The sequence below is a fragment of the Thermobia domestica genome, chromosome 3 (assembly GCF_964235325.1).
Source record: "Thermobia domestica chromosome 3, izTheDome1.hap1.1, whole genome shotgun sequence".
Classification (NCBI taxonomy): domain Eukaryota; kingdom Metazoa; phylum Arthropoda; class Insecta; order Zygentoma; family Lepismatidae; genus Thermobia; species Thermobia domestica.
The window spans coordinates 70,345,359-70,489,537 of record NC_137456.1 but is presented as its reverse complement, the minus strand read 5'-3'; the positions used below and the strand labels follow the sequence as shown (position 1 = coordinate 70,489,537).

At 36.3% G+C, this 144,179-nt stretch overlaps 1 protein-coding gene across 4 annotated transcripts; it reads left to right on the top strand.

Annotated features, from left to right (window-relative positions):
• Positions 1-44,300: 44,300 nt before the first annotated feature.
• On the top strand, positions 44,301-137,178 carry LOC145680489 (uncharacterized). 4 transcript variants are annotated; one of them, XM_081751070.1, is made up of 4 exons: positions 44,301-44,655; positions 52,077-52,232; positions 56,728-57,095; positions 136,164-137,178. In XM_081751070.1, exons 1-4 carry the CDS (start codon positions 44,512-44,514, stop codon positions 136,801-136,803), a joined length of 1,308 nt encoding a protein of 435 aa, XP_081607196.1. In that variant the 5' UTR covers positions 44,301-44,511; the 3' UTR covers positions 136,804-137,178. The 4 variants fall into 4 exon arrangements, with proteins under 4 accessions (XP_081607196.1, XP_081607197.1, XP_081607198.1 ...); XM_081751071.1 differs by lacking the exon at positions 136,164-137,178 and adding an exon at positions 97,987-103,030 and having other exon boundaries at positions 44,302-44,655; XM_081751072.1 differs by lacking the exon at positions 136,164-137,178 and adding an exon at positions 81,197-82,075 and having other exon boundaries at positions 44,302-44,655.
• The last annotated feature ends 7,001 nt before the right edge of the window (positions 137,179-144,179 follow it).

The window sequence follows — 144,179 nt, the reverse complement described above, 5'->3', positions numbered from 1 at the left end:
TTATAAGGAAAAGAGAAGTTACAAAAATTATTTTTGCATCGTCGGTAAATATTTAACATTCTTTAAGATAAACTTCAGTAATGAAATCTGTTCTGTTTAAGGGGGTAAGTACGCAGAAGTAAAAGCCCATAAGCAACCACAGTACAGACTTAACTCTGGACGAGCTATAACAGGGTCACAAATACGACTGTATGTCATAGAAAAGAGTAATATCGAGTACCGATATACGTAACTTTGGATCAAAATTTGATTGGATAGGATATTGGACGAAAGTAAATCATAAATCATCATTCAGTCTATGATTCATCTGTTCGACTACGTCTTTTTCATAGTTTTATATCTTTATTCACTGTGAAATGTGACAGGATAAACAGAGAAGAAATATTTTTCAACCAAGTCAAAGGAAAGAAAACAAAAGTTCAAACATCAAATCGAAAGCTCTTGTTTGCTATGTGACGTTTTGCCTTCAGGTGAACCATAGGCGATTGAGTCTTGAGAGTATTGTTTGTCTCTACCATAAAAAAGAAGCAAACAGGTAGCTTCGATTCTATCACATTTTTCATGAAGACAATTTAAACGCGTATATACCCCTTGGCCTTTAGCGTTAGAAAAAACAAAGTGACTTGGAAGATCTATTTTTTAATTTCCATAAAATATAAAAAAAATAAATAACATAATACTTAATTCACGAAGAGAACAAAATATTTCACTTCCTCTTGGCAGTTCCAAATGTTTAAAATATAAAGGGTAAACCCTTCGTATCTATATTGCGCACAAAACACTTTCCACCATTATTATCGACCTCTAACCCGCAAATTTATTTTACCAAGCAGGACGAAATTTTCTGGAAGAAATCCTGTTGTGTTTGTAAAATCACTTTTCACACCTTAGGCACTGATAGAACTTTCTTGTAAGTAGAACATACGCATTTACTTATGTAAACTCATTACAACAATAATTTTAATACGTAAAGGGGGATTCCAAGTCTTAACACCTCTTCAATAGAATATTATGACAAATACAAATTTACTATATTAAGATAGGTAGATCCTTATCAATTCAATGCAAACTTCTAAAAAAAACTTACCAGATTAACTTTATGCTGGACCATCTTTCGCCCTTAGAACAACTTTGATGTGACGTGTAGTAGAGTCATAGTAGTCGAGAATAGTATCAAGAAGAATATTATGGCAATTTGTGTGCAGTGCATCATTCGGTTCCCTGAGACGATGGAGGGGAAATCGTGTTTCAGAAACAGATCACACATACTCAATTATGTTGAAGTCTGCAATTGGACGGGCCACGGAATTTTAACTTACTCCCGATGTTCCTCAAACCACGCCACTACATGTGAAGGGCGCATTATCATCCTGGATATGGTGCCATTGCTCGGAAACATTTGCACCTTAAATGCACATAGTTTCAAAAAATGGCGATATAATCGCTTGAGGGACGCGATTGGTAAGTGTAAGCACAGGATCCACTGGAAACCAGGATATTGTAGCCCAGAAGCACAAAGCCCCCGCCATGTTTCATGGTTAGATGGAGATACTGCGGTTCATACGCTTCTTTTGGCGTCCGCCACACACAATTACGGTGTCCACTACAATACATTTGAATGAGGTGAACGATGATTTATTCGACCATATCACACGTTGCCAGTCATCAGTGGTCCACGTTGAATGTTCCTGGCACCACTGGAGTCTTGTTAAAACGTGATGGTTCCTTATTAACTGTTTCACCCGTGCAACCCGACCCCGTATACTATGTCATGTAACTCGCAATGGATTGTGATTGTTGAAATAGGCAGTGGAAGGTGTAGCTTGAGTTCTTCCGTCACTTGCACCGCAATCGCACGACGTTTCTGAGTGAGAATTCGCTTTAATTCTTGGCGGAACATGTCATAGGGAGTTTTCTTCTCACAATTATTCGTCTTGGCTGATGTGATTTTGCAGTCAGTTTTGTAGGCCATCATCACCTTGCACACTGTCCCACGCGACACACCTAACATATTTTCCACTTTCGTCACGCTCGCATCACATAACCAAACCTCAACCATTTCCCCTCTTTGGAAATCAAATAGGTCACCCACTTCACCGTCTGGACAGTTCACTGTACGCTGCAGTTCTACTGCTCCTAACGTAGTACGGAGTTTGCAATAACACACCACCACCAACAGCTCTGCACTACAGTCGCTGCTTGGTTGTTGAGAACAAATACAGCTTAAAAAAAAAAAAAAAAATCGGAGCCCTCCCTGATGAAATTCTGTGTAAATCATTGGTAGCAATCAATAAGAAACTTGAAAATGACCATGTATTAGTTATTTTGCTTGTTTTCCTGTTATCCTCTAAAATAAGTTCATTGTTTGTGTCCGATCTCTATCTGTAACCACTAACTTAGTCACAATAAAAAGATTACTTTTCAGGAATCATTGGTCGCTTCGAAAAGCCATCTACATGTATACTATAGCTGCAAGTTGCAGGTCTTTTCTGAGAACATATCTGAGAGTACTTTACATCATTCGTAAACTGAAATTAACTGTAATTTCTAGTTCCACGTCCCATGACTATGCTCTTTTAGCCTGGAGAGGGATGATTAATAAAAATAAATGATTATGAAATAATCGATGAAATGACAATTTGGAACGAAACGAGACAATCTCGAAAGAACCGACAGACGTAATATTGGCTTTTAAAAATTCGTGTGGATGGTCATCGAACCAGACCCCTAGCGCTCTACCACCGAGCCATGACTTTCCACTTTTTCCTCTCTCGTGCGCTACTATCTAATACTCTTGTGATCACAGCTTTTCAAATAAAATAAAATAAAATAAAATAAAATAAAATATACACAATTACAATGACACAAATATTAAGAGCTTTATTCTTAATTTGTGAACTTTTATGTTCTTCTTCCCAACTAAGACTGAAATGTATATGAATGTTACGCATATTTAGCAAATATATTATCTCATTTGTATTCCGTGTCCCATTAAGAAACCAAAGATTCTCTAAACAAACTCATCCTTGTTGTGTTTTTTAAGCAATACAAGTCACCGACTCATTCTTGTGGAGGATAAAAATAGCTAAATGTGTACGACGAATGTTACTGAAAAAAAAAAAAAAAAAAAAAAAAAAAAAAAAAAAGTAGTAATGCTGTTAAAATTATTCGAATATTAGTTATTCAAACAATTTTTCTTCTGTTATTCGAATATTCAAATATCGTGTACAATATTCAAACATTTTTTTTATTCATTGTTCGAAGAACCCATTAACCCTACTCGAATATCCAAATGCTGAATTATTGGAATTTTAACAGCACTACTCGGCAGAACCCAAGTACCCATTAATTGACAGGGCTCATGACACGTTCAATCTCACATACAACAACAATTGTTTTTTGCATCAATAAACTGCAAATTCAACCTACTCACTTTTAATAGCATGCATCATGGGAGTGTAGAAGCAAAATATAATGAATCCTGTAAATAATTCTTCAAAAAACATATTTGATACATAGTTTCTCTGAAAATCTTCAAACGAACGATCATTGCTGCTTGTGTTAAAATTTACGTCAAAGATCATCCTCAAAGCTTTAAACAATCTGATTCCCAGTGTAATTCGATTTTTTGAAAGCATATAATCGCAGTTTCGTATATTTGTTTTAACATTGTTGTATGCAAATGAAATGATTTCATGATGAATATTCGCTCGTTAAGTCTCACTCCACTGTGTCACTATTTAATAACTCTTATCCAAGTTTGCATTTTATGCACGATAATCTTCACCCGCCGAAAAAAGTTCGTCAAATGGTACCTGCTTATGCCCATTTCTTTATTTATTGCATTAGGAACAATATAAATTGTATACAAACAAACAAAACACCTGGCGTAACGGCCATTTGCGAGCCTAAGCCTGCTCCAGCGCCATTCACTAGTGACCGGCTGAACTACATCCAGTCGAGCCACGCGGCGAGTACGTAATCAGCGCGCTGCGACGCCCTGTCCCTAACAGACGCTGGGTGGACGCCGAAAATTGGGAAGCACCGGCCTGGGATCGAACTCGCGACCACGCGGACACGAGTCCAACGCTGTAACTACTAGACTACGGTGTCCATCCTGTATACAAACAAGTAAACAAAATAATTAACAATTGTAACAAGTCGGATAAAAGAAAGAAGCACAGCCTGATTTCGAACACAGATCTATGAGTTACAAATCGGAAACTTAAATCGCTATACTATGGTCCCACTTAAAGGGCCATTGCAGGCTCACAATCAAGCTAGTACCAATTTTAATTTTATGCTTCTAGTTGAACTTCTACTCCAATTCTCTCATCACACCTTGAGATCGAGGATTTGCCACTTCGTAAATGAACTTATAAATGCCAATACAATAAATACCAACTTTATTATATTCAAGAATAAGCCAAAATGAAACTTGCATATTCTTCCTTGCACGCATTAGTTATCATGTCAGGATACCAAGACTTGTTACATCGTTGACAGCTTAAGGTGTTCACTGGGGGTAAGCGAATTAATTTCGTGCATGTCCAAGATAAACGAGACAGGCAGTTAAATAACTGATCGATGAAACTGTAGGAGTCAATTTTAACACTAAAATGAAGGATTAACGGAGAGCGATAGCGCTTTCTAAGTTTGCAGCAACTTATCTGCCATTTGTGTATTGTGGCAGAGTACTTGTGATAATGGTGAAGTGGAGAAGTATGAAGTAGTTAAAAATATTAATAGCAGTACAAGACTGAAAACTTGTAAAGAGAACCTTATTCTTATATTGTGAAGGTCATGCAGTTATTTTAGAACGTAACTTACGACTTCCAAGAACAGTTCCTTTCTCCAACCTATCTCCAAATGCGTATAAACAAGTGCAGACAATAATACTAGTAGATGCTACAAACCAGGAAACTTGGGTGATAAAAGCAGCAATGGCTCAGTGGTAGACCACTGGACTATGGCGCGTGGGGTCCGTAGTTCAATCCTAACTCTCGCCAAGTACGTTCTATAGTGGACAACACTGTGTGTGTGATAAAGTTTACTCGGAGTCCTCCCATTTCTTCCCACTTTCATCATTCTACCATTATCATTCATCTCATCAGCACACTCTTCCTTAGCCTCGGTGTATAATTGTAACATGTTTAATTCTGAAATAAAAATATAAATAAAAGCTTTGATGACAACTGCAAATAGAAAGCAGTTAACATGCAGTCATGATGAATTCATTTTTATACAAACAATGATTTAAAACACCTGGGAACTATCCATCATCGCTCTAGATACTAAATGTATCTTTACTTGCGACACAATTACTGACGAGACGACAGTGAAGCACATTAGCACAACGTAAATAAAGTGAAATTCTTATGAGGATTACTAAGGATCACCTTACATATACATAACGACACACACACACACACACACACACAAAATCTAGAACCCCATCAAGTACTTACTCTACTACAAGTATGAACTTGATTATCATCTAATTATTTAGCTTTCGCACAAGCTACAAGGTAGAAACTAAGCAGTTTAGTAATTTACTTTTACAATACAATCTTACATACTTCTACTCACCTGAAAATACAAAACGTCTTTCCTTTCCTCCTGTTCATTTTACATTTCTTGCCGTTTTTAATGAAATACTTGCGTATCGAAATCAATAAACTCACAACTTGAACGAGCGATTTTGACATAACTGTCACACACGGCTATCCAATGGTCTTTGCACTTATTTTACGAAATTCTTCGATTGTAAATTGAAAGCATTCAATATTGTTTCTTAATTAACAATAAGCAATTAATTCCAATCTTCTAAAACACTTTTTTGATCAGATCGTTATTTAATATCGATCATACTCAATGCTAATTTTATGGCACGTAATCTATTACGTAGGTGTATTAAAATGACTACCCCCAAACAAGCTTAAAGTGATAAATTCTTATGATGACAGCAATTGTGTGTTTAGACTCATAAATATTAACATCTGCTACAACTGTTATAAGATACCCAAGTAATGGTTAAGTATTAATATGAAATATCAATGCAAAACCTATAAAAATGTAAGTCCTCCTGTGATTGTATTATTTCAGTGTATACATACATATGCGTGTGTACAACTACCATAATTATCACACCATTTAAGATCACCAATATATTCAAGTGAGAGATGGTCACATCTATTGAACTAAAATATTCAAATAGCGTTTGTTGCTGCAGAAGTCTGCTAACACTTACGCAACCGAACCTAATATATTACTACTTCAACCTGAAGATCTATATTTCCAAGACCTATCTATTAAACCTGAAGAAATTTGAGGTGGAAAATACTTAAGCAGAATGTAAACATGACCCAATATCGAATGTGTCTTACTAGTGGATAAAATCTATTGCAAAAATACAAGTATGGTTCACATTAATGGAAACGTGAATATCGACTCAAATTTTTTTCTTTCGTTTCCACTCAGGTAATAGTGACTAACGCAAGTTAAATATGCTGGAACTTCGTGCAGTGCCTCACTTTCTTCAGGAATTATTTTCCAAAGACGGAATCCCTTTTCACTTTACGACTAACACGTAAGAATTTTTAAATAAGCAACTCCCCGAAACGTCGATGGAAAGATTACTAAACTCTTGTTGGCATCCACACTCCCTTCATCTTATCTTACTTGACAACTTCCTGTGAGAGTTTGTGAATGCACTCTGAAGAGATGAAGAGATATATTGCACTCTGTGAATGAACAAGTATTTGCACACTTGTGAAGAATTCGAATGACCTACACTATCGTCAACGCCGCTCCTCAGATGCCGTTGAAAACAAATGACTGAAGATATATATACTATGGCCGCTATGTCTCTGGCTCTGACAGTTCCGCACGTGGACAAAACAATGTTGCCAATTTGTCGTGGGTTTAACCGCACACGCTAAGAATAAACAGAAAAAAGCAAGCAAATACAACCGAAATGAATTGCTTAATAAATGCTGAATTTTTATGGATTTTTAAAACTTTCCGTGTAACAAACAAAATAAAAATAGCCAGATTTAAACATAAAGTAATCGAGTAAACTGACTTACCTTCGCTGCCTACAAGTATTCGTCACTATCGATAGGTTGAACTCCACAATCTTAAAACAATTCGTCAGAGTTAATTGCCTCAATTTCTTCTTCATCGTCACTGTCATCGCTGCTATCGTCATCATCACCCAATGTTATGATTAAATCTGGTTCGAAGACACCTTCAGCTTCCCAAGCTTGCTGCATAATTTTCCACGTATGCTCAACGGCGTTTTTCCAATTATTTGGGGACACTTTCTCGGTCGCCTCTATTACTAAATTTTTCACGTCATCTACACGAAATATTTTATTATGTTTTCAGCCACATAATCTTTAACTGAGCCCAAATTAACTCAACTGGGTTAATATGGCAATGATATGGTGCAAGTCGAATAACTGTATGCCCGTGAGCCTCAGCAATTCCATCGATTTCATAAGATGGCTGTCTTGGTTTATAGATTTTCAGTAATGCTATTAATTTGGCTTTTTTCATATCTGGTGATACTCCAGGAACGTTATTTTTTTTCAAGCCACCTTATCATGTCATCCTTTTTGCAGTTCGTATTTGGAGGTTTATTCGTTTGAACGGAATGATAAGATGCGTTATCAGGCACGATTACGGAATTTTCGTTAATATTTGGGATTGACTATTAACAAACCAGTCTTTGAAAGTTGTTTAATTCATTTCCTCGTGATAATCACGAGTGCTCTTTGATTTAAAAAGTAACATTGCCTCAGACACAAATCCGCGCACAGTCCCGGCATGAAGCAAAGTAAGTCGACTTCCCTTACCAATAAGTGTCTTCATTGTCCCTTCGGATGTATCGTCTGTCCACGCACTGCTTCTCGTGTGTCCTGCTTTCACCCGTTTTGTCCAGCCTTACTAAGTTTTCCGGGTTCATTTTCATCATCACTCTCAGAAATTTGCACAAAGCCGCAACAATATCGCTTCTTTCCATAAGAATTTTTCTTCCAGAGAATTTCTTCCACCTAAAACCAACTTGCCTTAACACAACACTCAAGCTTGTTTTCCCTCCCTCGAAAAGCTCTGCTTCTTTCACGGACTTGAGAAGCTTACCGCGAGTCGGGAATTCTTTCCTTATATAATATTGATAAATATGTTGCCTTATTGCGTCATCCTGAAAACTATCTAGAGACGTTTTAACATTGGGTCGATTTCTTTTTTGCCTGGAGTAACCAAAACTGTCGAAGGAGAATTCAGTTCTTTGGGACATTTTTCTTTTGTTATGTTCTTAACAGTAGACTTTCCCACACGCAGGGCGTCAGCCACTCTGTCCACCACCCTCGTCACAGGAAGAAGAGGGCAACCATTATCGCGCTCTTTCTCGAAATATTCACGAAGTCTGTATATCAATTCTCGGCTTTGGCATTTATACACTCCAATTTTCTTTGGCTTCTGTTCTGCAGAACTAGCCATTGTCACTACGCAATGACAACAATATTCTTAACAACACACCCAAACACACAAAAAGAAAAGAAAACACACAAAGTCGCAATACCCAAACACAATCTCAAAGCACTTTCCACTCAACTATGCACAAACAAAAGGAAGAACACGAAGCGACAATAACGTCTAGTTTCCATGCCAGAGCGGTGACAGCTCGGTCACTCATTGGACCTTATAGGGGTGTGTCAGTGTAGTACCAACCCTCGCTTTCTTTTACGCATAAATGTCGGAGCCAGAGATACAGCGGCCCTAGTATAATACAGACTGGACATCTGTCATGTTACTAGGAATTCATATATCGGAGTTAAGTGAGTTGTTTAAGTAAGACACAAAAACGCCTATGTTTCTGTTCCACATACTATAAATATATCAGTTACATCAGTTTACCTTTCAAAATCTTTATTGAATCTATAAACTGTATTTCCCCTATTTCGACCGTAAGGAATATGAAATATGGAATTCCTAGTTCGACCGTGATGAAAACAAAATGAAAAACCTAATTAACGAATTCCACCGATATTAAATGAGCTTTTATGAAAGAGAGTTGTTATCCCCCTCTCATATTGTACACGGTCAGGAGTTCGATTCCAGCGTTAGCATTGTCTGTACTAGTCAACAGGCATCTATACTGAGCAACCACGGAACAATTACATGGACATAAAACACTTATATGAATAAAAAAACTGATTGGTAATAAAGGCAATTTCTTTCCTTCACGATAATATGATGAACATCTCTCACTTTGTCAATGAGATTTACATGAAGCACTTCGAACCACTTACATTACTAGTCCTTAGTAGGTTCATAATAACGAACATTTATGGTATTCGAATAGGTGTTCGACTCAAGTTTAACTATGAAAAAGTAATAGCAAGAAACACTCAATCAGGCTTGGAATACAGCTATAAACACTAACAACCAAGTCATCTACAACAGGGTGTCTACTAAAATTCCAAAATGAAATTTCGTGACCTTTTTTTCACCAAACCAAAAAATTTCGTAACACTCTCAAGAGCAAATTTGGGTGCGAATTAAACCGAATTTTCATGCATGCGATAGGAGCGTTCTTTGCCTGCGATTTGGTTTCATCTAAAGCCGACCAGAGACATTTTTGGAGGCGAATTTTGACGTTTTATAGAACAAAATTAACAGTCAGTACTTATATTTGCACAGATAAAAAGAATCGTGACCCAAAAGCTAAATTTCTTGACTTTCATGACCGTTTTCTGATTTCAAGTCTTTTTCGGTACTTTCGTGACCGATAGACCCCTATACAACAATCCAGTTTTTAAACCTCACTTTTGCAGCATGTAATTTTATTATCACCAAACAGTAAAACAGACGAAATTTTATTGTAATCAACTCGATCATAAACAGGCTTCCTGAGTTAGGTTAAATTTAAACAAATTATTTAATTTATACCTGAAACATTATGTTTTCTTGTCATTTGATAGTGTATAACGATATATTAGTACTCTGTTTATTACATTGCTTCAATGTCTAAGGAGGAATATAATAAATGTATACATTCGATAATTTACTGAAATATTCCTTTGTCAGATATGACACATAGAAATAAATATTTTTTTTTTCAATTTAGTTTATCTATTAATGCATACAAACTATACTTTATCAGTGAATGTTAGAGTATTCGTGACAGTACATTATGTTCTATTTCTCTGTTTCACGTGACATTATAAGTACAGAGTAGTCCGGAAGTTGGCGTATCCCCCATTAGTTTCAACAGTACAGTGTTAGTTATGGTAGAATGCCTGTACACATTTACCTTGAAGTCTTAAAAGTCATAAACATCTGGTATCAAAGACACTGTTGTGATACAGCAAGATGGAGCACCAGCGCACTTCGCGATTCACGTGCGCAATTACCTGAATCAAACGTTTCCTGGACGCTGGATTGGAAGAGGTTGTGCATCTTCGCTAGCTCCCTTTGCCTGGCCTCCAAGAAGTCCCGATCTGACGACAGCAGACAATGCTCTTGGAGTTTCATAAAGCAACAAGTAACAAACACTCGATATTACACAACGCAGGAATTACGAGCAGCTGTGAAACACGCCTTCACCCTCGTGACTCCGGAGTATCTCCGCAAAACATTTGAGAACTTGGGGCAGAATTCAGCTGGGTTACGACATGGATGGTGATCATACCGATGTTTATGACTCTTAAGACTTCAAGGTAACTGTGTACAGACATTCTACCGTAATTAACACTATACTGTTGAAACTAAAGGAGGGTACGCCCACTTCCGGACCACCCTGTAGTATGTACGCCACTGGTAGGAGTATATCACCCTTAGAAGAAAAAACAATAGATACAATCTACTATTTTTTTAAATACAATAGATAAATAAATAGTCTGTTCCAGGAGAATAAAAACTACCAATTATTACTGCAACGAACAACATACTTTATGGCGCCAAGATTTTTTTTTTAATATTTGTCGAAAACTACGCATGAGAATAAATCTTCAATACCTCATTTAACTTAGCTCGATGTAATCTATTGATTGATATACGTCTCAATATTAGATATTATACCTAAACAAAAATTAAGTGAGATAACTAACATGGTCTAGTATATTCCCCATGTCTATGTACAAAAATGGCCTATCCTCAAAGGCTTTTGATCCATCCAGAACAGTGGATAATTTGTATCTCAATGCTTAAAATACAAAAAATGAATACGGGCATAACCACACATCACTGCTTTGTAAAAATTTCTCTTATTTTAATAACAGTTTGATGCCTGAAGCATTCGTTTGAAAAGTAGTCGCAGACTAGTTTTAGCGGTATGTTCTCGCTATCATTAGTGCGCTATTTTTAACAAAGTTACGCTGTTCAAGGAAGTATGACTTTGCAAGACATCAAAATAGATTCTTCCTGGTTTTAAGTTAATAAAGAATTTTTATTTAGATGTCCTTACTTGAAGAAGTTATTGCTGAAACTACACTCAAATGCTTCAGTTGAGTGTCAAACTGTTATCAATATGCAACCTATTATTTCATTCAGTAATTTAACTCATACTACCTTCAATAGCTGTTATCTTCGAAAGCCCGTACACTAACGAAATCTTGTATTTTTATATAAGATGAATATAATTAACTATAATATAATGCCAATCTGTGTAGGACTACGGAAACAGCAGAATTTTAATAGGGACAACACTGATGCAAATACAAAATGAAACGGAACTAGCTATTCTCACATTCTAGCACATATTAGTCGATGTCTTGTCTATCTCACATAAACGGACTCTCTTTCAACGTAATGGGTATGTGCTGTAACAAAAAGATGATAGTAGTGTGTAAAGTGGAGGTCTAGTATATTCTCCATATGTACTGAGTGGTTCGAACAGTGGGAGAGTGTATGGTTCTTCTGAGAGCGGACTGGGTAGGGTAGTGGATAAGCATCGGTACGGTACGCCGAAGATCCCAGGTTCGAGTCCCGCTCCAGTCATGTACTTTTCACTCTTTTGTGTATTACTGAATTAGCACCTACAGAGAATTTGGTGTGTAAAATAAGTTTAAACAGGTTGTGTCTCCCTACATTAACATAATAGATATTGTCTAGTCGATTAACATTATTATGGTTAAAACATTATCCTTCCGGTCGAGTTCTACATTTGGCCTTTGGAGGCGGAGAGTCATGTTTCCATGGTTCGGGATGTTTCTCTTTGATGTAGTGTCATAATGTTTCATTTGTGGTCACGAATCGACACAAAATTAGATATATTTCTTTTAGACAAAAGCTTAGCAAGATTGTCTTGTACAGTTTCCACAGATAAAATCTGTCTTCCTCAGTAGTTCGAAGCTACTTAACTGAAAGAGTATTTTCAAATTACAGTTCAAAACTGTTGAACAATGACATCAATAACTTTTAAAAACAAGAACTGCTACTCTTCAACATTCTTAATGTAGGATACCTAATGCATAGTATTAGCTGTAGTTTTCACATTTAAAAGGATTATTAATTGGTTAAAATTAATGATTTTTTATTGATAACCATTAATTTATTAATACTGAAAAATGTTTCGTTTACATTCTCACTATACAGCATAAATTAGCTTTAAAAAACAAGTTAAAATTCTGTTATTTTTAAATTGTACTTTGTAGCTGCAGATAAATTGCACTAAGAACTGGTAAAAACTTGAAGGTAAATAAAACCTGGTAATATAAATTGAACTAAGACTAATTATGGAATAATTTTTGAATTGTAATGATTGATCTGTTTATAACATTAATATTGAAATTTTGTAAAATAAAACTTAATTTAAAAAAATATTACTAATTGACGATGTTAATTATGCAATCCCATTGTTTACCGGTACCAAGGTTTCCCTTAACTAAATTTAGTCCTGAATTCTGAACCTGCAAAAGAAGAAATGACATTATATATGTTGTGATGTAAGAAGATATTTTTTTCAGTAACTAATTCCGATCCACTGACGAAGACAGATATACCTGCCGAAGCTGTGCGGGATCATTTTAACGAGATTGAGTCCTGTTAAGAAGTTTTGCCTAATTATTTATGTGTCTATTTCTGTCGTTAAACCAATAAACTGATTGCTCTAGAAACGAGCTAACTTTGTTCCGATATTCGTATTCCGATTCGTTTTTGATCAGACATATACACTCGCCTATCTCTCATTTCTTCCCGTATATCCTCCGTCAAAATATAAAATACTCATTCACCTAAAATACTAGTTTCCTTGAAATGCCTCAAGCTTTAGTAATTTGACTGATTTAACTCTTTGCGGAAGATTAAAAAAAAAAAAAAAAATTAATTAAAAAATAAAAAAATAGGCTCTCTAAATTTAAAAAAAAACTCGCTTCAGTTATTTTAATTTTAAAAAAATGCCTGAAAACCACAAAAGTTCGTATAAAAATGTACAAGCAAAGGAAAAGCTATGACAGATGTCCGTCTTACTGGACGTTAGTTCCACGAGGTGTAAAGCCCGTTGCTCGTCCGAAATGTGTTAATTAGTAATCCTGTAATGCCATATCATATTCTTCTAGAATATTTCTTGTTTATTGAGAATTTGGTTGTTCACTACAAGGTCATCTTCTAGGTTTCCAAGACCGCAATTGAAATCACAAGTTTATTCGTAAAATGACGAAGTGTTTGCTAGAGTACTTGCACATTGCTATGAATTTTTAATACTTCACACCAGTCTTCATTTAATACTTATATTACCGCTTGATGTTAGAAATTCACCATTTTCAAACAAACACATATGCCAAGACCAGCTATTTGTTTCAACTAAAGATGTTCACTGATGACCACAAAGAAACATAGGTATTTCACATTATTGCAAGCAACAATATAATCGGTTTGGAAGCATTTTGAGATTTTTTTAAAATTTCCTTCGTAATTCGCTGTTTTTCGTTACACCAATTAGTAGGGGTCTCTTTTTTCAAAATCCGGAAAAAGGTTTCAAGGCAGAAGGTGCCCTGAGCAAATCCGCTTATGACAAGAAATGATGCGTATAACTTTCATAGCCATGTAAACATGTCTGTCTATCAAGCAGACTGCAAGTGTGGGTTTATTTCATATTCTACCCACGTCCTACAGCCGTCACTGGGGTTCGCCCAGCCTCTGTAAACTGGGTACCTAGGTAACCATGGGAGCTAATGGCGGCCCCAGCATTGTGCTAATTACATCACAACTTACACCTACGAAGTCAAGAAAATACAGAGCCTTACCTCCACACAGTTCTATTGGCCACCTCAGTCTTCCCAAGGATTTTCAAAACTATGTTGTAATTTAAGAAAATTATTGGAATTTGGAATACCCACTAATTGAAGCGTATATAATTCGTTACCTTTTATTTTGGTAAAATTAGCCACAGAAAAAAGAAATCGGTACAAATATCCAAGTTTCTCATGATTTTAGATAATAATAGTAAGTGCAAGTTACACGTGCCTTATATGACAAATAGTAAAATGGAAGGAAGTGCTTCATGCAAACGTCTCGGAGAAAAAAAAAAAAATAAAAAAGTTACACTTACCCTACTGCAGCAGCACTGGAACCACCTTGATTTTGATTGTCATTCACGATACTGGTTTCCTTTTTGATGACTTCATCAGGCTCAGTCTCAATGACTTGTATGTCATCATCTGAATCGTCCATTGCACCTGAGGAATTAGCAAGTTGTTCGTTTTCGTAAGTGTCTAACTGATCTCCACTCACTTCACTATCACCTGTATGGTGAAAAGCTTCACTTTCAGGTACTAACAAATCACTTGAAATAAACTCTGGTTTCACGTTCGTTCTTTCTTGATCTAAATAACCAAAAGATGACACATTATCTGCGTTCAAGTTACTACACTCACTTGTTTGAACTGTTCCAGTATTCGTCTCCCACTCATTTGTGACTGGTGTACAAGATGTAGGCGAAGTGTCTTGCATTGCATTTTCCATTTTGATTGATCCAGGGACCATAACCATTTCCACGTTCGACACATCTTTTTTGGAATATGAGGTACGCTTCTTGTGTTGCTGACTTGGAGTCCATACAGAATCCTGATGCTACGTGAAATAAAAGAATAAATTGTCATTCGGACTCTTATGCCAATTTCGACTTCGTTACACTTGAACTTAAATTTTGTAAAATCAAGTTAGAATTACGACGGCATTTTCTTTGTAGTTTTACTTAATCTTAAAACTAATAAGAGAGACAAATAAATGGTATTACATACAAATGCTACACATATATCCATGGCTATCTTTCATGTAAATGACAATAAACAAGCATTACTTGTAATAAATAAACGTAGGTTTTGTTTCCCTAACTCCGGGTCAATTAAAACTGCCAGCTGAATGCTACGCCTCACAATTTCCAATACAGTGAATATATATAGGACCCATGTTTATAGGAACATTTTTACTTTTTCGGACATCCAAAAAAGTAAAAATGTTCCTATAAACATGGGTCCGATGTAACTTCGTTTCCGAGATACCGGGTGTTCAAATGTTGAGTTCCTCCAATGGCTCACTATGGGAAAGTGAATGGAAATGTTCAATACTGCAGGAATAATACAATCACGTGGAATTATGCCAATGCAAATACATTTACACTAACATAGAGAATGAAACTGATTAACATTTAAGGTTATTGGGTTGTCTGTGTTGCCAACCTGGTACAAAGTGTTACGTTTTCAAATAGCACTAGACGTTCACACGTTAGCATACGGTTGCTGATATCAAAACGTTCCTGAACATGGAACAGATCCCGCTTCGTTTTCGAAAGACAAGTCGTCCAAGTATGAAGTCAATTAACGGCCCACAATAGGAAACAACTGCTCACAGATCAAACCTCTTGTATGAAAGTGTTATTGTGTTGTTGCAAATGAATGCACATGAGAATAACTTACGTATGAAGCCAGAAAGTAATTAAATGTTAAAAGCCACGAAGTAATGTTATTAACAATGATGTCCACTTTGTGTGGACGCCTAGTACTATTTGAAAACATAACACTTTGTATCAGGTTGGCAACCCTGACTACTCAATAACCTCAAATGTTGATTAGTTTCATTCTCCATGTTAGTGTAAATGTATTTGGGCAGGCATTATTCCACTTGATTGTATTATTCCTGTAATATTGAACATTTCCATTCACTTTCCCACAGTAAGCCACTGGAGGGACTAGACATTTGAACACCCTGTACCTCGCAAACGAAGCGGCATCGGACCCATGTTTATAGGGACATTTTTACTTATTTGGATGTCCGCAATCAACTCGTCACTTTTGAACACGCATTAATGTTACACCCTATAATGGACACTGAAATACGTATAATCGTAAAAAATCGCCCTTAATTTTATTTAATTATACTGTCCAACACTCAACTGTAACTGCTAAATAAACAGTATTTATTACGTTATTATTATTCCCAACGAACTGATTTAGAACCTTGCGCATAACTTAGAATCCAGAAGTTAGCGCCATATTTCACATGCTTGTATAGCAGTTCGATGTTTAACACCATGGTAACTTTGATCTCAACCGGACGAGTTTCATTGATTTTTTTCTTTCTCCTGTTCTCCAAAACTGACTCAAAATTTCCCGCTAGTAACTTGCAAACCAAAAGCCTGCACAACGTCTAGTTAACGTTTAACACTATGCCAAAATCTGATCCAGATCAAACGAGCTCGTGCACTTCTTTTGTTTCAGAACTCGGGAACCGAAAACTTGCACAATATATTTCACACGGTTATATATCAGGTTAAAGTCTACCATCATGCCAAGACTGATCTCGATCGGGTGAGTGCGGTGCATAGTTGGTTGTTTTTCAAAGTATGACGCAAAATTTGACCTCTCAACTTGAGAACCGAAAGCATGCAAAACTTAATATTTCGCACCCTATAAAGCAGCTCAAGGTCTACACTTGTACCAAGTTTTATCCCAATTGGGTGAGTTCGGTGTCTGGTTGTTTATTTTCGAAGAAATAAAATAAAAAACGAAATTTTTAGTTTAGTGTCCCAAGATTATGCCCTTTACACTAAAGGAAACGGATGACTAACGTAAGTTAATGATTGTGAAATTAAACGTTTTGTGCTCTCCCACCAGACCACACGCACCGAAGATAGACGTGCTAACCACTAGACCAGCACGGAGGATATTTTTTTTTTATTTTTTTATTTGGCCTCACATTAATTGGAAACCAAAACCCTGTACAACATAGGGGGAGTCTTTCAATTCAGATACAACATGTACCACCGTCACCTCTATATTGTTCAAACTTTTTTTTATGAAAACTAAACGTGCTTTTAAAGGACTTTTTTTCTTTCTTTCAAAAAAATATTTCCAGCGAAATAAGTCATTCGAGATGGCAAGCACAATTTATGAATTGAGGCGAACATGGGAAATGGTCAACTTCAGAGTCCCACCATTCAGTTATAGAGACTAGTACAGTTATAATTCTTGTATTATGTATGTTGTGATGTGGTAAAACTATATTTTACTATGGTCTGGTTTCCGCATGCCATCTCTTTTAAACAAATTTAACAAATGAACAAATGAACAATTTATCAGAAAGGTCGATACTTGCAAATTTTTTTGCACTTCCGATCCGAACTGTCTATAATCAACTTTATTCTTCGATTGGATCAGCAATTATGAGGAGATGCATTAAAAAGCTGGCGGGATCTCGCGCAAAAATAATTTGAACAGACTATGACAAAGGCGAAATACATGTTACATTTCCATCCTGACATATGCTAAGTTCGAAATTATTAATATGGTACAGTATTCAAATCAATCATCGCTCAAATAGCTAATTACTTTCAAGATTTTTTTTTTTTTCATGTATATAATAGCTATGGATATAGAATACATGAAGCTGCATCAGTTCCCAAAGGAGCAGGACGCTCATACTTTTAGGGATTATTCATTGAGTATGTACGAACTTACAAAGGGAGTAACAAAGCGACTTTTATTTACTTATCGACTGATACGAAAATAAAAAAGAACGTACCTGCACTTTATATCTGCATGTGTAGTGCCCTTGTACTTTATCTATGAATATGTGTGTGTGTGTGAGGGGGGGGGGGGGGGGCGGTGATTTAACGCTTATCGCATGTCTTGTGCACATGGATACTTCTTGCTATTGCACTACGTAGAAAATTTATGGTATTTCATGTAGACGTGGTAATAGAACACAGAAGAAACGCAAATCAGGGGGTTCTCACGTATACTATTACCCAGCTTATACAAAATGCTTTGTGATCCTACTAAAATAAAATTAGTACCTAGATTTTACCATAGATACCACAATAATTCCCAATATATATTTTACCAATACCTTCATTTTTTTATAAGCGTATGCGTATGCATTTTGACATTCTAATGCTATAATACAAAGTTCGGTTAATATGTAGCGTCCAATTCTTAATCACTTTTTTAATTGGTAACTCCCAACAATGAAACTTGCTACATGGCGAGCTCACAATTATTAGCTACAGATCAGGATCATTCAAATACATCCAAAATTCCTCTCTACACATTTAGTCTAGCGTTCTTTACAAATAACAAATTACATTATTAAAATGCTACATCCTCAAAACTCTCTAACCTCTTGGAGTAACTTGTCACGTTTTCAGTGTTCTGACACGTAGAAAATTTTTCAATCTGAGGGACAAAATGACAACTATTTGTTACTTATATTCCCTGGTTCTGAAATTAAATACTCGCGAGATTCCTTCATTTGAAAAACTTTTATTGGACAATAATTCTGTTTAATTTCTATATTTGTATCTTTTAAGCACTTCCAGCCTGTTACCGTTGTAGCCAGGACTAGAAGCTGAGAGAGACATCAAAGTCTACCCATATCATGCAACAACATCTAGTGTGCTGCCTTGCACTGTCCTGATTTGATTCAAATGTCTTTCATGCCCGGTCTGTTTGTTGTAACCGCTCCTTTTAGCTTTTCTAAAGATTTATAGCTTATTTCCTTGTTGATGCAAGCATTTTTTTCAAGATTGTCCATGAATATGAACCCATTTTGGTCCCTAAACACGGTAATTATGATCTTATGTTTGGAAGCGCAAAGTTGTTTTTTTTTTTTTTCTTTCTTTCTTTCTTTCTTGACTGGCGACGTTCTATGGGTCTTGAATGATTGAAGCTTTGAAAAATGATCATCAAGTAGTACGTTATGACGTCTTTAAAGCCTCAGTAGGTCTGCTGGAAAAGATTCGATAAAATCTACGTAAATTTCTTTCCAAGTTTGCATAGTTTCTCTTACAAGCTTTGGCACCCACTTTAAGCACCCTTTTCGATATTCGAAATCTGAAAGAAGCTTAAGAACACGTCATCCCCTTTTTAACCTGTTAGCGACGCTAATGGAGGCTGAATTTGTACTAGAAATGTCATTGGCACTCATCCTTCATTTTAGCGACCTAAAAACTATGGATTCGACATTAATATCGGTCGTTTTCGATTATTTTTACAAGAAGGTTTTATTCCTATTGGAGGCTGAACTTGGACTTGTTGCCACTATTCCTCTCAGCGATACCGAAAACTCGACATTAATATTAGTCGTTTTCGATTATTTTACAATTAGTCCCTAATGAGGGGCGGGGCGTTCTAGGGGTTTCTTATCCCCACAGTATTTTTTCCAGATTATAAGTGATGTGTGTACCGTGTACCAAGTTTGGTTGAAACTGCTCCAGAAGTTTCACAGTTATGCTGGAATCAACATACATTCATTTCGATTTCCCGCGGAAGATCATGCGGTTCGGATCTCACGTTAAGCTCCAGTTCCACGTCTCATAGCCTTGCTGCTGAAAAGGAAGCTAGACTCAAATATGAATGTTTACAGTACATTGAACAACTCTTGAAGTTGTATGGGTCCATAAATTGTAAAGTAGGAATAGCTCATGAAATCGTAGATTAAGTTCAGACTATGTTTTGTAAAGAATCAGAAACTGCATCTAATATTCATAATACACTGACTGCTTAGTTCTATTGTTTAGCACAGTAGATTACGGTACTCAACACTTTTAATAGTACTGAACGTACATTTTAATGACAGAAATATAAATAATCAAAAAATAAAATTATACTCACTTCTTTAGGTGGCACAACATTGAAGTTCCCTTCGAAAGCCGACACATATTCATTTAACTGAATTTCCGATTTGTGACAAGTATCGCGGAATTCTTGAAAACTGTCTAATTTCGAGATACAACTGTGACAAACGAATTTAGGGAGATTATCCTCTTCCGATACCTGCAGAAAAAGAATAACTACAGTTAAAATAAATGCAAACAACCTTTCTTATCATTACATATACAAAAGTCAATTTTCTTCTTAAAGTGGGAACGTATGTGCTATGTGGTATATAAAAACTATGAAAGTGAAGTTATTATGAAACCTCTCATACTGCTGCTATAACAGATTTTCACACATCTCAAAGGCGCTGTATGCTGTTGAATGCATCATTTTCGTGACGGCATTCGAAGGCAGTGCCTTACTCCGGAAATAAGATAATAGTGCCCCTCGTAGTGGTTCTTTCACTTTTGGAAAGGAATTGCAGTGACTAGGACTCACAGCCCTTCCTGCTGGTCTAATGGCTAATGCATGCGCCTTTGGTTCACTTAGTAATTTGCACAGTATCTCTGATGCTGTGGTACTTTTGCACAGAATGCAAAAGCTGTATTTTATTCTACAACTGTCGAATTAATAAAGTGAAAACATAGTAAGTGTTATACGAACTTATGGCACTGCGAAAACGCACGTAGTTCTACTACCTCACTCACGCTGACGTGCCTGCTGCTCCGTTCGGACGCATCCTACTGCTAACGCGCAGTCCCACCAGCTTAGATCTGCCCTGAATCGGTTACATAGTATTTTAGTAACCACTTAGGACCGACTGGTTTGTCTTTACATAGCAGTTCTTATGGCATAAGTTCGGACGCTGTTTTTACAGCTAAGCAAATGTAAAAGAATTGTAATTTTTCCACAATTAGTTCCAGTGGCCTCCTTGAATTTCATTTACGCCAATTGGAGCATTGCTACGCCACCCGCCCATTTATTTCCGTGCAAATTTACTTTTGGTGCACCACTAGAAATAATTCTTGAAAACTTATAATTCTTTCAGTAATTCTCTTTCTATTGTCCTCAAAAAGATTTGCGCTGAGCGACATAAAAATATCTCACTTGACATAGACAAAATTCAATGGGGGCACCAGAAGTAATCCTTAAAAAATAATATTTTTATTTACGATTTGCGTAATACGGCTTCCGGACGTACGGATGGCATAAAAAGTAGTGTTAAAACACAGACCAAACTATGGTAGGTGGCCACTAAAAAGTATGAATGCTATCTAACCGAGTCAATCAGAGCAAGTGCGTCCGAAGAGAGAAGGCGCGGCTGCAATGGTGAATATACGTGTAAGCGAGGATAGTAAAAAGAAGTGGGTTTTGTCGAAGATACGAGTTTCAATAGAACTTGTCGTGGTCTCATACTACTAACACTCCACTTGTAAACATAAAATAAATTTCTACACACTGTGCAGAAATGCACTCAGTTATTTTATTCATTGTAAAGCACTTGTAATGATTTTACACTAGTAACCCTACACTTGTGAATCTAAAATACAGCTGTATTACTTTGTATAAAATTTTGTCGCTTACAAAAATGTGTTTCTTATAAATATGTCTTTTCGGCAATTGTGCCGTATCGCCGGACCACTTTGAAAACTGAAAAAAAAAAAAAAAAAAAAAAAAAGCACAAATGTGTATTGCATTCGGTTATATTTTGTTGGATAACATTGAGTTACGCTAGATTACTTTACATTAGGCGTGCAGTATTCCTTTAATACGGATCAATAGTATAAGTATTAAGAGTAGTAGTAGAAGCAGGAGTAAGAATAGTAATAGTAATTAGTAGTATGAACGGGTTATAAGTTCGGCAGGGTTTGGTTGGGTTCTGTTCTCGACATGAAATGGACAAATTAAAGACTTGCCAATTCTTTCCTGTACATTTTACAACTTCTGGGTCCGTACAGTAAAAAAGTGTAGCTCTAAGCGAAATAGTCCATCCGCCTCCACATACAGTGCCGCTAACATCAAAAACAATCAACAAATACAACGACTTTATAACTTTTACTATTTTCTTACCTCCCTTGTACTCATTCTTTCTCACAAACTTAAATAAATTCTCCAACTGACCCGTTAAATTACCTAAAATTGGTCCAGCGAGATGGCACTTAACCAGTCTTTTCATACAAAGTATTGAATTTTACCTGTGTCTTCCAAAATGAGGTGGGCCAAAAGTAAAGCAGCACCACGAATCCACAGACTGTAGAGTGTACAGAAATATTTGCCCATTTTGTCGAGAACAGAACCCAACCAACCCCTGCGCGGCTTCTAACACGTTCCTACTTCCACTTATACTATGGATCCGTATAGTAAAACTTTACGCATTTTTCAATCAATATTTGGAGTAGTGTATCTGACTTGAACTGCATGAGGTTTTTCTTTACAAATTTATGTTTCACAATACGGAACAACCTGTATGGAGGTAAACTCATAATCAGTGAAAAATACTTACTACTAATGAAAGACAATTCAAGATTTTCTGTTTCAATTCCCGTTGTGCTCCTTCTTCACAAAATATCTCAATCTTCAAGCTAGTATGAATCAAACACAATCGACACAAGTTCTGAAAATTTGAGCTGTTAATTCTGGAAGACTGTGCCACTTTCATTTTCCTAGCTCCATTTGAAACCCATATTCTAATAATCAAAACAGAATAAGCGCTGACATATCACGATGAAGTTTCAACGAATAAACAAATCACTTTCACTTCACTGATGGGAAATAAGAACAACTTCCCCATTAATGTTCCAGTTAAAGTAACCTACCATACATAGTTAGCTATATAAGTCTATTGATTCCACAAATTACACATTGATCAACCAACCATTAACTTCTATGATTATACACAACGCCATTATTATTTAATATAACGCGCAGTGTTGCCAAGAGACTCCACCAAAAAGACGTACCTTTTCCATCCCAGTGTTTCGTCCACACCCTTCTATATGCTTTCTTGTCAATTGACCACTGACTACTAATACACAACAATTAAATCTCAAAAGGGCTAGGACAGAAACGGCCAACTTTAAAAAAAAAAAAAAAAAAAGGTTGAAATCGAAATATAAAATTGCTTATTAGAATGCTGTATTTACGCATGGGTCAACATAAGCCACGTCCACTTCCACTTCACCTATCGGTAGTGTTAAAAATTGGAGAGTGCAGACTTAAGTCTGTTTCATTCCCATCCTTAGTATGGAAAGCGGAGTAAAATAGTGATTGTTAGTTATAAGGTATGCTATTAAGCCTTTTTCGGTGAAATTGAAGGAGTGAATTTGAAAAACAGTCCAGTTTGATTGTAGAACAGGATATTATGATTGTTAGAACATATGCAAAGTGTAATTAAGTAATTAAGAATCATTTTTCTTCACCTGAAGAGATGCTTATATATATATATATATATATATATATATATATATATATATATATATATATATATATATATATATATATATATATATATATATATATATGTGTGTGTGTGTGTGTGTGTGTGTGTGTGTGTATGTGTGTGTGTGTATGTATGTATGTATGTATGTATGCATGCATGGGTGGCAATTACGGGGGCAAAGGGGGGCAGTTTCCCCCACTTTTTTGAAAAGACCCATTAATGTATATAGTTTCATTTGGAAATATTAAGTTTTTGTATGTATTAATGGTTCATAGAATAACAATTGTGCCATAAAATATTTGCCGTCCCGTGAGTACGTATTGGATGTCTCCCGGTTCAGTTAAGCAACCTACAGGAATTGCGTTTTAATTGCCACGAAAAATGGCCCCAAAATTAACCTATTGGAGCGCCATAATTCGAGTGTATTTTCATTCATCTTACAAGGGTTGGTACAAATTGAGATAACATTTCGTACAAAAAAAGAAGTCCTTCACAACTTGTGAATCACACGTTATTCTTTAATTGCACAAAAATCGAAAGTTCCTAAAATGTCTTTTCATCTTTGTAATACTAAGGAATATTTTGATTAGATTTTTTTTAGTTTAACATTCCGTTCAGCAGTGAGGCTATATGAGACGAGAACCTACTGATTAACGTGGAATACGAACCACATGAGTTCCTGCGAGGAATCGAACCCGGGTTTCCCCGTCAAAGGCGCGGCAATGTTTGCAGTGTAATATACGAGTTTAGGGGTGTACATATACAATTTTGTATATACAATTAAATTTAGTGAATTCAGCATAATTCTATGTTTTAGGATTATTTTGTATAACTGGAGTTATTCTAAGTATTGTTGAGTTTTGATGTATGTATTCCAAGAAAGTGAAAACTGTACATGCAACGAACATGCTTCGGGAAGCTGCAAAAGTACTTCTTTAAATGTCGCAGCATATGCTTCTAGTATTTACTATCTTTCTAAGAGTAATAACATACATTTAATAGCATGTGTGGAATTAAAAAATATAAGTTGTTCATTAATCCCCGGTTTCAATGTAACATTTGCAAAACAAGCCTCATTTTTCATTACTATTCGATTAGTATTATTTTTCCTGTTTATTTGTTTTGGAAATTTGTTATTAAATAGGCCCCTAATCTGATCACACAATTTTCCAGACAGAATTTTAAAATGTTCTTGAGCAAGGAATCAAATCTCTTCTTACACCTTCGTTGTTTAAGGGTAAAAAGGGCTAGTATCTACTTGCGTTGCTCTTGCTAATTTACTTAATATATATATATATATATATATATATATATATATATATATATATATATATATATATATATATATATATATATATATATATATATATATATATATATATATGAAACACGATATACGGTATTTTAACTGGAAAAGAAAGTATCCTAATAGTTATACAACCATTCGTCAAACAAAATGTTAGAAGAAACCAGGAAACTAACATTGATATACAAATATTGAGATAATGTTTTGTCCCCCACTTTTAACGTCCAACTGCCGCCACTGTACGTATGTATATGTATATGTTAATATATAATAATCAATATTAGATTCCAGATAAGAATGCTATAGTAGTTCAGAGGGCAATACCATTATCTTGGAAAAATATAATGATGAGGTGCAAAATGTCTAAATCGTTTATTGCCAAGAGTTGTTTAATACAGAATGGGCCGTAGCCATAGCGTTGATGTAAAACTTCCATAATTATTGTCCTATGTTTAGACAAGAGAGAACAGTAAAAGGATTGAAAGTGTCTGCCTGTTCATTAGAGCAACATAAGTGTGAAGTGGTCCTTTGAATTTTGTACAGGAGGTAAGGTGTAATTGCCGTATTGAACCGAAGTCTATAATATAAGATGATTTTGGATCTAGACCACGTGCACAGGGCATTCCAGGTGTAAGAATGAGCAGAGTTAACGTCTCAACAATAAGTTCCAGGACCCGTTCGGTTTTTTTTTTTTTTTTTTTCATATGACAGACTGCTCAGAAATCATCTGATCAACTTAATATTGAAAGTTTAGAGGGAGAAGTTTGATATTGGTGAGAAGTCCTGCGTCTCGAGCTTTCTTGGATAAGTTATCAACGATTTCGTTTGATTTTATGTTGATATGGCTGAGAACATGAATGATTTCCATAGCGAGTAATTTGCGATAAAGAGATTTGATGTCGAATAAGGACACAGTAGTTTTGATAGTACAATGAATAGAAGAAAGTGCGTTCAAGACACTGTAGGAATCCGTACATATATACGCGTGCTTGATATTGTGACGTTGTATAATTAATAATTCATGCCGAATACCGAAGGCTTCACCCTTAACCCTTCAGTACACGGGTGAAAATGTTACGTGAGTGCACGGGTTGTGCCTGTGAGGCACCGCAAAATCTAATTGAGTTAAACATATATAAGAGACCTTTTTAAATAAAATGTCTTTCTGTTTCAAAGGATACATGTGTTAATTGTTGATATCTAATGTTCAAAACACGAAACTCAACATTTTTATGTTCTTTTCTGAAATTTATTAAAGATGTTTGTTTTACTTTATTAATAAGGGATGCAATCAAATCTTATGCCCTAAAATTACGACTTCCGAGACATTGCATCTGATTGCACGCATGAAATATTAAGAATAATGTGTGCTAACATAAACAAACGTATTGAGGCTTATAAGTGTGCGGTGTATTGTTTGAACCACGAGACATTTTCACCCATACAAATCGTCCTCAATTCACTCCGTGCATAACATTGCACAGTGTTTGAGGCACAGCTACTTTTGCACAACTTACAAAAAAAACAACAACACATATTTCACTGCTTTTGCACTTGCAGCATCTCCGTCTTTTTCTTTGCAGTGGGCCTTCCTTTTGTTCTGGTATAAAACTTGATAGTCTTGCAGAGAGCTCCTGAGGTGTCGCGGCAGATAACGCAGCTAAGCTTGTTACGTCATTTATTCGGTAACTAAGTCCTAAGTTCTTGACAAACTGCCTTCTTGATAAAGAGTTCTCTTGATTAGTATTTGATCAAAACACAATATAGGCGTTTAGTCAAGAAATATTCATCAGTATATAAAACAAAAACGGTGGCGGTCTGCCTACATTTCTGCATACGTTACATTCTGCTCATATTATCTGCCGCATCCACCCGTCACTTCGTCTGTCGTGAAATCTTATAATTTCAGGTTTTCTATTGTCACAGTTTTCACTGTCAATATTTTCATGGTGGTACATTGACGAAAGTAACACTTCTCCCTTTCTTCGGAATATAAAAACATGGGCAGCTTTGAAGCTCAGGTTCACTGTTTTGAGAACCAGTATGTTGAGAAGGGGGATCAGAGTCTGAATCATCGTCCGAAAAATCCAATTCCGACGCGTCACTCTTTTCAGTCAAATATTCTCGTTTCTTCTGCAGTCAATTTCTTTGACACAAATTACGAGTGTTCGAACGAAATCTTCAATCAATGCTTTCTATGTTACGCGAGGACACGGGTGGTGCCTGACAGGCACACAACGAAAACACCTTCTCGCTCACATACAACTCAAGCACGAACTATAGAAATATGAGCAATTGACTCTCTGCAATCGTAAAGGAAGGTACACTGAGTGACACAATAGTATCTATCTGTCATCCATTGAAAAAACAGAAAAATATATTCTTACTGCTTCCTGCGTGTTTCTCAGACACAACCCGTGTACTGAAGGGTTAAAGACAGTTGTAGAAACTGGAAGTTTCAATTGTTGAATAATTTTGAGTTGTGGGATAAAAATTGCAAAACCAACAGGTTTATGTTCGGCCTTTGATGCATCAGTGTATAGAAAAATAATGTTTGAGGGAAAACAATCAATAAAACTATACCAAATATTTTTGTTTAATTTTGAGAAAGATGTTTATTTTTAGTATCAACATAAGACGGTAGAAGATGTTTGATAGTAGTCACATGGTTTCATATGCAAAGCGGAAGCACGGAAGATGCGGATGTTTAATCAAACGCAAGACTTTTAAAAATAGAAATGCTTTGTACAGCCATATGATAACTTGGAACCATAAGGTAACTTGTTGTGTCTATTCTGCATTTCTAATTTGCTCAATTTTTTGAAAAGCGGTGAATTAGTAATACTGAGTCGGAATATGAGATTGCAGGCCAGTTAAAAAAATATAGGTAAAGGTAGCGTGCTTGTTTCCTCCAAGATGACATTGTTTGAACAGAATCGAGGCTGTGCAAGTACGATTTTTAAAGTGGAATGCTGCAGTTTTGAAGAGACGTATAAAACTATGGCAAGGAAATGGAGAAAGTAATACCTTCGTAGAGAATCTTAGCTTCAATGCATTGTTGAAAAATGGTGGAAATGTATGAGGGTAAGTGCACCATTTTTTCGAACTTAAGCTGCGAAGAATGTCCTGTACTTTCTTGCAGTCTTGTGTAACTTGAGTTAGGTGAGTTTGTTGTGTATAGCCCGGTCCCCCAGTTCTTTGTCACTGGAACTGGAAGAGTCGCAGGTCGGAACAGGCACTATACACAATTTCACTGTGATTTTTGACGAATTCACAATTAATTGATATATAGTGCCTGTTCCGACCTGTGACTACTTCAGTTCCAGTAACAAGTGAACTGCAAAGAGAATGTCAGTTTTAATATACCTACATATGATAATACCTATGAGCTAAACTTACTGAAAAGTGCAAAAAAGTGCATTTTTAAGATCATTTTAGAAAATTTTTGCAAATGTTACGAAAACTAGTTAACTACTTCTAATGTAATCAAAGAAAGTATTACCTAACCTTAAACTCACTTTAAGCTAATAGCTATTGCTATATCTAAAATCAACAAATCAAGATTTGCCTAACCTAACAATATTTAACTCAAATGCTAATACTTTCATTAATTTATTCCATGAAGAAATGAAACAAAAAATACGCATTCAAACCTTTTTCATAAAGTAAACTCACATCACATATGCATTAAATAAGCTACCGTACATGAAACTTTATCTGACAAAAAATCTTCCAGTAGTTAATTATTTCCAGAATAAATCTCTCCGGCATGTTCCAGGAAAACCAAAAACTGATCACTAATTCTCATATGTTTGCAATAATTTCTCCTCCACAAATAACAGCTGAAATGCAACATGAGATTGTCGCTTTTATAAGTAGAGGGAAGACTTCTTTTTAGCTGAAACCATAAATTCTCTAAATTTTGTGTGTACGTTCCTGTGCTAGAATCTACAAAGTTCATTGAATGATTAACTATGAGATGTTGCCAACCAGTAATGCCAATTTAGCCTATTTTTGGCTAAATCTAGCATATTTGGAGAGGCATTTAGCCATAAAAATCTACGAAATTCTTATTGCCTTAAATATAGCTTATTTTATGAAATCCTTTTGGGGCATGTCCACGGAAACAGGGACAAAAATTCATGAAAGAAATACAGTTATAATTTTTAGTTAAGTTGTTCCTTTTATAAAAAAATATAGTTGTATGTAGCTGGCATCATGAATTGTTTTTCAGAGAATAACTATTTTCTTATTTTTTTCGTAGGGTACCTTTAATCTAATAAGTTTTAATGTTGATTATGCTATACAAGCTTTATTTATTATTACATAGGTCTTATTTTTTCTGTCGGTATCCCAAGTAAAATTTCATATAACTGATGAAACCTTTTCTTAAAGTAAAGTTCAATGTTCAACTTAATTAAACTGTGCTTATTTCAAGTTATTATAAATGTATGTTGCTTATACTTAATAATAAAAGATCGTTGACAAATGTAACGTGAGTTACCTGACTCTGTGCATATTCCACTAAAATAAATAGTCATAAATTGTAAATAAAAATTTAATATTTTTGCCATAATTAAATTATGTGTGTCCCTATCTTACATAGTAATTTCATGCACATAGCTATGCCAGCACAAAAGAAAATGTACTTAAAAATCTCAGGTTCTGAATGTAGGGGAAAAATTTGTAACGTGAGTTACTATAGTATTTTCTTTTCTCCTAGGTTTGTTATATCATATAAAATGACGATATTTGGTAATTATCTGTATAAATATGACAGCTTTCCTTTTTTTTAAAAAAGCGGAGCTTTTAAGTTTTATTTGTGGTTAGTATTCTTCAAAATATACGTCATTAAGTAACGTGAGTTACCATGGACATACCCTTTGCCATTTTTGGCTTTTCTATTAGCTGTCAAATTAATTCTAAAAATACTTTTTCTTTGAAGATAAAGTGTATTTTTTAAAAATTAGCCTATTTGTCATTATATATTTTGATATTAATTGATTTCTCTAGACAGACGGTGTTTTATTACGACCCGCTCGGGAGAGTAATACTCCCGGAAGTACGCTTTTCCACGCGCTACTCTAGCCAGCTGTTTTACGCGCTATCCTAGCCAGTTGTTTTAAGTTGGTCATGATATTAATTTATATCATGAAGTACAAGGGGAACAAAACGAGGCCTATATCATGGAGTACAAGGGCATAAGTACTACAACTACTTATCTGCAAAAAAGTAAATAAATCACTATTTTAAGTATTATTTTAATTTAATTAGTGCTATAAAAATGTAAAAAAGAACTTTCCTCGCGCCGGGTTTGAACTCGCGCCAAAAGAGACTTTTATTACTAGCATACAGCGCTAGCCCACTCGGCCGACAGGAGCAAGCGTTTGATTTCTGCTATTTTTGTGCAACGTGGCAAGAAGTGGATAACGCAAACCAATCAGAACTGTTTCTCGTTTCTACTTCCGGTAACATTAAACTTCTAAACATAAAATACTGGTTTCCTACATTAGGCGTGTTCCGACAGTAGGAATTATTACGGTATCTCATAGGGATGGCTAGAACCGGTTTTCGGGTATGAACGGATCCGGTTCCGAAACCGGTTTTTCGGATCCAGGTCTGGAACCGGTTCTCCGGACCCAGGTCTGGAATAGGTTCTGAAAACCGGATCTCCAAGAACTGGTTCCTCGCGGAAACGGTTCCGTTGGAACCGAAACTTTGGGACCATCCCTACGGTAACCCGAGCTGCTGGCAGGCTGTGAACAGTGTGCTAGATGAAATGGAAGCGACAGGCAGGCGCCCAGGCGGCGGCCGCTTGTCTCATTTGGCTAAATAAACTGGGTAACTGAAAAACTCATTGGCTAAATAGCCAAACTGACCAACTCATTTAGCTAAACACCCACTGGTGGACCAAAATTTTTTCTGGGGGGCACAAGCGGGTCTGGGCGGGGAAGACACAAGCGTATGGTCCTCTTTGCATTTTTTTGAAGGTGAACTTTATGCCTCCTTTACGGGTCTTTGGGGACTTTCGGATCCAGGTCTGGAACCGGTTCCTAAGATCCGGTTCTGGAACCGGGTTTTCGCATCCAGGTCCGGAATCGGTTCTGAAAGCCGGATCTCCGAGAACTGCTTCCGCCGGAACCGGAACTTTGTGGCCATCACTAGTATCTCAGTCAATCCTCCTTCATACGCACTCACACATTTTAACAGTAAAATGACTATTCGTTTGACAGGTTATTCTTAAGCAGTACCAAATATGGGATAGATATGTGATGAAGATCTGATGCAGATTGGGCGGTAAGTCCAGTAGTTGAAAAAATATTATCATTGCTTCGTTTGGTTTTCCATGATTTCGCAACATCGTCTGTTTTCACGCAAAACAAACTTTCTTCGCTCACGTAGCGTTGAGTTCATCCGCAGACGACTCTCCATTCGCACCAATTCGGACGAACAATCCCACCAGGTTGGAATTGTTCGCTTTCGCATCTTTTCGTCGGTTTTAGCAATTCGCAGGTCGTAACTAGACGAGGCACTCCAATTTATTTATACGTGCCGGGAAATTCGCAATCGCATTCGGAAGCAATGGAGGCGCGACCTTAGTGTTTTATTTTACACATTTCCATTTCTAAAGGAATAAAATAAACTAACCTAAGGCTGCATTACTCTCCAAATTCGTTTCATTTGGTGATATATCCGGGAAATGACAAGCTACGTCCAATGCGTTATTCTTCGTTCTTTATTTCACTCATTTCTTTATTTTCCAAAGAGAAACACCAAAGACGTGGTGACGGAACTGCCAAAGACTTGCTGTTCATTATTTCACTCATTACGACGAATGTTTGGGAACGGAAACGCCAAAGACATTGCTCTTAACTTTATCTTTTCCGTGTATCTCGGCCTGGGAATCGACAAGAATGGCAAGTCCTAAGGCAGTGGCGCAGAGAAGGGGGAGCCCAGAGGGATTGTCTTAGGGGGTGCACCAATACTTCCAAGATAACCCATCACACTGAAACTCTTCAAATGACATGTAACAATATTCTTTACACCTGACAACGCTGATACATAGAACGGAGGGAGGGGGGAGCGGAGTATTTTAAAGAGGGTCGCAAGTGTTATGCAGGAAAAGTTCTCTTCTCCTGGTTTCTGTTTTCTTCCCTACTTGACAAATGCTATATTGTTTTGCTTGGTGAATCCTTTTCCTTTAACCTTTTGATAATCGACTTGCAAACTATCTGCTTTCTTTTAAGCCTCAAAGGGAAACATGATGGCATAAAGTTTCGGAAAGTGGCTTCACTGCTAGGTTCTAATTTTAGATAGTATATATTTACAACGAAGAGGGGTGCACTTGCACTTTTACACTCCTTTAATCCGGCCCTGATCGTGGTGATGGCAGCATCGAAGGCGTATCTGTTATTTATTTCTCAATATTTCTTTATTTTGAGAAAATGTCTTAACCTTTTCTCCCCAGTAAATAAGATTGCGTGGGAATGGACACGAGTTACCCTTCGTTAGTTATTTAATACATTTCCTGCTTTCAAATGGTATAAACCTTATTATTCTCGTACATACCACCTGCCTTTCCAAAAGGTGTGGGTAAGGCTACACCGAAGACATAGGGAGTGAGAAGCAGGGTTATGAAGGAAGTATCACGTATATTTGTCATTGTACTTAAATTGAAACGTATATCCTAAGAAGGAAGGTGCGCATGTAGCCCTACTTTCCATAAACCATTTTTTTTCCTTGAGAAGACAGGGTATTTCAGCTAAAAATAAATATGTATTCATAGATAACTATTGATTACTTCTTCCTAGACAAACACGATCTTGTTACTTGGATATTTACAAATGTCAAATTCCCATGTCATATGCATGTGCGCATATATAATATATTTCTGAAATTCTTTAACTAAAATATGTGAAATAAACTGGTCTAACAACATTTGCCGCCCCGAGACATGGCTATGCACTTACCAAAAGAATACTTCGTCAAACACAACGTCACCATTGGCAAGAGTTCTGCAATAACCTTTCATATCAAAATCCAAATACAAAAATCTGGAAATTTCTCAATCATTGTAAAAAAAAATCTCTTTTATCTCACCAAGGAAAGTCCAGCTTCCTGGATAACCTAGATCAAGGAATTTCATCAACAATTGACACCACCTTCTGTGAGCAAAAATCGCCTCCATCTTATATTTTTCTCCCCGTTCACACTCTACGTTAGAACAGCCGTTTACTATGGAGAAAGTGATTACAGTTCTAAAGTCATCAAAAGCGAACACATCCCCACGTCTGGACGGAATACACTTATAAATATTTAACATCTCTTTCCCGAAGGGATTTTGTAAAGTCACTGTTTTGTACAGTTACTTAAATTCAATGTTTACTATCGTTTCCATGGAAATGGACCCTGGATAGGATCACTACTTTTTGTAATTATCTTCGCGCCACAAAAGAAAAAAAAACATACCAAGGAAACCCTCGCTTAGAGATGCCAAATTTATGTAAAAGCTTATCTTGCACAAAAAATTGAAATATCATTCCTTTACCATAAAATATTTTCACAAGTTATTTAACATTGGAATAGTATTGGAGTATTTACTACACATTAACCAAGTTAAAAGCCATGATGAAATCAGTAGTAGTAATCGCGTCACCTGAGGAAAATTTGGACTTTGCCCCTACCTTTATGACGTCATAGGTCAAAGGTCAATGACCTTGGCCCGGGGTCAATGACCTAGGGGTACATAGAACCACCCCCTCTAAATTTTGGCAGGGGTACCTTGGCCCACCCCCTAAATTTTGGCAGGGGTACCTAGAACCACCCCCCTTAAATTTTAAAAATTTTCAAATCTAAAAATTGGGTGTGGTAGCCTAGGACCAGGGTATGTACCTCTATTAGTATTGGGGGCCTATGTAGTTCCCTTTCATGGGTAAAAAATTGCCTGAAAGTCAAATTTCGGAGGTTTTTGACCTAATTTATCGCCTTTGATGAGGTGTTATTACCCTATATAGTTATATGGGCGTATACAGGGATCCATTACCTTTCATAAGACATGGGTATATTAATACACCCCTTGAAAATTTTGGGAGGGGTACCTTGGCCCACCCCTTTAAGTTTGGAAATTGCTTAATTTCAACATGTGGTATCATAGTACTGGATCCTAATATGTATCATGATAAATTTGGGTGGTCCACCTCGTTCCCTTTTAGGGGTACAAAATTGCCAAAATATAAACGTAAGCAATACGTTGTACCACGTGTTTGATTTTTGACCTAATTTATCTCCTTGGATGAGGTCCTATTACCTCATATAGTCATATGGTCACGTATAGGGGTCTATTATTCCCTATCTTAAGACATAGGTACATTTGTGCACCCCCGGGAGGGGTACCATGGCCCAACCCTTTAATTTTGGAAATTGCTCAATTTAAACATTTGGTATTACAGAATAGGACCCTAATATGGATCATTACAAATTTGGGTGGTCCACCTCGTTCCCTTTTAGGGGTACAAAATTGCCAAAATATAAACGTAAGCAATACGTTGTACCACGTGTTTGGTTTTTGACCTAATTTATTACCTTGGATGAGGTCCTATTACCTTATATAGTTATATGGTAATGTATAGGTGTTCATTCCCTATCATAAGACATAGGTACATTGGTGCACCACTTTCAATTTTTGGGAGAGGTACGTACCTTGGCCCTCCCCTTAAATTTTGGAAATTTTTTGATTTAAGCATTCGGTATTATAGTACAGGACCTCAATATGTATCATGATAAATTTGGATGGTCCACCTCGTTCCCTTTCATGGGTTAAAAAATTGCCAAATTTACGTGTAACCACGTGTTTGGTTTTTGGTCCATTTTATCCCCTTAGGTGAGGTCCTATTACCTTATATGGTTATATGGTTATGTATAGGTGTACATTCCCTATCATAAGACATGGGTATATTGGTGCACCAATCTTAAAATTTGGCAAGGGGTACACCCCTTAAATTTTGGAAAAAATTTCGATTTAAGCATAGTACAGGACCTCAATATTTATCATGATAAATTTGGATGGTCCACATCGTTCACTTTCATGGGTAAAAAAAAATTGCCAAAATATAAACGTAGGCAATATGTTGTACCACGTGTTTGGTTTTGACCTAAGTTATCCCCTTTGATGAGATCCTATTATCTAATATGATTATATGGTCATGTATATAGGTTCATTTCCTATCATAAGACATGGGTATATTGGCGCACTCCTTTAAATTTCGATTTAAGCATTTGGTATTATAGTACAGGACCTCAATATGTATCATGATAAATTTGGATGGTCCACATCGTTCACTTTCATGGGTAAAAAGATTTCCAAAATATAAACATAAGCTATATGTTGTACCACATGTTTGGTTTTGACCTAAGTTATCCCCTTTGATGAGATCCTATTATCTTATATGATTATATGGTCATGTATATAGGTTCATTTCCTATCATAAGACATGGGTATATTGATGCACACTTTAAAATTTGGGAGGGGTATCTTGGCTTATCCACTCAGTTTTAGAAATTGTTTAATATAAGCACTTGGTATCTTCGTACAAATCTTCAATATGTACCACTATAAATTTGGATGGTCCACATCATTCCCTTTCATGGGTAAATAACTACCAAAAATCAAATTTCGGAGGTTATTGACCCCTTTGATAAGGATTTAGCACGTTATATGGGTATGTACAGAGGTTTATTACCTTCATATGTTTATGTTCCCTTTTAAATTTGGGAATTATCAAATAACAAAATTCGGTAAACCTTTTTCTAGGACCCATTGTAAATGTTGGTGTTCCTCTTATAGCCAAATACTCAAATTTTGAAGTTTATTGACCGATTTTTTTTGATACGACTATATAATTGAATGAGTACAGGATTTATTACTTTTTTTCATAAGACACAGGTGTATTTATGTACCAATCTTAAATTTTGGGAGGGGTACATTTCTTATTGTTATATCAATAATTGGTAATGGTTCTTAATATTGGATAGTATCTCATTCATTGGGTAAATCATTGTGAAATATTAGTATGATCACGTGATCAGTTATTGACCTATGATGGAATTAGGAGTCCAGGACATTGGTACATTGAAACTATGTAGGATAATTTGAGAATTGTCAAATGAAATTGCGTCATTGGTTTTGATTATTCCAGCCAAATATAAACGTAAGCAATACGATGTACCACGTGATTGACCTTGATGAGATAGTGTACAGGGATTCATTTCCTTTGTTGTGGTACTTCTTAAGTTTCTAGACAACAGTTGGTTCTGCTAAGATAAACAATTGACGGACATTATTGACCTTATTGAACATATAATGATATGATTAATTCTAACACTTAGGTATATCAAGAGAAGTATTTTTTAAATTTGGGAATTGTGATAAACAGAATTTTAACATAAGGCGCGAAATTTGAAACAATACATTGAACTTTAGTCACAGCTCATAGTCGAAGATCATTTGTGGTGATTGATTTGACCTTGAGCTTTAGAATCTGATAGCTAACCTTATTGAGTCTTATGACTCATAGTCTTAAGGGAATACATGCTACAACACTGGCAAAGTTATTGTTGATGCAATTTGATTGGTTGATCACTATCTTTCGTGCAATCTGATTGGCTGATCACTATCTTTCGTGCAATCTGATTGGTTGATTTTCAAATCTTTGCTGCATTCAGTTTTAAGTTTTGTTTAACATTTAAGAAGTTTTTAAAATTTTCGTTTGAATTTTTTTTTGTTTGAAAATTTTTGTTTGAAACTGGTTTGAAATTTTTTAGTTTGAAAATTTTTGTTTCGAAATTTTTGTTTGAAAATTTTGTTTGAAATTTTTTTCAAAATTTTTTGTTAGAAAATTTTTTGTTTAAAATTTTTTGTTTGAAATTTTATCGTTTCAAATTCTTTTTGTTTGAAAGTTTTTGTTTCAAGATTTTTATTTGAAAAAATTTTTCGTTTCAAAATTTTGTTTGAATTTTTTCGTTTGAAATTTTTTGTTTGAAATTTATCGTTTCCAAATTTTTTCGTTTCAATTTTTTTTTCAAAATTTTGTTTCAAAGTTTTTTGTTCGAAATTTTTGTTTCAAAGTTTCGTTTGACATTTTTTAAGTTTGTGCACTCATTAATAAAGAATTGGAACTGTTTAGAACAAAAACCTCTGGTAACATTGTTTATCATGGTGCAATAGTACACGTCAGAACATGGGGTTGTACTTGAAATAAAAAAAACAAATCATTGAAATGAATCATTTTATTACACTGCACTGGTTAATCATACATCCATAGCAGATAAAGGATCCGGATATTGTCGATACAATGTATTTTGAACTTCTTGCACTAGTTTGTCTTTAGCATATAATTTTAATTCCAATTGAAGTCATTTAAGGTCTATTCCTATATCAATTGGTGGAAACTCAATGTCCATTTGATCACAAATAAACTATTTATCAATACAGGTATGCACCCACGAGCGATGGTGACAACCATCACAACATCTAGATACATGTTGTACAATATGCATGACACATTTTTCAAAATAGTACCTTTCAGGAATATACTTGTTTTGTTGCACACTTCCACTGCTGGCGTGGGAGGCCCGGGTTCGATTCCTGGCAGGAGCTCATGTGGTTCGGATTCCACGTTAATCAGTAGGTCCACGTCTCATATAGCCTCGCTGCTGAACGGGACGTTAAACTCAAAATCAACTCAACACTTCCACTGCATGTTTCACACACTGGAATACGTTGATGAATTTGTTCCATTCCGTTTGCGTAAGATACACCATGTGTCGAGGGACATGAAATGTACTCTTTTTACGTCACAGCACCATCTTCTCTTCAAGGACTGTACGTAGTTCTACTTCATGATTTGAGCCTAATGATTTGACTGTGGTCACATTTAGCTCATCATGAAAATAATCATTCATTTGGTCGATTCGTGAACATAATATTTGCCATTCTTCAAAGTTCAGATGTACACCAAATTGTTCTGCTTTGCCCAATCGAATCACAGGTTCAAACGTTGTAGCACTGATACCAATCATCACATGTTTTGTTTATCGGATAATACCTTGCGAAGATGAATTCTTTATCGTTAGAAGTGCACATCTTTCCTGTTGAAACGCACTTGCTCAAATGATTTCATGGGCTGACACTGTATTTGCTGATTTCATAGAGTTATTGCTGACGTCATTGGAAAGAAATGTGCTGACGTTTGAATTCCTGATTTCATCACAGTTGCTGACGTCATCCTGACCAACCAAATTCATACAGCTACGTCTGATGTCAAAGGAATGTGCTGCCGTTTGAATTCATGATTTCATCACAATTGCTGACGAACCCGGCTGTGTACTATATTCAAATTGATGACTTCGACCCAAGAATCCTTTGTAACATAAAGATACAGATCCAGTATTTAAGAAACGTAACAGTTCTTCTTGTTTTGATACTTCCATGGGTAAATATCTTGCTGGTAAAATTATATTCTTATCATTTTCAAGCTTCACTACGATTCTTAATCCAAACTTGGTAGAGATTTTTTGGCTAGATAGGTTAGGAGAGAATTCTATAAGGTACATTCTGTTGTAAATCAGTAATCTTGGTAAATGATTTCATCACATCACGTGTGTTTAGAAACTGCAGACAAGTAGCCATGATGACGTTATCATGAATACTAACTCGAACGATACTTATATATGATGCAAAACTGATGACGTTGCATTATCATGTTTTGACGTGTACTATTGCACCATAATAAACAATGATGCCAGATGTTTTTGTTCTAAACAGTACCGGTTCTTTACGAATGAGTGCACAAACTTAAAAAAATATCAAACCAAAATTTTGAAACAAAAATTTTCAAACGAAAAATTTCAAACAAAATTTTGAAAAACAAAAATTTCAAACAAAAAAATTTCAAACGAAAAATTTCAAAATTATGAAACAAAAATTTCAAAACAAAAAATTTTCAAACAAAAAGTTTTGAAACAAAAATTTCAAACAAAAATTTCTAAAACAAAACTTTCGAAACAAATTTTTCAAACTAAAAATTTCAAACAAAAAAATTTCAAACCAAAGTTTCAAACAAAAAATTTTGAAACAAAAATTTCAAACAAAACTTTCGAAACAAATTTTTCAAACTAAAAATTTCAAACAAAATTTATAAACAAAAAATTCAAACAAAAAATTTCAAACAAAAATTTCAAACGAAAAATTTCAAACCAAACTTTCAAACAAAAAATTTTCAAAAAAATTTCAAAAACTTTTTAAATGTTAAAAACAAAACTGAATGCATCAAAGATTTGAAACTCATCAACCAATCAGATTACACGTAAAATAGTGATCAGCCAATCAGATTGCACGAAAGATAGTGATCAACCAATCAAATTGCATCAACAATAACTTTGCCAGTGTTGTAGCATGTATTCCCTTAAGACTATGAGTCATAAGATTCAATAAGGTTAGCTATCAGATTTCTAAAGCTCAAGGTCAAATCAATCACCACAAATGATCTTAGACTATGCTATGACTAAAGCTCAAAGTATTGTTGCAAATTTTCACGCCTCATACTAAAATTTTGTTTATCACAATTCCGAAATTTAAAGAATACTTCTCTCGATATACCTGTCTTAGAATTAATCATATCATTATACGTTCAGTAAGGTCAATAATGTCCGTCAATTGTTTACCTGAGTAGAACCAACTGTTTTCTGCAAGTGTGTTCTCAAACTTAAGAAGTACCACAACAAAGGAAATGAATCCCTGTACACTACCTCATCAAGGTCAATCACGTGGTACATCGTATTGCTTACGTTTATATTTGGACAAAAATTTAGAAACAAATATTTTCAAACTAAAAATTTGAAACAAAAATTTCAAACAAAAAATTTTCAAACAAAAATTTCGAAAGAAAAAATTTTTAAACTAAAAAATTTCAAACCAAAGTTTCAAACAAAAAAATTTCAAAAACTTTTTAAATGTTAAAACAAAACTGAATGCATCAAAGATTTAAAAATCATCAACCAATCAGATTGCACGAAAGATAGTGATCAGCCAATCAGATTGCACGAAAGATAGTGATTAACCAATCAAATTGCATCAACAATAACTTTGCCAGTGTTGTAGCATGTATTCCCTTAAGACTATGAGTCATAAGATTCAATAAGGTTAGCTATCAGATTCTAAAGCTCAAGGTCAAATCAATCACCACAAATGATCTTAGACTATGAGCTATGACTAAAGCTCAAAGTATTGTTTCAAATTTTCACGCCTCATACTAAAATTTTGTTTATCACAATTCCCAAATTTAAAGAATACTTCTCTCGATATATCTAAGTCTTAGAATTAATCATATCATTATATGTTCAATAAGGTCAATAATGTCCGTCAATTGTTTACCTGAGTAGAACCAACTGTTTTCTGCAAGTGTGTTCTCAAACTTAAGAAGTACCACAACAAAGGAAATGAATCCCTGTACACTACCTCATCAAGGTCAATCACGTGGTACATCGTATTGCTTACGTTTATATTTGGCTGGAATAATCAAAACCAATGACGCAATTTCATTTGACAATTCTCAAATTATCCTACAAAGTTTCAATGTTCCAATGTCCTGGACTCCTAATTCCATCATAGGTCAATAACTGATCACGTGATCATACTAATATTTCCAATGATTTACCCAATGAATGAGATACTATCCAATTTTAAGAACCATTAGCAATTATTGATATGACAATAAGAAATGTACCCCTCCCAAAATTTAAGATTGGTACATAAATACACCTGTGTCTTATGAAAAAAAGTAATAAATCCTGTACTTATTCAATAATAAAGCCGTATCAAAAAATAGGTCAATAACCTTTAAATTTTGAATATTTGGCCATAAGAGGAACACCAATGGGTCCTAGAAAAAGGTTTACCGAATTTTGTTATTTGATAATTCCCAAATTTAAAAGGGAACATAAACATATGAAGGTAATAATCCTCTGTACATACCCATATAACATGTACCCATGAAAGGGAACGAGGTAAAGCAAACAAATTTATCATAATACATGTTAGGGTCCATTACTATAATACCAAATATATAAAATGAGCAATTTCTAAAATTTAAGGGGTGGGCCAAGGTACCCCTCCCAAATTTTTAAAGGGGTGCACAAATGTACCTATGTCTTTTGATAGGGAATAGACCCCTATACATAACCATATAAACATATAAGGTAATAGGACCTCATCCAAGATGATAAATTGGGCCAAAATATCAAAGACGTGGTATAACGTATTGCTTACGTTTATATTTTGGCAATTTCGTACCCATGAAAATAGACGATGTGGACTACCTAAATTTATCATGATACATATTGAGGTCCTGTACTATAATACCGAATGCTTAAATCAAAAAATTTCCAAAATTTAAGGGGAGGGCCAAGGTACGTACCTCTCCCTAAAATTGAAAGGGGTGCACCAATGTACCTATCTCTTATGATAGGAAATGAACACCTATACATTACAATATAACCATGTAAGGTAATAGGACCTCATCCAAGGAGATAAATTAGGTCGAAAACCAAACACGTGGTACAACGTATTGCTTACGTTTATATTTTGGCAATTTTGTACCCCTAAAAGGGAACGAGGTGGACCACCCAAATTTATAGTGATCCATATTAGGGTCCTGTACTGTAATACCAAATGTTTAAATTGAACAATTTCCAAAATTAAAGGGGTGGGCCAAGGTACCTCTGCAAAAAATTTAAAGGGATGCAAAAATGTACCTATGTCTTATGATAGGAAATGGACCCCTATACATGACCATATAACCATATAAGGTAATAGGACCTCATCCAAGGGAATAAATTAGGTCAAAAACCAAACACGTGGTTGTACTAAAATTTGGCAATTTCGTACCATGAAAGGGAACGAGATGGACCATCCAAATTTATCATGATACATAATGAGGTCCTGTACAATGATACCAAATGCTTAAATTGGAGAATTTCTAAAATTGAAGGGGTGGGCCAGGGTACCCCTTCTAAAAATTTAAAGGGGTGCACCAATGTACCTATGTTTTATGATAGGGAATGAGCACCTATACATGACCATATAACTATATAAGGTGATAGGACCACATCCAAGGAGATAAATTAGGTTGAAAACCAAACACGTGGTACAACATATTGCTTATGTTTATATTTTGGCAATTTTGTACCCTTAAAAGGGAACGAGGTGGACCACCCAAATTTATAGTGATCCATATTAGCGTCCTATACTATAATACCAAATGTTTAAATTGAGTAATTTCCAAAATAAAGGGGTGGGCCAAGGTACCCCTCCCAAAATTTTAAGGGAGTGCACAAATGTACCTATGTCTTATGATAGGGAATGGACCCCTATATTTGACCATGCAACTATATAAAGTAATAGGACCTCATCCAAGGAGATAAGTTAGGTCAAAAACCAAACACGTGGTATAACGTATTGCTTACGTTTATATTTTGGCAATTTTGTACCCCTAGAAGGGAACGAGGTGGACCACCCAAATTTATCATGATACATATTAGGGTCCTGTACTATAATACCCAATGTTTAAATTGGTCAATTTCCAAAATTTAAGGGGTGGGCCAAGGTACCCCTCCCAAATTTTTCAGGGGGTACATCAATATACCCATATGGAATGAAAGGTAATGGACCCCTGTATACGCCCATATAACCACATAGGATAATAATACCTCATCAAAGAGGATAAATTAGGTCAAAAACCACCGAAATTTCAATTTTTGGCAATTTTTTACCCATGAAAAGGAACGACATAGACCGCCAATACTGATAGAGGTACATACTATGGTCCTGTGCTACCATACCAAATTTTTAGATTTGGCAATTTCCAAAATTTTAGGGGCTGGTCCTAGGTATCCCTGCCAAAATTTAGGGGGTGGGCCAAGGTACCCCTGCCAAAATTTAGAGGGGGTGGTCCTACGTACTCCTAGGTCATTGACCCCGGGCCAGGGACCATGGGTCCTGAGGCAGGGACCCAGGGGCCAAACGTTTCCTCAGGTGCTGCAATTACTACTTCAGTATACCAAAGGTTGTTTAACCCAGAGCGCACAACTAATCCCAGCACGGAAAGAAATATTCATATTCTTTCTAGAGTAGTATACCAGCCATAAGATCCGATAAAATTATTCACTTTATCATTATATTTATATATCTATACTAATATATTTATATGTATGTATAAATATACATATAACGGTTCAATTCAAGGTGGGAACACAGATGACAATCTATATACATTGCACAGATGGTTTGAATTTCACGTCAAGCTGTATGACAACACATCACTATCATCATCTTCATCATTATCACTCTAACGGCCTGCAATATCCTGGCAATTAACCTGATGAAGCATTCCCTTTACTCCTAATGGAAATCCAAATTGTTCCCACAACAAAAATGACTCTGCGACACTACCGGCTAGAGTTGTAACTAACTGCATTGTCTGCTAGTGGCTAATTCTATCAGACTCATGCGCTCTGAATGATTTGATTCGTTCTTGCTTTTTAGTAGTTCGTAGTACCCAACTTCCTTCAGTTGCGGCGCCACAGTCTCAGCGGGATGAGCAGCTGAATGAAACCCCTTATACTTTATTATTACTTAAGTATCCTGGTATCTCTGATATTAACAGTTAAATAAAACAACGCGATAGTAGAATCTATTCATAGGAATATCTATAACACTTGTAAAAACTAGATAGGGACATTATATGCGAAACGCACGCACGGAAGGAAAGCAAATGTTACAAGAGAGAATTGATATAAAAACTGTTTATTGGGGATGTCATCATGACAGTCATTTTGGATTCTGCCGTATTGGATATCGCAAATTTTTTAAATAGAAAGAGAAATGTATGACTCATTAATCATTATCTTTAAATGAAAAACATATTTACAATTACAGCTGATGTTACACAATTGTAATTTGCTCATAAAGACCATTAAAATAAAAGAATGATTAGCATTGATCGTGACCAGTGGTGTATTTACGATTTTGTTTCGGGGGGCTTTGCCTGAAAATGTGAAAATTCTGTAAGATATTTCATATACTTTACTATAGTAAGTAAGATTTCGGGGGGCTTAAGCCCGAAAGCTCCCCCTAAATACGCCACTGACCGTGACTTATACTTCAATAATATCAATTGAATTAAGATTGAAATCCTTCTTTTTAATTCATAAAAGTTAGTGAATTGCTAAATCAGGGCTTTCCATTTGAAATTTTAGGCCTATTATTAATTTGTGATTTTTTGCAGAACCATTAAAGTTTGATTTTATAATAAAGCGGAAAATAGCGGAATTTCAGTAAGGTTTGCGGTACATGTTGGAATTTTGACGTCACAGTAGCGACTTTTCGAGCTGGGGACATGGCAACACTTGGTTGGCATTAGTGATGTTGTGTTCTGCGGGAAGTGGAGTGTATGGAATAGGAATCATTGCCTTTTTTTAAAAAAAATATATATATATATATATATTGTGTATTAGCTTGAAGATACTGTGGATAAGTGAAGATTCAGTCATTAAATGTACGACTGTAACATGATTGATGAAATACTTGCACTTCAGTAAACTACTTAAAAATGAGGAACTCCAAAACAAGCTCTGACTACCTCGGACTTTGTAGATTGTGTTTGACCAAATCTGGGCCAAAAATTGGCATATTTCATGGAGAAGGAGTGAAACGAGAAATATTTCAAAAGATACTGAATTGTTTGTCACTTATTGTAAGTAGATAATCTGATTTCTAGCATAGAAGTGATTAGAATTTGAAAGTCTATGAAGTATCTAGACTGGTATCGTTTGCGTATAATTAAATCTGCGTGGCGGGAATGCGTGTAATCAAATTGGGGCCTGTCTTAAGAACTGTGGTAGGATCATAGGGCTAATCTTCCGCAGAAGGCAGCCTAGGATCAAACGCACATGAACTGTTTGTAAAGTATTACTATTTATTTTAGTATACCTTACCTAGGGTTACTCCTCTTTTATTTCCGTCATTCATTGTTAACGGTTAATCACAATATTTTCTGGGTTAACTGCTGTATCCCCGGACCAATTTTAGAAAATGTACCGGATGAATTGTGGATTTATGTATATTTTTTAAAGGAAAAGTGAGTGAAAGTAAGGTGAGGGGAATTGTTAAAAAAAAAGGATGCTTTTTGTTACTTTTCATGATGTAAGTAGCAGTATATGGAGGCGGAAGGGCCTATTTGGGGAGAGGTACACTTGTTATTTATGGGAAAGGCATTATGGAAGTATTGCGTAAATGACAAGATTGTCATATCGCGTGAAAATTTTATCGAAGGAATATCAGTAGTTGAAATTGTGTGAAAGGAATGATTTAATAAACAGGCTAACATTGTGGAAACGATTTGAAACTACCGAAAATAGGAGAAACATCTAATCAAATCTAACCTAATTTAGTACATTTTGGTACTTTCCTGGATGGCATTTAGTATCTCCTTCAAAGCTGTGCAACATACCAGCCGTCCATTTTATGTCATATAAAGTATGTTTTCACTATCGTTAATTCTTATACCCACCGCCACTAACTCGCCTGCTCCCTACGGACCCCCTTGCTACCTCTTGAGCCCCTTTCCTACACTCCTGCACTGACTCGACTAGATAGCATTCGTGATTTTAGTTGCCCACCCAGCACAGGTTGGTTGGTGTTGTATACACCAAGTGGACCAGAGTCACATCTAGTATTTTGGGGGGATGAACTAAATAATGTTCCTTTTTTTTTCTTGATTTTCGCGTGGTCCGGTGATATAATGCCATCTTTCTTATTCTCATGCTAGATTTTCGCTAGATATGTATTCGTCTGTATTGTATTACTTCGAAAAAATTAGTACCTTCCAGTGTGATGTGTTACAAATGACTCTATTCAGAAATAACGAGAACGATGAATTATCACCTTATTCTGGCCAGTGTTTAGTTGAAGATGGCCGGCGTTTTTTTCGAAAAAATGTTACAGTACAATTTCGTTAATTTCGGCACTACTCGATCACACGGTTCTACAAGATTTTGACACGTTTCTTATATGTTCAGGCTAGGTTAGAGCTTTGTACTATTTCTTTTAGTAGAGCATGCACTGAACGATGAGTTCCATTGCTTCTTGCAGGTTGACTTCAGAACTCAGTATAAATACAGTGTAGACGTAGGTAATAAATACTACAGTGCATAAAACACAATGAACTTGTGCTAGTTGGCCACTAAAAAGTACGAATGTTATCTGAGTCAGACAGGAACCCAGCAGGGGGTTCGAGCGCCAGCGATTCGCTGCGTCCGTAGGGAGCAGTCGTGTCGGCGAGGGAGGGTGTACGAATAAACGAGGGTAGTGGAAGAACACAGTTGCACCTACAATATTTTCATGATTACTCAAAATTAATTTTAATATGCTCTGCACTGACAGTAATTACGTTATGTTCACGCTGTCATTCTTTCACAAAAATGTTTCACGTCGTATTTTACCTATAAATTTTCTATTTGGTAGAACTGTCTGCTCGAGGAAACCCTAATTTCTGTTAATATTAGGTTAAATCGAACTACATGCATTATTATATTCGTATTCCCTCATGTCCTATTCCGGTAAGTACATATAATCTCTACAGCATTTCGTATTTCTCATTTTTTATTTCGTACTTTTATTTCATTCTTAAATGAGATACAAGTCAATTACATTTCCCTTACGTCAAGTCATTTCTCCTGTAATTTATTTTTTATTTATTTATTTTTAACCTACTTCCCCCCCTAAACAAGCCCCTTATTGTTTTCAACCAGCATTAAATAAGAATAGACTTTTGTACGGGGCAAACCGAGTGTGGTGCGTGACAACTAAAGAGCACGAATGCTTGCTATCTAGAGCCTGTCTATTACACCTGTACGCTCGGAAACTATGCGAACTATACTTCTGCCCCGCCCTCTGTTTAAGGAATCCCTCCTTTGCTTCGAGAAAAGAAGTGAATGACCTCACCTGTGTTGCTAATTTGTCATTCAGTCGTTTCGTTTTGACAAATTAAGATCGTAGGTTACTTAGAGTGGCTAACAAGACAGTGCAGAGCGAAGTCTATGAAATATTTCCTTGTGGCAACGCTTCCGCGTCCAACAATTGGAAGATTTCGTCCGCAGCAACTTGTCCCTACTTTTTTGAGGGAGGTACGGGAAATCACATAACGACAGCAGTGCCAGCAAGGGCACAGTTGAACTAGAAAGTCTCTAACCGAATCAGCAGGGGTTTCCGAGCCGTTGCGTCCGTATTGAGCAGGCGCGTCAGTGATGGTAGGTACATGCATAAACGAAGACAGTGGAAAAAGTACTTTGTATGGCATAAAACATCTATGTACATTGCCTTTACATAACACTTCACTACATCATGTCTTATAGAGTACTACGTGCTAAAGAACACATTTTCCATTTCGTATTTCTACTGTATTATACTTGTAAAAGGTAAGAGCCAGATATATTGTAATTACTTATCCAGTCCTACTGTGAAATCAAGTAACATATTTCTTCTCTGCTTTTACACATTTATTCACCTATAAAATATGATTTCACCCATTTCTCTCCCCCTCCCCTCCGTTTTAAACCACTTGGTTAAGATGCAACTCTCCTCTTATAAGTTTCCGCTCTACATTTGTGTTTCTCTTCATTACTGTAGCATACACGTCCTATGTAAATTAATAAGACAGTGGGTTTGAGACTCTGCTATATTATGATCTATTACCTAATATTGCATGAATACACGAACTCACTTCATTTTTCTTCCTAATTAATCACTTTACCCTGATGATTTTTTTTTTTTTTTTTTTATTATTATTAATCATGCTGGTATGTCGTCTGATCGTGTTCATTTCTCCGTAAAGTTTGTAATTCGGGGCCGCTGTTTACCGCAGTTTACCCAATAATAGTTTAACATATATCACATGATTTACAGTAATGTATTTTGCAGTATCGATATTCTGTATTATATTGTGGATAGATATGTAATATGATGGGTACAAATTAAGAACAGCGTGTCAAATAAAAGAAAAATCTTCCACTCTTTATTGCTTTAAGTGGTTTCTTAGGAAGTTCTAGACTGTTATTGTTCAGGCGCATGGGTTGTGTGCAGATTTGTAATATGCGTTTAATCTGATGTGCCCTGAAAATAATTATGTGCTTATTTTATATGGAATTATTTGATCACGAAATTTAGTTGTGGTTCTTTAGAAATTAGGAAAGGAAATTGGCGTCTTAAAAAAAGTAGTTGCATTCAAGCGTGCAGATTCGCTTTATGAAGACTTCCTCTTATGGCTACAAATACGCGCCCGGACGTAGCCTATGCCATAAAAACGAGACTGCAAGAAACAACTATTGCTATGTGGCCACTAAAAGCACTAATGCTATTGATATAAGTCAGGACGGGAGCGCAGCAGCAGCTGCGTCCGCAGGGAGCAAGCGGGGCAGCGACAGAGGGAATGTGCATAAACAAGGATAGCACAATAAACACTTGATATCGCATAAAATCATATTGATTACAGCACCTGTAATAGTTTCAAACTTGTAGGCCTAAGTCTGTACTTACAAAATAAAGGTTTCCTATATCCTACAAGAACTATTTCACCAGTGGAAATCGGTATGTTACACAGTCGTCTTGGATTAGCATTCATTTATTTTAACCCAAATGTTGCCCGTTGTAATGGTTTCACATTTGTAAACGCGAAATCTGGTTTCCTGCAGTATGCAAAATTCCTCTGACAATAAATTCATTATCCTACACAGTCCTGTTTCGTTTTCACTCATTTTAAGTAAAATTATCATTTTCATGACAGACTTTCTCAGTACTAGTTGCTCATCTCAGAAAGACTACATTTTGCTTTACAGAAGTAGACACATTTGTGCAAAGTTAAAGGAAAACGTATGTTCCTCACTGCTTCATACTGTAAAAGTTACAAGGAGATTGCACCAATGAGAAGAAAACCAGAGCAATTTTTGCACGGGCGGGGGGAGGGGATTGTATATAATGGGTATGTATCAAATGACAGTAGTTGTTTTATCTAGTTACAGTACTAAGTCTTATAATAAATAATACTGCGATTAATTTATTTGTTACTAGCAATAAGCACTCGTCATTGCTTGGTCTTAATTCAGGACGTGCAAAAATAGGGAGGAAGACAAATGTCCTTATTGCATTGCCCAGGTATTTATTCTCTGCTGTTATGTCAGTCCGCAGAACAGGGAAGTAAGTAATATGGGTCGCATAGAAGAAAAGCGTTCTTAGAAATAACCAGATAAGGAACTTACCATAACTTCTCATTTCCAGGCCATATTAAAGAGACCAATTCCAAAAATAGCCTTAGCTTGACCATTTTCAATGTTAATGAAATTTGTTGGGAAGGTTCTATATTGTCTGTAATGGTTATGGGCTAAATTTCAGTTGAATGACTTCTTTGGTTGTTTTGATATGTCCTTTCGAAGAGAAGCCACTCACTTTTGCTTCGCGTGCGAAGTTGATAAGTTTGCTGAGCGTTGTAGTAAACGTCAAGACTTGGTCTTTTGCACACTTGAATAACTTTCGACACTGATTCAGACTGTTACTAATTACCTCAGTATCCGTAGATACAATTCTTAACAGTCAGCAAAAAAGACTCCGCAATTAAGGAAATCTTCATTAAACACACGGAAACTGCGTTGTGAATGCGTCAAGTCAATCAAAACGTGGAGGCATGCTCCTTATCTATGATGTCAATGTGTGGATTAAATACAGTTTCCACTATCCAGCTGTATCCAAAGTTATGTACTTGCAAAATTTTGGTCAAAATTTTCTTTGATGCAGCACGTCATTAGTAGGATAAACTTTAATGACCTGAAAATTATCAGTTTGGTAACAGCGCATTCGAAGTAATAGGAAAAAAATAACGAGACTTCTAAACAGTTGATAGTTTGCTGTTTGAAATATTCAGCTCCATTTTTTTTTTTTTTTTTTTAATTACTTAATGTAACGATACTCTTGGAACAAAATAATACTCAGCTCCATTTTTTTTTTTTTAATTACTTAATGTAACGATACTTTTGGAACAAAATAATACCTTGGAAAATGTAGAAAACTTTTGTTGTAGTTAAAGATCACGCACAGAAAAAGAGAAAAAAAAAATATATCCTAAAAATAAGGGTTGTTAAGTAATTGGTTTTCTATCAATACAATTGGAGAGAACTCGATAGGCATGCATAGGAAATTCTTTATTTTTGTAGTGATTCAATAGTTTCAATCTTGGTTCGAATCCCACTGGGTGATTTTATTTTATTCTAACTTTTTTGCTATTCTTGTCATTGTTTATTATTATATGTATTACACGGGGGTAATTGACAACTTTCTAACCTGACTAGAAATAAAAAGTCGCATAGGTGTTTAACCTTTTCTGTATTCCAACGTCATTCCTTCTTAGTGTAAGTCACTTTGTACATTGATGCATAACATTTTCGTAAACAGGAAAAAAAAAAAAAAAATCGAAGTTCCTGTTGTTCAAGAATTCAGTATCAGCCATAACTCTTTCATCAGTAGTCCATCCTTCTTCTTCTTCTTCTTCTTCTTCTTCTTCTTCTTCTTCTTCTTATTATTATTATTATTATTATTATTATTATTATTATTATTATTATTATTATTATTATTATTATTATTATTATTATAGATTTAGTCATCGTTTATTTTCTTATGATTTTTTCTTTTCTAGGTTTAGGCTTTTATTTATTTTTTTCTGATACTGTACTTTTTTTTTTATCGTAGCTACAAGTGTTTGTTTACATGTCATACGTAATCTTCTTACAGTTTTTTGTATTTTCATTTTATTATTATTTTACGATATCGGCTGCATGTATAGCTTCGTATTTCTGGTGTATTTCGCCTCCTGTTAAATATAATCTAAGACTGTTGTATATGTACGGTTGCATGTATCATGTGCCTGCTGTCTGGGCGCACATGTGGTTATGCGCCGCGCAGATGTGGCTGTGGTTTGCTGCCTACTAAATATTCAAACATTGTTATTATTATTATTACTTAAACACCTTAATAATTCGCAATAATATACCCTGGTCATCGTAGCAGTGTGGTAGAGTCTATCATAATATTGTCCTAAGTTCCATAAAAGGTTGAGGTTAAACATACAACAGTTTACAAACTTTTACCCAGTAATGTGAACATTAGAAGAACAGAGGTGCTGAATGTATCTCGCCACAGGATAGAGCAGCTTGAAAGCCACTTAAACCTTGATCATTATTAGAGTGATCTCAATCAAAAATTCAAGTTGTTTATTGGTATTTGATTTGTTTGGCTACAACAACCGAAATGCATGCATCTACAGAAAATAGATCCAATTTAAGAATCCATATGATTTTCATTTAATCCCTAAGTAGCAGATCCAAACACAGAAAACGATAAGAATTTCTTCCTATTCCCACATCACTAGAAATTATTAAATTAACGAGAAAGTTCAACAATCGTGTAGTACATCATTAATAAGTGTCGTCACAGTTCAGTTCTTGGATCAGGACGGAGGGATACAACTGCATTCCATTTATATTAGGATCACTCTTTTCGTTTATATTATATTTTCGTTTATATCACTCTTTTCGTAGGATTACTCTTATAGTGAACCATGTTTTTGAAATGGCCATGATATTATCCATTATTCTTCATGTGAATGTTACCTGCACATTGCAAATCCGAATAAGTTCTAATCTGATGTCTGGATAAATTTATCGTAGTTATGATCAACGGGTGTCTTAGGTCGCCGTCTGGATGACATGCATTGCTGCATTTTTTTAAATTAATAGCTGAATAAAACCACAATGAATTGTGTACCTTGGTATATAGTTTACCATAAACAATAATGAGAATATTTCATTCTAACATGTCAGACTATAACAAGTGTGGTCGTAGTTGGCAACTTTGTAGTCAGCATAGTGTTTATGTTTACTTGTAAGTTCCACATCTAGCCGTATCCTTTTCAGGCCCTGATGAAATTGTTACATTGCAAATTAAGCAAAAATTAAAGTTAGTAATATTGGGGTCGGAGAAATGCATTTACAAAAGGTGTGTGTGTATGTCGCAGATCCCCAGGAACACTAAAGTATACTCAGAAATATATATATAAATCCTTTCTTCTTTCAGGTGTCCGAAGATGATTATCTTCCAAAGTCTGTGTGCAGTTCTTGTGCAGGTTTCCTAGACTCGTTCCAAGACTTTAGAGATAAATGTCATGAATCAGAAAGTCTTCTGAATGGATATATCTCTGGTGAAGATAATGAAATTCTGGACAAATTATCGGTTAGTATAAAAATGCCATATATTGTGGCGATACGTCGTAAGAGTGTATCATTTTGAATGTTACGTGGCCCATTACACCTATATTCAGAAATGAATTCCTTAAAAAAATATTTGTGTGGACAAACTTAAAGGAAATTGTTCTATTTACTGTTTAATGTTTCCTATCAAATTACCGGTAAATAATCCTCCAAATTGAAAAGGAAAAATGAAAATGCTGTACTTACCATCAACTAATTCATAAGTTGTTGTGAAAGTTAACTTATGACATGGCTTAAAGTGTAATGTGATTGTATTAAAACTATGGTAAACAATACAAATAATCAGGGTGTCTATCGGTCACGAATGTTATGAAAAAGTCACGGAATTTAGTTTTGGGTCACGATTTAAAAAAAAAAAAAAAATCTGTACAAATATAAGTACACACTGGAAAATTTTCTTCTGTAAAACGTCAAAATTCACCACCAAAAATGTCTGTGGTCGGCTTTAGACGCTACTAAATCGCAAGCAAAACACACTTTCGCATGCATGAAAATTCGGCCAAATTCGCTCTTGGGAATGTTACGAAATTTTATGGTTTGGTAAAGAAAAAGTCACGAAATTTCATTTTGAAATTTTAGTAGACACCCTGATAATGTACTTCTAAAATAAAGAACGAAACTTACTTTATTTTTCCACATAAGGACCGGAGCGTTGATGCGTTTATTATACCGCTTTACAAGGTTTAAGAAACCCTTTTGGAAAAAGAATGCGTGCATACGGATAAATTCCCTCATGGCCTCAGGGCGCATTACGCTCCCAATCGAGGGTGATAACCGTAGCCGAGTGTGGTCTCGCGTTGTCATCCAAAAGGTAAATGTTAGAAGACCAGCCTGCTTCCTGGAAATAGCACATCTAATTTTGTTAGTGTTCGACTATTGGTGAGCATTGATTGTCCAGTCTCCGTACTTGCAGGGCACAGAATTGTTCGCTTATCCAAACTTTCTGCTAGCACAGCGATGGCTCTATCTGCAGGATCTTGGTCATACGTCAGCAAATGATGTATGGGTGGATCTCGCATTAAACCGATCTTGTTTGTGCTGTTGCCTTACGATGTTCCGGGAAAAAAGAATGGAAAACTTATTTTCCAAGTTCCTCTCGTAAATTGTCACATCTTGCATATAATATAAATTGCACTGAGTCAAGGCTGGTAGATAAAATAAAAACACGGAATTCTAGATACGTTTCTGTATTGTGTATTGCATTTATAAGCCTTGGACATATTTTAATAGATCACTGCCAACAATTTGAGCTTAACTTATACTAAAGTTTCAATTTCTGCTAATAAACTTGTCGGGGAAGAGAATAGAACAAGACATTCTATGTTTGTGAGATGCTAGTCACTATACGGAAAGTTGAAAGGGTCAAAATGTTTTCACACGGATTCCATTAAAATTATTCACTTGGGTAACTTATTACTATCACTCATTTATGGGGAAAATTAAAAATTATTACACATACCTGATACCATACGTGAATATTAATTTTTAGATTACTTTTAAATTATAGTTTTCTCACAACTATAAACTGTCCATAGTCATCGGCCGCAGAAAGAAATTGGTGCTTACGTATACAGGTGACTGCTGTCATATTCGGAGTATTTTCCTTTTGTGGTGGACAAACCCCGTGCTCGTGGTTTTTCTCGGGGTTCTCCCGTTTCCTACCACTTTCTTCATTCCACCATTTCACTCATCTCTCATCATCACCGTCTCCTTTAGCTTCACGGCATAACGGTGGGACGTAAAACTTAAAGATTTCATTTTCATTTTTTTTTTTTTTTCGGAGTATTTTCCATGTAAAGCAATGCGCTTGAGGAGACAATTCTCTGATAAATTGAAACATTCCCACAGCATTATTCAGAAATATGCGCACAAGTAAATTGGTTGGTCAAGTTTTGTGATGGAATTCGGGAACATATCACATGATCTTTTGTCAGCATGCGAGCCACCATCTTATTCCCTATCACTCTACTAGAATCTGCCCTTCCCGCTGCTTAGTGTGTAGCGTACGCGCCGTGGTGCACGGGTTCCAGGTTCGATTTTTCTTGAAATCTAAACGCATTACTATGGTTTGGATTCTACCTTAAATTGTAAGTCTACGTCTCATATAACCTGAGTGCTGAAAAAGGACGCTAAACTCAAACTAAACAACTGTTCGAATTTGCCACACTTTCCATACTCACCTTCAGTTCTTCTTGCATCATTCACACTCAGTCTTCGATCTGAATGTATTATCGTTTCTGCGTTATCGCTCACGTCTTCCCACTTTTCCCTGAATTTCTGTCGCTCATTTGCTACGAAGGTTGGAAGTGTTCTAAATTTTGTTCTGCTATTCTGCGCAAACTGAGTCAGCTCTTTTGCTACCTAGTTGAACGCACGTTCAAAAATTTAGAACACTCGAATTCAAATGATTATGTTACCATCATAGTGCCGTGCCGAGCGTATTTCGAGAAGTCACTCTTAAGAAGGTTGTATTTTTTAAAAAATCAGATTATTTCTGTAGCGCGCCAACAAATGATATCACAAGGTTGCGTTAGTAGCATTAGTGATCTTCAATCTTGATCAGGCATCGTGCCAGAGTCGTTGCTTTTTTTCTTTTCACATCTTATAATTACTCACCGAGGCTAAGAGAGACCGTGATGATAATGAGATGGATGATACTGGTGGAATGAGGAAGGGAGGGGAGAAAATGGGAAAGGATTACGCGCATGGTGTTCGCCCACCACAAGCCCTGTGATTACATCATGGACGAAAAGTTCGAAGAACGAGTCAGCGTAAAATTTTGCGTTAAACTGGGCAAATCGGTCACATACTCAGCAAACATGTTGCGGAAAGGTTACGGTGATAAAGCAGTGAGTCAGATATGCAATTTTTGGAAGAGCACCGGCGCTTCAAAGGTGGAAGAACGTCTCTTGAAGAGAGCGGGCAATTTGGACAGCCTTCTACGAGCATCGTCCCAACTATGTGGAACGAATTAGGGAACTTACGCTTAAGAATCATCGGAAGACGATCAACTAGATTGCATATATTGTTGGTGTCGTACGAGTCACTATAGACAACCCCAACATCGGAATTGTACATGCGGCGTATTGCTACCAAGTTCCTCCCCCAGTCTATCCTAAGCAGAACATCATCGCATCGAAGTGTATCAAGATTTCGCGAGCGTTCCGCGGTTGATCTCTTTTTCCGGCCAACATCCTAACCAGTGACGAGCCTTGAGCGAGCTCGTACGACCCTGAAACAAAGCGACAGTCGTCACAATGTAAAAACCTACTATCTCCACGATCGAAGATGAGAATGAGCTGCACCACATCAAAGACCATAACCATCATCCTTTGTACTTTCGCGGTATTGTTTATCACGATTTCGTTCCGAGGGAGAACATTCGACGAAAGTGACCGAATCTGTGACGTGCGAATTGGATTCTCCACAACGATCGTGCACCCTCTCATCAAGGACTCTTCGTTTGTGAGTGTCTCGTCAACCACATGTTACTTGCCATTCGGCCCTACTTCCCAGATTAGATCCTGCCGACTTTTTCCTTTGCCTCAAGATAAAGAGCAACTGAGAGGTTCCTACATCGTTGCCGAGATCAAGCGCGAAATCGCAAACAGTTCTAGACTCACGTAAAATGAGTTCCAGACTGGATTCTAGCAGTGGCAGAAAGCCTGGGACCGATGCATTGCTGCCCAAGGTAACTGTTTCGAAGGAGATACTGTTCATTAAGTACGTAGTGAACTTCCTTGTCAACAGTGTTAGTCCGAAAACTTTTTGATTCACCTTTGTATAAATAAGAAATAAAAAGTATGTGTATTAATTTTATATTTCGTTACTCGTACTGAAATGATCGTCATTAGTGCATTAATGCTATTTTGATAATGCGAAAAAACACTTGTTCCTTAGTATATTAATTAACAGAATCACTGTAATTAAAGTGCTCTTCGTAACGTAAAGAGAAAATGAAGCTTAGTTACATTCGGAATCTTATTCATAAATTTCCAATGTGGTAAAGAGGTAAGATGAGTCTGTGTTCAAAAAATGGCTCACGTTCAAAAGTTCATTTTAGTTCATACGTTAACCACAAAATAGTGCCACAATCTTGTCATAATTGTACCTTTATTGACATATGAAAGTAACCAATTCGTTTCTGCTAGCGAATCATTTTGAGAAAGTCATTAAATTGTGAATTTATTCACCGAAAAGATTATGATAATTCATAAAAGTTTAAATATGGCCATATTTAGCCCACTTTCCGTATAACTTGAGATTCCTTTCTCCAGTCGTTTTTGTTTAGATTATATGCTCTCACGAAGATAAGTTTTTGAAATAGAGCGTTTCGAAAGAAGGAAAAAATGTTAATGTTGAACAAAAATTTTCTGTACTATTATGAAATAATGTGTAAATAGGTACATACATTAGTCTATATTAATGGAATTAATAGGCGTCATAATCTTTTTTAGCTTCCTGAAGATCAAACGAATCAGGTATTTCCTGAACAAGCCAGTGACATATCTGGATCTGCTGTTCTAGAAAATGATGAATCGAGAAGCGATGTAAACGAGGTGGACTCGGAGGCAGAGACTGTGATATACAACCATAACAAAAGCGGTGGGAATAATGTTAGTGATAGTGTCATTGACTTAGAAAAGTGGAGGACAAGATTAGGAGATAGTGTTAGTGTTGAAAGGGTGCGTGTAGAAGATAGCACACAACCTTGCAATGACGTAAATGAACATCATGAACGACTGTCTGTGACTGAATCTGATCCATATAATAATGACGAGGATTCTGATGATGATGTTAAAATCATCGAAGAGTCTTCAACTGGGTAAGTATTTGTAAAAATGTGATAGCTAGTTTTGTTATATTAAGGTTATTATGATAGAAAGTTTAAATTAAATTATAAGGCGGAGAGAAAAGTCAATTTTATTGCCTGAAGGTAAGATTCATTGCCATTATATGGATATCAAGTTTCGAACTGGGTTAAACAAGAATATACATCTTGATCTCTGGGAAAATGAATAACAAGTATTATTTGTTCACATAAATATTGTATATTTTACAGACAATGGTCAAGGGTTAAACAGATTTCTATGATGATGATAATATTTGACCATTTTGCTTGTGTAATAAAATTTTACTTATTATGTCATGTCTGTACAGTGTTTCAAAGTATTTGTGAATACTTTTTCAAGTGCTCAGCACACTAACCCTATGTGCTAACTATTGTGATGTTTCTATACCCTCTTTGAAAAAATATAAACATCTAGAGCTTAAATTCTCACAAGTATCCTTTCTTTCCAAATTTTACGATGAATTTCAGCTGCCACGTGCAGCAGCCTTTTGAGCCAAATACGAGAATCAGATGAGAATTTAGATTAGATTTTGTTAACTAAATATAGAGGACTCAAAAGTTTTAGTGCAAGTTCCAAAATTAATTATAGTAGATTAACGTACAACATTACATAGATTTACTATTCGTACATATATAGACTGTTGCCAGTTCTTTTTAGGTAAATCAGATTTCTACAGTGAACCTTTTACTGGAAAAATTTGCAATGGAACATTATTTATGGAACCTGCATATTTGTATTATTTGACGTTTTAAAAACATATTGCAAAAGACCTGTTTAGTATTGTAATATGAAACACTTGAAGAGCAATCTTATCAATGAACTTGAAGATACTTACATTTCTTTCTTCAAATTCTTTGTTTAAAATATTATATTTAATGTCGAATTTTCGCTGGCATCCGTCATCATTTTTAAGACAGACAAAGAACAGTATTTTGAGAGGGGGTAGGAGTATGGGAATTAAATAAAACATCTCATTGCTCCACATAATACACATCTTAAAATTTTCTTCTTTAGTAATTGATGATAACGGTGAGTGTCAATAATGTTATTCCAGCTTCTGTCCAGAGTGTCCATGTTCAAATTTAAGTTTGATCCCCTTTGGTGCGAGAGTCTCAGCTTCGATTGTCGGCGAAGACACTCGGTCGGAAAGGTGTAAAAGTCTTTGTGGGTCAGCCATTCTAAGTGAGGTTTTCCTCAATGCCGGAATGGTACCTAACAAATGTCTCAGACCGCTTCTTTTTCTTCCTTTTCCAATTCTCTTTGTAATGTGCTTGCCGAGGGACGTCATCACTCGTACGTGACAGATTAAAGTGGCCATAGATCCCCAATATCCCAGAAATATAATTTCTAATTTTGGTCCCCACGTTCGAACAGTAAAAGCCTCGTATGCCTATCTTTCTGCGAATGATAAAAATGTTTTGATCACTTTATTAATGTTATTGTTTGAGTTTTAAATGTTTTGAAAATTCCAATGTTGGAACGTCGTTATATTTGACATTCTGGATATGTTCTTTCAGTCTAGTGATTGTGTTCCTCTTTATCATACCTATATATGTGTCTTGGCATGTGCATAAAATCATATTTAACGTCAGTTAAGCTATATAGATGACAAAGGATGAGATCTCCAAAATATTGCTACTCAAGCGGGTTGGTGAAGAAACTTTTATAACATTTTAAGTTTTTCTCGATGTCTTTTGAAAGCACTATTGCTGTATTAAAATTATGCCTTCTAAAAGCTTTTCATAATTTGTTTAAAACCGAATGAAATAAAGCTATTCCTGTCTCTTGCTTAGTATCATGGGTTCTAATAGTTTTGAGCGATATTGCGACTTGATATGATCATTTTTGCAAAATTTCAATCCTATAGCGATTTTCCTTTCCAATGTTTAGTTAATATATATATCTGCTGTACTGTCGCTATCAAGGAATTAAGGCTCTATGAAATAAATTCTTCCAAATGTTAGCTTTTGTTTTATTTGATTTCAGTTTTGCCGTTATTATTGGAACAAAGAATTAAGCTTCTGCTGAAGAAATATTTTCAGATGTTTGCATTTATCTTATTTGTATGTGCCGACTTCGTATGTATATATTGGGTGCCTGCTGAATCCTTCCGATAAACCTTGGTGTGGAATTTCTTTCCTATTCTATATATGGTCAGGTCCAGAAAATTTAAACTATTGCTACAACTGAGTATCACTTACATAAAAAAGTAACGTATCACATTCACAACATGGTAGTACTTTGTGTATGGTAATTTCGGAGATTTTAAAATTTCGGCTTAAATGATTCAGAATAACATTTGCCAAGAAAGAAGAGGTTAGGGGTTTCCCATAGCTAATCCATCAGTCTGTTTGAATATTTTGTCCGAGGATTGGGAAACGTTATTTTTCATAAATCACACCAAGAGGTTAAGTACTTCATTTATTTAAATTAAGAGGATTTTTTTTTATATATATATATATAAATAAAACCCGAGTACAGTCTATGTTAAAAGAAAGGGAGCTGAGGTGTACCTATCCTCCGCATCCAAAAACGCCAATCAGGATGAAAGAAGATATTCGGGATGCCAAATACAATGATATCCCAATATCGGGCATTTCAAAACAAACACCCGAAAGACTCAAAGTACAACATCCATAAAGTGAAATTGGTCAAAAATCTTCATCATTCGTAGAAAAACCAGCATACGAAACTTTTTTTTTTTTTTTTCATTCATTCGAACGAGTGAATCAAAATTAAATTTGGATATGAGCACTTTAGACAGAATTTGAAATAACATTAACACCTTCACCGACGCCATCAACTACTGAAGAAAAAGTAAGGTTTAAGATGTGTATTCTGTGGAGGAACAAAATGTTTTTATTTATTAGTATAAACATTTAATTTCCATACCCATCTCTCTTCCAAAATACTGTTTCTTACCTAAGTCTTGAAAAGACAAAAACCAGCGAAAATTCGACGCTAAGTATAATTATTTGAACGATCTAGAAGAAATTTGATGGTCAAAAATGAGTACCTTTGAATTTACTGACACCCTCCCCCCCAATTTTAGTAATTTTGGGAAACTCTCAATGATCTCTCCTCAAGCCTTATTTAGTTATTTATGTGTGTGTAACGAAGGAAAATATTTTGTGCGTAGATAGTAAGATTCTAACGTGTTTTGCTCGATATGCGATTTTTAGTTGTGCAAAAATTGATGTATGAAAAGTTTTATGCTTGTTCCTGAAGAGGTTATCGAAAGATTAAAGGTGAGAATGTCAGTATTCCTAGAATTTCTTAATATGCTTTTCTATCCGAATTTTGATTTTCCTTCTAGTCGTGTCTTCGTAAGTGACATTAGCCTTTACTCATGTAACTTGGTAGATCCCTGATAGTATTTCCTGTTGACTTTTTTCCGTAACGATGGGTGATTTTAAGGTATTTCTGGCTAGAATCTATTTCTTTCCTTCTTAACTGTTAAGTATGGCTCGATACTGTTTAAATATAAAATACATTTTCTCTGAACATACTTTGAGTAATTTTGTATGCTAAGTGAGTTCGTAGAGTTTTATATCAGAAAATTTGTTTTATTATTACAGTGATCGCGTGTGTGCTATTGTTAAGTACAATAATGCAGTTACATATGTGATAATTATCGATAGAAGCTATTTTAAGATTGCGTTGGCACTTGAGCAAATGTTGGTTTTGAATTCATAACTGTGGTTTTAAGATGTGTGAGATTTTTTGGTGTTGAAGTGAATGTGCTTCGTTAACCATTTTGTTAGTCTGTGGGATGGGCAGGGTTTGAAAAAACCCAACCCACCTGGACCCATGAGGGTTCTTCCGTTTTTTATTTTCGAAATATTTCAATCTCTTTGGGGTTAAAGTGTTAAAATGTGATGTATATTTCAAGATTGTCACTATCGCAACTTGCAACAATTTTCTGTTCACTACTGTTTTAAAATAATGGCCACCATTTTGAAATTTTACTTTGGATCGCTGAGAAAATCTATACAGCAAATTAAGAATGTCTCTTGCTTTTACCCTCAAAATTTCAATTTAAAAGTCCTAAAATTGCATCCTGTAGCGTGGATACCCGCTAGTTGAAAAATGGCTGCCATTTTGAAACTTTACGTTGGATCGCCGCCAAAACACATACGGGTGATTTTAGTGTCTCGTGCTTCTACTCTGAAAATTTCTATTGAAAAGACTTTGGAGCGTGGATAACCGCTATTAAAAAAGAAAATTAAAAAAAAAAAACACGCCATTTTGAAATTTTACGTTGGTATGTCACTAAAGTCTATTTAGGAAATTTAGTGTGTCTCGTGCTTGTACCCTGAAAATTTAAACTTGTACCGAAAGTTGTACCCTGTAATGTGTGTGTGGTATAGGCAAACAAACGAACAAATGTAGATAGAATCATCCCAGGAGCCTTAGTAACGTTCGCCTAATATCAAAACCAAATATATTAATTTAAAACAGAGATATAATTCATGTATTATAAAATAAATGTTTCAAAATGTCTTATATGGCAAATGTTTTCCAGTGTAAAGTAAATGGTTTCATTGTTGAAGTTCACTTCCGATACTTTGCGCGTTCAATTATGGGAATTTCCGTAGCACTAGCAAGAAGGTTCTTTCCCAAAAATGAATTTAAAACAATTAACAAAGAGATAATTCATATTTTATAAAGTAAATGTTTCAAAATGTCTTAAATGAAGTTAAATATCTTCCAGCTTAATATAAATAGTTTTATTGTTGAAGTATTCGCTTATGTTTTATGTTTTGTGCGTTCATTTGCGGGAATTTCCCGAGGACTTCTTTCACGACGGGTTTTCCCCTAAAATGCAGCTTTCTTTACTGTACATCGACACTTCCGCTAGTACGGAAATTTAAATTTAGCACTTGAAAGAGCAGCGTTACATAGTCTTCGGAACTCCGAGCATTAAGCTTCTTAAATTTGACAAAAATTTTTACGCTATTCCTGGTGTTGATTCTACAGAATGCTTATTTGAAGAGTAGCAACTAATGACGGAACTAAACTACTGTTCTTGGAAAACGAAATTTTACTGAACAATACTTGTGTTACCATCAAATGTATGAAATAATACTAATAGTTTTACTAATGTATTTACATATTTACTGGTGGTACAGGCACCTATGGCCTTAAACTCGTCATACGTATGAGGAATAACGTCCCCCGGCGTCGCCCAGTCGGCGAGCACACTATTCACGGAAAGTGTTTCCTAAAATATAAAATTGCATATTTTACTTCAAATAGGCTATAAACACAATCCATACACTAATTTTGTTCTGTAATTATCTCAGGTTAAGATAAGTTTTTTTTTTATTCATTCAGTGCATTCAGAACTTTATATAGGTCTAACGTTGAGTGTTGTATATTTTAACATGTAAGCATCTAATTCGCCCAAGGAAAGTCCAAAAGCTGATAAAAATAATTTTCAATGTGATTACCTTAGTTGTACCAATAATATACTAACAAAAAGCTCAAAATCCCAGTTGGGTTTTAAAGTGGGTTCTTTCAGCTGGATTCAACCCGAAAAAACCCGGCGGGTTTTTTGGGCTGGGCCCACTTCTGTAGACCCTGGGACTGGGTGACCTATTTCTGAAATTTTGAGTGAAACGGTGTATTCTGCTCATGTGTTCTGGATGGTCGTAAATGACGGGAACGGCTGGTGCATGTATTAAAATACGCTTCGTTTTTTTTTTGGGGGGGGGGGGAGACTTTACTTTCGAGTGCTGATAGATTAGAGAGAAGAAAATACGGCGATACTGAAAAATTAAATTCAAAATTTTAATGGGTTTATATGTTAAATGGAGCCATGGTACTTTTCTTTAAAACATGTATTTCCTGTAGCCCAGCTACATACAGAAAAAGCGTTTGAATGTCTGTCGTCTCGAAATGTACACTCGCCTAGAGGTCATACTATTCAACGTATCCGGACCAAATTTTAAACTTAATACTTTTTATATATATAAAATTATTGTGTGGTGGTCTATCAGATTTTCTTCTTACCTCCAAAAATAAGGGTAGTTTACTGAAAGATGAAAGTAAAGAAATGCTATATTCTTATAAACAGCTGTACAGGGCTCCTACTGGCCAGGGAAATTTTATAAAATATATTTTTTCTAACATTAATTGTACACATATTTTCAGTTAAGCCAGCCATTGATGATATAGAACGTTGCTCAGAATTTTAGGGGTTGTAAGTGGAATGTACGTGTGAGCAATTGATTATTATTTATCTCTATAGAATAAATGTTCCCATATATAAATATTCACCTATATTTATTCCTTATTTATATGTCAACGTCATCCGACACCTGTCATGAAAGGCAGGGAATTTCCTGCCAAAGGTCAGGGAGAAGTCAGGGAAATAGTTTTCTCCATACATCAGTACGAACCCTGCTCTAACGCCTTAGTTTATTTTTCATAATTCAGTATTTCATTAAGAAGAACTTATAAGTCATTAAATAAGTCATTTCTCAGGGAAAAAATCAAGAAAGTACTTTACTCTTGAAAGGAATCTGAAGAGGAATCTGCCACTTGAAAAAGTGTACTTTGACACAATAATCAGCCACTTTAGAAAACATATTTTGATATACCAATTATATCTCGGGATCTTGCAATCGTAATTACAAATTCTCTTAGTAACCGAGGGAGCATGTAAAACATTGAGATAAACTATGTTGAGGAGCTTGATTAATTAACGTATTTGTTTAGAAATAAACCTTAACAGACAATATTAGAGGCCGTGTTTTGTCTGTAATTCTGACTGACTTACGTTGCAGTGTGTAGACAATGTTTTCTATTAGTTCAATGAAAAAGTCTTAAATTTAGTATCGTTATCGAGTTTCTATTTAAATTCTCGTGCTTTTACAGTTTTTTTTAAAGGCTTTTAAGTTGTACTGTGCATAAGTACGAGAAGTCTTACAGCATGGCAATGTCCGTTCATATATTTATCGACAAGTATTAGAGCAAAAATAGCATGAAATACCGTGGAGCAATTTTAATGGAATCAATTCAGTGTCCCTTGAATAGGTTTCATCTCTTCCATTAACCCTGTATATAAACCGGAAATGTTACAAATTAACAATTTCCGGTTTCAGTGTTGATAATCATAAAACAGTAACGGTAATAAATAGCATAAATAGCAGGAAGCATTTTTAAGATTCGATTTAGTGTTACAAGACCCTGCCCATCTTTCTCTCTCCACTAAAACCGCAGGTGCTGGAAATTTACGGTCAATATTGATCTCCAGAAAGCAAAAACGATAAGAGATTTCTAAAGTGGCATTTTGATATGGATTCAGCGTTTAAGGAAAAGTTTCATCTCAACTTTAACTCTGTATTCAAACCAGAAGTGTTGAAAAACTAAGATTTTCAGTTTCAGCATGATCGGCACACTAAAAACAAAACAAAGAAAAACAAAAAGAAAAAGCAATAGATGGCAAGAGACAGTTTGTTTATTATGAATTCAGAACCGCAAAATTAGGTTCCATGTCTCACTTTATTTCTTTGAAAGGGGCAACAATGGCTAAGTAGTAGAGCGTTCATCTCTGGTGCATGGGGTTCTTGGTTTGATCCCAGCTAACGTTAAGTGAGCTTTGTGGTGGACAAACACCGTGCTCGTGGGTTTTCTCGGGGTTCTCCCGTTTCCTCCCACTTTCTTCATTTCACCATTTCATTCATTTCTCATTATCACCGTCTCCTTTAGCCTAACCGGCATAATCGTGGGACGTAAAACTTAGAGATTTCATTTTAGATTTCGTTTCATTTAATTTATTCCTTGTTGCCAAAGGAAGTGATAGAAATTACTACCACTTCAGGTTCCAATATTAACTCTTATAGAGCGAAAACAAAAATGGGAGGCGAAAAACAACTTTTAATATTGATGTAGAATCCCAAAAATACATAAGACTGCTTGAAAAGTATTGAGCCTTTTTCGGACAAGATGGCATTAGTCTTAAATCTCAGATTGTATAAGTCGTAGCTTTTCCGGCCAAACGTCGTTTGACAGCTGTCAGTTGAAGTTAGTAGAGGTGCAAAAAGCGTTCGAGTTCTAATATGTAAGGAATTGCGCCGTGAAGATGAGTGGACAAAACTGCACTACATTTTACAATTTTATTCCGATAATAGCACAAATGGTGCCCTGGCACGTGAAGCAATTTGTGCTGTTTATGAGAAAGGAGTTATCAGAAGCAACAGTCAAAATAAGGTTCAGTTGCTTTCATTCTGGAAATTTCGAAAACCAAAATGTTCTTCGCAGTAAGCTACCACTGCATGATATTCTGTCAAAAGTCGAACAAGACCGGGATATAAGTAATCGTAACCTTACCATTGACCTAAGCATCCATCACCAAAGACTGTTAAACCATAAATAAAAAAATAAAAAATAAAATAAAATAAAAATAAAATAAAATAAAAAAAAAACTGACTACAGAAAGAAACTCAATGATTGGGTGTCACATGATCCAACTCAAAAAGATTTACTCTTTCGATTTCTATCTGCGAATTCCTACTGAAGTAGAGCTCCTTCGTGGCTAAACGTTTAGCGTACGCGCCTTTGGCATGAAGACCTGGGTTCGATTCCCGGCGGAAGCTCATGTTCGGAATCTACGTTAATCAGTGTCGGAATCACGTCTCATGTAGCCTCGCTGCTGAAAGGGACGTTAAACTCAAAATCTACTCTACTCTACTCTCTACTGAAGTATGACGAACTCAAGCCATTTCTGAAGCGGTCGATCACGAGTGATGAAAAGTAGGTAACCGACGACAAGATTGTTGTCGAAAAAATAAGCTCCACTGTTGGTGCGAAGCCCACACTGAGGGCCACGAAGGTTATGCTGTGCGTTTGGTGGGATTGGAAGGGGGTTGGGCACCACGAGTTTCTGCCACGGTGGCTCAATGGTAGAGCTCCCACCTCTGATTCGTAAGTCTGGTCGTTCTCAGGCAATGTATACTTATAGTAGACTACAAGATTGTATCTGACACTATCTCCATTCGACCAGTCTTTTCATTTGGCATCGGTTTAGAAGGCAAAAATCTCAGAACGTTGAACTAAAGTTTCTTTTCATTTCATCTCGAACAACCGCGTGGAGTACTTAAGTCTTAACTAAAACTTGTTTAAGAAGTGAATCATGTGGATTGACTTCGTAATCAAAGAGCGCTTTTAGCTACATGTGAAGAATTTCTGTACTTCGCTATTGGGGTAATGAGGAAATCTCGATAAAAATTCTAAACAGTAATAGTTGGCATTCCTCAGTAAACATTCGTTTCTAGTAACTAAATAATATAACTAACGTTACAGTACCAATGTATTTATCCCAATGGTAAGATTTCAAGACTCCATCTGCTCTCATCCTTGATCGCTCAGTACACGAAGAACAGTGAAATCGCAGAACTCAACTAACAATATGATTTACTTATTGACTACTAACTCGACTGAAAGGGGGACAGTACCTGTCGGATGTTGCTGATTGTAATTTCGGACACTAAGTCTGCAATGGCTAATATACAATTGCACGAAAAATGGAAAGAAAAAATACAGTACTGTACTTTTAATCAAGTACACTATCCAATATGACAGCTTAAAATAGCTGATACACTATACTACAGTAAATTCAACATTTTTAGTTTAAAACCAGGTTTCACACTGAATCGACTGCTCCAGATTTTGTCTTTTGCTTTCAAAGTTCGTAAATCAAGGGATGAGTGTATACGTGCTGTGATTTCATTGTTCTTATAGTAATTAAGCTACGGCGGATGGTAGCAGGAACGGCTGTTGCAATTATGTTGCTGGGATAATTACATGTATGTTGCTGGGACTGTAAGGTTAGTTACATTATTTATCTAAGAACAATGTGCTGGGCTGTTTTTCATTCCATTCTTTTCTAGTCTTTAAACATTTGATCGTCTTGATAAGTATAGTTGTATATAGCACGCAATTTAGCAGACATTACACAACCAGCAGTTAATTTCTGCTCATGAGAAAGAAATCTTCGATATCTGAAATTAGAGCTGTTAAAAGTCTAGCTACATTGAGCCTTGAGCTCGGCTCTCTGCCATATTTTTTACTATGGTCTGTCTTAGGCCCATTATAAAAGTATTGTTTATATTGCATTCTGTTGATAACGGATGATTACTACCAACCTGATCAAAAAGTATCGAGTCTGATTAATTAATCTCTGTATTATTGACTGTTATGACTAAAAGTGACTCGAACACGGTTTATGGAATCAGGTGATCCGCACTTCAGTGTGAAGACATTAATCATATACAGTACATTAATCGTGTATATTTAAGTATTTTTACTTTGTGATCACCTTTGCTGTAAAACTTTGGTTAAGCTGAAAGAAAAACGTTTCAGTGTGTCTCATTCTTGTGATTTTACAATTGTACATCAACTTTTATGTAAATTAGAGTTGTGTATAATATAAGTGCGTTTATAGCAACAGTTGTCGATACAGTGAATGTTTGTGTATTTATTTCAACGAGAGACATTTGCTATGAGCATGTGTGTTTGCTGAGGACGCCGATTCAGAAGGGGACTAACTTCCCATTTGTGTAAGTACATTATTTTGGTATTCAGTTCTGACACTTTTTGATCAGGATGGCTTTTAATTATTTCTTGCTTTTTTGAAAAAAAAAAAATATGAAACTGCTTGGTGATCAGCTTAGCAGTTGGTGTAGCTTCTATTAGTAGTACAAGGTTGCCACAGATTTTATATTTCTTTTACCTTGGATTTTTGAGAAGATAATAATATAATAGTAACCTCACATATTAACAATATAACAGACTAATGGTGTGTATTGGAACATAGGAACTTCAAACAGTTCAAAAACAAAAAAATATTGGAAGTTTAAGCAAGAAGGTATTTTAAAGTATAATTATATAGAGAGACTTCATTGAATCTCTGGATTAATAAAATGAGAAGGAAGGCCTGGGTTCAAATTACGGCATCATGGAAGAAAATATTCGTTTTACGTCTTACACTTAGGCCTCTTAGGCTAAAAACGATGAAGGCTAATGAAAGTGAATGTTTATGAAATCATTGGTGGTATGAAAACGTGAGAGGAAACAGAACTCCGAAAAAACGTGTGGAGATGTTGTCCACTACAGACTTGCGTGACATGAGATCGAACCAGAAGCGAGCGCTCTACCGCAGCCCCCATGCCCTCAGCCAACATGTAAAACTAAATTTCGAAATTGGATCACAGCATTTCTATTTCGCTGAAGGAGCAGGTATATTGTTGAATAAATGTTCGTTTTACCCTCTCTCTTTAAACAATATGAAATGGGACGTTGAACTTTTCAGTTCATTTTCTTTTGAACAAATCGGGCTCTCGCGTAGCTAAATGATTAATGTGGTCACCGGTGCGAGAAACTCGGATTCGATTCTTGGTGGAATTGGTGTGTTTCGGATCCCATGCTAAACTGTAAATTCAAGTTTCACCTAACCTCGGTGCTGAACTCCAGAAACAGTAAACATGAACATTTTCCCAACAGATAACCATAGATATACAAATAATCGTATGAAGGAGTTCGTGGTATTACTTCATAACCCCTATGGTTAAGGATATTTATTGATAAATTGAAACTATGAAGAAATGGATTGACAGGCAAAGTTAAACTGAAATGTATCGTTCCGAATGAGGAGAGGCATGATGTGACTTTTGAATTGTTTTCGTTTATGTACAGAGCGTGATATAATACTAGCAATTATACGTCGCTGCTCGAAATCTTGTCCATTGTTCTTCAACACACTGAATTGTATAACCATAAGGTTAGTCCATATCTCTGATACGGAGTATTTTTTCTAAACATTTTCCAGGATTCTTGAGCTATGATTATATTTCACGAAAATCGTGAGTACTTATATCCTGTTCAGGGCTACTTATGTTACGATCCATGAATTCTGATGGCGGTCATTTTCTTTTCCAGTCCAATAATGAAATCACAGTGATACAGTTACACAAGACCTGTAACAAGGAACGTGGGCTCGTACAAGCAGAAATATCCGTAAACCAAAAATTGGAAAAATTGATATTTTCTCACCTTCCCTGGCACTGTATTCTGTTTTGTGGCAATCTTCATAATATTAATGTTCTGTTATGTTAAATTTACTTCATGCACAGATATATTGGTTGTATTTTATTAGTTTTTTTTCTTATATAGATTATGTACTTTTTTTAAAAAAAAAAAGATAGCAAATTCTAACCTTTCTTCCCTTTTTTTTGTTTTTCGTTTGTAGAAACGCCTCTGATAAAACACCTGAGACTGCACCAAAAAATGCTTCAACCCGAAAAAGAAATCGAAAGACCGAAAGTGTAGAAGCATCGGCTGAAAATGAAACACCACCTCTCAAATCACCGAAGTTGAATACTACACCATTCAGTTGTAAAGATTGTAATAAGGAATGTAAAAACTTTGCTGGTTTGAAAGCTCATGAGAGAAAGTGTTCTCGAGACTCTCTGAAGAGCAGCAGCAGTACACCATCTCAACAATCTCTTAAGAGCAGCAGAAGTACACCATCTCGACAATCTCTGAAGAACAGTAACAGTACACCATCTCAGAAGTCTCTCAAGAACAGCAACGGTATATCATCTCGACAGTCACTTAAGAACAGCAGCGATACACCATCTTTTGAGTGCGATATTTGTGATAAAAAGTGTATGAACCTTGCTGGTCTAAAATCACATAAACGAGTTTGTAGTCAGCGTGACCATTCAAAATCTCCTCGGGAAGGAAAGTCTGGATTTCTTTGTTCCTTGTGTAATAAATCTTTTAGTCAAAAACATATCTATGACTATCACATGGAATGTCATTCAGAAGAAGAATCATATGAATGTCCAATGTGTACAAAAAGGTTCCGTGAAGTGTCACAGCTTCATTGGCATTTCAAGTATGACTGTAAAGGGTTATCATAGAGATATATTAAACATACGCCTTTAGTATTGATTTTAGCCTTTAGTATCGGTTTCATATTTTGCTTTGTGAACTGTATTTTTCTTAATTGTAATTAAAGTAGTGAAAAGTTCCAGTTGTTAACCATTTAGATGTGAATAATGCTTTGAAGTAGTATCTTAAATGTTCTACTTAATCGTGTATTGTCATAAACTAAACAATGTGACATCTTTATTAAATCATTTTTGTTTTTGTTTTTGTTTTGTTTTGTATTCTGTCTGTGCTTTATTTATTTTATTTTAGCTCTGATGATGAACGCAATCAATGTGTTTGAAACGTAAATTAAAATAAAATGAATAAGCACGGATGGAAAAAAATGTAATTACAGATATCTTGGTGAAACTTATGTGGAATATATAATATGTTTCAGTAAATATGGACTTCGATTTGTGTTCTAATTTTTATTTCATTTTCATTCTCACGTAATAGTTGTATTACTTGTCCTATATTAAACAACATATAACTGAAAAATGAAAACAAGATTGTTGCCAAAGTTTTTGTAGTCAATTCCTTTCTATCAAATATAAGTTTTATGTACATTTTGTGTTTTAATTTTTTAATCTTAATTCCTGGCTTGAACTTCATTATCTAAATGTAAATGAACTAAAGAAAAGTCTATTAATAATATGTGGTCCACCGGAAAGCGCACAGGGATAGAGCTCTTTGCTCCTTTGGTTTATTATTGAGCCATTATAGCTCTCCCGAGAAGTAAGTATATAAAGCTAAGAGTCATAATGATCGTAGCACAAATTTTGCGTATGGAATCAAGATATACAGTTCTGTTAAAAAGAAAGAAAAACATCTTTCCAGTAACGTTTGTAGAGACAGTTTACACATCAATCATACACACTCAGATATTTTAATAGTAATTTGTACGGGTATATACATGGGCAAAAGACTAAATATTCTGGTTGCATGCAAATGAGAGAATGCAAGTAAAACACGTATACGTCTATTCAGTGATCGACGAATTCTGTTGAAATTGCAATATTTAAAACTATTTTGCTGCAGACGTTATCGGTAACAATGGGATTTTAAGAGAAGACAGGAGTCAAAAAACATGAAAAAAAAAAGGAGTTAACAAAAATTACAACACAGAATTATAGGTACTACTACCTATATTATTTACAAAGAAAACGCTATAACCATTTTTCAAAAATGCTTTCTTCTGCGTATGTCCCCCCCTTTTTTTTAACGCCTATTGTTGATTTACTTTCAAGTTCATCCATGCTACGGGTGAAGTGTGAGCGAAGTAGTTGAAAATATTCCAGCAGCAATACAGGCTTCCAATTGTGAGAACGTCAAAGATACGTATAATACAAGCGTATTGATACTCAACGTGTGCATAATCGAAAAAGAAATGGTCGGTCACGTTTTTTAGAAGTAATTTCATTGAACATAAAGTATGTTCAGTGAGTTTCACTATTTCTGACAATATGTTCTTATATATATATATATATATATATATATATATATATATATATATATATATATATATATATATATATATATATATATATATATATCCGGAACGAGTTGAGATTCAAAGCTTACATAAAAACTTAGTAACGAAAAGAAAAAAAATTGGGACACATTTAGATATTAACACTTAATAAAATGCAGCTTACGTGACTAATACAACGCTGGATCACTTATAGCATGTAGACAGCTTCTTTCGCCACGGAATTGAGGCATGTAACACGTAACTGATTTCCAGAGAAATAGCGGACCATTCTTCCTGGAATGCAGCAATCATTTGCGTCAGTGATGATGGAGAAAGAAATTGTGCTAGACTTTACTCGGAAACTGACGTTAGATATTCAGCATTGTTGAAGTCGGGGGATTAAGCGGACCAGGGACGTAATGAAATTTATCCTGATGCTCTTTCAACCATGCTTGGACAGGTCTAGCTGTTTGCATTGACATATTGTCATTTGCGAAGACAGTTGTTGCACTATAGAATGGATTCATCTGTCAACTGAAATGTTAATGTAATCACTGGTAGTAATGTTCCTTTGAGACTAATGATAGGACCAACGAAATATCATATACGTTTTGTTCACACTACCGCCATGTTTAATAGAAGGAAGTAGGCAGTCCGGAATATTGCCTTTTGGCATCCACTACATAAACCTGGCCTTTTGAAAACAAGAAGGATGACTCCTCGGAGAATATTACTGTCTTCCAATCATCGGCGGTCCCTGTTTGATGTTCTGTGTGCCGTCTTTTTTGCTTGCCCAACAAAATCGCAAATGCTGAGGCTATAAAGCTCACATTGAACTGTGGCTGTAGAAACAGGCCGTTCCAGATGTTGATTGAGTTCTGTAGCCATTGAGTCATTGTGCTGCATTAGTTCTATGGTTTTTGGTTAAAAACGTCTTCAATGTTCGGTGCTCGCTCTCGCCTGGACTTGGCTTCAGTCTATTATTTCTCTTTTCATAGTCTTGTCACGAGTTCACATGCAATCGTCAACACTCATATTTTCGATACTCCTAGTATAGTGGCAGTCTTGGATACACCTGCTCCAGCGAAGGCTGGCCGCATATTAACCAGAGAACAGAACAACCAATCTGAGGTAAAATACAGTACTGTGAGCAATGCGACAACAAAGTCTCATACCGCATTCACTCGAACACGTGCTAGACAAAAGTCTCTCCAACGTTGTGATTGAGATACACCGCCAAGGCATTCAGGGCCAAGGCATCTCTTCGCATCCCCTCTTGCCTTTTTTCTGTTTCTAGTCCAGTACGGTACATTTAGGTTTTAACCCGGAATTTTATAATAAGCTGAAAATTGGTGGAAAGGCTCAGAATGTTGTTCTAAACAACAAACTCAGATTCGAAAAAAAAAAAAAAAAAAAAAAATCATGCTTGAGGAAACCGAGATGTGATATCGTCAAAATGGCCACCGACATAATTTACCCATTAAATTTTAAAATTTCGTATATTCTCACTATTTTAAGAGAAATTTCATTACTTCATTCGACAGAAAATACATTAGGTATTATTTGTAACGACCATTTGCCATACACTATCATAGTTTCAAATATGGGAGCTCCTCCGTGGCTAAGCGGTTAGCGTACGCGCCTTTGGCGCGGAAGACCTGTGTTCGATTCCCGGCGGGAGCTCATGTGGTTCGGATTCCACGTTAATCAGTAGGTCCACGTCTCATATAGCCTCGCTGCTGAAAAGGGACGTTAAACTCAAAATCAACTCAAGTTTCAAATATGGCTCCTTAAAGTGAAACGAATGCGCATTCTCAATTTGTGTTTTAAGATTTAACTGTCCGTAACATTGACACGAATTAATATACGGGAAAATGCCCTGAAATAATCGTTATTTACCATTTCAAGAGTTTTCCAATGAGGCCAAAGCCACTATTGAATCTCTAACGGAGGTAATCAGTTTTAAGTAGAGCTACATGTGATCGATAACTCTCAAATACGAGACCTTCACAATCACAATTCTGTAGGTGGTAGTAAACAATATTTGTATTGCCATTAGCATCTACAAAATTTGGGATAGTTTCTGCTATATTTCTACCATAAGTAAATGTGAAACATATGATATCTCATTAAGAGGCAGATCTAGGCCATTATCTTTCGGAAACTTATTTTTTCAATACTAGAAAATATTTCTCTGTTTAATAATTCAATTAAATTGACTGGATTATATGATTTATATTGTGGTTTTTTTTTTTTTGTTTTGTTTTGTTTTGTAGAAACAAGATGTTCATTATTGTCTTTTCTTATTAACTCAGCCACACTATGACCTATGGAATCCGGAGATTCAATGCCGCATTCACAAAAGCTTTCCATTGACTTCTGTCCTTAGCCAACTGGATTCAGTTTTTATTTTGTACTCCTATTTCTGCGGGTTCGTCTTAATATTGTCCTCCCATCTGCGCCTAGGGTTTTCTAATGCTCGTTTTCCAACTGGATTTGTAATTAAAACTGTAAGCGCTCCTACTTTCTTCCATCCTGGCTACCTAAGCCTCCTAGTTTGATGAACCCTAACAATGTTTGCTAAACGGTATAAATTATGTAATCTTCGTTATGTGGTTTCCGCCATTCCCCTTTTCCGTTCCTTCTGGGTCCGAATATTTGTCTCACGATTTTGTTCTTAAAGACTTTGAGTCTGCGTTAAAGTAAGTGACCATGTTTCGCAACCATACAGGACAAGAAGCATGATTATCGTTTTATATATTTTAAGCTTCAAATTTCTCGACAGAATTCGCGACAACAAAAGATTTTATTATTACGAAGTATTGAGTAAAGCAAGTTAACCTTCTGTCATGAAAATTGTCTCGTGAAGATGACAAATAATAATCTGTGAAACGAAATAGACATGTTTCGAAAAATATAACTCGTTTCACTTTTAACTGTTCAGCCTACGGAGAGAAGTATAGATCTCTTTCGTATCGCTGCTTTAGTTGAAGGTCATTCGTGTCATCATCCTCAACTACTGTAGAATTTGTGAACACTTTTGACAACCATGGCCAACACAGCCGTCTCAGATTGTCGAATATTAAAATATTTTAAGTTACTTCTTCGACACTCGCAATTTCGTTCGCAACTGACAAACTATCGCAAGAAATTATGTGCAAGATATTTTTAGATATGAGATCATTTTCGTTCTAATAGGTTTGTAATGTCCACCTATCAGCATCCTTCCCCAGTCCGTTGATAAACGCATACCTGTTCCACTGCTGAACCCAATGAACAACTCGGTAGAAATGTTTCTTTCCTGTGGGGGATGTTGTGAAAGTGAAGATAAGTCAAATGTTGACTTAACGGATTGCATTCCTACAGTTCGTATATATTGACGGTGAATCGCTTTGTTTGTTATCATCGACATCGAAGTCACGTAAATCGAGAAGAAAGGAACTCAAGCATTTGCAATATTTTCGTGAATCACGTGTAATTTGTTAAACACACTTACATATTTCTTAAAAGAGAATGTCTTCCGTTAGCTTCGGTGCATAACTATTGGACGTAAAGTGAAAAGAAATTCTTGGAAATTTTTGGGAAACAACTTTTTTTGTTTTCCCTTTCTAAACGACGAACTTGTATCACACGGAGTTGCATTATAGAAGGAAAGAACATTAGAAATAACTTTTCCGAGGCGAGCTTAAAAGTTCTTAATGTTGTAAATAAAAAAAAAATTAAAAAAAAAGCGTGTAAGCCAAGAGGACTATTTATTTATTTATTTATTCATTTATTTATTGTAAGAGACAACAGATTGAAGAACCCAATCACTAATATCGTCTTCCGGGGCATTCTCCTGAAGAAACCGCTTGGCAGATATTCAGCAAATCTTTTTGATCGGTACTTAATGAATCCTCAGTGAAGTTCGAGGTCCCAGTCTACTGGAACGGGCTGAAAACTCTGGAGTGGCAACTCTTTGCAGGTTGGAAGTGCCGATCCTATTGGTCCTCTAAATGTATTTGGTCCAGTAGACTTGCCGTTTATAAATTCAATCAAATGTCGAAATCGGAGCTTATTTGTGTGTATCATACAGACGATTCTCTCAAGGGGTTTGTTCAGGAAGACTTCAATATGGCACCATTCTTCCGACCAGTATTAGTAGCAGTACCGTCGTAACCCAAAACTACCAGATCTGACAGGGAGATATTTTGATCAACAAAGAACTTTGTGATGGCAACCCGTATGTTCTCTCCTCTTCCAGATGAAGGAGAGACGTGGGCAAGATAGTTCGATCCTGGCCTACGTAGCGATCTTCTTTTTTCATTATTCGGTGGTTTGATGCCGTCTTTTGTCTCAAGGGTGAGAGTCTGATTCTTTCTTCCGTCAAAGTATAGCGCTTTTACTTCGGTCGATTCAAGCGATGCACTCGCCTCTTCAACGATGGCGTTTCCTAAGGATTTCTTCAACCTCCGAATCTTGCTTTTGTCGATCACCTTCTGCTTATGAACTGGGGTAACCAGTCCGATATCTGCCAAAAGCGACGAAGCGATAATTGCGGCCTTGTGGTCTGATATATTACATCTACAGGGGTTGGACAAAAAAAATCTAAAACGTTTGCAAAAGTGTGAAAATCATACCTAGTATGGTGTGGGGCCTCCTTTTGCGTCCAAAACAGCTTGGATCCGACGTGGAATGGATGTATACAGCTCCTGAATCGTGGTGTGTGGAATTTTGTACTATTGTTCCTCCAAAACATGCTCCAGTTCCTTAAGGAATGCTCGTGGAGGGTAATGAGACCGAACACGCCTTTCTAACTCAGACAACAATGGCTCAATGATGTTCAGATCTGGTGATTGTGGGACTCTGGGGAGGTGTGATAGCTCCTGGTCATGCTCCTCAAACCATGATTTCACCATTTTTGCAGCGTGACAGGGTGCCAAATCATCTTGGTAGATGCCATCACCATCAGGGAACAATATTTGGGCCATGGGTAGAACCTGGTCCCCCAGAATGGCCTCATACGCCTTAGCATTCATCATTCCATGCAGGGCTATGATGGGACTTGCAGAAAACGACGATATCACTGATCATACTGTAATAGAACCACCCCCATGCTTTACAGTTGGGAGCAGACAGTCTGTATCATAGGCCTGCGACGGTGTTCTCCATACGTAAACACAACCGGTTGTTGGAAACAAGGTGAAAGTCGATTCATCGGACCACATTACGTGTTTCCACTGCTCATGAGCCCACGCCTTGTGGTCCTTGCACCATTTGATATGACTCTTCGCATTTACTGCTGTGACTAGGGCTTTGGCGATAGCGGCCCTGCCATTAATTTTCATTTTATGAAGTTCCCGTCACACTGTTTTCGATGAAACCGGGTTCTGTAGGCCGGAATTGAGTTTAGACGTAATTTTCATTGCAGTGGTCTTCTGCCATTTTTTAATTTATTTATTTTTATTTTTTATTTATTTATTTATTTTTTTTTAGCTGCTACAATCCGTTTTAATGCCCTCCGGTCCCTATCTGACAGGATTGTCTTTTGACCACTGTTGTTCTTTGCAGACGTCGTTTGCCCATGAATTGTGTATGCCATCGTGACATTGGACACAGTGCCTTTCGATACTCACACAATGTTCGCCACTGTTGCCACTGAAGCTCCAACCAGACGGGCACCAACGATCATGCCTCTTTGGAAGTCTGTCAGGTTGCCCATTTTACCGCACCACTTTCACACTACGACACTCACAGGGGAATTGGTTACTGCTGACGGAAGAGGAAGATCCACATGACACATTGAAAACAAAAAATTATCGGCAACCACAACACGTGTTGTACAGTGGAGGATCAAACTTACGTGTCCTGTATGAAGTGTTTTTAGATTTTTTTGTCTATCCCCTGTATATACTGCATTGGAGAATGTCGGCAACCTAACTCTCATTAGTTTAGAAGGGCTAGTCTTCTCTCTTTTAAGCGCAAGAAGAAACTCGACAGTGGAATCTGACTCTTCTCCCGATTCATTGTGTAAAGGGACACTATCATTTTGTCTTCCGGACTACTAATTTCATTGGGCTTTGGTTGATTTTTCTGACCTCGATTTTTTCGCAATAAATGTTTGACACGTTTCTGTGTCTCCTTTCTATCAAGTCCTGCCATACCCTTCTGTCGAGTGATTCTCTAGTCAATTAAAAATGAAACCTCCAATTTATGCACTTTCTTCCCTCTCGCACAAGTGCAAGCAACCGGGTTGATGCATTTACAAGAAGCGATATCAAAACAAAGTTTTGCTGACGAACGCCTGGAATTTTACAACTTTGGAAGCAAAGGAAACGGGTTTGTCCTTGAACTTTTGCAGCTGACGGACCTTTTTGTGATAATGTAAGATCAACGCTATAACCCGTTACTCGCTCAAAATAGCTGCACCGCTGATTGATGCCTTTTCCCAAATTTGAATTGCTTTCCTTGCCACTAAATGAGCTAGCACTTTAGTAGAGGGGTCCTTCTGAGATGCTGCTTCCCATTTCGTGTTTTCTCTTTCCCACAAGAATTGCTTAAGAATATCAGCGATTGTTGGAAGCTGACTAAAAGTGAATTCCGCAGGGGATCCTGTGGCATTATGGACAAAGTTCCTTACATTCAAACGTGACTTCTTTTTAGGTGACATCTTTACGGACACTTGATAGTTTATTCACCGAAACCAATTTTGAAAGTTAGACACTTTTGTCAACGCAAGACCTCAACAAACTTGCCGCACCATTGGAATGACAGACTGACACATTCAATGACTGCCGACAAGCACAAGTAGGACGCAATTCTTCAAAAACACACACAAATGCACACATATTTTCACTTAAACACAATCAGCAACCTAAACAGTTTCCACATCAAACACCGCATTTTCTGTCTACAAAGCAACGCAAAGTTACTCCTAATCTCATCTGCAGACACACTAACAATGAGTCACTTTTTTCCTTTACTCTCGATGCTACTCCACTTTTAATTTTTACGACAAACTCGCTTTTGGGCGACTTCATTCTATGCAGTGCAGATGTTTTATCGAAAGGAGTTTTATCTACAAAAATAATCACTTGTTATTTTTTTCGCGCTACGAACATAAGCTGGACAACTACCGGTATGTGTCTGATTTGATAACATTCATTCTACTATAAAGTATATATTTTTACCTTGATTGCCCCATTTCTTACCTAATTAGCTGTTTATAAGAGACGAAAACTTGATTTTTTTTTTTTTTTTAACGAAACACTGAATAAAATATATTTTTGGGGCGTTTTGTCCAAATTTTAAGACGCTGGTGGCACCTGAAGGACGACCGATTAAGCTGAATTTTTTTTTTTCACGTAAAATATGTACATTTCTGACAAAAATAACTACTAAGGGTAAAATGTTTTCGTAAAAGTAAATATGTATAATTTGTTTTTAAAAAAATGTATCTCTTAACAAATTTTTGAAACTTTAGGCCGTTAGTGGCACCTAAAGAAATTAACTCATCGGCGTGCGATTTTCTGTATGACATATAGAGACCATTCCGGAAAAAAAAATCGCTAAGGGTAAGCTGATTTAAAAAAAAAAAAAAAAAATGGAATTTCGATGCACCCTAACGTCCAGTCATCATGTGGATTACCGTGTTCTTTGCGTGGATGGTTTCCCATTGCCCATCTGAACTGATACTTGCCATATTTCCAACAGCACCATAACATAACATAAATAGATTAAAGTCACCAAGCCGTACAATCTTGCACAAGAGATGGCTGTCTTGTGGCTAGAACCATGTCTATGGTTTTATCGTGCAGCAGTTGATCAAAACTCGTAATAGGAATTTTTATTTATACATTGCTCTGTTACGTTCACGAGGCAAGTATAAATTGGAGTCAGATTTTCTGGGACTATTCACAAAAGGTAAAGAAGAATGGCTGATGTATCGTATTCCTTCGGACTTGTTTTACTCATAGCATCCATATATCCATTCTAACCAGGGCTTGATGTTTCCTTCAGGATGTATCTCAGTATCCAGGATAGATCAACCAGTCAGGGTCGTAAATAAGGGCCCCGCAGACCCCGCATTGCGGGAGGGCCTCAAGCCATCGTGAAGTGGGAAGTAGGGTAGGGGCCCCACTCCATGCTGTCTGCGGGAGGGCCCCTAAGCCTTTAGTTACGCCACTGCAGCCAGTCAAGTATTTTTGACGTTTGAGGTTGTGAGAGAGCTATGCTAATATTATTAATAATAATAATAATAATAATAAAAAGTCAGAAGTAATATCCATCTTAGATTTTATGTCACGACTTGTAAATAATGATTCAAGCTGTTGCGCCATCTACTTATCAAGTAGTATAATATAAGTAAAGCGTCACAATAAATTGTTGTATGCGATTATTGTTAGCGCAACATAAACCTGACTAGCTTCGTTAGTTTTAGAAATACAACAATGACTTTGGGCTCGTTGAGAAAACTCTTGGAACGGCAAATAACAATTACTTCAGGACATTTTCTCTATATTAATTCGTTTCAAAGTTATGCATAATTAAATTTTCAGTCATTAATAGAGAATACATATTTGTTTCACTTTAAGGAACAGCATTTGAAGATAAAGATAGCGTATGTCGATGTGGGTGCTATAAATAACAATGTCTGATCTAATCTTCGTAAATGATACAATAATAAGTTGCTACCTTAAAATCTCGAAAAGACACGATGTTTAAAATTTAAAGGATAAATTCTGTCGGCAGCCATTTTAATGATGTCATATCTCGGTTTCTCCAAGCGGAATTTCTTGGGATTTGAATGTTATTTAGGACAACACTTCGAACATCTCCACCAATTTTCAGCTTGTTATAATTCTTTTTTTTTCTTTTTCTTTCTTTTCTTTTTTCTTTTCTTTTTTTTTTTTTTTTAATTGCACTGGTGTATTCGACTTGGGTGCCCTGCCTTTTATCACTGTGCGGTCAGCCTAACTGAGCCCCTACACCTTCGTCTTTGTAAAACCAGAAAGATCTTTGCCATCACCCAACACAACATTAATACATGTCAAATACAGTGAACAAATACTCAATGTTACTAATTCTTAGAGATTGTTTTGCAAGACATAAGTGGGTATATTATTTTGGTAACGATGGCTATATACAAACCAGACCTGTACTTACTTTTACAAGATACTTTCAAATTATTCTGGAATATTTTTGTTCTTCAAAAGCATAACCCAAATTTTCACATAAAACTATTCTCACGTTTGACTAGTTTTAGTACCGTGAAAATAAAATGTATACAATGATTCTGCTGCAGATTTGTTTACATATGAAAAAAAATGAAAGTAGTTCGTATTTGCCAAATATGAGAGGATACTAAAAAAATATTTATTTAAGACTTTTTGTTTGTTTGTTAGCTGAAATTGAGCTGTATCAAGATGATTATATATAGTTAGATAGATAGATAGATAGACAAGAGTTTGCATGAATAGATAGTAGTGATTAACATCCAATTTAATTATGTATATGAGCTGTTTAGTCAAAATTCGATCGTGAGTATTAGTTTTTCGCTAGCTTTCATTTACATTTCAAAAATGATTGCGTCGCTCAAGATGATGAAAAAGTATTGCTGAATATTATTGTCAGAAGACAAAGAAGAAAGAGAAGAAGTTGCTATTGATGTTTCTTCATTTGCAGATCATTTGTAACTATCTCATCAGCAAGACACGGTGTAGTTTCTGCAACAGATGTGCTCAGTGTAGCCCAACAGACTCAGAGGAACATGCAACAACTTTCAGAGAAAGCTAATTTCACAACCAGTGATCACGAACAACATCGTGAGTTAGCATCGAACTATGTTTTTGTACCTGAATCTTCAACAACAATTAAACCGAAAGCATGTAAGTGGTGTCAACGAAGCTTTTCTTCAAATAGTGCTTTGACGAGACATATTCGGATTCATACTGGAGAGAGACCCTTTGTGTGCCCAGTATGTTCTAAATCGTTTAGTCGGAAACACGTGTTGGATTACCATTTAAAAGTTCACAAGGGAGTGAAACCTTTCCAGTGCCATTTGTGCTCCAAGATGTTCAGAGAAAGAGCTAAGATGAATGCACATATGAGATACTACCATAAATACCAAGAAAACACTCAGTTCATGATTGATATTAATAATTCTTAATTTTATTTATTATTCGAATTGTGTAGTACGTTTTTTAAAAGTCAAGCTAAGACATTAAGAAAGAATAATCAAAAATAGTAGCTAGTAGCAGTTTCTAATTTCATACCTTTGTTTTTTGGATTGCTTGTCAAATTTGATAGGGCATTCGTAATTGTCTATGACAGGTTTAAGAAAAAATAATTCATATGGAAAGTTTTTTTTTATGTTATCGTAACGTGTCTACTGTGTATTGTAGTTTTTATTTATTTATTTATTTTTAATATATGAACATTTTCAACTTTTGGAAATATATAAATTGTATGTACAACGTTTTGTTTGATTTACAGTGAATTTTATGTGCAGATCTATGAAAATTAATTCGGGATTTTAATTTTATTTTTCTTCTTTCAAGGACTTGTATACCATATCATCTGTTGATTTTTATAGTTGTGCAGTTATAATAATAAAAAATTACGAACATTATAACTAGCAGCGCTGATTTCTGTGTAACTTTCGAAGAGCCCATTCATGTGTGTGTTCCGTTTTAGCTATCATCTACAAGAAATCAGTAAGAATTTAAATAGAATACGGGGGCCCAAGCAAACTTTGGAGAAGGAAGAATCGGCCCCCATTCCTAGAATCAGCGCCCATGATTACAACATAGACAGCACATTTCAATATAATCTTACAATCTTTCTTGTAATGCTTCGTCAGGTGGGGAGATAAGGAACTAACAGCACTGGTTAAGTGACTGCAGCTTAACGTTTCTTTTCAGCACAGCCGCTGTAAAAGACTGTTTAAAATAGGATCCTAACCACTACTCGAGTTTTTATCAGGAAGAAGTATTCTTGTCGACAGTTAAATCAGAGATTACACGTAGTAGCCACTTCGCCATGAAGAGACACGTACAGAATAGTAGAAGAAGAAATATAGAAGAGATGGTAGTATAAGAAACGTCACCTTTATATGACATCCAATGTTACGTAATCAGGGTGGCCACTCATTTGGAAAACCTGGAAAAGTCAGGGAATTTTTTAATTCTGGAAAAGTCAGGGAATTTTGATGAAAAACATGGAATTTTTACTCGGGGGAAAATTTACGTTCTGCTGTATTCCTAGCCATTTAGCCGGTTTATTTATATACAAAATAGCTTTGGTCGCTGGGGGCTTCGCCTCCAGATTTCTCCTTCGTTCCAGGTTTTGTTTATCTAGCTCTGCTGGTTTGAGCTGCGCATACTTTCTTCATATTCTTTTGTCATTTAGTGCTGCCCATGAATTGAGCTGGAGCGAAATCGGGACCATTTTGTAATTAACAAACTTGTTTAGTTCGATGGCTGCTTGATTTCCAGAATTCGCTCGGGGCTGCGCCCCTGCATCCCGTTTTGGTAGTCACGTGATAAATATAAAGGCTGAACGATAGTTGAGTATTTCTGCCGAAAGAGTTCCGAATGTGTGTCGAATTCCATAAAATGTGTGGAATTTTGGTTAATGCGTGTATTTCTATGTGCAATCAAAAACTGTTGCATAACCACCGCACGCCACTGCTGGCACGACAAAACCTTTGGGACCCGGGCCTACCTAAAGTTGTTAATGCCGGCTTTCTAGACCGAAGTCCGCTACTTCTTAATACAGGTAGCTCCATAATTGTCCTCTCCATACTCTCTGGGCCAACACCAAAACTTTTGAGTGTCCACAAGAAATCGAACCCGGGACTACGTGCATCGTACGCACACGCACTAACCATCCGGTTCAGTATATATATTCCCTGATAGCGAAATTTGTAGTAAGATGCAATTACAACGTACCAAGTTAGCTTATACTATCGTTCATGGTCTTGGACGACTTTTTAAAGGTGATCATCTCAAAGAAATAGAATCTTGCAAGCATTATGTTATTGGGTTTGATGAAAGCCTTAACAAAGTCTCGCAAAAGCAGCAAATGGACCTTACGATTCAGTTTTGGGACAATGAAAGAAACCAAGTGCCAGCAAGATATTTAAATTCAGTGTTCCTCGGACATTCAACGTCAGCAGACATTCAAGTTAGTTTCAAGAATGGTATCTTAGGCTTGGATCTCAAGAAAATTGTTCAAGTTTCGATGGATGGCCCACATGTTAACTTCAAATTTTTAAGTGACCTGCAGAAAGATCTTGCAAGTTCACCTTCAGATCCAATTCTTCTTGATATTGGAAGTTGTGGGCTGCATACTATGAATTGTGCTTTTAAAGCTGCCATGCAAGCAACAGGTTGGAAATTAGAAGAATTCCTAAGGGCGTCTTATAATTTATTCAAAAACGTTCCAGCTCATCGTGCAGATTACATAAGATGCACAGGGTCTTCTGTGTTTCCGAAAAAAAAAATTTGCAGCATTAGATGGACAGAAAATTCAGTCGTTGCTTGCCGGGCGATGGAAATATTACCGAACGTAAAGAAATACTTACAGTGGGCTGTTGATGAGAAGAAAGTACCACAGTGCAAAAGCTTTGATACTGTAAGACATTTCACAAATGATAACCTGCTTGGTGCAAAACTTGGCTTTTTCACATTAGCAAAAACTGTTGAACCTTTCCTGCGCGAATTTCAGGGAGAAGCTCCATTAGCTCCTTTCCTTTACAACTTGCTCCAGGCCATAGTATTGTCTGTTGCAGGTCGTTTTGTGAAAGATAGTGTTTTGGAAGGCCGGCCATTAGTTAAGATTGATTTCAATAATAGCGAAAACTTAAAGCCAGCCAAGTTTGTAAACATTGGGTACACATCAAAGGATGCTATACGAAAAACCAATACCGTATCGGATAGACAGACTCTTGAATTTCGACAAGACTCGCGCAGGATGTCAGAAATTCATACTGAAAATAATGGACAGGTCACCTCTAAAATTCAACCTGACAAGAGCAATTTCTTTCCTGGATCCAAGTGTGTTTGTTATGGATGACACTGTAGCTGCAAAGAGATTGTCCAATTGCCTAGAAATTGTAGTATCCAAGAATTGGATTTTAAGAACATTAGCTGATGAAATCCAAGGTGAATTCAAAGTTTTTGCTAGAAATCAATGGTGGAAGCAATGAGGAATTATGACAGGAAAAGTAAGAGATTAGATTACCATTGGATGGAGATGCTGCATTTAGGCGCATGCTCAATACATATGACTGATTTTGTGAAATTTCTCCTCATTTTATCTCATGGAAATGCTAGTGTGGAGAGGGGATTTTCAATCAACAAAGAATGTTTAATTGAAAATCAAAGCGAGTTGAGTCTAATTGCACTCAGGCAGGTACATGATAAAATTTCAGCTGTGGGTGGTATTGATAAGTTTCCAATTACAAAGAGGGTTGTCCTTGCAGCCCGCAATGCTCATGGAGTATATGTTGAGTCTTTGAGGAATCAAGAAGAGGAAGAGAAGAAACAGAAGAAGAGAAATGCCATTAAGGATAAAGTTATTGAACTCGAGGCGAAGAAAATGAAGTTGTTGAATGATGTCAAGGAGAAACTGTCTGCAATTGATAATGAGCTTATTGGTTTGAAGTCTTAAAACTTTTAAGTGGATGTGGTCTTAACTTTAGTTTGATTTTAGTGAACTGCAAATCTGTGATTTGAGGTTTTAAAACATTTCAGTAAAGTAGTGTTCGTTCCAGTAATTTGTGTTTTAGTATTGGACTGTAAGTGTGTGTACTTTTGTGACTAGTATTAAGCTTAAGGTTGGAAAGCGATAGGGATAGACATTCCTCTTCTCGTTCTGTGCAGCAGTTAGTTACAGTGGAGTGGAAACACACAGGAGAATTGAAAATTAGGCAAGTAAGTGATTAAAATTAGACTATTTTTCTTCACTAGTGTTTTTTGTGATTCTTTTTTTAATAATGATCCTCTAGTCCACATTGCATTTCACTTGTAGCTTCTGTTTAAGCTTTGAAAAACAATGATATACCAATTTTAGATCTCTCTAGAAATTTTCTGGAAAACCGGGAAAATTTCTGGAAAAGTCAGGGAATTTTGAAATTCCAAATGAGTGGCCACCCTGGTAATACTGTTGCTAGATTTCAGTGCAGCAATGGTGCCTATCCACCCTCAGCCCTCCAAGTGATTGAGTACAATCCTCCAAATTTACAATTCCTCCTTTCCCACCGAAAAAAGTAGAGAAAATCGGCGTTGGTTGTAACAAAACCAAAGTAACTTGCTATGTATACTAAATTTTATTCAATTTCTTAACTTCTTGTCTTCGTAATAGAGACAAATTGTTAGCTACCTATCTAAATATTTGTTTTTTTCTTATAAATGCCCACATTCCAAAAAGAAAAAGTCCTAGGCACAACTGCGCTCTAAAATTCACTTATGTGCACCCTCTGAGTGGATTAAGATAAACGAACAGTCAGTCACCTCCTGTTCCGTGAGTTTTGTCTTCCTCCAGTTTCAACATGTGAACATAATAACGTTACTGGATGCTGTCTAAAGCTGGTGTTTTAAAGATTTTTCCCTCTTCCGTGAATTTTCTTCTCCTCTTCCCTTTCCTGTTGGATGAAACATTACACTATAGAGTATAGCATGTTGTATTATAATATTCGTATTATTAGACTTCCAAACTGTGCTATGCATAAGTATCGGAAGTCCTATAGAACGACCTTGTCCGTCCGTCTGTATGTCGACAGGTATCAAAGCAAAAGTAGTAAGAGATGTTGAGATGCGGTTGTTCGTAATCAATTCAGCATCCTCCCAGCCCCCGCCAAGTGAACTTTGTGGTGGACAAACACCGTGTGCGTGGGTTTTCTCGAGGTTCTCCCGTTTTCTCCCACTTTCTTCATTCCACCATTTAATTCATTACTTATCATCACCGTCCCCTTTAGCCTAACCGTGGGACGTAAAACTGAAAGATTTCATTTTTTCATTTACAATTCAGCATCCGAAGGATAGGTTCCATCTCCCGTTAACTCTCTATTCAAACTGGAAGTGGTTCAAACTAATTATTTTCGGTTTCAACGTTTATAGCTATAGAATAAAAACGGTAACAGATAAACGATTCAGCATCTCAAGGCAACGTATCATGACTATCTCGAACACTCTACCAAAATCGAAAGTGGTTCAAATTTAATATTACTTTCGGTTTCAATACTGATTTCCACAAAGCAAGAATGGTGTAAGAGATATCGAGATGCGGTTTTCTTCAATCTAGTCACCGTCCCAAGAATAAGTACCATCTTCTCCATTAACTCTCTATTCAAACAGGAAATGGTTCAAATGAGCCATTTCCGGTTTCAATATTTATCGCCATAGAACATAATTGGTAATAGGAAGCGGTTTTCTGCAATTATTTAGTGTCTCAAGAGAGTATAACTTCACAACCCGCAACACACTACCAAAATCGGAAATGATTGAAATTTACTACTACTTCCGATTTCAATACTGAGTTCCGTGGAGCAAAAACGGTAAGAGATACCGACGTGTTTTTTTAATAATAATAATAATAATAATAATAATAATAATAATAATAATAATAATAATAATAATAATAATAATAATCGATTCAGCGTCCCAAGAATATTTCATCATTTTCATTAACCCTCTGTCCAACTCGGAAGTGGTTTAAATTAACCATTCCTTGTTTCAACATTAATACCATAGAATAAAAATGGTAATAGACAGCGACAAACGGTTCTGGGAAATCGATTCACAGTCACAAGAATACATATCATCCGCAACAGACTACTAGAAGTTGTTGAAATTATTGATTTCTGGTTTCGACCTTTATTGCCGGAGAACAAAAACAGTAAAGCATAGTGAGTAGTAACTCTTTGGTATGGATTCAGCGTGAGAAGAACAGGTTGAATCTTATTAATCTATTGCAACCAGTAGTTACAGCTTTGCAACTTCAAGTTTGAATATTGAATTCCAATAGTTTAGAAGTCTACTGAGTTTTACACTGTGAAACAAAACTCACTTGTTTTCTAGTCAAGTTTCATGCTTGCGTCGATTCCTGGTTCCAACTATTGGGATTGGGAGGAAAATAAAATTCATTCATTCATTCATTCGTTCTTTATTCATCCATGTCGTACATTATTGGTCAGAGACCAGTACATAGGACTTGTCAAATAATTAGAAGACATTTCAATATAATTGATATTACATTATTTTACAAACTGTCACCCAAGTATTCATTAATATGATAATACATTTTGTTACACAAAAAACTAAATTCATTAAAAACTAAATAAAACTAAGTTCATTTTTGAAATTTCGTATGTTTTTGATATCCTTCAAATAACTTGGGAGCTTATTGAACAACTTAGCGGACATAGGAAGAACACTTCTTTTGGTGCACGCATAGTTTTGGTATGCTGTGAATATGTTATTCTTTTGTCGTGTGTTGTATGAATGTACATCGTCAACATGAAGAAAACTACTTTCATGTCTCTTTACATATATGATACTTTTGTATATGTACAGACAAGGCACAGTTAAAATTTTATTTGACTGAAAGACCCTTTTGCATGAGGACCTTGGTGACAGATTAAAAATAGATCTTATTGCCTTTTTCTGTAGACGAAAAGTAGTAACACTGGAATAGGAGGCTCCCCAGAAAATTATTCCGTAATTTAACAAGGATTGAAACTTACCATAGTACAATAACAGCAAAGTTTCTTTTGACACTGAACCACGTAGTCTATAAATGACAAAACAGGTACGGTTTAATTTGCTGTTTAGCTCAGTAATATGTGCATCCCATGTAAGCCTATTGCTTATTGTTACACCTAAAAATTTAGTGGATTTTGAATAGTCTACATCAGTTGAATTTATCACAATGGGTGGTACTGTTCGAGATGTACATGAGTAATGAAAATTTAGTGCTTTTGTTTTCTTTGCATTTATCAGCAGTTGATTCTGAGATGTCCATTTTATCAAACGCTCCACAGTTTGTTTTAATTTACTTTCTAGTTCAACTGTATTGTCCGCTGTTACAAGGACATTTACATCGTCAGCATATAGTACAATATGTTGGGGATACATATATTGAACAAGATCATTTATGTAAAATAAAAGAAAAGAATTGGTCCAAGAATTGAGCCTTGAGGAACACCAGCAGAGATAGTAGCAGTTTTGGATGAAAATGTGACTTGCTTATTGTTAATTATTTTTTGTATTTTTACTACTTGTTTTCTGTTTGTCAGGTACGAGCGAAACCATTCATGTACTACACCCCTAATACCATATTTCTGGAGTTTTGCCAGTAGAAGAAAATGTTGAAATATCAATCACTTTTATCTGTTACATAAACAAAAGTGTGCATATACCGAGATTAAAGTTAGGGAGAAGAGATTGAGTGGCACGTAATTTGAGCGTAGAAGCGAAGAAAGAGAATACTCGAGACAAAAGTTGGATTGTTTGTCATTATCAATCATACTGAATATTGTGCTTAAAAAGTACACCCTCCATTCCAAAAGAAACCGAACGTTTTAAAAAAACAAAAAAGCAATGTACATTTTGGAACAAATCATTTTTATTAATCAATGTATTCCCCTTCTGCATCGATACCCATATTTGCACGCTCCAACAAGTTGCCAAACGACTTCTCCATGTCCTTTATTGGAATGGTCTTTAGGACGGCGGTCGTCGCCTTCTCAATGGCATCAATCGATGCGTGCCACTTTCCTTTCATCGCCAAATGCAGTTTCGGGAACAGATAGAAATCGCACGGAGCGAGATCTGGTGAATAGGGCGGATGATGCAACCGAATAATGTGATTTTTGACCAAAAATTCAGTTACAAGTCGCGAACGATGTGATGGTGCATTATCGTCCAAAAGAGTCCAACTGCCGATTTCGCGATATTCGGGCCGAATACGACGAATTATTGCCAGCAAACGCTTCATGACGCCCAAGTAAAACTCTCCAGTGACTGTCTGGCCGGGCTGAACAAATTCTTTGTGGATAATTCCTTTTGAATCGTAAAAACAAATCAGCATCACCTTAACTTTTTACTTCACCAAGCGACTTTTTTTGGGTGTTCCTTCATCCGGCGCTCTCCATTCAGCACTTTGCCGCTTTGTTTCGGGCTCATATTCAAAACACCACGTCTCGTCACCAGTTACAATCGATTTCAAGAAGTTTCGATCCTGCCGAGCACTTTTGACGATGTCTTTGCAATGCGCAATTCGATCAACTTTTTGGTCTTCGGTGAGTTTATGTGGTACAAACCGCGAATTAACCTTCTTAAGGCCCAAAACTTCGGTCAAAATGCGGTATGCGGTTGTTTGAGGAATGCCTAATTCCATTTCAATAACTTTCACCGACGATTTTTTGTTATGTTTGATGAATTCACGCACTTTTTCGATGTTTTCTTCCGATAATCCGGTTCTGGGACGGCCTGATCTTTCGTCATCATCCAGCGTCTCTCTACCCGATTTGAATCACCTGAACCACTCGTAAACTTGCGTACGGGATAGACACTCATCACCATATGCATTTTGTAGCATTTGGTGCGTTTCACTAAAAGTTTTACCCAGTTTAACACAAAACTCAATTGCAGCTCGTTGTTTGAAACTCATTTTCCGACCGATGTACACAACACACTGACAGTTGAAACGCAATAACTTTGTTGCCGTGCATCCAAATGTCAGTTGTCAATGAGGGACTACGCCATCTACCGGTAAAATATTACAACAGATGGCACTAGTGGTACTACTTGTTTTCAAAAGTTCGGTTTCTTTTGGAATGGAGGGTGTACGAGGGGAGAACATATGGCAGGTCAAAGTAAATTATCAGGAAGAAGAGAAAACACTAGAAAGAGGGGACACCTTCTGTAGAAAATCAATTGAGAGACATCTGTAGAAGTAGCAAGAATCAAAGAAAAAATTGTAAAAGTAATAGTATTAGTATGATGAAGAAAGTTCGGGGAAAAAATACAAAAAGAAATTGAAATATACTGTATAACAGAAATAAGATAGAATAAAAATGTGTGCCTATTTCCTTCTGAGCGAGATGTCGAAGACACTGACTTAAAACCTTAATTTGTTAGAAGATGGAGTTGTAATGGTATGTATGTAGATACAGATAAATGGAAAATCTTGGCACTGCTTGATTTTTAATGTGTATAGAGGAGTTTTGGTTTGTCCGACATAGGATACGTGACAGTGGATGCAGTTAGAAAGTGGATGATATTGAAGAAATTGCAACTATTGAAATAAACGAACGATTATTGTTGTTGTGGACTCTGGGTGTTCAAAGATTAAACTCATGTTGTAAATAGGACAGGTTTTGAATCTAATTTTTTGACATGATTTGCAGCAAGGACGTGATGTTTCAAGGGACCAACTCTTGTAATTTCTGTATGCAAGTTGACTTACTTGCGATAGACAACTTGACATAGAAAGGAAAAGACGTCACAGTTTTTGGATTTTTTAAAAAAGTATTAATTTCGATTCTTCTCATAGAATATTATTAAAGCTTCCATTCTTCGCAGAAACTTAACATTCCTGCCCCCCCCCCCCCTTCCCCCTTACACTTATACTATGGTCAGAAAATTGAACAAAGAACCACCGAGTTCTGCATTTCCTTCAGCTACAAGAACTGGACTCTTGAAACCTATCTTCGCCTGAAATCAGTGCCGAAAGCTGGACAGTTTTCGGCACTGTACAACTCCAATTTTGTCTGCTTTCTAAAGTTTATCCACTACCTATACCACATCAAAGAAACTCCGATCTCTCTTGTCTATTCTTATTAACAATCACCATTATTTCTGCGATGCCAAATTCTCCATTTATCCGTACCCAAATACAGAGTCATACCACTACCTTCGACCGAACTTTTGTGTGTCAGTGTCATTTTCTAAACTCATCTTCCTCTCTCAGAAAGAAATTAGTACGTACATGTATTTCTATTTTATGTACCAACTGTACTTTTCTTCCTCATTATTTTGTCCTTTTCATCTTCAAATAATGACAGTAATAACTCTTTTTCATCTTCAAATAATGAGAATAACAATAATTGTGTTGGTCATCGCCATAATGCTTATACTATTTTTCATTGACTCGATCTTATTTTCTATTTTCTGTACTGATTCTTTCTCTTAAACTTTTGTTTGCATTTTGTTGCTTCCACATTTTCTGTTATTTCTTTACGTCCCACTAATAATTGCCAATGTAATGTCCATGTTCCTGATGTATGCACGAACTTTTGACATTGATCTGAAAACTCATTTTTTACAGTTTTCGCTCCTCAATTAACCGAGTTTCAATTTCAGTTTTTTTTATATTTATTATTATTTATTTTAATACATCTCTTTTATTAACATAATACCACCATATTCAAGACATTTTTGATAGGGTTTAGATCTGGACTTCTACTTATCATCACAGCAGAACAATTCCTTTGTGTTTTGTAAATTTCAACGTTAGGTAATTGTTAAGATAGATGTCTTTGAAATCTTTAGAATTAATCAACCATATTGTGCCTTGTTCTTGTTTGACATCTACATTTTGCTTCTGAAATGACTATACGTTATTTTCCAGTGTTAAATACGAAAGCAAAGGCATTTAAATACCTACCAAAATTAAAAAATAAAAAAGAAAGAAATGGTCTAGTTTAAATGTTTATATACAAAACACATAGACAAGAAATCTGATTGGATGAATGGTGATCTTAAAAAGTATTTGGTAAATGACGCAAGATTATCTGAAGGTGATTAGTAGTAGCCTTTACTTTGATAAGAAGTCATTTTCATCTCAATTTTTTAAGCGACTTCAAATAATCTCTCCTTCCCGCTGTACGTTGAGGATAATATGTATGCTGGGAGTACATACTATAAATCAACTCAAAATCAACTCAACTCAACTAACTACTACATCGAATTTGACAGTCATCTTAAAATAGCAAAATACGTAGATTCTTTGGATTGAAATACAATAATAAATAGAATGTTATCTTGTCGGCTGTTTGATTCAGAATTGCAAGTCCATTGTAAATGTATTCCTCACACTTGTATCGCGTGATTATAAATTGTGGCCGATTTCATCTATTTTTTATTTACGATTCACTTTTCATTTTGAATATACATATTACACAACACTTTGAAATAACCACGATCACTAATATTTCCATCCACGGGTTTACTGCTCACTGACAAAATAATCTAAACTTCTGGGATTTACAATGACATATCTGCAGATGTACGAGGAATAGTTATGCTTCTAAACTTGTGTAAATAAGTCTTCTAGGAATTCATTAAACAAAAATGTACGAAAATGTACATATTGCGATAGTATGGGTGTTGGCCTGTTACTGTCCTCCTTACTCCACTTGGTAAACGAAACTATTTCGAGCGCTGCAAAGTTACGAGCTCAGCATTTACATGGCTGGCGTAAGTCGAAATAGACACGTAACTGAGTGCGTCCTAGAGAAAAATGATTGGCGTGGTTGCACGCTGACTGAAATTATAAACTTGATTGGTTAATTAAGTCACGTGGTGATTTCGTTAAAACTGTCATGAAAAAAATCTAAAGTCACACATTGTTCTTCTAGAAGATAGATTAAGAAAAATACTGACGATTTACAAATTAGAAACTGTCTCATGAGAAAATCTGGAATATACAATTCTCACACATTGTTTTCCTTGAAGATAGATTTTGTGAAATACTGATGATTTCCAAACAAGATCCGGGAAGTGTAGCAGACTGTACTCAAAGTTCACTGAAGTGTCACATTGAAGATCAACAAATAATGCCAAAAACAAGGACTTGGCATACAGGGCGCAAAATTTCAAAGTGAGAAGCACTCGCCATTCTAGAAATGATGGTTGCCAGTATCTATCACATACAAATTATGAGGCGAACCATTTCGATTGAAGGTGGGAAAGGAGGGACGAATTACAACATTGTAAAGACTTCACTTTCCATGTATGTTAAGACGACTTCAAATTCCATGTTTTCTCTCACTCAGTGACATTATTTTCGTATTTTCGAGCGAAACAGACACTGCGCAACCCTGAGAGTTTAGGCAGAAACCATTCTTACTGAAGACTGGTCGCCAGTTCTAAATTTCTAGTCGCCAATGGCGACTTGGCGACCGAAAATTTTGCGCCCTATGTATATATATATATATATATATATATATAAAATTTTCCTAGGAGGTTTCCAAATTATTTTCAAAAATGTGTGCAATAGAAGGAACAACTTTTGACCATTACTACAGGGGGCGAGTATACGCTATAGTTGTTCTTAAACTTATAATAATTTAATGTTGTTATTTTTTTAATACTATCTATTTGCAGGTAGACTTGGAGTAAATAAAAAGCGTATACAGTGTGTCCCCAAAGAATATCTAAATTCAAGAGTGTGTTCTACAGGTGTTGACGAGCGAACGCATTTCTTCAATAACAACATATATCCGGAAGGGCCTGATTATGAAGTTTGTTCAATTATACGTAAATTCTCTTATGCATTTAATATAAATAAATAAGTAAAAATCCAAATGTGCCCTCATGGCCTGAATACAGACTGACATCCATACCTGAAGGACCCACGAAAGTGTGGATTAATTTACATTACCTGAGTGTGGTATCTGGACCACAGATCCTGATAATTACGCCAAATGTAGGGAATACATAGGACGATATTATACCATAGTTAGTAGACACTGACAAGTTGTGCTTCTGAGGGACATGCTATCTGTTCTTACCTTTCGTAGATTATACTTTGAAGAAAACGTTTAGCACATACTTCTAAGTTTTTGTCTACCCCAAAAACGGAGTGTTGATTACCATGTTTGCATTTCTAGGCTATTGAAATATTTGTATTATATAGGCTAAAGAACATGAAGAAATTATTCAATGAATCCTCATTTGAAATCGAACCCTGGATCGCGTACGTAAGGTAGGTCCGAGTAATGACAAGGCATCAAGTTAACAAGAGTTACAAAAGGGGGCACAAAGTAAAAGATTTTGAAAATCTGCCCTAGATTAGATAGGACAGGTTCTGCCTAATCCGCCAATTATGGGAGAAGAAAAAGAGGGATTAAAAGTTTTTCTTATTTTTCACTAGATCTTGAAAATCATTGGACTTGGTAACGTGATTGTGTACAAATTTTCACTTAGACTAATCTTGGTATACACCTGTCATTTAGTGGATTTCCGAACTATTCAATAGAGACGCCCATCTCTTTCAGTGGCGTTTTCCTAAAGCATTCACACATAGCAAACTCATCACATTGTATGAGATCCATCTAGATATTTTAGAAGTATCAAAGCATAAACACATTATTATTCGAGACTACACGTTCCACAATTGTGTTCCGAGGCTAAGGGAGACAGTGACGATGATGGTGAACGAAAAGGTGGAATGAATAAAGTGGAAGGAAATGGGAGAAGCGTGAAAAAATCCAGGCACATGGTGTTTCTCCACGGAAAAATGTTCCCTTTAGAAATAAAAATGTATACAAATATCTCGGTATTGTCAATTACAAAAGGTTGCACTCTTAAAAATTTGAGCTTTCGTAGAACTACTCTAAAAGTTTTCCTAATATTAATCAAAACTTTCTTGAATAGTATAGATGTATTATTCGGTTGTTACCTTGAAATTATAAACAGTGTTAATCTTCCAGTTGTGAATAAGCTGGTGTACTCAAATAGATTTTCTACTGCTTTTGGCTTGTTATGAGTATCTACAAACTTGTACTCCGATATTTAGTTTTCATACGATTCAATTTATTGGCACACTTTACATAAAGCAGTGATTGGGATTCCTATACAATAATTTCATATTGCATAGGATTTTCTGAACTTCCAGTTCAAGTTCCTTTAAAATCATTTCATTGCTGTATACTGTAAATTATATTTATTCCGTGCCGCGAAAATCTTTTTGTACAGACCGCGTCAGAGTTTATTGCATCGAGACAATGACCCAGTTTTCACGTCCTTACCTTAAAATATAGTCGTTGAATAATAAATTCAAGATCTTCTGTCAGGAGGAACTTATTTCCTAAAGTAGTACTTTTCGAATTTTAAAACAGACACGTCTAGGTCTAGAAACAGACCTGCTCACTCAGACACATATTTCATTTCTCATGAATTTTTAGTGCTATACCTACTTCTAACGAACTAAATCAATGCATAACTATTAATGGAAACCCCGAAATACGTCTAAATATTTATTAATGCGAAATTTTGAATGGGAATCTCCACCTTCGTCAGCGACTTACTTTTTACATAAACACATTCCTGTTTAATGAATTTTTGCTGTTTTCCTGAGTTTATGCCACTTTACTGGAAGGAAATTGGGGAAAATTTACAAAAATTGGCAGTTTTCGCCATAGGTTTAGAAACACGTTCCTCTTCCCCCTATTTTCAAACTATTTCCCTTCGAATAAAGTAGCATAAAATTTGTGAACATATTGGAAATCCCATAATGAAAATTGCAAGAATATGTAAATTTCCCGTTATTCTCGTTCCCCCGCCCCTTGATATAATTATTTCATTGTAATTTTTGTTTTCAGCACCCTAAAATTATCCAATAAAGGCTGCTTATATCTTCGGTACACAAAACTTTCTAAAATTTGCAGAACAGTGTTATTTTCGGATCCCCCTCTTTTTCCTCTTTTATAACTTAAAAACAAGAACCAATCTCGCTTTTCCATTCGTTTTCGTGTTCAGCTCCGTAAAGTTATCAAGAAATGGCTGCGTATGTCTCCGTTAGAAAATCAGTGTTGAACATTGTTACTGAATACACGAGACTAATGAATTCACATTGGGGATGCAGTCTGTTGAATTTCAGTAGCCACCTTTCGTAGACGTGGTCCTTCATAGATGATAATGACCTGGATACTTTTCTCCTTGCTTAGACTAATAGTTATCTATATATATATATTAAAAAAAAAAAAGGCTGTGATAGTTTCTGTGTTTGTTTCCAGACTGATGAGACACCTTGTATAACGGTAGAAATCGCAGACCAATAGTAAAGGAACACAGAAACTATCACAGCCTTCTGTTGACCTGAAATAAGTATTCAGTATTTCATTGACACTCTCCATTGAGTTTACAAACAATAACTGAACAAAGGAATAGTGGCTTAAGGTATTATTCGCCGAGAATAGATTCAATCTCAGATTTGGTTCTGGACATCTGCTGTTTCGTCGAGAGGTTGTCAGATGGTATCAATCCATAAACATCATGGAAGAAACTCTATGTAGCTTAACAATACGTTGTGTGGATGAAAGCTCAGACATGGTAAAGCGAGGTACCTTCAGTTATGGCTGTATAAAACTATAACTTCTCCATTAAAAGGACATGTGTCAGTTCGTTTTTTAAAAAATAAAATTGTACCGTAAATCCTTCAATACATTTTGTAAAAATCATAAATAAAAATTATATCGAAAGAAATGTAAACAAAAGGCTAGTACTGGCTAGTTTAACCTTTTGCTTATATTTCTTTCTAAATATCACCGCTCGCAATACAGTGATAAAAAATAAATTATTTACACGTTCTATTTTTAGAACTAAAGCAGGTACTCAACTTTCATTACTGTTTTTATTTTTCTTTCGTGTTTTATGTCTTCATAAATTCCTACTGTAAGTATGCTCTATATGAATAGTTCTTAAAAATAACATGTTTTGTACATTCTACAGAAAGAGAATACTTCGAAAAGCCTAAAAATAAATATATAGAATCTTCCTTGAAATAACTGTTAAAACAAGAATTTTAGGAATGATCCAAAAAAATGAATCAAAAGATTGCGATCTTGGCCAAGAAGTTTTGGAATGATCCAAAATATGCATCAAAAGATTGCAAACTTGGCCAATAATTTCAAGGATTTTTGGATCAGGGGCAACAAAATTTTTGAACGGACCCTAAATGGAGTTTTCATATTTTTTACTGAATAAGCACATTATACTGAGTAAATTGTTAGTTTTGGTTTGATTACTTTATATGTAGTTCTCGAGATATAAGGCCTAGAAGAAAATTTTTGCCTGAGATATGTTGCATTTTTTGATCCAAAAAATCGATACTTATTAGTTTAAAAAGAATAGATTACAGTTCGACCAAATAAATTAATTTCTAAAAGAAAAAATAATCAAAATTCACAGTTTAAGATTACTGCTTCAAGGTCCAAGAATAACAGAAAATGACTGAAATACCTTAATCCTTTTGGAAATGAGATTGAAATACCTACAGATTAATCATGTAATTATGTACAAATGAATGTTCTTGTTTTCATGTTGTAAATATTTTAAAGGAGCTAATATTAAAAATTAATGGAATGCCAGTATCGTAAAATGAGGATTAATTTACACGGGGACAGAAAGAACATGCTTTTACTGTGATCTGTATGGGACTCATTCAGTTTCAACATATTTCAGGAGAGTTGATGGTACATACGAAGATGATCCAGTGAATTATGTGCAAGTAGAAGTTAAAGACCCTTTAACAGTGAACACGGACGATCATGAATACGATGACAGTACAATGAATGATACATGGGAGTATCACTCAAGTATGTATAACAATTCAGAAACAGTTATAGATGGTAATGACGAAATCTGTTTCATGGGATTAGGAAGCGGTTCTTCTACTGGAACTGATACTGTTTGTTCTGTGGATAAAAATTCACGCATTCTGAATGTGTTTAGTTTGAAAGACTGTGTAACACTTGATGTGGATGGTAAATATAAGTGTAAAATATGTTTTAAGTCTCTGTCTCGAGGTACTAATTTAAAATACCATATGCGACTTCACACAGGTGAAAAACCATATGTGTGTTCATATTGTAACAAACAGTTCTCAAGAAGCCACCATCTTGAATACCACGAAAGAGTTCATGTGAATTCCAAGCCTTTTGTATGTTTCGTATGTAATAAAGGTTTTCGTGAGCGAGCGAAACTTAATACTCATTTAAAGATGAAATGTTTGGCAATGAGTGTGTAAATAAGTTGCGCATGGAAATATTAGCTGACGCGTTATTGTTTGTATTTATTTGATGTTAGGTGACATTGTGGTGATCGATTCTGTATAAATGAGGCGAGAGCATATGATATATCAAGAAATTGGTTGATGCAGAAGTTTAAAGAAAGGTTACTATGTTGCATATTCTTAATCTTGGAATACTACAGAAGGCTGTTTCAGCCTTATGGTAGTGAAGTATAGACCCGTGCCCTAGGGCGTAAAACCCCGTTTCCACCAGCGATCATGTTCGATGTGAGAGCCCCGTTGGTGAACGATTGCATGACGTCGTAGTTTCCACTGAAGGAGACCACTATTGAGCACTGCCTGATTCAATTTCGCCCACTCCTCCTTGCACACTTTCCAAAGGCCACCAAGTGTGGTCAGACGACGCTTATTGATGTTCCGTTTGAGGAGGCCGAAAGCACACAAGTCCATAGGAAATGCATCTGGTGACTTGACGGGGATGTCTCGAAACGGGATAGCCTTTACACCTGTCTCCTGTTCCATACGTGTCATGTAGGCCACCGTTCGTTTGGCAGTATGGCTGCTGGCCTTGTCCTGGTGGATGAACACTCTGTCAGTGTCATTGCCATACAAAGCCGGGGCATGTTGGCGATAGATGGGTTCCAGTACATGCCCGATATAATACGCTGCATTCACCTTGACATTTGATGACACCCGATGTATCGGAAGCTTTCCTTTTGCACAGAAACCCGTCACTACCATGAATCCCTTTGGAAAACTCTCCTTGCAGGAGCGAACCCACTTTGCATGATCGGTTTCATCACTGCGGCGGTAGTAAATTGTACGCATCTGCTAGGATCCTGTCAAATAGACCCATGCTTCATCTAAGGTGATCACGTAACGCCATTTGTCACCTGCCAGGTAACCTTCGTACAGCCTTTTGCATGCCACCCGCGATGTGCGTTGGCTTCAGAACATGGACCCGCCACTTATGTGCACTTCTGAGTCCCAAATTGTCGCGTATGATTCGGTGTACAGTTGCAGTTGACCGTTCAACACGCCTCGCTATGTCACGTTGGGTGGGTGGATTCTCCTGGGTCACAAACCGGCGGATCTTGGCAATGACTTCTTGACTGCGTTGTGGAGCTGGTTGCTTCTTTTGCTCCTTTTGACGACGCATAGCAATGGTTTGCTCTGGGTTTGCGATGGATGGCTGCATTAATTCCCTTATCAGACACTGTGAAACCTTTCTTCTTGTGCTGTGTTCTTATTCAGCTATAGCTGTAGCCTATATCAGAAAGTGCTACGATGCAGCCCTCCCAAAAAGGTCCCAAAAAGGCATTCTGCTCATACACGTCTCTCCTCTTCACGGCTTGTACACAAGTGTCTGGCTACTCCGTACTGCGTGCGTCACGTTGCTGACGCGAAACTAGCACCTCTGGTGGCGACTGCAAATTGCTACCATAAGGATGAAATAGCCTACTGTAGTTGAATCGCTGCTGCAAAGGTTTTCACAATGACTTCAATATGTACAGTGAATTACACGCTTGTTAAAGTAAATTTTAGTTAATTATCATCGTATATATAATGCGGAAAAACACCGCCACCAATTTCGAGAAGTCGGAACTTTGTACACTCCTGGTCATAAAAATATAGACAGCCTTTCAGAGTTTAAGTAAAATAAATAAATAAAAATCCTAGATCATTCCTAATTGCCATATGTCTTACAAAAGGAAACGTTTTTCGCTACATTATGCCATAGAGAGTAATATGCATAGTACATAGAAGAAAAACTATCTGGGCATTGTCACAAATAAATACATATTTTACATATATAAAACTGTCATAAGAAATGATTAGAAAAATGATATATAAATTAAAAAATGGTTTATAGATGCTAGATGATGTACAGGACGAAAGATCACCAAAGTAGCTAAAACAAGAGGTCTCATAATGGTCCCCTCGTAGTGTGGTGGTGGTCAGTCATGTCACGCATTTACATTCACATGTTCATTTTAGTATGGGTACGATTTTATCTTAAGCAAATGTACTTATATCTTTTGAACGCATAAATGCAGTCAATGGAAATATTCATTTTTCATATGTATATTAAAGTGAAATTTGTGTAAAGGAACCTAAGACTGTAAAAAATCCTATTTAAGCAAAAAAGACGGTGCCTTCTCTTATCTGTAGAAAGAATCCTTTGATGCAGTAGAATACTATAAAATCGTGATATAATGTTTTCGTTTTATTCAGTCCAATCTACAGGTGCAGTTGCTTACAAAGCCAGCACCATATGGCATGGATGATGGCTTCTCTTGTGTTGTAGTGCTTTCTGCAAAGTGATTCCTCTATTTTGGCGAAAGGATCGTCACGAAGTCCCTGAAAACATAGGTGTGCTGTGCCCATGTGCCACTTTAATCTTAATCTATGTACATTGTCCGTCTTTTTAAACCATACTGATATGGCGCTTCCACTTTCATTCTCTACATTACGGTACTGCTTTTTTTGGATCGAATAACACACAGTCATATCACTCGCCACATTTCATCGCCTTATATTCCCTTATCAGCTATGGAAACTTGTACTGCTGAGCAGGGTTGGCAAAAACCATGTTTTTTATTGGAAAAAACAAAAAAAACTTTTTGTTTAAATCCGGTTTTTTGGGTTTAAACCGTTTTTTTTTTTTTTTTTTTAATTATTTGTTCGATGTATTTATATCACATATGGACAGAAATAAGTTTGTTTTACTTTGGTGTTATGCAACAACCAGGTTATCCTGGAAGGGGTCACATAAGTTTAAAGTGGAATCCAAACGACTTTTCAGCTTACATCCGAGAGAAATTGTCCTCCATTTGAACTCGAAACAGAGACTAATTGGGCATAAATGAGATACGTCTGCCGACTCACTCACGAAGGACTCCTTATAAAAATACGGTGACTGATTTTTACATAATTGTTAATATAATTATCAAGAGTCATTTCAGAAGGACAAAAAGATAAACAGTTGAAGAAGTGAAACCATTGTACAGAATTACATATGAACAATTTCAAAATACTACAGAGTACAGAAGAACTAATTTAGTCCAAGTTAGTTCACTACGACTTTTATTAGTCCAAGTTAAAGAATTACGACGACTTAATTTGCATATCAATAAGAAAAGTGAACAAAGATACGAATTATTTGAGTCCACTTTGGCTCTGACCAATTTATACATAAATAGATACCAAAGATACTTCTGATCTCAATAAATGCCTCTTGTGAGGTTTGTATGACCCCCTCCCAAAAAAGTACGGCATTTCGATTTATTTTATCAATAGTAAACATTATTGAAATGAAACAATATTTAGAATTTTCTTCGATTGCAATTGCATAACAATAATAAACTACAAAAAATCACAAAAGAAACATTCATAAACTTATAATTTAGAAAAAAAAAAAAGTTGCTTTTGTAGTTTAATATCTTTGAGTAATGAATGGGGAATTTAGGTCTGATTATAATACTATAATATACGGGAGTGAAACGTGATAACCCACAAATGTGTGTTCATCAAGATGTTACGAACACTTATCCTTTTACGAACATTTTTCGTTTTTTGGTTTAAACCACCTTGGGTTAAAGCAGCCAACCCTGCTGCTGACACAGCCCTCTGACATGAGAACAGTATTGCCACTACTTTTCATCCAGTTTATATATATAATGAAGAAATCCAAGTAGGTATTGCACAGGTAGTATTCGAGGTAGTATTGTTTATAATTTTATTAACTATGTGCATAATGCTTTATAAATACTTGTCATATCATCATTATGCGATGTATCGTAACATACTTGCTGTTCGTCTATAAAATCATACTTTATATAAAATTATTTTAGTTTCTTACATATCAAATACATTTACTTTCATTGTTTAAATCCATTCTTGCTGTGCGGTTCAAGTCACCTGTTTTCCAATTAAGTAAGAATAACATTCTGAAATATTGACAAGAATTCACGGACAAATATACATAAAAGAATATTTTGCTTTATGTTTTTTTCAATGTGACTTATACGATAATATACTTAATGGGGAATACAAATGAAATAATTGATAGAAATGATGAAGTAACTGATCAAGTAAGAGAAATATGAAATGGAATTCCCGATAAAGCGTATGGAATTGAATTGAACATAACTTTTAACTAAGTATATACTAGTTCGTTATCACAGTATCTGTAGACAAAATTGCAAGACATAGTGTTAACATTTCGATAGATATAGGAAAAATAATTTGCTTTGTTTGACTTATATTCTTTATAAGTCATTTATATGAATAATGTTAGTAATAATAGTCAGTACTTATTGAATAATTAATATATTATATATATTATTTATTGAATAATATTTAAAGTTAATATCATTTGATAATGATAAAATTGCAATTATGTATATATACATATATGTTGGATGTATGTATGTGTGTGTATTTATATATATATTAATTATTGTTGTTAATTCTGTTTTTTGGTAACGTAGACTTTAATATTCTTTGTTAATTTATTTAAAAGAGGGTATAATACATACAAATATATACGTATCTTGTACATTTTAAAAGGAAAGTAATATATTTTTAATAAAATAAACATCACAAAATTTTTGCTTTTGTGTTTTTCTGACATTTTTTGAGAAGTATTTCTGGTAACTCGAATTAATTAATTAAATGAGATTCTTCTTCTTTAGTTATGCCCAAATAAAGTAAGTTTGTTCCAATCGTTTTCCTAGTAAATTTTCTTTCTATAATACTTGTTTGCCAATTACGTGTACAGCAAGTGTTTGGAAGCGTGTATTTTAATCCGTAGGTAAGGTATAAAAATTTCCAAGCAAGGAGTAGTAGTAGTCTTGAAATTCGTGTGTGTTGTATCAGCACGGTTTAATATTCGAAGTTCGGTTTTTACTACTAGGAACAAAAAGTATAATTTAAGTTAACTTCAAGTCTGAAAAATATATTCGTATGTTTTGGATTATCCGTCAATCCTTAGCTGGAAAATTGTTTGTTATGTTGTCTTTTTGCAAACAATTGATACACTCAATTCATTGTCCGGTGGCTTTATCTGATTGCAGACGTAAGAAGTACAAATGAGCAATAGTGAAGTAAGTACGGAATTCAAAATTGAGTTGTAAAGTTAATTATGAGTCCTAAGCTGATAGGAAATGAGATCTTTCCTAGGAAACTCACTGCGATGTTTGATCCTGATTTTAGCCTAAGCTACATAGTTGTTTGATTTGTCTGTTGTTAGTATAAAGTCTCGTAAGTTTTTCAAATGAATCTCTGCTGTGGTACTTCACTCCTAAGAGTTAATATTCAAGTTTACGTTTGAACTCTCTTTTCTGTCATTAAACAGTAAAATATTCGTTGCCTGAATGTGCGTTACTGATTGTAATTCTTTGCAATATTTTGTTCTCTCTCTCTCTGTTTTTCTAATTGTATTTATTTTTTTATAAATTTATCTTCAGATTTTTCCTTAGAAAAACATTAAATTGCTACAATATGTATCATTCATTTTCTTCCTGGAATGAGGTAAAAGGACCACTGTGGGCACGAATAGGTGATTTGTAGTTAAAAACTTGAAGATGAAATGAAAACTATAAAGCACTCTGCGAGAGGAGGCAGCCATTGAATATTCCAATGTTGCCGTAACTAGTACTATCATTAGACGTAATAATTGTAAAACATTAACCAACTAGATGCCTGCGGAAACTTTGATGTCAAATTGTGATACTAGCCAGAGATCTGATGTTTTCTGTAATTTATAATGTAATTTCATTGCTTCTCCATGCTACCCTTATCCAACTTTAATTTTTTTTTCCCTAATGAAATAGAATTCATATTCTACTCTGTCCAGTAACGAGGAAGTATGACTTTTTCGCTTAGGTGCTTAAATTCGCTTAGATGTTTAGATAGTTCTAAAACTACTAGATTTTTATCCTTGAAGTCCCTGATATGTTTATCTTAATACTCATAATCCTCGTAGTCATCCGTAGGTAAAACTGATCACAATCGCTAACCAGCTCATAAACAACCGGACTTACTTTCCCATCAACGAAGTAACTTTTATTCATAACTAGTGTAATGGTGTATTTAATATTTGATAAAATCAATTATCTGCGGTAATGTGGACAGATTGTGATGTATGACAAATCATCCAGAGCTCATCAGACCTCGCCCTTCAAACAGCAAGCTCGCAACAAAAGCAAGGCCCCTTCCGGTGACAGAACATTTCCCATGACTTTCAACTATGTGAATTTATACTAGAATTGTAGACAAGGAAAAAACCTCTTCACAGAATTTATTTTATATTTGCTCGCAAACAATATACTGATATACTGCTTAGTGCATCCACAGGCATGATGTGCGTTTTAGTCTCTGATATATATATATATATATATATAAAGTGAGAGAGAAGTATATCATACATCAATGTAACTTAAGTTAATCAATTTCATTATCATTATCGTATAACAACTTGTACCACATATAGACACACGTAATACACAAATTGAGGTGTTGAAGTGAAATATCAAAGACTTCATCAGCCTGCCTCAATATTTAGAGCATTTCGCTAGAAGTCCATTTCTATAATTCTGTAACATAAACATTGTCGGCATCAATTTTCTTCTAGTTTACGTAAGATATTAATATTTACATGGAATTACGTTCTCAGTATATCGCTAATTGATACGGCTATGGACGCAGAAACTGCGTTTACTGACACATATTCATAATAGTACGTATTATCAACTAGACAATAATTATTAATTATTATAATGGCAATAGTGTCGAAGGTGACACAAAACCATTTAATAATTAATTAAACGGCAATAACATCAAAACGCAAACGTAATCAAGCTTACATGAAGTCAGAAACTGGTATCAGAGATTTGTATTGCGATATTTGTATATCTCTCTGAAGAAGAAGAGAAATCCATTTAAAATTCCAGAACGGAATAACATTAAGAATTGACAAATCTCAAGAGAATTAACAATTTCATATCAAGTCATAAAATTCAAGATAATGACTACAGATAAAACTTAATAATCGTATGTATTAACAAAACATATTAAATTTTGGAATAATAATAATAATAATTTCAAAAACAAATTGTAAAGATTTCCGTGGAAACAAAAGAATTTGCAACAGCTCACAAAGCGGACCGTTACATCAGTTAAAACTTCTTCGGAGATTTGAAGGCAACTTAAATAATATTCATGGGCTATTTTTTGTAATTTTTGTCCATAATGGGAAGAAGATTCATTCGTTGTGTTCTTCCTTTTTCAGTTTTTTGAATTTGAGTTCCCTGTAGTAAATTGTTGAAATTTGTTGCTTCTAGTTACCTAATAAAATTTACTGTTGCTATTTTGAACACCAAGCTTATATACGAATTCTAATTATTTTTCTGTCTCCTCATCTTATGACAATTGTGTAAACTTATTGGAATGAATTAATCTGTACGTTTGATTTACCAGATCCGACAACGAAGTCCACACCAATATTTACTGAAAACCAAATTCTTGCCATAAAAACCTGACATATTCTTCTAGAATAAAATCAAATGTGTGGATTAATTTCTCGTTAAGAGTTTACAAAACTGTCACAAGATAGGGAGATAGAAAAGCAATTAAAATTCGTATATGAGTATATTTTTCAAAATGTCTGCTGTAAATTTGGCAAATAATTGGAAGGAACAAACTTTAGCGATTTATTAAAACGGACTCAAACACCAAACAACTGAAACAGAAAGAGCAAGGCAAATGAACCTCTTTCCCGTTATGGCCTGGACATCCATAGAAATTAAGAACTAGCACATGAATGTTGATCTACAGAAGCCTTTAAATCTTCGAAACAAACTGATTATAGAAGTTAACTTCGTTAATGGAAAGGTTAATTCTGGTGTTTACGAGGTGGTTTTTGACTGTGACTAGATTTACGTAAGTATGACTAAGAGAAATGTGGACACTAGGATTTAAAACAAAATCAGGATAAAAATCTAGCAGTTTTCAGACTATCTAAACATTTAGGAGAATCCATGCTTATTAGAATTGCTTTGACAAAGTAAAGTTAATATCTCATGCTGAATGCTATTTGTGGAAGATATATATGTATTCAAGTTTAATGTAGACGACTTCACAAATGTAGAAATGAACAATATTACGTTCGTCTCTCTTCCTGGACGGGGCGTTACATCAAGTTTGTAGTCATCCTGTACTTCGATCAGATGTTAAATCGGATGTAATTAGGTGACAAAGAAAATTAAATGAAATCTTTGAGTTTTACGTCCCACGGTTATGCCGTCTAGGCTAAAGGAGACGGTGATTATGAAAAATGAGTGAAATGCTGGAATGAAGAAAGTGGGAGGAAAGGGAGAACCCCGAGAAAACCCACACACACGGTGTTTGTCCATCACAAAGTTCACTTGGCTTGAGCGGGGATCGAACCAGAGACCCCACGCACCAGAGATGAATGCTCTACCACTGACCCACCGCGGTCCACTAGGTGACAAAGAGTAAGTGAAGTATGTTCGTAGTTTAAAGTTCACAAGGTGGTTATTATAACCGTCAGGTAATGGAATTTCTTTGAGAGTGAGAGTGAGATGCTCGTCCTTCATAACGGTAGTGCTACCCACTTTCTACTAGAGTCGGTATCTACTTGTATATTGACCTCTTTTTCGGTTTCCTTTCCCTTATGGCTTCTTTAACATGAAAGTTGCATCCAGATTTCTAGTAGTAATAATTTTCTTGCGATCCCTGAGGGTCTGTTTACTACTATCATCGTCCGCACTTTAACTTGAAACGTGCTGATGCGCCAACTTTTTGGGAGTTCAAGTGAGTTTAGTGCTTTCGATGCTTTTCCCATTATGCTGCTACAGATTGTGATTGACGCTACCCGTGTTTCATTCCAGAGTGTGTAGGAAATTGTTCATGATGACGAGTTCTGTGATAGTATTCAGAAATCGTGAAGCTATCCTGCGTCATCGGGGCGCTTTTGCAGTTTTTAATCGGCATCGATAATCTTGGAAGTTTGGTATTGTCTGTGCCAGTGCTAAGCATCTAATTAAATCTTCGAAGCTTTAAAATTGGAAAGGTTAAGTAATGTCTCCCAGTAGTTGAACTACTATGACTAATTTTTGACATCGGGTACTAGCTTTAAACGGCCACTGTTCGACTACTAGTTTGCCTATCTTTTTGCGACCACAGTTCGACTATAGACAAATGGGATTCTTGAGACTAATCCTACAGACACACCTAACATTTTTACTCAACATTTTCAATGTTGCGATCGGCCGAGTTTAATCGAGGCCTTTTCGCATTTGGTTCCAGTCCGAGTTAATTCGAATCAGCACGATTTCGTCAGTGCGAAATCACTAGCGCTGAGTCGTGCCGAATAAGAACAAAGGATGCGAGCCGATCTGTGTTTGGCCTATATACAAGGTCTGTATGATAAGTAATGAGACTCGCCGCGCCGCGGCGCGCGTGTCGCTGGAGCGGGTTTGTCGGTGATGGAGGATGTAGGGGGGGGGTCCGAGCAAAGCAACGCACCGCGCGTCAGTTGGCTCCGAGCCTTAGTGGAGCGCGGACAAGCCTTGGACAAAGCCCTTGTGAACATTCTTGTCACGGCGGAAAATCAACAAACATGGAGGGTTCCATCGAACAGCGTTATGCGATCAAATTTTGCGTTCGCCTGGGGAAAACGGCTACTCAGACGCTTTCTCTCATCACGGAGGCCTACAAAGAGGAAGCCCTATCCAAAGCCCAGGTGTTTCGTTGGCACAGTGCGTTCCGGAACGGCCGGGAAAGCGTTGAGGATCTGGAGAGGGCTGGACGCCCGACAACAGTGACTACGGACGAAACTGTGGCAAAAGTGAGGGATCTCCTGAACTCAGACCGTCGATTATCGTTGAGATTGATTGCTGATGAACTCGATATGAACCACACAACAGTGCACAAGATTGTGACGGAACAATTGGGAATGAGAAAAATCTGTGCGAAACTGGTGCCGCGAGTGTTGACTGACGAACAAAAGCAACGACGTGTTGATTGTTGTCAGGAACTGTTGAACCTCATGAACAGTGACCCTAACTTTGAAGATGACGTCATAACAGGTGACGAGTCGTGGGTGTTCCAGTACGACCCTGAAACGAAACGTCAAAGCGCGGAGTGGCACACTCCTGCGTCCCCGCGCCCCAAGAAGGCCAGAATGTCGAAGTCAAAGGTGAAAACAATGTTGATTGTTTTTTTTGACAATGTGGGGGTGGTCCACAAGGAGTTTGTACCCCAAGGACAAGCCGTCAACGCCGCCTTCTACAAACAAGTCCTTGAGAGACTGCACAGGAGCGTCAAGCGGAAAAGACCGGCGATCGCTAGCCGGTGGAAGTTGCATCACGACAATGCCCCTGCCCACACCGCCTTCTTAGTGACCTCCTTTTTGACCCGGATTGGGGTGGAAGTCCTTCCACAACCACCCTACAGCCCAGATGTGAGCCCGGCCGACTTCTTCCTCTTCCCGAAGCTGAAGCCACGCTTGAAAGGAACCCGTTTTGCAGACGTCACAGCCATCCAAGCAGCCGTGACCACATTTCTAAAGGACATGCCGGCTGCTGACTTCCAGGGGGCGTTTGCAGCGTGGAAACATCGATTGCAGAAGTGCATCGACGCAAGAGGAGAGTACTTCGAAAGCTTTTAAGTCCCTGTACAGATCAGATCAATAAAACAATGTTTCCAGACCTGGTCTCATTACTTATCATACAAACCCTGTATATATGTGTGTATACTAATTCGCACCATAAGTATCGCAGCAATGTTCGATATTCTAGAATTGATTTGTCGCTGGCGTGGTAATTTGTTTTGCGGAAGGTGTTCATTCATGCTGCAGATGAAGCACACAGGAAAGTTTTTGTTTCCAAAATAACAAATATATCATGGCATGTCAATCGTATGATAGTGAAGTGAAAGCTTAATAGGAGTTTAGGGTTAGATATGCTGAAAAATCACATCCGAAAATATTTTCTATTATTTCGGATAGGTTGCACAGACACAAAAGATTGAAAAGACGCCAGCGCAATGCCGGGATATGATAAAGAAGTTGGAGATAGAATGAAGAAAAATAAAGAACCACAATAGGAAATCCAGAAATAACAAACATTCCTCCAAATTTAATGTAGAGATGGATTACCTTTGGGAAGATTTTCTGTTCCCTGGTGGATTTTTCTTGGAAGCTGAAAATTAAGTGCGAAAGGTGTTTTTACATCCGTGCAGAATCGTATTCAGCCAATGCAATCCGACCCGAGTCATGCAATTCAGTGGAAAACACATTCGCTTTCGTATTCCTACCGGTAAGAACTCATTAATGTTCGTAATACCAATACAGTGGATTATAACATTTCCTTTGCTGCTCTTGTTCGATTTTGCCTTACATGAGTCGTTCAACACTGTTCCAAAGATTGATCGTATATCTTATATGCTCAACAGTGTCTTATACAATTCTAAGCTCACATTATTGCAACCGTTTGATCGCATTTGGTCAGATTTTCCTTCTTTGATGGTATGAGATTCCATAAGCTAAAGACCCATTGCTCTTAATGAGTTGGGTCTGTAAGTTTTCTGAACACATGTTGAAGTAGCGTCTGATGAAATATTTAAGAATCAAACCTGTCGGGTAGATTTCAGTGTGGCTTTCGTTCTTACCCTTTCACTTCAAACAATCTTGTTCATCTCGAAAACAAATTCAAGAACTCTTCCATCATGAACACCCTGTTGCTATATTTTTTGACTTAGAGAAAGCTTATTACACAACTTGGCCCCTACGCAATTTTAAAAGAGCTATATGACTGCAATCTTTATATCCACATGGCGAAATTCCTGAAGAACTTCCTGGACGAACGTTATTTTAAAGTGCATATGGATTCTACTCTCCCAGATCTGCTGAAAACGATGTCGCAAGGCTGTTATTTTCAATATATTACTATTTGATGTCGGTGTCAACAGTGTTCTGTCGCAGTTCCAAGCTCCTTTGTGTGGTATGCTCTACGGTGACTGTCTTCTTACATATTGCCGCTCCAGATACCTTGCTGTATTATTTGACAGTTCAAATTTGCATTAGATCGTTTCGATCGTTGGTTGAACGAGACAGATTTTCAGTTTTTTTTCTTTTTCTTTTTTTTTTTTTTTTAAACCAAACCTCAGTGTTTACACATGTGTTGCCAACAAATTTACTTTGTTGGTTCGGACTTGTATATTGATGATACTCGCCATTCTTTTGTTAACAATCCGATTTCTAAGCTTTATATCTTCGATCGCCCCTTAGCATGAGCACCATACATTCTCAATCTTAACTACTCTTGTGTCCGAGCTCTGAATTTGCTTCTCACTTCGAGTGCTAATTGTACTGTTCTATTGCTATTATCGCTTACCTGTCCGCTCTTTTCTCTTTGTTTAAACAATTTAACTTTCTGCACTAGTCCTGTTGCTAGCCTTTATGCAGAAGCAAACAAACTACCTTACACTATCATCATGGGAGAGTTGACAGAAATTATATAGTACATGTCCGATATATTTTTACCACCCATGTAGCTTTCGATTGCATGATAGTCAAATTTGGGTCATTCCATACGAATTCACCAGATGCATGTTGCTTCATAGTCACAGATTTGGCTGATTTTTTTTTTTTTTTTGTACTGAAAGGTAGTGTGGTCTAAGTAACAGAAATGCAATATGAGAATTTTTTAATAGATACTGCGGAAAATACAGGGTGTTCAAAAAGTGACGAATTTCTCCAAATTGGCCGTTTCTGAAAAACACCCTACGACAGAAAAAGAGCCATATCTCAACAACTATTTGACCAATTGTAATGATTTTGGTCTTGTTTGAAAATGGAAGGTCTGTACAAACCGAAGATGTCATTTTTACATGCGTAACTCCAAAAATCTCAGAAAAATCTTGTGAACTAGACAAAAAATACTAACCAAAATAACACCCGAAATGACAATTTTTTAAACGGTGAATCCCAGGAGATAAAACAAAATAATTTGGTACATCACCTTACCAATACATACACAATAACATAAATAAAAATTAAAAAGGTATTATTTCTGACAATGAAATTATCACAATTTTATTGTACCATTACCTGGTTGCTGTCTGACGCTTTAGAAGAGTCCATATTTCTGCAAACACAACACATATGTCACAAATTGAACAGTTCTATTTGGTCTAGGAATTAATTCGTGCGGGTGGACAAGAGATGGCGCAACGAACGGAGCGTCCCACAGTTCCGTGTATCCACACATGTGTTGCAAACCCCTGTCATCGCGTATCGTTCGTAGTATAGGGCAGTGGATTAAAGCGTCAACAACACCAGTTTGTAGTTAAGTGAACATGGCGCAATTTGTGCCTGATAAAGTGTTTTTGCGGGGTGTCCTGCTGCATTACTTTAACATGCAGAAAAGTGCGACTGAAAGTCATCGTATTTTGGTGGAAGTGTATGGTGACCATGCTCTAGCTGAGCGAACGTGTCAGAAGTGGTTTGCACGGTTTAGAAGTGGTGATTTCGGCTTGGCAGACCAAGAGCGAGCTGGACAGCCAAAAAAATTTCAAGACGAAGAATTGACAGCATTGCTCGAGCAGGATTCGTGTCAAACGCAGGAACAACTTGCAGCAGCATTAGGCGTTGATCAAACAACAGTCTCCAAACGCTTGAAAGCCATGGGAATGATTCAAAAGATGTCACATTGGGTTCCACATGAATTGAAAGACAGAGACGTTGAAAGACGAAAAACCATTTGCGAATTGCTGCTTCAACGACAGAGCAGAAAGGGGTTTCTGCATCGAATTATTACGGGTGATGAGAAGTGGATCCATTACGAGAACCCTAAACGAAAAAAGGCCTGGGTGAAACCAGGTGAACCAGGTCCATCACAACCAAAACGAGATATTCACTGTGCAAAGGTTATGCTGTGCATATGGTGGGATATGAAAGGTGTGGTGTACTATGAGCTGCTGCAACCGGGTGAAACTATGAATGGAGAACGTTATCGACGACAATTAATGCGTTGGAAGCAAGCTCTGGCCAGAACACGACCAGAATGGGAGAACAGACATGATAAACTTATTGTTCAACATGATAAAGCTCGCCCACATGTCGCAAAACCGGTCAAAACCTATTTAGAAAATGTCGGATGGGAAGTTTTACCCCACCCGCCGTATTCACCAGACGTTGCTCCTTCGGACTACTACTTGTTCGATTGCATGAACAACGATTTGATTGGACAGCGGTTTATTTCTTCAGAAGATATCGAAACATGGGTCTCTGACTGGATCGCTTCCAAGGATGAGGACTTCTTTCGCCACGGAATCCGTACATTGCCTGACAGATGGGCGAAAGTGGTGGCTAGCGATGGACAATATTTTTCTTAAGGTATTTATGTATTTTGTGTTTGTACTACAGCTTCAATGTGTGCGTACCAACCGCACGAATTAATTCCTAGACCAAATAGCACACCAGAAGATATGTGGAAGTACGTCACTACTGTGTAAGAATTAACACTCACATAATAGAAGGCAAAATGCTCCAATTATACATCGTTATGAACAAGGATATAACATAATAATCACAGTATGTCCAAAAAAGACAATGGTATGAAGGTACAGCATGTAGAAGCTCCCACCGAGAAATACTTACAAATACTGCTTCTGGAAGAGGGAAACGATATTGGCAGTATCTTCTGCACTGATGTAATATGTTCGTCCTGTTGATGTGATGGGAACATTGATGATCTTCAAGACATGGCCTGTGAGGATCTAGCATGTCAGGAGTTGAGGGCCAGGTGTAAGACATAGATGGACCATTAGGATGCATGAACTGTACTTTTACATCACCATTTTCTTGTGAAACATCAATGATCTTTCCCAACCACCATTTTCCACAATAAACACAAGCTACGTACTGCTCTACTTGTAACTCAGTAACTTGTGACTGTACATGCTCCCTTTTACCCAAGTGTACATTGTGTGAATGAAGAGAACCAGAAACTGTGCACTTGAATTGTTAGTGAATTCGGTATGGGGATGAAACTATGATAGTGCCTGATACCACAAATTGGCTGTGTATTAGTGTACCTTTTCTCCAGAGCAATGGAAGAAGCAGATATTTCTGATGATGAAACATACAATATTTTTATGCCAGTGATATTCTTGTCTGCATAATTGAAGAGATCTTCAGGAGTTAATATCATATTATCTCTTGGGCGTTTAAGACTGTTGTGAGTAGCCATTCGTTTCACAGTGGCACCGATACCATCACATGCCGTTTTTCCATGGCTTGTGCCAAAGAAATGCCACTCCGCCATTGTGCCATGATCTTCCAGATGGTAGCACAAATTTGTGAGGTTTTTGTAATTTTTATACTGTGCTGCTGAGCCGTCACTGAAATACAAAATATGGGCCACTTCCGGAACAACTTTTCTAATATGAGCAACAATGTGTTTCTGAAATGACCAAAATGTATTTGTATCATGCTGCAAGCAGTCACTTATTACGCACATACAGAGGTGACAGACAGACCCAGAAGCATCTCTGTAATAGACCAGAAACGGATGAACCGTAGCTTGACAAGTACTCCAATGAAAACTGAATGGAATTCTGAATTACAACGGAATAATTTTCAGAGAAATCAGCAATAATGATAACTGTTTCTTGTGTTATGTTTTCCCTTGATATTTGCAAAAAAGTGCTCTGACATTTAGAAATGAAGTGATGAGCTGTAAGTTTTGAAAGATTGGTAACCAGTTTGTCAATAAAGTCATCCCATGGCTGTTCTATGCATGCAATAGTTGATCTGTCCATTTCTTCCCACTGGTAGTACTTTATAGTATCTACAAGGTTAAACATTTCGGATGGCAGCAGTTCCGACTTGACAAACTCTTCTGATGGACAGTTTTTGCAGCGATGAATCATGCATTCTTCATTCTCTAATGTACAAACCAATTTTTGAAGCATACCCTTATAATCTTGTATGTGTATGGCTTGTAGCATCAGCTTGACATTTTGATGATATTTACATACACAAACAGAATGTATTCCACGGCTTACAGTGGTCACACACTCCTTGGGACGTAACTGGCAAAATTTAGAAAATCCATTTTTTTTTCTGTTGGATGCTTTTCCTTAAAATATGTAAAGATTTCCTTCAAGTTGAACAATAACAGCCTCTTCTGTTTCAATTCCCTCCCATTCTCAGTCGGCACAGACACACAATCCTTTTTACCAGCACAAACTCGACTTATATCATCATGTAGATAAAATTCTTGAACACATTTTTTAGTATCATTGCTTACACTTGCACCTTTTCTTTTGCCAGGTTTGGATAGAATACCTTCTGTGTTTCTGATCGTACGTGCTTGTCTAACCATGTATTCAGTTGTTTCAAAATATTCCATAGTATGTGGTATAGTCCATGAGTTAGGAACTAGAGTCAGTATTTGCACCTTATCCGGGATGGTAGATACAGCAAATTTTCTCCTGAGTCCCTCCATCAATGTGTCACAGTCTGAACATGTGGTAGTGCACGGCGTTGGAAAACTGTGTAACTCATGAGGAGGAACATGTAATAGATCTGCTGCTGTTTGAACACATTTTGTACTACCACACATCTAACAGTTTCTTTTTCATGTATGGTGTACGCCTTTTTCTGGATAGTTTCTTAACTTTGAGAAGTGAACACCCAACAGCAGTGAGGGAGGTGTTCAGTCCCTCCAAAGACGTACTTGGTTCAGAAAACTATATCTTCAGACTGTGAAGCATATGTATCTTGTTGCTCCGTTTTACCTGCAGTAAAAATATTTTGGTAGCATGTAATGCACACTTTCTGTCCTGGTGCAATGTTCAGATTTGTAAGATTGACTTCACACAACATTTTCAGTGTTATAGTTTTAAGAGATTTCTTTCGTGGTTTATGAGAATGCAAATTCAGAGGGTCACAGCATCTTCTTTGGTTATGTTCATATCTTGTGAGATATTCTATCTTGTGACGCTCACAAATATGTAGTGAAGCAAAGTCACCTGTTTCATTCTGGACAAGTCTTGCTCTTAATTTAAGAAGTTCTTGGTTTTCTGCACTTAAACTAGACACAGAGTACAATGGCTGTATCTCCACATGCTCACCACTACAAAGGAAACAAGTCTCCATTTTTACCCACTCAGACAATGTCAACACTCACTATACTGTACAAGTTTGGAGTTGTTTCCCATGTAGCTAAGTAGTTTTGTTAATTACCCACAGATGGCAGAACTAAACAATGTACATTCTTCACATATTCAATAGACGGCTCTGATTCATCCAAACCTGGGAAAAGAAAAGAAGCAAGTGTACGCCAAGATACTATAAGATGTATATATTTTATATATTTTATATATCCTTTATATATTTTAAGGAGAAACATTCACTAGAACATTATTGGATTTCCTAACTTTTGCCAGTTACGTTTCAAAGATTGTGTGGCCCTACATATAATCACAATGTCACGTTGATGCTGCAAACAATTCACATAAAGATTATAAGGATATGCTCCAAAAATTAATTAAAGGGAAACGAAAGAGTACATGTCTTTGTGAAAATACAGACTCTTCTAAAGCGTCAGACAGCAACCAGGTAAGGGTACAATAAAATTGTGATAATTTCATTGTCAGAAATAATACCTTTTTAATTTTTATTTATGTTATTGTGTATGTGTTGGTAAGGTGATGTACCAAATTATTTTGTTTTATCTCCTGGGATACACCGTTTAAAAAATTGTCATTTCGGGTGTTATTTTGGATAGTGTTTTTTGTATATTTCGCAAGATTTTTCTGAGATTTTTGGAGTTACGCATGTAAAAATGACATTTTCGGTTTGTACAAACTTTCCACTTTCAAACAAGACCAAAATCATTACAATTGGTCAAATAGTTGTTGAGATATGGCTCTTTTTCTGTCGTAGGGTTTTTTTCAGAAACGGCATATTTGGAGAAATTCGTCACTTTTTGAACACCCTGTATTTTCCGCAGTATCTATTAAAAAACTCTCATATTGCATTTCTATTACCTAGACCACACTACCTTTCAGTACAAAAAAAAAAAAAAAAAAAAAAAACAGCCAAATCTGTGACTATGAAGCAACAAATGTTCCTTCAATCTGGTGAATTCATATGGAATGACCCATTTACGATCGGTATGCAACATGTCTTGGACTACACGCTCATGGTACATTCGTGCTTAAGAGAATCTCAACACGGGCAAATCTGTCTTCTCTTTGTTTACTACAAGTTTGTGTTCTCTCACTAGGCCTATTCACTTCGCGAAAGCTCAACCTTGGACTATCGTCACACACCAAACAGTACACAAGTTCCCAGAAATTCCAGCAAAAGTTCGAGGCATAGATAGAACAATGCCCCAATTTTATTTTGTATACGAACGATTTAAAAAGTGATAATTCTGATGGCTGTGCCTTCGTCATGGAGGAGAACAGTTCGAAGTTTCTGCATGCCTGTGCTTAGTATTCACTGCCGAACTAAAAGCAGTTAAACTTGACCTCGTGATGCGCTTCAGCTTTTGCTTCGTCTTACGTTTGTCTGCATTGACCCGCAAAACGTTATTAAGGTCCTGCAAAATGGGTAGTAAACACACTCTCGTGCTAAACTGGTGAGATGTCTTCAGATACAGCAACAGGGCTGTGTCGTCGTCTGCTAGGTGTCGGGAGATTCGACATTTAGGGAGATGAGCATGTCGACATAGTAACCAAGAACACCATATTGGCAAGTGTTGCACTGAAACATACTCTTCCGTGATCCGAACTCAGTAGCTGTTTCCTGTAGTAGATGCTCTGTCAATGCAGTGGATTGGACCAGGCCAATTAAAGTAAGCTCCGCTCAGTAAAACCTATTATGGGCAATTGACAGACGTCGTCGCGTGTTAATCGCTGAGATAAAGTGCTTCTGATGTGCTTACGTATTGGATATTGATTTCACACGTTCCTATTTAGTGTATGGTGGTAATCGTCCGTATTGTGAAGAATGCGTTGCCTAAGTATTCTGCACACTCGTGTAGAATGTTCGGAATACTCAGACTTGAGAGAAGGTTAGTACTGCATAATAATATTAATAAGATTTTGGTGGATAATCGTGCTTTTTGTGGCCGTATTGTGCTTCATTTGGTTTTTGGTGCACTGGATGCCTTGCATCGTTGGAATACAGACCCATCGGAAGTTTACAGTCCAGAGAGTCCAGTGGCTGTCTTCTTGAACCCATTGAAGACGTGCAGCTTTAAGACCGTAGTAAAAAGTGGTCTCTTGCATGATACTTGTCTTCAAATGCCAATTACATGAAGTTAGCTTCACAATGTTCTTTCGGAAAATGTTCAGATGAACCTGAATTCAAAGACCTCAGGAATTTCTATTTTGTTTAAAACGGGTTTCCTTGACCAGTCTTGAAACTCGTTGGCGGTTCCTTGAGTTTAGGATCTTTTTTGTGACCACAGTTCTCAAGCCATTTTGAGTGCACGCCCACGTTAGACAATATTTAGTTGTCATTATGTAGATAACGTTATATATATATATATATATATATATATATATATATAATGGGTAGACAATGAATTAGGAACTTTTTACTCCGATTTCATTTCACGAACTTCCAGCATCATTACACACGCCTGAGGCATCTGATCATGTAGAAATGAATCTGAAGCATATCTTGATTTGAACGTGAAGGGAATCTAGTTATTTTCTACCAGAGAGATTTGAGGTTTGACGTTTTCCTCAGCAGATGATAAAAGTGCTAAGAGTTTTAGATTATTAGTTTTGTTTCTTTTAGTTTGTATTCAATATTGAAAAGCAAATTGCTTTTATGAACATTATTGAATGCTTTTGATGTGCCTATGTTACTTAAAGTGAGTTCATGATTGATTTAGAGCGATATATATGAGAAAAAGGAATCAAAAACAATGAGTGAAAGAAAAAACGACTCGGAATAGGAAATAGCAATAGAATGGAATGTTTCTTCCTAAAATGTAGGAAAAATACAAAAGAATGGACATGGACGAACTAATATCCCAATAAAGCATCACAACTGCAAAGAACTGAAGAATACCACATTAAGGCAAGAAAAAAATGCTTCAGAATATTGCATTAAATAATTGAAAGATTACTGTTAATATCATCAGATATTTGTCGGGTGAGGTAGGATGTAAAATAAACACAACAGTTCGGAGACTACTAAATGACTTCGGCTTGTGATATTGTTGTTTAATAAAATATTGAACGTAACACGAACTGTAAAGAAAAAACTTTGTCTTGGGGAATGATTCATAATGCTTGGATTGTAAAAGATTAGTCAAAGGTAAGTTACTTATTTTGTTTCTCCATGAATGAATGAGACAATGGATTTTATTAAAACCCACTATCACTCTTTATTTTATGTTTTATCAGAAGCATAATAAATGACCGAGTTTCTTCCTTCTAATGCTTTCTTGTTCGTTTGTCTCCCAAATGAATTGTTGGTGAAAGTAACGGAAGATGGGAAACAATATATCTCACGACACTGGAGAGCAATTATTTTCGGAGTTAATCCAAGAAACTGTTAAATATCTTGGCAAAGACTGTATGTAGTATGATATCACTCAAAGCCACATGGTCACTGTATTTTGTTGAGGACACCATGAGGAAAGAACAATGTCAACATGGACAATTGACTTAATTCCTCAGATAAGGAATGGTATTCAGATTTTTTAAAATGCAGGTGGGCCACCTCGCCATACTTTCAAATTTATTATGAATCACCTGAAGAAACAAGGAATCAAAGTATAGGATTGGCCATGGAACAATCCAAACCTTAATTCAGAGAATGTGACATAGGTTGAAGAACAATATCAGCAGTCCATGTAGCAGTAATATTTTCGACCTAAAATGCCTACATTAAGTACGGTAATACGACGAGACTATTCCAGAAATAGTGGCATGGAGTATCAAAAGGTGTCAAGATATTCTTTCAGGTTCTTTTAAGGCAAAATATAGTGTAACAAAATTTCAATCATGCCATGTGATGCAAAAATAAGTATGCTGGATACAAACGTTAGAAATGTGTGATGGTAACAGTGTAAATACTAAGAACAAACTCAAACTTATAAATTACAATATTTGAAAATCTCAAATTTGTTGTCCATCCACTACTATATATATATATATATATATATATATATATATATATATATATATATATATATATATATATATATATACAGATGGTGATCAGAAAAATGGAAACACCTGAACGAAATTGCAACTTACCAGATTAATATGGTGTCGGGCCATCTTTCGCCTTCAGAACAGCCTTGATGCGACGTGGGATGGAGGCATAGAGGTCGTGAATGGTAGCAAGTGGAATTTTACACCATTCCTCGTGCAGGGCATCGGCCAGTTCTGTGAGAGAGGATGGAGGTGGAAATCGTCGCCGGAGTCGTGTTTCCAAGACTGACCACAGATGTTCAATTATGTTGAGATCTGGGGATTGGGCGGGCCAGGGGAGGTGTTGAACTTCATCCCGATGTTCCTTAAACCACGCTGCAACAACGCCAGCTGTGTGAATGGGTGCATTATCATCCTGGAAGATGGCGTCATTGTCCGGGAACAACATCCGGACCATATGATGCAAGTGGTCTCCTAAAATTGCGACATAATCGTTGGCAGTGATTCGTCCGCTAAGTGTGACCACAGGACCCAATTGAAACCATAATATGGCGACCACAGCATCGCCGAGCCGCCTCCATGTTTCACAGTTGGGCGGAGACACTGCAGATCATAAGCTTCTTTGGGCGTTCTCCACACATAAACACGGCCCGTGGTTGGGAATAGGGTGAAGGATGACTCATCTGACCATATCACACGTTTCCAGTCCTCAACGGTTCAAGTTGCATGGTCGCGGCACCATTTGCGGTGTGCGAAAGTGTTATGGTCCCTGATGAGCGGTTTCGCCCGTGCAACTCGACCCCGTAAGTTCATGTCATGTAATTCGCGGCGGACTGTGATTGTCGAAACAGGGTGGGGAAGGTGCTGATTGAGTTTCTCCGTCACTTGCTTTGTAGTGGTACGACGGTTCTGCGTGACAATGCGTTTTAATACCCGGCGTGACCTGTCACTCATGATTTTCTTCCGCCCACTGTTCCGCTTCCCCGATGTGGTTTTCCCGTGTGTTGTGTAGGCCGTCATGACCTTCGACACTGTCTCACGGGACACACCTAACACAGTAGCCACTGCCGTCACACTCACTGCACATAACCGCGCACCAACAATTTGCCCTCTTTGAAAATCTGAGAGGTCTCCCATTTTACACTACCTCCGTCTACTGCAGCCACTGGACACTGCTGTTGCACTGCGCCTGATGTAGTATGGAGACCGACCTAACACACCATCACCAGCGGTCCGGCGCTGCGGACGTCAAGACACCACTGCCAACCCATACATCTGACGTGTTGCCAACTACAGGTGTTTCCATTTTTCTGATCACCATCTGTATATATATATATATATATATATATATATATATATATATATAGTTCAGGTGATAATCAGCCACAATGTGATTATTGTAATGATTAAGACTAAATGGTGCTTTGTTTTAATTTAATACAAACCTATTTTAAACCATGTTGCTACCCAGTAATGCTCCTTCACCTTCTGTATATATTTCGTCAAAACATATTCATATTGAGCAGTGTAGTATCATCTGGATATAGAATTGATATAGTATTGATATTTAGAGGTAAATCATTTATCATTGTTTAAAAAAATAAAAGACCCAAAACAGAATCGTGTGGTACCCTAAATTTTATTTGCAGAATATTTGAATGTATATTGTTAACACTAACGATCCGTTTACACTCTTTTGAATAGGATTTTATTAAGTTCAAACTTCTGCTATGGAAACCGTAATAAGCTAGTTTGTCGGATAAGATTACACGATCTACACAATCAACTGCTTTCCGTAAATCAAGAATGCGCTAGAGCAAAACCCTTATTTTCAAACACTTCATATATCTTATTCGTTAGCGACTATACTGCACGGATAGTGGAGTTCCAGAGCTTAAGTCCAAATTGAGCCCGCAGCAAAAGACCTGCAACATGAGCATGTAAGTTTATTCTGAAACTACGCCTAATAGAGCAGGGAATCAACATAACGTCTAAGTGGCACGAATCACGCCAGCATAAACCTAGGCGTTCTCCCCTGCACACTTATTTTGGAGCGAAAGACTTCGTCGTTTCATAATAAACTTGCATACTAATGTTGCAGGTTTTCTGCTGCGGACTGTACAGTCCGCGGCATAAAATTTGTTACAAAAATTCTAAGTCCAAATGAATAACAAACTCTTGCCCAGTTTTCTTATGCATTCCCGCAATACATGTATCAATCGATTAGTTGCTTCTAGTATTTATTCCAACCATTGGCGTCTCTGGCATGTAAAATTTGGGGGGGACATCAAAGGAAATGATCTAACTGCTAGTATCTCAGCGGAATTTTAGATTATGTTACTTCAAAATATTGGGGGGGGGACGCGTCCCCCCGTCCCCCCCCGCCAGAGACGCCCATGATTCCAACTCCTCCCCGTCCTCCACCTCTCCTTGTCTAAAGCATTGTGTGTGACGTAGTACACTCTTTCCATTCAGCCGAAAAAGAAACAGGAATCAAGTTTACAACGTTATAGCTTTAAAACAGTCTTTTCCATTCGTTTGTTCTGAAATACTTTTAAGAGCCTAAATTAAAGAAAAGTCACACAATCTTCCCAGAGCTTCATAAATATCTTTAGTTTCATTCTTTTCTTTCTTTAAAGAGTGCAAGCTAGTAAGATGCTCCCTAAGAAATCTATGGAAATTGCCAAGAGCTCTAAAATATCTACGGACAGCAACGAGTTTTATTCAATGATTCATTTAATTTCTTTTCAGTAAGTGCAAGCAAATGTTTCACGGGCGTCATTTGGGCAGGACAGGAGGGTGTAATTCCCCCTCTCTTGAGCTTCATAAATACGTATTTTTTGATCAAATGTATAGTAATACACTAATAAAAAGTGAAAATCTTATGTCGCCAGAGAATCTCTTCCTCCCCCCCCCCCCCGAATAAAGTCTAAAAGACACTGGTTTTAACAACAAACCTATAGAGCTACGATAGCACATTGCTAAAGAGCTTACATTTGGTTTCAAGAGTCGAAGGTTTGATCTCAAGCCATATGACTTCCTGGGTGACATTGAGAGAGAGAGAGAGAGAGAGAGAGATTCAAGTATGGACAAAGAGAGGGATGATTTGTATACACAGATTTAGAATTGGGGAAAAAATGATCGGACAGCATTCGTATTATGACGAAAATTCTGATTTTGTGAAAGATAAGAAGGGAAGTTTTCGAACTGCGAGGATCACATTAGGCAGTTGTCGAATTAATGTGGAGAACTCTTTTTAGAGCATCAGACGATTACGAAAGGAGAGAAAGATCTTCAGAACTGAGGAATTAAGATGTTAAAAAATCTGATTTCGGCGACGAGTTTCGAACCACGAACCTTGTGGTCATCGAACCATGACTTTATCCATTCTGCTACGGAGGATTCTATTACTGGTTCACATACGTTTCCCTTAGCTGCGTTGAAAGCTACCTTAAGGGGATATTCCAAAAGTTGACTCGATGGATGCGCCGTTCAGTTAGGACGTAAACCTCTTGTAACTTAGTTACAATGTGCAAAATGAACTTCCTCTTCTTCAGGACACTTTTTAAAGCTTTAAAATTTGTTACTATTGTTTTAATTAAGTTACATTTGATAGAACCATCTGATAAAGTAGTGCCAAGCCCTGTGCGTCATTGTCTGTTAGGTGAATGGTTAATGTAAGTTACTTTTACGTGGATGGTCCAAGCTTCCAATCAAGACCATTCTTATTGATTATTTTATTTGAGCTACGCTCATACTGTATATTCCACAAGTTCAATTTTGAAGTAATGTAGTCACAGCTAGTTTAATTCGAAATAATTTTCCAATATTATATTTGTTACTAAATTTACATGGCACTCCTCACTTGTTTGTAGGCCTGCATAAGTGCAAAATTGTTTTAAAAGTATATTTTACTTTCAAGTATTATTGATTTTTTAAAAATTGTCCTTCAACTTTATTTTATAATTATTTTCTATTTCTTAATTATAACATATTATCTATTTATATTGTATTCTATGTTACACGTTTATTATTTACATTTTATGTCTTACCTTTGAAGATGAGCTTTTGACAATTCAGAGCAGCAGGGACATACACAGGATGCAGGCCTTGGCAATCCAGAGCTTTTGCCCCCACGAAATCACTACTTTTTTTGGTATATATATATATATATATATATATATATATATATATATATATATATATATATATATATATATATATATATCTAATTTTATAGATGATGATAGCAGGGGCGGATCCAGGGGAGTGTGTTTGGGGTGATCGCATCCCCCAGAATAGGGAACTTTTTATACTTTTTATTTTAAAAATAAAACATATCCTAAGTATTTTTCATCTTTGTATTATAAACTTAAATTAAAACCTAAAGTAGATAGGCCTTACTTTCTTAAGAAAGTTAATTCTGCAAAAGAGCTACCTCTCCTTTTCTAAATTTGTTTTTTCTTTTCTTTTCTTTCTTTCTTTCTTTCTTTTTTTTCTTTCTTTTTTTTGCAATCCGCTCTTACCTTGATTTGACTTCGAACGACCGCCCCTCCCAAACAATCATCCTGGATCCGCCCCTGGATGATAGCCATTTTAGTAAAATATGCCCTCAATCGCTGAAATAAATTTCTGTCTATGGCCCTGCAAAACAGTGACGATTTTAGGGAGTGATCAGTTAGTAATGCCTCCCTGGAGCAACGACACTTCCCCAGAAGTCATATCTCCGATAATTCAGAATGTGATTTGTGCATTATCACTTTTCACTCTCAGTGTCTTGAAACGCACCAAAAAGGAACTGTTCTGAAGTATTTACTGGTTCTCCCTATGACCCCATTTCAATATGGCCAACCTTGGACATATACACATCTGAAATATCACCTTTTATGTCAGTGATCCCGAAAACTATCCATTCGACACAAATATAGGATATTTTCGATTCTTTATTCCTGTCACCCTCCCATTGTCAACTCGAAGCCAACCAAGGCTTATTTTGGACTTACGCAGCATCCACAATGTCACTTTTCATCTTTGCATATGAATTCGACACTAATTTCTTTCGTATTTGACTTCTTTTACATGTCACGTTCACCTCTTGGTAGGGATTTTTTCAGTATCTTGCCCCCACAATTATGGAGAAATTTCAACCAACTAAGTATAATTATAAATTATCATCTGTACGGGTGATCTTTTTCGCAGAGGAATTCGTTAACTACTGTTTCAATATCAATGTATTGGTGTTTTTTGCTGTCCATGCTGAAGATTACCAAAGGGCTAAACTTCATCTGGACTATTCTGCAATGAATATAGGTTTTAGTGGTTTAATTTACTAAATACTCGCTTAGATGTTGCTCTCGTCACAGAAAAAGTGATATACAGTTATAAAAGAAAAATGAAATGAAATATCTATTTTTTACGTCCCACGATTATGCCGACTATGCTAATGGGGAGAGTAATGGTGAGAAATAAATGAAATTGTTTAATGAAAAAAGTGGGAGGAAACGGGAGAAACCCGAGGACACTCATGCACACGGTGTTTGTCCATAATAAAGTTCATTCGGCGTGAGCTGGGATCGAACCAAGGACCCCATGCACCATAGGTAAAGTTATAAAAGAATAGGCGTCTAAACAAATACGGAACACTACTATCAATGCGAGTTATATAAGATTAGATTTTTAGTTATTTCATTCTAAGTTAAAATTTCAATCAATCTTGTTCTTCATTACTGTTCGAAAACTTAAAGTTGTTGCTGCAAGGACGTGATAAATCTTTTCAGTAGACTTCGCAGTCCCCTCCACAGCTTCTTTTTCATGTAAAGCTAAAGTAGTCTCATTTTAGACATTGAGGAAAAATAGTGGAATTACGAATTTTCAATGGGCCCCGTTTTACTCTGGGCTCCCTCAACGCACTGCCGTTAGTTACGTCACTGTTCAGGATGCATGATGCAGCTTCTGCTTTTAGGAATACTTTCTAAGGCAGTACGAGTTTTTTTTAACTGCTGTTTGAATTAAGTTGTATTTGCTAGAAGTGTCGGTTAAAGGAAACTAAAGATCCTACACTCAAACACAAATAATCTCTTTCGAAACTCTAATGGAAAACGAAACGAATCGTCCTAAACATGTTACGCTTTTGAAGAGAAAAAGAGCGAAGCAGTAGTTCCACATACGCTTAATGGTGTTTCTTGGATACAAATTTATAACTTACAAAAGTCATGTTCACGTCATGGTTTGATAGATGAAGGGTTAGTAAAAGGAATTCTTACGCTGGTGGTCGTGGGTTCGAATCTCTGCTCTTCTTGTTACTTTTTTCTCTTAGCTACACTTAGTTTGTGCATTCCAAACCTCGAAGTTTGGTTTGGATTATTTATGAAAGCAGGTAGAGAATTAATTGTAGTCGAAATTAGTTTCAAATATGAGATTATAATTACATATTTTGTCTTTAACTTATTACGCATCAATTTTTATATCAAATTTTCCAGTCTTTATTTAATGCATCTTCCGGTGTAATACAATGAACATTTGCAGAGCGATGTCAGTCGGACGAAAGTACTATATTCCATTGGTACTCTAATATACCTAGGTATTTGTTCATATATTTATAAATTGTTTACTAAGTAAAAACTAATGGCGGTCCACATTATGTGTCATATAATAGACCGTACGAAGGCGGACATAGCAGAAGGCGTACTGCAAATATCCCTGGTGATAAAAAGTAGGGGTCTTCTTCATTAGATTCGAACCACTGTTACAGGCGGTTTTGGTTTACATAGCAAGCATAATACCACTCGGCCACCAAGTCTCGCACGTTAGCCTCTTTATTAATGCAGAACATACTGAGACACTTACATTCACTGGTGTCGCGTAATGTATTTCATAACATTTTGTTAATAAGTGGGTCGAATTAGGTAGCCCCCGAGAGGGCTGATGGTGTTGTGGGCGAGCATTTATTAATAGTGTGTATAGTCCCCTTGGGACTCGATTATAGCTGCCATACGCCGTGGCATTGAATCCACCAGGCGAGAGATATAGCGTTGGGTGCAACAGATCGACCACGCATCTTCAACACGTTCCCAAAGATCATTAGATGTTCGTGGAGGATTGTTCGACCAGGTTTCCCGCAATGTTCTTGCAACAGAGGCCCACATATTTTCAATAGGGTTCAGATCTGCTCCATGAGGAACCCAGTCAACTGTTTCGACATCAGGTTGCCTCTGCAACCATGTCTGAACCACATTTGAATTATGTATCGAGCTATTTTCCTGTTGCAAATATAATATACCGTCACCTACATGAGCTTTTATTTCCGGAAGCGTTTCATCCAGATGTTCTACATACTTGTGGGCGTTTAGGCGACCAGGAATCCTGTAGATTCCTCCGAAATTTGCAGCCTTGCATATCCATGCCCAACAGTGGACAGTTACATGTCCCATTCGACCAGAACGGGAAACGTATTCAGAGGTATACCTTTTTCCAGGGGGGCGGTAAACACGCTTCGGCCCGAAGTGTGCACTGGAAAATATTTTTTCGTCTGTGAAAACGCCAGACGGTCAACCATGTGGTCTTCTGTTAGTCGCTCCTTAACAGCTGCCCTGTATGATCTCAAACCAAAGGATTTGAGTCTACGACGGACAGTCGTAACATCGTCTGGGAAATTGGTTTCCTCTCGTAACTGTCGGGCAGACATGAAAGGGTGCTCACGGCATTGGGCAATTAAACTCTGGTCTTCTTCGGCAGAGGAAACTCTTTGTCGCCCACTTCCTCTTTTACGTCTTACATCTCCTGTTTCCTCATATCTCCTCCACCACCTCCGTGCTGTAGCACGGTTAACGCCATATCTCGCGTCTGCCTCGCTATAGTTCATGCCTGCATGCTCAATTAAAGCAATCACGCTGCTTTTAACAGAAGCTTCGTAGTGAGCCATTTTCACACCAGAAGCAAAATGATAGCTTTGCTTAGGTGTTTGAACGGAACGTGCTTCATGTGACGTCACGTAACAAGGCGGAGTTTCCTCTCATTGCTGTAGACGATATCGTACGCCCTCTGCTGGGTGTTTCGTGACGGAAAAATTGCTTTTAAGCAGTTCATGGCGACCGCTTTGAAATCAAATGTAAAGTATGAGAATTAAATTTGTCATATCTGTAGTTTGGTGTAGAGACAAAACAAAATTGGAAACCAAAGGTTTAAGAACAACTCAGATTATTAATATAAAACAAGTCAAAGATTATTAACTTGTATTATCATACAAGAAATGCGAGAATTTTGAAACAAAGAAAAATAACTTAGAAATTTGCAACTGAAGACAAAAAAAAAAACTAACTTAAACACACTAAAGGGTATGAGTAGGGGGATTAATTGGGACGTCAGCAATGAGGCTATATGTCCCCGTCTCGATTAACGCGGGGGATGGATTTTACCGTTTCACTTTGACGGAATAACGTAGAGGATGGAGAGGAGGGGGAATATACATAACAGCTATAAATATAAAAATAAAAGTGACAATGTTCGGTGGTGAATAACTCTTGAACTACCCGATCGTTCTCAATCACATTTCGAACATAGATGAAATTCGAACCTGGGAAGCTTTTTGTTATTTCATATTGATATTAGAACTTGCGGAAGAGGAGGGGAGGGTAAATATATGAAAATGAATAAAACTTAATAACTCTTGAACAATCCGAATGATCCCAATCAATCAAACATTCAATATAGATAAGGTTCGGACCTGGGATGTTTTCATTTTTTGCCTTGATGGCACAATGTAGGGGAGGGGAAGGGGGACTGTAAAAAAATAAAAATAAAAATGCTGTCTTGGTGACTTCATCACGCTTAAACCACCGAACTGATCTTAATCAAATTATCAACATAGATGAGGTTCGGACCTGGGGTGGTTTTTATCATATCCCTTGATGGTAGAACGTAGGGTAGGGGGAGGGGAGGGGAGATATCTATAAAAATGAATAAAACTTAACAACTCTTGAACCACCTGACCGATCTCGATCTAATTTTCAACATAGACGACGTTCGGGCCTAGAAACTTGTTTTAATATTTTCACTTTGACGGTAGAACATAAGAGAGGATAAGAGAAGGGGAGATTAATATATAAAAATAAATAGAACAACTCTTGAACCATCCAACAGATTTAGATCAAATTTGCAACATACATGACATTCGGGCCTGGGATAATTTTTGTCATACCGTGCCCCCAACATGGAGAGGGAAGAGGGATACATAAAATCATCGAAAATGACCAATATCAAAGAGTGCTTTAGTAATAGTAAAACCATAACATATTACTATTTTTCTTTAATTTAGCCCAGCGAAATAGGGGTGCGACTTAGATTCGAGGACGTCTTAAGTTCGAGTAGTTATCGAGAAATAATTAAAGATATTAACGTGTTATTGAATTACTTTGATAATAATAATAATAATAATAATAATAATAATAATAATAATAATAATAATAATAATAATAATAATAATAATAATAGTTATTATTATTATTATTATTATTATTATTATTATTATTATTATTATTATTATTGAAGATTTCATCGTTCAAATATTGAAAGATCAAAATATTCAAATACCTTAAGACAATTAAACGTGTGTCATCGCCGACTAATGATCACCAAAACTTCTAAATTTAAACCAAATATTCATACATGGTTCCGACTTGAGAATCTCCAGATTATTAGCTAGCGCCTTGAGCACAGATCCACGCTCTATATGCGCTAAATGGTATGTTTTAGTATGTTTAAATTAGATTTCCGTGCCTCCAGTTACAAAATTCTAAGTTAGTATTTTTCGTTCTTTCAAAATTTCTTTCTATTTTTTTTTTAATCATGTAAGTCAATAATTTTTTGGCATAGTTTATATTAATAACGTGGTTGTTCTTAAACCTTTCGTTCGCTATTTGGTTTCTTCTCCACACCAAACTACAGATATGATACGTTTAATTCTCATACTTGTCATTTGGTTTCAAAGCAGTCACCATTATCTGGTAAAGCAATTTTGTTCGCCACGATTCATGAGTTTTGTAACAAAACACGTCAAGAAATGAGTTAAATGAAGGCTGCAAGAGTTTATATCAAAGTTGAGTATTGTGAGCTAGTGACAAGCATGTAATAACGTCTCGTATTTGAAAATAATGTTAGCTACTTTTAATTCACTAACTGGTATTAGATTTAATTCAAGCTTAAAGAATTGGAATGAACAAACTCAGTGTAGCTTAAAGAAAGAAACAAAACGTAAGAAGAACGGACGAGATTCGAACCCTGGACCACCAGTACAAAAATCTTGTTCACTAACCCCTCACCTAACAAGCCATCAACTTCTATAAGTTTTAAATTTGCAAGCAAATGATACCATTATACGTTTGTGCAATCAATGTTTTGCTGTTTTCCTCTTCAAGAACGTAACATGTTTACGACGATTCGTTTCGTTTTCCATTAGAGCTTCTAGAGAGATGATTTGTGTTTGAGTATAGGATCTTTTGTTTCCTTTAACCGACAGTTCTAGCAAATACAACTCAATTGAAACAGCTGTAAAAAAAAAAAAAAAAAAAGAAACTAGTACTGTCTTAGAAAGTATTCCTAAAAGGGAGAAACTCCATCGTGCACCCTGAACAGTGACGGGAGTGCGTTGAGCGAGGCCAACAGCAAAATGGGGTCCATTGAAGATTCGTAACTCCTCTTTGAAGGGTGTTAATTAATTTCACACTTTTTCCTCAATGTCTAAAATGTAACTACTTAGCCTTAGATGAAAAGGAAGTTGTGAAGGAGCTATAGACTGTGAAGTCTACCGAAAAGATTTATCGCGTCATTGCAGCAACTATTTCCAGCAAAAGGGAATAAGTACATGAGACCTAAGTTTTCAGAAACGCTAAAAAACCTTCCCGAGGCGTATTTGTATTTGTTTCAACAAGTGTATAACTGATTAATTGTAGCAAAAGAACTGACAAACTCTAAGACAAGAAGAAGAATCTTGTAGCACTGCAATTGGTGAGAAAAGCTTGATGTGGAAAAAATATTTTTATGTACTTATTCCCTTTTTCCAATCAGTGGTTCAATTATGAGCCTATATTTTTGAGGTGTTAAAAATAATAATAATAAGAAAACTTATTAACTGGTAGGTTACGCTGGACTCTTAATTGTGTATATGGAATAATGGAACGTGGGGTTATACAGAGGATTTTGGATTTCTGTTGGCGATCAATTAACCTTTACCCTAGTAGGGAATACTGGTTGGTCCGGATTTCGAACAGTAATGAAGATCAAGATTGATTGAAATTTCAACTTAGAATGAAATAACTAAAAATCTAATCTTATACAACTCTCATTGATAGTAGTGTTCCGTATTTGTTTAGACGCCTATTCTTTTATAACTTTACCTATGGTGCATGGAGTTGTTGGTTAGATCCCAGCTCGCGCTGAATGAACTTTATTATGGACAAACACCGTGTGCATGAGTTTTCTCGGGTTTCTCCAGTTTCCTCCCACTTTCTTCATTAAACGATTTCATTCGTTTCTCACCATCACTGTCTCCATTAGCGTAGTCGGCATAAAGTGGGACGTAAAACTTAAATATTTCATTTCGTTTTTCTTTTATAACTGTATCTCACTTTTTCTGTGACGAGAGCATCATCTAAGCGAGTATTCAGTGAATTGAACCACTTTATTCATAGCACAATAGTACAGAATGAAGTTTAGCTCTTTGACAATCTCCAGCATGCAGAGCAAAAAAGGCCAATACATTGATATTGAAACAGTAATTAACGAATTCCTCTGCGAAAAAGATCACCCGTACTGTTGTGTTTCAGATGATAATTTATAATTATACTTAGTTGGTTGAAATTTCTCCATAGTTGTGGGCGCGAGATACTGAAAAAATCCCTACCAAGAGGTGAACGTGAATTGTAAAAGAAGTCAAATACGAACGAAATTAGTGTCGAATTCATGTGCAAAGATGAAAAGTGACATTGTGGATGCTGCGTAAGTCCAAAATAAGCCTTGGTTGGCTTCGAGTTGACAATGGGAGGGTGACAGGAATAAAGAATCGAAAATATCCTATATTTGTGTCGAATGGATAGTTTTCGGGATCACTGATATAAAAGGTGATATTTCAGATGTGTATATGTCCAAGGTTGGCCATATTGAAATGGGGTCATAGGGAGAACCAGTAAATACTTCAGAACAGTACCTTTTTGGTGCGTTTCAAGACACTGAGAGTGAAAGTGATAATGCACAAATCACATTCTGAATTATCGGAAATATGACTTCTGGGGAAGTGTCGTTGCTCCAGGGAGGCATTACTAACTGATCACTCCCTAAAATCGTCACTGTTTTGCAGGGCCGTAGACAGAAATTTATTTCAGCGATGGAAAGCTTGATAGGAATTTATTTCTGCAATTGAGGGCATATTTTACTAAAATGGCTATCATCCAGGGGCGGATCCAGGATGATTGTTTGGGAGGGGCGGTCGTTCGAAGTCAAATCAAGGTAAGAGCGGATTGCAAAAAAAAAAAGAAAGAAAGAAAAGAAAAGAAAAAAAACCAAATTTAGAAAAGGAGAGGTAGCTCTTTTGCAGAATTAACTTTCTTAAGAAAGTAAGGCCTATCTACTTTAGGTTTTAATTTAAGTTTATAATACAAAGATGAAAAATACTTAGGATATGTTTTATTTTTAAAATAAAAAGTATAAAAAGTTCCCTATTCTGGGGGATGTGATCGCCCGAACGCACTCCCCTGAATCCGCCCTGCTATCATCATCTCTATAATTAGATATAATTTACAAAAAAAAAGTAGTGATTTGAGTGGGGGCAAAAGCTCTGGATTGCCAAGGCCTGCATCCTGTGTATGTCCCTGCTGCTCTGAATTGTCAAAAGCTCCTCTTCAAAGGTAAGACATAAAATATAAATAATAAACGTGTAACATAGAATACAATATAAATAGAAAATATGTTATAATTAAGAAATAGAAAATAATTATAAAATAAAGTTGAAGGACAATTAAAAAATACCATAAAACTTGAAAGTAAAATATACTTTTAACAATTTTGCATTTATGCAGGGCTAGAAACAGTGAGGAGTGCCATGTAAATTTAGTAACAAATATAATATTGGAAAATTATTTCGAATTAAACTAGCTGTGACTACATTACTTCAAAATTGAACTTGTGGAATATACAGTATGAGCGTAGCTCAAATAAAATAATCAATAAGAATGGTCTTGGTTGGAAGCTCGGACCATCCACGTAGGAGTAACTTACATTAACCATTCACCTAACAGACAATGACGCACAGGGCTTGGCACTACTTTATCAGATGGTTCTATCAAATGTAACTTAATTAAAACAATAGTAACCAATTTTAAAGCTTCAAAAAGTATCCTGAAGAAGAGGAAGTTCATTTTGCACATTGTAACTAAGTTACAAGAGGTTTACGTTCTATCTGAACGGCGCATCCACCGAGTCAACTTTTGGAATATCCCCTTAAGGTAGCTTTCAACGCAGCTAAGGGAAACGTATGTGAACCAGTAATAGAATCCTCCGTAGCAGAATGAATAAAGTCATGGTTCGATAACCACAAGGTTCGTGGTACGAAACCCGTCGCCGAAATCAGATTTTTTAAAATCTTAATTCCTCAGTTCTGAAGATCTTTCTCTCCTTTCGTAATTATCTGATGCTCTAAAAAGAGTTCTCCACATTAATTCGACAACTGCCTAATGTGATCCTCGCAGTTCGAAAACTTCCCTTCTTATCTTTCACAAAATCAGAATTTTCGTCATAATACGAATGCTGTCCGATCATTTTTTCCCCAATTCTAAATCTGTGTATACAAATCATCCCTCTCTATGTCCATACTTGAATCTCTCTCTCTCTCTCTCTCTCTCTCAATGTCACCCAGGAAGTCATATGGCTTGAGATCAAACCTTCGACTCTTGAAACCAAATGTAAGCTCTTTAGCAATGTGCTATCGTAGCTCTATAGGTTTGTTGTTACAACCAGTGTCTTTTAGACTTTATTCGGGGGGGGGGGGGAGGAAGAGATTCTCTGGCGACATAAGATTTTCACTTTTTATTAGTGTATTACTATACATTTGATCAAAAAATACGTATTTATGAAGCTCAAGAGAGGGGGAATTACACCCTCCTGTCCTGCCCAAGTGACGCCCGTGAAACATTTGCTTGCACTTACTGAAAAGAAATTAAATGAATCATTGAATAAAATTCGTTGCTGTCCGTAGATATTTTAGAGCTCTTGGCAATTTCCATAGATTTCTTAGGGAGCATCTTACTAGCTTGCACTCTTTAAAGAAAGAAAAGAATGAAACTAAAGATATTTATGAAGCTCTGGGAAGATTGTGTGACTTTCCTTTAATTTAGGCTCTTAAAAATATTTCAGAACAAACGAATGGAAAAGATTGTTTTAAAGCTATAACGTTGTAAACTTGATTCCTGTTTCTTTTTCAGCTGAATGGAAAGAGTGTACTACGTCACACACAATGCTTTAGACAAGGAGAGGTGGAGGACGGGGAGGAGTTGGAATAAATACTAGAGGCAACTAATCGATTGATACATGTATTGCGGGAATGCATAAGAAAACTGGGCAAGAGTTTGTTATTCATTTGGACTTAGAATTTTTGTAACAAATTTTATGCCGCGGACTGTATAACAATAATGTATAATTCTTATGTACTTTTAAGTATTGTTTGTATTTACAGGCAAAATGAGCTATTTAAAAAGGCACAAGCTGCCAAGAAGAAGAAGAAGAAATGATATAAAGAAATAATTTAAATATTTGGTATTATATTGAGATTTTGTGTTATCGTTGCTATGACGATTTATTTACTTGTTTTAATGTCGTTGCTATAGTAACTAGAAAGATATAGATGTAACGAGGAACCATCTTGTGTAATCTGTATGTACAATATTTTAAAGTATCGAACAAGATATACGTTGAAGAATAATAATATATATATGAAGTGCATTAATGTGTTGAATTATTCCAGATAATCTCGTATATTGCCTAAACATTTAGAGTTAGGGCATATGTAACATAGTTCACGACAGAATGAGCGTTACATATGTATGTATCTGGCCTCATGCAATATTTTCGATAATTTCGGAAAAAAATCGGGTAATAAGAGAGATTGGACGAAAACTAGATTAGCACGATCTCCGTTTTCGTGTATAATAATGACTAAAGCCGTAGTGAGGAATGTTCTCGTGCATGATACTTCATAGGAAACACCTTGGCATATTTCTTCCTCGTTGACAGCAACACAGTCGCATTACTAGGTGAAAGTCAGGTGGTGCGAGGGTGTTTTCTCTCGACGTTTCTCCCATTGTGCTCTTGTTTCAATGAAGGCACAACCAACCCCTGTTTCCATGTCAAATTTTGCAGATGACCCCCCGTTGGAGATATTCACGATACGCCACTGGTGTCGCTACTATTTTTATTTCATTCTACAGATACGATTTGGTAGTTCAATTGTTTGTTTGACGGCTCTATGTGCATTATTAGCTGAGATAAAGGCCTGCTACGGATAGTCAGATACAAGTCTGCAACAATGCCTCTAGCGGCTAAATGGGAAAGGATATGACAAAGTTTGTCCTCTAAAAGTTGCATGACATTTAATGTCCTTTCGAACGATTCCAACAGATACCACTTTCCATTGCAAATTTTGAAGTTGCCCCCCGTTGGAAGTATTCACGAGACGCCACTGGTCTCGTTACTATTTTTATTGCATTCTACACATACAATTTGGTAATGCATTTCTTTTTGTGTGTGTGTGTGTGTGTGTTAAGGCTCTACGTGCAGTATTAGCGCGATATAGGCCTGGTACGTTCTTATTGAATCACCCGGTATATATATTGCCCATGCAGTACAGATTCTCTTAAGACTATGAGGTTAGGAAGTACTGAAGCACCCGCCATATTTCCCTGATATGAATACCTGAGATTTTGCTTTATTCCCAAAAATGAATGGACCACTAGGGGGACAGCGTTTCCGTGAATTCCCATCATTATCTGTACCTTGGGGCGCTCTCTCCAAACCTTGTTACAAACGGAGCCTCTGAACGGTATCCAACGTCTGCCAGATATCTGAAAACGTATTCAACAGGCAGGCAAAGGCTACATCTAGGGAGTGTAATCATATTCATGTGATTAACACTTCTCATTTTCATTTCCCAGATATATTGTCACTTAAATCTAAATGGTCTTTGTATATGAAATGTACCGCCAGCTGTTTCTAATGATTAAAAGTAATGAGTTTTATTCGGTATTGTTTTTTAGTTGTTGTGGCTTATTACATTAAGAAAAATATTAAATACTACAGAACCTTGACTATTTCATTCTGATTTTCTTTCTTTTTCTTGAATTTCTAGGACTGAATTACCGAAAGAAGATCTACCACTTACCAAGAAAGAGGATTGCTGTACTGATTATATGGACGTGAAAGATGAAAACGTTGTGATACCACTTACCAAGAAAGAGGTTTGCTGTACTGATTATATGGACGTGAAAGATGAAAACGTTGTGATATTTTCTGATATAATGTCTGCTACGGATATTCCTCCAGTGATGACTGTATCACACTATGAAATAGTTCTTTCTGACGTATATGACGTTACATCAAATGCTAGAAACCAAGAAACAGAAGGAAGCAAAATTTATTATAATGGTTTGGACAAAATGGAACAATCTACGAACACGGACACAAATGTGGATAATACAATTAATAGTGATAATCATTTGAAGAGATATATTTGTAAGATTTGCTCACGAAGATTTCGCGTGAAGGGCTCTCTGACTGTCCATATGAGAATACACACAGGAGAAAGGCCATATGTGTGCAAAATATGCGCAAAATCTTTCCGACAAACTGAGCATCTGAGACGACATTACTTAATTCACACTTCAGAAAAGCCATTTTCTTGTAATAAATGCAACCAAAGATTTCGTTTAAAACATCACCTCAAGACACACAACGAAACAGTTCACTCAAAAGTTACACAATTGTCATAGATGAAACTGTCACCATTTTTGACAGAATTGGTTAGTTAAATTATCTAGAATATTTGCTGTGTGGATTCAATATTTATTCATAATATAGTTTAAGAAGTTTACCAAAGATCTATTTGGTCAAACATGATATGCTATCATAAACTAGATATTTCGTGTGAGATATAGCAGTAGTGATGTTATAATACATTCTTTCGTGCATATAAAATTTTTGTTCCTTGAATACAACACAAATCACGTGAGTTAGATCAAAAGATGGAATAGTAAAGCAATCGAACCATTCTTTATGTTAATTCAAAATTATTACACATTTTCAACATAGTAAGAATAAACAATACTAAGAAACCTTGATATGACCCAGTGAATATTTATCATGTAAATTGTACAGTTGTAAAAAAAAAAAAAAAAAAAAAAAAAAAAAAAAAAAAAAAGTTGAACTTTTAATATCCAGTGTTACAAATTATGCAGTGAATCCAAAACAAAATGTAGATTCAACTTTTTCTTTTTTTCGTGCAAACTGTATATACTAAGTCAATGGACTCACACATTCCGCACACTGAATACAGGAAAGTCCAGAGTTAGTCTACAGTTGGTTATGTTGCATTATCTAATGGGGCGTTTACACTTAGTCGATTTGCGTTCGATTCAGTTGAATTGACGTCACTTTCAACTTAATCGACCGTGTAAACGGGAATTCAACTTAATCGCTTGTTGATCGAAAGCGACTAATCGACTGGCAACTGAATTAAAAGACGTTCTATTTTCTGTGGTTGAAATAATTGAACACATCCATCGATCTGATTCGGCCTAGTTGCTTCGATTTAGTGGCAAATGCAGCGAGTCGATTTAGTCGTGCGACTAAATCGACCAAGTGTAAACGCCCCATAAATCTGATCACTCCTTGCAGCGCGGCAAACATCAAAATAGTAGTTAATTTCGTTTCACACATAAGATAAGTGTTCCCTGGTTACTGACTTAACGGTTTCCGCAACTCGGTTTCGCAAATCTTGAAGATGGTAATAGCAAAGGTGGTACATATTTTTTTAATATATCTCCATATATAAAATTAGCAGGGGGTTAGTCTGGAGACCTGAAGGCTATAGATGATGAACATGATGTTGTCCATCTTTTCCAATGCATTGTTCTGGAATTATATCGTTCACGCAAAACCAGATCTCTTACAAGGAGACTTACCGATACGGAAGTGTCACTCACCAAATTGAATGACACTTTGCACACCTGAAGAACATCAAACAATAATCGACACGTATTTTTTTTTTCGGCAATGGTGAAGCTTTAAGAGTGGAAACCACCCTTTGAACGTTAGGGGTGATCTCTAAGTATAGACCGAAAACACTCATTTAATTCAGAAGAAAACATACTGCCAGGAGGGGCGGGGGAAGATTAGGACAGCTGATTCAGAATCTGACGTCAAAATTATAAAAATTCAAAATGGTGGGCTCAATATAGTGATTACAATTATAAAATGTCTTCTTGTTTGAAATTCTATGTAGTTAGCCAAGAACAATTATAATTGACAGAGATTACTTCGAGGAGGTTGCCAGGGGCGGATCCATTGACGGACTTCTGGTGGGACGGTGGGTTGTAATACTGCTACTTTTACAGCTACTTCTAAGAGCTCCAAACTCTGTTTTATTTATATATAAAACAAGGAAGTTTCCTCTTCTGGGGGGGGGGGGGGAATCGCCCCTTCCCTGGATCTGCCACTGGAGGTTGCAGACCAATTTAAAACCTCTTTCTGTACTTATTTTAATGGAATGCTTTATTAAAATGAGTCTCTGCACCTCTCGCTATGACGTTTATAGAGACACAAACAGTCGAAAGTGTGGCACAGTCAATGTCTAATGTAAAGTCCATTTTATTATTAGACTTCTGGAGTGATCACAATTAATCAACTTTTCAACCTATTTTACGAACAAAAGAGTACCTCAAAATAGAAACCATTCTGCACTAACAAGTGGTAGGATTCAGTCTCTTGATGTGTTCGTCTTTAGGCAGTCGAAAAACTTCTTAAGACATTTTACTGATATTGTCCTCTACAACTATAACATAAATTTATTTATTCGTAATAATATAATTTAGGTCCAAATCACTGGTTCATAATCAGTTTTCATCTCCCAGATTTACAAATCTTATTAGATATGTGTAATACAAAAACAGTTATTTAGAAGATTGTGCTGCATTTTGCGATTTGTTACAGCTATTGCTGTAATAAAGTGAGCTTGGTGTAAACAATGTTTATACATCGCACAGTTTTTTTTTTCGAAATATCATTACTGTAAAGCATTTTCTCAATAAATTCATAATTATAACAATTGAGGAAATATGAAGTTCTGCCATAGTGAGAGGCGAGGGATATCACTATACATAAGCATCCCGAATAGGGAGAGGTGCAGAGACTCACTTTAATCAAGCATTCCGTTAAAATAAAGGGGTTTCAAATCAATAGAAAGGGGTTTCAAATCGGTCTGCAACCTTCTCATAGTAACCCCTGCCAACTATAATTGTTCTTAGTTAACTGCAGAGAATTTCAAACCAAAAGACATTTTGTAATTGTAATCACCATATTGAATTCACCATTTTGAATTTTGTAATTTTGACGTCAGATTCTGAATCAGCTGTCCCAAAAACCCCCTGGCAGTATGTTTTCTTCTATATTAAATGATTGGTTTCTGTTTATGCTTGGAGACTACCTCTAATGTTCAAAGGGTGGTTTCCACCCTTAAAGCTTCACTATTGCCGAAACTAAAAAATACGTGTCGATTATTTTTTTTTTGATGTTCTACAAGTGTGCAAAGTTTCATTCAATTTGGTGAGTGACACTTCCGTAAGTCTCTTTGTTAGCGAAATGAGGAGAGAAATCTTGCATGAAATAGAAGTCATTCAAAACTCTTTGAAGTTACGGGAAACAATTTTCTAGCACGTCCAGTTATAATCTGATTACGGTTTTTTCAGCAAAACAAGAAGGTCCATAAACTTTGTTTACAGAAATGATACAAAACATTTATTTCAGTCGTGTTTGATGACTTTGCAAGAATTTTGATACCACCAAATTCTAACATCCCAAATAAATGGAAAGTTAATTCATACAAAAAAAAATCAGGAAAATTATTTTCCATATCCAAAATCCCATTGCAGACTTCAAATATCTTTGCATAATCACCTGCAACAATTTCATCTTGTAGGGCTTCATGTGCAAGCACTGTTTAAGAACACTCCAGACCGTTATTTTAGAAATGTCCATGCTTGTCCGTTGTGTTGATTTCTTGGGCTCCTGTCGTACACATTTCGGTTACGCTCCCGACATTTTCTGACGTGTGTGGACGACCAATACTTTTATGCTTACACTATACATCCTTCTTCTACGGACTTCCTGTCAATTGCAACTTATGACGAGGCGGCTGTGTTTTGAATTGTCGGCGAAAAAGCTCGTTACACTTCAACAATGAATACATTTAGCACATTGCATTATACAAAATGACTTCTCTTGTGGTGGCGACATTTTATTACAGAGAACAGCATTCGCAGCGGTGGTTTTAATCTTTGATTTTTTCTATATTCAGTAATGTGCGAAATTTCTGTCTTACATAATTTGTATTAGATAAATTCTTGAAATTTGTTCTCTCTTTTTCAAGCACGATGTACTTATATAGATTTTTCTATCGTGTGTACATCCAATATTATGAGGGTAAGTCAGGAACTGAGTTTTCATGGAAGTCATAGACAGTCATTTAGGCAAAATTAATAATATTCTGCAATAATATTGAAACGGGATTACATTATTTTAAAATATAATTGTTAAAGAAATCCAAAAGTAATATTTGAAGGGGAGTATTAATGATATGTGATGCAGTGGTTTGGGTCTAGATATTATTTATTGTCTAAAAGTTTACAATAGCAGTAGTACTAGTATCAGAGACCAGGCTAATTAAATTAGTAATAGGGAATCTACGAGGCACTATATCAAGGACAAGTTATTTTGAAGGCAAAATTTAGCTCTTCAAATTACCTCATAGTCTTCTATTCAACCTTTAGAATGTATAAGAAGATAAACTGCTTTCTTGACCTTAGAATGCCTGACGGAATATATAAAAATCGTACTTGTACTTACTTCCGAATCTCTGTCTACAGTGCTTCTTTCTTTCACGTGAATGCTTCTCGGTACTCGCGATGCTTTCCAACTTCTCACACGCAAGGTAATGAAGAACCAATACAATACCCATCAGGCTGAAGTGTACGGCAATTTACTCTCCTCATCTGTTAATGCAGATTGTATGATGGCTTTGCTCTAACCATCGATGATAATTATGTGCATGGTCAAATGGTTAATCTTTTTGTCTGCTTCCCCATTGAAGTTCCTGCTGGTTTGCTGTAGTAGACGACAGGGCTGCTACACATCTGGCTGTCTTTTTAGTAATCAGATCTCATGGAACAGATGCTAAGCTGAGAATCGAAGGATGGGCCTGCGGCTGTTAAGACTGTTGACTGTACAGTTAGCGACAGTAGAAAATGGAGGTTGGATACATAAGAAATGATAGCTTTTTTCCAGTAGCAGAATAGTTTCACTCGATGTCTGATAGTTGGACAACCAACATGACAGCAAATACATGCCCGAAAACATAACATGCCAGGATATTCCTCCATTTGGAGGAAAAAGTATTACTATCTGAGAGCATCACTTAGAGAAACAACCACGAGATAAATCTACAGAAATTCCATTCACATTAAGTTCAAAGAGATAGGAATTAATGCAAAGGAAACGAAAACAATAATACGCATCATGCAGAGACCGAAAAAGTATGGAAAGCTAAACAAAATGAGAAAAGAAGGAAAGAGGGAAAGGAAAGTGCAAAAGACATGGGAATAAATTAAATTTTAACACTTAAGGATAAACAGTGTCCGTCTTTCCTCCTGCCTGGTTTTTCTCCCTTCATAGGATAAATCTCATTCAGCATCAAACGCGAACATCATTTATAGTGTTTAACTCTTTGAAAAAAAGTAACTCAGACTAGGCGGAGACTCGAACCCCGGACCCTTAGCATAACAGTCAGACGCTGTAACCACTTACCTACACACGCTATAGCAAGTGTATTTATAAACCAGCCATTACCCTCGCTATCAAACGTCTTAAATCAGGCATCGTCGGGAGTTACCCCAGTTACACTTGAAGTTTGAATTTTATTTACGGCCTTTAGCCATCTACGGCAACAGGCCCCATGTTTTCATTAAAAGCATTTGTTCTGTAGATTAAAATCAAGAATAACTTAATCTATACTCTTACTTACTGTTGTCAATATATATATATATATATATATATATATATATATATATATATATATATATATATATATATATATATACTAGCAGCGTTTACCCCGCTTCGCTGCGGTCACCCCGGAACGCAATAAACTTTGTTACTTAGATAATTTTTACTTTTTCGCTTTCAAGTGATATGATAAAAACCATAGAAGATTGCAGTAAATCTTAACATTATATCGCCTGTCATTTATGTTAACCCGCCCCGCTTCGCTGCGGTCATCCCGGTGCTGGCATATTGTAAAAGTGTCTGTAAAAATAAGCAAATCAATTAAAAAATTTTAAACAGAAGATTCAAGCTATTTTCCGCTGTATATCGCCTGTCATTTATGTTAACCCGCCGAGTGACACGGTCATGCGGGTTGCATATAAATACGTTTATTTTTACCTATGATGAACTAATAACAAAGGATTTGTACGTTATGGACACCTGAATGGTCAATTATCTCAAGACACTGGTAATTAAAAATTAAAGTGATATGATAAAAACCATCTAGGGTCCAAATCCTAATAACCCCCCAAAAATGAAAGAAATTGGTTCAGTCGTATTAGCGTGATGAGCGGACAAAAAATTGTACGTTCTCTTTTATATATATATATATATATATATATATATATATATATATATATATATATATATATATACATACAGAGAGAGAGAGAGAGATAGGTAGGTACCGGTATATAAAAATCGCATTAATGGGGGTTAAAAGAGTGATTTCGTAACTGCGAAATGGGTGGTCGCACCACTACTGACATCTGGTAGCGGTGTTACGTAACACACATTCGAAATAAAGCTTCGAAACGATAAATTGCACGTTGCGCCGTGGATAAGTCGGTAAGGTGTCTGCTTATTGAGTAGGCAACTCGAGTTCGAGTCTCGAATACACCAATTACTTTTTCCTTCAAAATACATTTCTATATTTTTATATATGGTATTAATAATTGCTTTCCTGCATTTTTTGTAAATTATCTTAAATTAGTGAAGGTTCAGTAAAATCAAGAAGGTTAAAATACATATATATGATTGTTTTATCCGTATGTACAGTCCAGAGATGGAGCGGGTCGGGGGGCCGCGGGTCAACAGAATGTGACCCACTGCAACCCCCCACTCTGACTTAACAACGTATTACGACCCACAGACTCATTCTGCTCAGTGCATTGTAGACAGCTTCTGAACACTGGTGAATTTGTCTACTTTCAAGGCATCCTTTTTCTTTTCATTTGTTTCTATTGACAAGAGAACTTCAGGCAATTTTAGATATTGATATTTGCAACTGTAATAATAGCAACAGGACTTATTTGAGACGCAGCCTGTGATTTCTTAGAGGAGCTATAACTACTGGGAAAAATGTTTCAATCATGTGTAATATATGAATTATTATATAAAAAATTGAATGTAACTATGTGTGCATGATCATCGTATCCAAATTGCAAAGTCAAATGAAATGATTTTTGGTATATACTTAAGCCTCAATCTCAACTAGGAAGTTATCATAAATTCAGTATCGATTTCATTATATTACATATTCTAAGAGGGTCCGAATTTTTGCGAAAAATTTAGTATCTCACAAGCCGTTCAAGTTGGAGAGCTGATATTCAGTATATTAATTCTTTATCTAATATAAATAAAATAGAGTTTGTTTGTGTGTTTGTCTGTCTGTCTGTCCGTGTGCGGCCTGGGAACCAGACGAGTGGACCGAGAGTTACCAAAATTTTGGTCAGGGGTACCTAGCCCAGGCCCCAGATCAAGACGAAGTCGCTTTTTTAAATTTCGAACCAGGGGGGTCTCAGGGGGCTTTTGCCGGAACCGGCTTGGGAACCAGACAAATAGACCGAGAGTTACCAAATTTTAGTCACAAATACCTTGGTTGACGCTCCAGATCAGAGTTAAACGTTTTTCTCAAAATTCGAACCAGGGGGTCTCAGGGGGGCGTTTATCGGGACATGTAAAAGTAGTAGAAAATTTCCGATATTAGTGTCGAATTAATAGTTCTCGCGGTCGCTGAGATCAATGGTGAAACTCTGATCACATTAACTTC

What these genes read in the sequence shown, in the direction of transcription:
- LOC145680489 (XM_081751069.1), top strand. Translation starts at nt 44,512, where the DNA reads ATGAGGAACTCCAAAACAAGCTCTGACTACCTCGGACTTTGTAGATTG. An exon ending in TGAATTGTTTGTCACTTATT is followed by an intron (nt 44,656 to 52,076) that starts GTAAGTAGATAA and finishes TTCTTCTTTCAG; the next exon opens with GTGTCCGAAGATGATTATCT. An exon ending in AAATTCTGGACAAATTATCG is followed by an intron (nt 52,233 to 56,727) that starts GTTAGTATAAAA and finishes AATCTTTTTTAG; the next exon opens with CTTCCTGAAGATCAAACGAA.